Source organism: Chenopodium album, chromosome 24 (genome assembly GCF_948465745.1).
Source record: "Chenopodium album chromosome 24, dcCheAlbu1.1, whole genome shotgun sequence".
Lineage (NCBI taxonomy): Eukaryota > Viridiplantae > Streptophyta > Magnoliopsida > Caryophyllales > Amaranthaceae > Chenopodium > Chenopodium album.
The window spans coordinates 38,857,743-38,997,679 of record NC_137857.1 but is presented as its reverse complement, the minus strand read 5'-3'; the positions used below and the strand labels follow the sequence as shown (position 1 = coordinate 38,997,679).

The 139,937-nt window shown below is 34.0% G+C and overlaps 12 protein-coding genes, 2 non-coding genes and 3 pseudogenes across 18 annotated transcripts in view; 8 read left to right on the top strand and 9 right to left on the bottom strand.

Moving 5' to 3' along the window:
* The first annotated feature begins 8,575 nt into the window (after positions 1-8,575).
* On the top strand, positions 8,576-11,081 carry LOC145610268 (magnesium-chelatase subunit ChlI, chloroplastic-like). Its single transcript, XM_081665579.1, has 3 exons — positions 8,576-8,775; positions 8,881-9,005; positions 9,804-11,081. Exons 1-3 carry the CDS (start codon positions 8,673-8,675, stop codon positions 10,851-10,853), a joined length of 1,278 nt encoding a protein of 425 aa, XP_081521705.1. The 5' UTR covers positions 8,576-8,672; the 3' UTR covers positions 10,854-11,081.
* A 690-nt stretch (positions 11,082-11,771) lies between these two features.
* Positions 11,772-13,085, top strand: LOC145612355 (protein PELOTA 1 pseudogene; annotated as a pseudogene).
* A 5,422-nt stretch (positions 13,086-18,507) lies between these two features.
* LOC145611385 (nudix hydrolase 15, mitochondrial-like) lies at positions 18,508-23,158 on the top strand. Its single transcript, XM_081666709.1, has 4 exons — positions 18,508-19,024; positions 19,626-19,768; positions 22,570-22,689; positions 22,783-23,158. The coding sequence occupies exons 1-4, from the start codon at positions 18,598-18,600 to the stop codon at positions 23,005-23,007; spliced, it is 915 nt and encodes a 304-aa protein (XP_081522835.1). The 5' UTR covers positions 18,508-18,597; the 3' UTR covers positions 23,008-23,158.
* A 1,725-nt stretch (positions 23,159-24,883) lies between these two features.
* LOC145611650 (nudix hydrolase 15, mitochondrial-like) lies at positions 24,884-26,574 on the top strand. The gene is made up of 4 exons (XM_081666996.1): positions 24,884-25,195; positions 25,370-25,512; positions 25,811-25,930; positions 26,032-26,574. The coding sequence occupies exons 1-4, from the start codon at positions 24,952-24,954 to the stop codon at positions 26,257-26,259; spliced, it is 735 nt and encodes a 244-aa protein (XP_081523122.1). The 5' UTR covers positions 24,884-24,951; the 3' UTR covers positions 26,260-26,574.
* A 3,086-nt stretch (positions 26,575-29,660) lies between these two features.
* Positions 29,661-33,766, bottom strand: LOC145611912 (protein IQ-DOMAIN 9-like). Its single transcript, XM_081667294.1, has 6 exons — positions 33,601-33,766; positions 31,874-31,985; positions 31,155-31,289; positions 30,823-31,050; positions 30,479-30,592; positions 29,661-30,368 (listed from the first exon to the last, which is right to left on the bottom strand). Exons 2-6 carry the CDS (start codon positions 31,946-31,948, stop codon positions 30,018-30,020), a joined length of 903 nt encoding a protein of 300 aa, XP_081523420.1. The 5' UTR covers positions 31,949-31,985; positions 33,601-33,766; the 3' UTR covers positions 29,661-30,017.
* Positions 33,767-38,599: 4,833 nt separating this feature from the next.
* On the bottom strand, positions 38,600-38,673 carry TRNAI-UAU (transfer RNA isoleucine (anticodon UAU)). The gene has a single exon. It is a non-coding gene; the product is annotated as a tRNA-Ile (tRNA).
* Positions 38,674-42,313: 3,640 nt separating this feature from the next.
* LOC145611661 (uncharacterized) lies at positions 42,314-48,701 on the bottom strand. Of its 2 annotated transcripts, none has more exons than XM_081667013.1 (7): positions 48,502-48,701; positions 47,849-48,052; positions 47,686-47,725; positions 47,503-47,583; positions 44,191-44,377; positions 43,094-43,361; positions 42,314-42,718 (listed from the first exon to the last, which is right to left on the bottom strand). In XM_081667013.1, exons 2-7 carry the CDS (start codon positions 47,921-47,923, stop codon positions 42,512-42,514), a joined length of 858 nt encoding a protein of 285 aa, XP_081523139.1. In that variant the 5' UTR covers positions 47,924-48,052; positions 48,502-48,701; the 3' UTR covers positions 42,314-42,511. The 2 variants fall into 2 exon arrangements, with proteins under 2 accessions (XP_081523139.1, XP_081523138.1); XM_081667012.1 differs by having other exon boundaries at positions 47,849-48,049; positions 48,502-48,700.
* Positions 48,702-50,884: 2,183 nt separating this feature from the next.
* On the bottom strand, positions 50,885-69,129 carry LOC145611177 (putative pre-mRNA-splicing factor ATP-dependent RNA helicase DEAH9). Of its 2 annotated transcripts, none has more exons than XM_081666462.1 (23): positions 68,798-69,129; positions 68,623-68,697; positions 68,001-68,090; positions 67,782-67,861; positions 66,041-66,110; positions 65,858-65,943; positions 65,153-65,222; positions 64,965-65,060; positions 63,049-63,154; positions 60,250-60,296; positions 60,073-60,156; positions 59,943-59,996; positions 59,643-59,743; positions 58,298-58,388; positions 56,960-57,124; positions 55,342-55,431; positions 54,583-54,654; positions 53,720-53,818; positions 53,161-53,247; positions 52,591-52,644; positions 52,389-52,468; positions 51,399-51,551; positions 50,885-51,167 (listed from the first exon to the last, which is right to left on the bottom strand). In XM_081666462.1, exons 1-23 carry the CDS (start codon positions 69,047-69,049, stop codon positions 51,161-51,163), a joined length of 2,109 nt encoding a protein of 702 aa, XP_081522588.1. In that variant the 5' UTR covers positions 69,050-69,129; the 3' UTR covers positions 50,885-51,160. The 2 variants fall into 2 exon arrangements, with proteins under 2 accessions (XP_081522588.1, XP_081522589.1); XM_081666463.1 differs by having other exon boundaries at positions 68,001-68,086; positions 68,798-68,862.
* A 6,767-nt stretch (positions 69,130-75,896) lies between these two features.
* On the top strand, positions 75,897-81,812 carry LOC145611060 (coniferyl alcohol acyltransferase pseudogene; annotated as a pseudogene).
* A 511-nt stretch (positions 81,813-82,323) lies between these two features.
* On the bottom strand, positions 82,324-85,892 carry LOC145612327 (uncharacterized). Of its 3 annotated transcripts, none has more exons than XM_081667696.1 (3): positions 84,459-85,892; positions 82,899-83,946; positions 82,324-82,809 (listed from the first exon to the last, which is right to left on the bottom strand). In XM_081667696.1, exons 1-2 carry the CDS (start codon positions 85,762-85,764, stop codon positions 82,919-82,921), a joined length of 2,334 nt encoding a protein of 777 aa, XP_081523822.1. In that variant the 5' UTR covers positions 85,765-85,892; the 3' UTR covers positions 82,324-82,809; positions 82,899-82,918. The 3 variants fall into 3 exon arrangements, with proteins under 3 accessions (XP_081523822.1, XP_081523823.1, XP_081523824.1); XM_081667697.1 differs by having other exon boundaries at positions 82,899-83,859; XM_081667698.1 differs by having other exon boundaries at positions 82,899-83,718.
* Positions 85,893-90,755: 4,863 nt separating this feature from the next.
* LOC145611059 (S-type anion channel SLAH1 pseudogene) lies at positions 90,756-92,539 on the bottom strand (annotated as a pseudogene).
* Positions 92,540-99,797: 7,258 nt separating this feature from the next.
* LOC145611058 (B3 domain-containing protein REM16-like) lies at positions 99,798-104,614 on the bottom strand. Its single transcript, XM_081666290.1, has 7 exons — positions 104,498-104,614; positions 103,176-103,809; positions 103,072-103,078; positions 102,858-102,921; positions 102,145-102,202; positions 101,829-102,025; positions 99,798-100,106 (listed from the first exon to the last, which is right to left on the bottom strand). The coding sequence occupies exons 1-7, from the start codon at positions 104,612-104,614 to the stop codon at positions 99,798-99,800; spliced, it is 1,386 nt and encodes a 461-aa protein (XP_081522416.1).
* A 738-nt stretch (positions 104,615-105,352) lies between these two features.
* LOC145611161 (apoptosis inhibitor 5-like protein API5) lies at positions 105,353-116,085 on the bottom strand. Its single transcript, XM_081666440.1, has 17 exons — positions 115,971-116,085; positions 115,732-115,877; positions 115,454-115,615; positions 113,207-113,306; positions 113,065-113,130; positions 110,946-111,040; positions 110,748-110,822; positions 110,438-110,587; positions 109,838-109,903; positions 109,696-109,761; positions 108,794-108,904; positions 108,552-108,641; positions 108,340-108,446; positions 107,484-107,595; positions 106,888-106,953; positions 106,700-106,803; positions 105,353-105,857 (listed from the first exon to the last, which is right to left on the bottom strand). The coding sequence occupies exons 2-17, from the start codon at positions 115,849-115,851 to the stop codon at positions 105,653-105,655; spliced, it is 1,695 nt and encodes a 564-aa protein (XP_081522566.1). The 5' UTR covers positions 115,852-115,877; positions 115,971-116,085; the 3' UTR covers positions 105,353-105,652.
* A 1,068-nt stretch (positions 116,086-117,153) lies between these two features.
* Positions 117,154-122,106, bottom strand: LOC145612241 (uncharacterized). Its single transcript, XM_081667617.1, has 4 exons — positions 121,660-122,106; positions 120,862-120,941; positions 120,718-120,776; positions 117,154-117,700 (listed from the first exon to the last, which is right to left on the bottom strand). The coding sequence occupies exons 1-4, from the start codon at positions 121,909-121,911 to the stop codon at positions 117,396-117,398; spliced, it is 696 nt and encodes a 231-aa protein (XP_081523743.1). The 5' UTR covers positions 121,912-122,106; the 3' UTR covers positions 117,154-117,395.
* A 9,272-nt stretch (positions 122,107-131,378) lies between these two features.
* Positions 131,379-135,701, top strand: LOC145612200 (peroxidase 19-like). Its single transcript, XM_081667579.1, has 4 exons — positions 131,379-131,758; positions 133,209-133,409; positions 134,727-134,892; positions 135,055-135,701. The coding sequence occupies exons 1-4, from the start codon at positions 131,444-131,446 to the stop codon at positions 135,465-135,467; spliced, it is 1,095 nt and encodes a 364-aa protein (XP_081523705.1). The 5' UTR covers positions 131,379-131,443; the 3' UTR covers positions 135,468-135,701.
* Positions 135,702-136,292: 591 nt separating this feature from the next.
* On the top strand, positions 136,293-136,365 carry TRNAE-CUC (transfer RNA glutamic acid (anticodon CUC)). The gene has a single exon. It is a non-coding gene; the product is annotated as a tRNA-Glu (tRNA).
* Positions 136,366-136,500: 135 nt separating this feature from the next.
* LOC145612260 (negative regulator of systemic acquired resistance SNI1-like) overlaps positions 136,501-139,937 on the top strand; it is a 5,930-nt gene continuing 2,493 nt past the window's right edge. Inside the window, exons 1-11 of the mRNA XM_081667637.1 lie at positions 136,501-136,671; positions 136,764-136,830; positions 136,915-137,008; positions 137,103-137,186; positions 137,281-137,370; positions 138,061-138,126; positions 138,563-138,650; positions 138,744-138,793; positions 138,926-139,138; positions 139,233-139,303; positions 139,703-139,772. Of these exons, the coding sequence (XP_081523763.1) occupies positions 136,560-136,671; positions 136,764-136,830; positions 136,915-137,008; positions 137,103-137,186; positions 137,281-137,370; positions 138,061-138,126; positions 138,563-138,650; positions 138,744-138,793; positions 138,926-139,138; positions 139,233-139,303; positions 139,703-139,772 (1,005 nt within the window). The 5' untranslated portion in view covers positions 136,501-136,559. The remainder of the gene's footprint in view (positions 136,672-136,763; positions 136,831-136,914; positions 137,009-137,102; positions 137,187-137,280; positions 137,371-138,060; positions 138,127-138,562; positions 138,651-138,743; positions 138,794-138,925; positions 139,139-139,232; positions 139,304-139,702; positions 139,773-139,937) is intronic.

The window sequence follows — 139,937 nt, the reverse complement described above, 5'->3', positions numbered from 1 at the left end:
AACCCTAAACCCTAAACCCTAAACCCTAAACCCTAAACCCTAAACCCTAAACCCTAAACCCTAAACCCTAAACCCTAAACCCTAAACCCTAAACCCTAAACCCTAAACCCTAAACCCTAAACCCTAAACCCTAAACCCTAAACCCTAAACCCTAAACCCTAAACCCTAAACCCTAAACCCTAAACCCTAAACCCTAAACCCTAAACCCTAAACCCTAAACCCTAAACCCTAAACCCTAAACCCTAAACCCTAAACCCTAAACCCTAAACCCTAAACCCTAAACCCTAAACCCTAAACCCTAAACCCTAAACCCTAAACCCTAAACCCTAAACCCTAAACCCTAAACCCTAAACCCTAAACCCTAAACCCTAAACCCTAAACCCTAAACCCTAAACCCTAAACCCTAAACCCTAAACCCTAAACCCTAAACCCTAAACCCTAAACCCTAAACCCTAAACCCTAAACCCTAAACCCTAAACCCTAAACCCTAAACCCTAAACCCTAAACCCTAAACCCTAAACCCTAAACCCTAAACCCTAAACCCTAAACCCTAAACCCTAAACCCTAAACCCTAAACCCTAAACCCTAAACCCTAAACCCTAAACCCTAAACCCTAAACCCTAAACCCTAAACCCTAAACCCTAAACCCTAAACCCTAAACCCTAAACCCTAAACCCTAAACCCTAAACCCTAAACCCTAAACCCTAAACCCTAAACCCTAAACCCTAAACCCTAAACCCTAAACCCTAAACCCTAAACCCTAAACCCTAAACCCTAAACCCTAAACCCTAAACCCTAAACCCTAAACCCTAAACCCTAAACCCTAAACCCTAAACCCTAAACCCTAAACCCTAAACCCTAAACCCTAAACCCTAAACCCTAAACCCTAAACCCTAAACCCTAAACCCTAAACCCTAAACCCTAAACCCTAAACCCTAAACCCTAAACCCTAAACCCTAAACCCTAAACCCTAAACCCTAAACCCTAAACCCTAAACCCTAAACCCTAAACCCTAAACCCTAAACCCTAAACCCTAAACCCTAAACCCTAAACCCTAAACCCTAAACCCTAAACCCTAAACCCTAAACCCTAAACCCTAAACCCTAAACCCTAAACCCTAAACCCTAAACCCTAAACCCTAAACCCTAAACCCTAAACCCTAAACCCTAAACCCTAAACCCTAAACCCTAAACCCTAAACCCTAAACCCTAAACCCTAAACCCTAAACCCTAAACCCTAAACCCTAAACCCTAAACCCTAAACCCTAAACCCTAAACCCTAAACCCTAAACCCTAAACCCTAAACCCTAAACCCTAAACCCTAAACCCTAAACCCTAAACCCTAAACCCTAAACCCTAAACCCTAAACCCTAAACCCTAAACCCTAAACCCTAAACCCTAAACCCTAAACCCTAAACCCTAAACCCTAAACCCTAAACCCTAAACCCTAAACCCTAAACCCTAAACCCTAAACCCTAAACCCTAAACCCTAAACCCTAAACCCTAAACCCTAAACCCTAAACCCTAAACCCTAAACCCTAAACCCTAAACCCTAAACCCTAAACCCTAAACCCTAAACCCTAAACCCTAAACCCTAAACCCTAAACCCTAAACCCTAAACCCTAAACCCTAAACCCTAAACCCTAAACCCTAAACCCTAAACCCTAAACCCTAAACCCTAAACCCTAAACCCTAAACCCTAAACCCTAAACCCTAAACCCTAAACCCTAAACCCTAAACCCTAAACCCTAAACCCTAAACCCTAAACCCTAAACCCTAAACCCTAAACCCTAAACCCTAAACCCTAAACCCTAAACCCTAAACCCTAAACCCTAAACCCTAAACCCTAAACCCTAAACCCTAAACCCTAAACCCTAAACCCTAAACCCTAAACCCTAAACCCTAAACCCTAAACCCTAAACCCTAAACCCTAAACCCTAAACCCTAAACCCTAAACCCTAAACCCTAAACCCTAAACCCTAAACCCTAAACCCTAAACCCTAAACCCTAAACCCTAAACCCTAAACCCTAAACCCTAAACCCTAAACCCTAAACCCTAAACCCTAAACCCTAAACCCTAAACCCTAAACCCTAAACCCTAAACCCTAAACCCTAAACCCTAAACCCTAAACCCTAAACCCTAAACCCTAAACCCTAAACCCTAAACCCTAAACCCTAAACCCTAAACCCTAAACCCTAAACCCTAAACCCTAAACCCTAAACCCTAAACCCTAAACCCTAAACCCTAAACCCTAAACCCTAAACCCTAAACCCTAAACCCTAAACCCTAAACCCTAAACCCTAAACCCTAAACCCTAAACCCTAAACCCTAAACCCTAAACCCTAAACCCTAAACCCTAAACCCTAAACCCTAAACCCTAAACCCTAAACCCTAAACCCTAAACCCTAAACCCTAAACCCTAAACCCTAAACCCTAAACCCTAAACCCTAAACCCTAAACCCTAAACCCTAAACCCTAAACCCTAAACCCTAAACCCTAAACCCTAAACCCTAAACCCTAAACCCTAAACCCTAAACCCTAAACCCTAAACCCTAAACCCTAAACCCTAAACCCTAAACCCTAAACCCTAAACCCTAAACCCTAAACCCTAAACCCTAAACCCTAAACCCTAAACCCTAAACCCTAAACCCTAAACCCTAAACCCTAAACCCTAAACCCTAAACCCTAAACCCTAAACCCTAAACCCTAAACCCTAAACCCTAAACCCTAAACCCTAAACCCTAAACCCTAAACCCTAAACCCTAAACCCTAAACCCTAAACCCTAAACCCTAAACCCTAAACCCTAAACCCTAAACCCTAAACCCTAAACCCTAAACCCTAAACCCTAAACCCTAAACCCTAAACCCTAAACCCTAAACCCTAAACCCTAAACCCTAAACCCTAAACCCTAAACCCTAAACCCTAAACCCTAAACCCTAAACCCTAAACCCTAAACCCTAAACCCTAAACCCTAAACCCTAAACCCTAAACCCTAAACCCTAAACCCTAAACCCTAAACCCTAAACCCTAAACCCTAAACCCTAAACCCTAAACCCTAAACCCTAAACCCTAAACCCTAAACCCTAAACCCTAAACCCTAAACCCTAAACCCTAAACCCTAAACCCTAAACCCTAAACCCTAAACCCTAAACCCTAAACCCTAAACCCTAAACCCTAAACCCTAAACCCTAAACCCTAAACCCTAAACCCTAAACCCTAAACCCTAAACCCTAAACCCTAAACCCTAAACCCTAAACCCTAAACCCTAAACCCTAAACCCTAAACCCTAAACCCTAAACCCTAAACCCTAAACCCTAAACCCTAAACCCTAAACCCTAAACCCTAAACCCTAAACCCTAAACCCTAAACCCTAAACCCTAAACCCTAAACCCTAAACCCTAAACCCTAAACCCTAAACCCTAAACCCTAAACCCTAAACCCTAAACCCTAAACCCTAAACCCTAAACCCTAAACCCTAAACCCTAAACCCTAAACCCTAAACCCTAAACCCTAAACCCTAAACCCTAAACCCTAAACCCTAAACCCTAAACCCTAAACCCTAAACCCTAAACCCTAAACCCTAAACCCTAAACCCTAAACCCTAAACCCTAAACCCTAAACCCTAAACCCTAAACCCTAAACCCTAAACCCTAAACCCTAAACCCTAAACCCTAAACCCTAAACCCTAAACCCTAAACCCTAAACCCTAAACCCTAAACCCTAAACCCTAAACCCTAAACCCTAAACCCTAAACCCTAAACCCTAAACCCTAAACCCTAAACCCTAAACCCTAAACCCTAAACCCTAAACCCTAAACCCTAAACCCTAAACCCTAAACCCTAAACCCTAAACCCTAAACCCTAAACCCTAAACCCTAAACCCTAAACCCTAAACCCTAAACCCTAAACCCTAAACCCTAAACCCTAAACCCTAAACCCTAAACCCTAAACCCTAAACCCTAAACCCTAAACCCTAAACCCTAAACCCTAAACCCTAAACCCTAAACCCTAAACCCTAAACCCTAAACCCTAAACCCTAAACCCTAAACCCTAAACCCTAAACCCTAAACCCTAAACCCTAAACCCTAAACCCTAAACCCTAAACCCTAAACCCTAAACCCTAAACCCTAAACCCTAAACCCTAAACCCTAAACCCTAAACCCTAAACCCTAAACCCTAAACCCTAAACCCTAAACCCTAAACCCTAAACCCTAAACCCTAAACCCTAAACCCTAAACCCTAAACCCTAAACCCTAAACCCTAAACCCTAAACCCTAAACCCTAAACCCTAAACCCTAAACCCTAAACCCTAAACCCTAAACCCTAAACCCTAAACCCTAAACCCTAAACCCTAAACCCTAAACCCTAAACCCTAAACCCTAAACCCTAAACCCTAAACCCTAAACCCTAAACCCTAAACCCTAAACCCTAAACCCTAAACCCTAAACCCTAAACCCTAAACCCTAAACCCTAAACCCTAAACCCTAAACCCTAAACCCTAAACCCTAAACCCTAAACCCTAAACCCTAAACCCTAAACCCTAAACCCTAAACCCTAAACCCTAAACCCTAAACCCTAAACCCTAAACCCTAAACCCTAAACCCTAAACCCTAAACCCTAAACCCTAAACCCTAAACCCTAAACCCTAAACCCTAAACCCTAAACCCTAAACCCTAAACCCTAAACCCTAAACCCTAAACCCTAAACCCTAAACCCTAAACCCTAAACCCTAAACCCTAAACCCTAAACCCTAAACCCTAAACCCTAAACCCTAAACCCTAAACCCTAAACCCTAAACCCTAAACCCTAAACCCTAAACCCTAAACCCTAAACCCTAAACCCTAAACCCTAAACCCTAAACCCTAAACCCTAAACCCTAAACCCTAAACCCTAAACCCTAAACCCTAAACCCTAAACCCTAAACCCTAAACCCTAAACCCTAAACCCTAAACCCTAAACCCTAAACCCTAAACCCTAAACCCTAAACCCTAAACCCTAAACCCTAAACCCTAAACCCTAAACCCTAAACCCTAAACCCTAAACCCTAAACCCTAAACCCTAAACCCTAAACCCTAAACCCTAAACCCTAAACCCTAAACCCTAAACCCTAAACCCTAAACCCTAAACCCTAAACCCTAAACCCTAAACCCTAAACCCTAAACCCTAAACCCTAAACCCTAAACCCTAAACCCTAAACCCTAAACCCTAAACCCTAAACCCTAAACCCTAAACCCTAAACCCTAAACCCTAAACCCTAAACCCTAAACCCTAAACCCTAAACCCTAAACCCTAAACCCTAAACCCTAAACCCTAAACCCTAAACCCTAAACCCTAAACCCTAAACCCTAAACCCTAAACCCTAAACCCTAAACCCTAAACCCTAAACCCTAAACCCTAAACCCTAAACCCTAAACCCTAAACCCTAAACCCTAAACCCTAAACCCTAAACCCTAAACCCTAAACCCTAAACCCTAAACCCTAAACCCTAAACCCTAAACCCTAAACCCTAAACCCTAAACCCTAAACCCTAAACCCTAAACCCTAAACCCTAAACCCTAAACCCTAAACCCTAAACCCTAAACCCTAAACCCTAAACCCTAAACCCTAAACCCTAAACCCTAAACCCTAAACCCTAAACCCTAAACCCTAAACCCTAAACCCTAAACCCTAAACCCTAAACCCTAAACCCTAAACCCTAAACCCTAAACCCTAAACCCTAAACCCTAAACCCTAAACCCTAAACCCTAAACCCTAAACCCTAAACCCTAAACCCTAAACCCTAAACCCTAAACCCTAAACCCTAAACCCTAAACCCTAAACCCTAAACCCTAAACCCTAAACCCTAAACCCTAAACCCTAAACCCTAAACCCTAAACCCTAAACCCTAAACCCTAAACCCTAAACCCTAAACCCTAAACCCTAAACCCTAAACCCTAAACCCTAAACCCTAAACCCTAAACCCTAAACCCTAAACCCTAAACCCTAAACCCTAAACCCTAAACCCTAAACCCTAAACCCTAAACCCTAAACCCTAAACCCTAAACCCTAAACCCTAAACCCTAAACCCTAAACCCTAAACCCTAAACCCTAAACCCTAAACCCTAAACCCTAAACCCTAAACCCTAAACCCTAAACCCTAAACCCTAAACCCTAAACCCTAAACCCTAAACCCTAAACCCTAAACCCTAAACCCTAAACCCTAAACCCTAAACCCTAAACCCTAAACCCTAAACCCTAAACCCTAAACCCTAAACCCTAAACCCTAAACCCTAAACCCTAAACCCTAAACCCTAAACCCTAAACCCTAAACCCTAAACCCTAAACCCTAAACCCTAAACCCTAAACCCTAAACCCTTAACCCTAAACCCTAAACCCTAAACCCTAAACCCTTAACCCTAAACCCTAAACCCTAAACCCTAAACCCTAAACCCTAAACCCTAAACCCTAAACCCTAAACCCTAAACCCCCAAAACCCTAAACCCTAAACCCTTAACCCTAAACCCTAAACCCTAAACCCTAAACCCTAAACCCTAAACCCTAAACCCTAAACCCTAAACCCTAAACCCCAACCCTAAACCCTAAACCCTAAACCCTAAACCCTAAACCCTAAACCCTAAACCCTAAACCCTAAACCCTAAACCCTAAACCCTAAACCCTAAACCCTAAACCCTAATCCTGAACCCTAAACCCTAAACCCTAAACCCTAAACCCTAAACCCTAAACCCTAAACCCTAAACCCTAAACCCCTAAACCCGGAAGGATGACCCAAACGCCTATGCCATAGCTTCAAAGTGTCTTTAACGGATATAGCCGCTATTGATGCCTCCTCCCGAAGATAATATAGTCCATCCTTTAGATCACCCGTTCCAATCACCTCCCTCGTGTGTTGGTCCTGTATAATACAAATTGCAAAGTTAGTTATGACTTCACAATTAGTAGTAGAGTATAGTTGTGAAACCGAAATCAATTTACAGTTTAATTTTGGAACAAAAAAAAGAGTAATTTTGTCTGTTAATTTTACGACCCCTTCTTTCATGGCAACTACATTTTGGCCATCCGGGAGTCCTACATTGCACGAAGGAACATCATGGACCTCCAATAAACAAGAAATATCGCCGGTTACATGATGGGAGCAACCGGTGTCGATGATCCACCTACCATTCACACTATGGGGTGGGGGGGTGTACTGTCATCGCCAGGCATGGCGGTAGAAAAAAATAAATAAAAAAAAAAATTATTGAAGCAACCTTAGCTCCGATACCATGATAAGATTGAAACTCAATCACTTAATCGTATTATTCCAAGACCTCAAATATTTATACAACTACTCTCCAAGAGATTTAGCAAATATAATCATACTAGGAAACTAATCATCCTTTCCTAAGATAAGCTAGAAAATATAGCTAACAAATATATCTTGCTTAACAATAAGATTTTGTGAAGATACTACTATATTTTTTCCTAATAGTTAATCTCAAAAGATAGGTTTTTTCCATTGAAGTTGTTGATTTCTACATTAAGGTATTCGAATTCAAGTGATGGAAGAGAGAGATTAAAAGGAAAAGATGATGGAGGAAGAAGAATGGAAGAAGAAGACAAATATATCAATTAGCCTAGCTAACATATGAATTTACAATATTAACCCCGATTACATAGTCAAAATGACAAGCATACCCTTTGACATACTTAGCATGTAAATCAATAAGGAAAACTTGAAATTACCCAAATTCTAATGTCAAAAACGAAGTACTTAGTAAAAATGTTATTTCATCTCAAGTTATAATCCATCTAAGCCCACTTATACTCGTAACAATTTAAGCTCAAATTATAAAAACAAGCAAAGCTTAATACGAAGTAATAGATATAGTGTACTTTTACTATATATTTTTTTCCTGATAAATTGGCAATAATATCCATTAAAAAAGCTCCGAATCTTCAAAAATTCAATCTAAACTGATTTGGTTCGATTAAACAATTTGATTCGAATTGATTGAATATTGAACTTAATCCAAATAATGGACACCACTTTAACAAGGTATCTTGAACTTGAACCTTTACACGATGGTCTCGTTTTTTTTTCCGAGAATTTTGATTGGGTACCATGTGCCACTTCCCTCTACATATGGATGTGTCCTATCATCAAAATTTCACCTATAAAAAATAATAGAGTTTTTTTTTTTTTTTTTTTTTTTTTTGAAGACAATAATACGGAGTATTAATTGTAAATAAATTAAGGTTTTTCTATTTGTAAGATGAATTTAGGTTAAAATAAAAAAAATTTAAACGCGTTTTCTGTGTGGTTGGCCATACTATGTGGTTGGCTAACACACACAAAAATACTGATCAGATAACCCCTAATCAATATCTCTGACTAATCGAGTAACCTCCTTAATCGAACCCCCTAACCAACTAAGGAAGTAAATTACGAAAATCGGCCCATAGCCTATGAATCTATGATTAGTTTTTAACTTTTTAACCCATCACACATAATGAAAACAAGAAAGAGGACAAAGGCAAAAATTATCCAAAAGCTATCCCCTTATCTGGCCTTATCCTATGCTAAACCCAGCCAATTACCAGTCACTTCTCAATTCTCATTTTATGATTTTCATGGTTTAGCTTTCAACACCCAGACACTCCACTCCTCCACTCCAGTCTTCCTTCTCACCACCATGGCTGGATTGCTTGGATCTTCTTCAACCGCTCTCTTTGCTTCTCGCCCTCTTTCTTCTTCCTCCCCTAAACTCTCTTCTTCCACCATTTCTTCTACCCCTGGTATTTTCTCTCCTTCTAATTTGAAGTTTTGTGTCTTAAATTGCTTGATTTGGTAAGAATTGAAATGGGTTTTCTTTGTTAATGTTGGAAGTTTTGTTTTTGCAGTTGTTTCTGGGCAATTTAATTGGAGAAAATTCTATGGTGGAATTGGGAATCCTGTGAGAAAGAATAGGTCTCAGCTTCAATTTTCAGTTTCCAATGTTGCCACTGAAATTAATTCTACAGTGCAGGTTTGATTCTTATGTTGCGCCATTAAATGTGATTTCAATTTTCAAAATTGATGTTATTGAATGTGATTTGTGTTACGCAAAATTTGATGGAATTAATCATTGTTATTGGGTATAAATCAGCTTGAAATTTTATTTATTTTTTTTTTTTTTTTTTGGTTTGGGAAACTATGATAGGCAATAATGTAGTTGAGAGATTCAATCCCAGGTCTTGGTTACCACCCCGGAATTTAAATTTGAATTTGATTGTTTGATTTTTTATTACTGCATAAATATGTTACCCCCTACGTCCCTAAATTACATTCCTCTTTCTAGCATTTATTCCTCACATAATAGAGAGGAAGAGGAATGTAATTTAGGGACGGAGGGAGTAGGGTATTGTATATTTGTATTATCATAAGCTACATTTTTTATTGCTGCTCAAATCATAAGCTGCATGAGTTATGTGTTCAAGGTACTTTGTATTAAGTTGGGAATTTACGAAATAATCACGGGTCGTTTGGTGTTTGCATATGCTTAGTATTGCACATTTGCACATTTCATCTGGAAGTGTGAATGAATGCTTGGATCATGTTCATAGACCATTTATAATCCTTCAATGTTGAATTGAATGGGTATTTGTTGAATTGATTGATAGAGATTGTTGATGTTGTTTAATACGGAGTACTTCGTATATTTGGGATAAGCAGTTTGATTAATTATCTGCTAGAAATTGAAATTTCTCTGCTAGAAATTGAAATTTCTTGTTTGTTGTGATAAGAAAATTTCTAGTCAAATTTCTAAGTGGTGTTTATTATTTAGGCTCCAAGGGTTGCAACAGAAAGCCAAAGGCCAGTTTATCCATTTGCAGCTATAGTTGGGCAAGATGAGATGAAACTCTGCCTTTTGTTAAATGTCATAGACCCTAAGATAGGTGGGGTGATGATCATGGGTGACAGGGGTACAGGGAAATCCACTACTGTTAGGTCGTTGGTGGATTTGCTCCCAGAAATTAAGGTTGTTTCTGGAGATCCGTTTAATTCTGACCCTGAAGATCCCGAGTTGATGGGTGTAGAAGTAAGAGAAAAGGCCCTGAAAGGAGAAGAACTTGCTGTTATGTTGACTAAAATTAATATGGTTGATTTGCCTCTAGGTGCTACCGAGGACAGGGTTTGTGGGACTATCGACATTGAGAAGGCTTTAACTGAGGGAATTAAAGCGTTTGAGCCAGGACTTCTTGCTAAGGCTAATAGAGGAATACTATATGTTGACGAGGTTAATCTTTTGGATGACCACTTGGTGGATGTTCTGTTGGACTCTGCTGCTTCAGGTTGGAACACTGTGGAAAGAGAGGGAATTTCCATTTCACATCCTGCTCGGTTTATCTTGATTGGTTCAGGAAATCCTGAGGAAGGAGAGCTTAGACCTCAATTACTCGATCGTTTTGGGATGCATGCTCAAGTTGGAACTGTAAGAGATGCTGAGCTTAGGGTAAAGATTGTTGAGGAGAGGGCCCGCTTTGATAAGAATCCTAAAGATTTCCGAGAGTCTTACAAGGAAGATCAAGATAAGCTAACGGACCAGATTACATCTGCAAGAAGCAACCTTTCTGCTGTTCAAATTGATCATGATCTCCGTGTAAAAATCTCTAAAGTCTGTGCTGAATTGAATGTTGATGGTTTGAGAGGTGACATTGTGACAAATAGAGCAGCAAAGGCTTTGGCTTCTCTTAAGAGTAGAGATAAGGTGACTCCTGAGGATATCGCTACTGTTATTCCCAATTGCCTAAGACATCGGCTAAGGAAGGATCCTTTGGAGTCTATTGATTCTGGTTTACTTGTTATTGAGAAATTCTATGAAGTATTTAGCTGAACAATGCATATCCTCTTTCTGCCATTACCCTATGTCCTTAAATTTTGTCTTCGGCTAGTGAACTATGCTTCTTTCCTACTGCACGCGATTTCTGACCTGAGTGAAATATCCAATACTGTAATATTGTTGATTGAAACACATTCGGAAATCTAGGATTCTGAGTTACTTTATGAATATACTTCGTATGAGATTCTGAGGATCAATCTATTGTTCTGCCTTGTAAATGAAGACTTTCATACTGCTTGAAGATAATTCCTATCTTTATCTTTGCTTCTTGAATGGTTCCTTACGTGCAAGTGTATACAGGAAGTTTTCCACTATCATATTGCATTACTCATGCCCTGGAATTCAGAGAACTCTGCCTTAGTTTTAGACGCTGTTCACTTCTTCGGTTTTTATTTTTTTTATTTTGTTTATTTTTTATTTTATTTTTTTATTTTTTTTACGAGCAATAATCTTTCTTTCTTCTCTAAAAAAAATATGTTTCTTCTCGTTTGATGCATATGTTGTCTCTTAACCAGTAATTTTCGGTTTTGATGATAAGGATCTAACTCTGTTAATCTATTTTTTGATTCCATGAGCCAATCATTTGGAAATATGTTGCTAACAAAATTCAGTTTTTCCACAATTATTAACTATTTTAATTTTTATGATACGATTCATAGTTAAATTACCTAGGCCAAATCATTTAGGAGTATGTATGTGACCCAACAACAGTAGCCAAGATCAACCCCAATGTCCTCAGATCCTCGCACAATCCAACCCTCTTTCTTTCGTACACTTCTGATTTCTTGTTATCAAAGCTGATCACATTCCAAAATTGAAAGATGAAGCTTGATTGGCCATGATCTATCCAAGAAGTGTGGTTGTTATCTACCTAGCAAATGCAGTAGTTTTCGGAATCGGAAAAACATTTGGACAAATGATTTATCATCTCAAACAATGAGCGATCGAAGATATTGTAGCCTACAAATACTTATGTTATGCTCAAAAGAACCCTGATTCATCAACAGGTGTAAGAATTTATTTTTCCTTCAAAATATCACGATGAAGATCGTCCATAAAGATCTGGTTTGTAGCGGCCCTGGCAGCGTAAAGATGATTCCGGAAGAAGCAGAAGATCTGTGGGTTGCATACAATTTGATAGCTGAAGGTGATCATGTTGTAGGCGTTACTGTTAGGAAAGTATTGCGAGAGACGGCTTCTAGAGGGATGGATGCGGAGCGAGTGAAACTCCGGTTAGAAATCAAAGTGGAGGCTGTGGAATATGATAAAAAGGTTCTGCCTTACGTATTCGAGGCAAGAACACTTTGGAAAACGAGCATGTAAAGATAGGTGCGTTTCATACGATGGAACTCGAGCTGCAACGACCTTTTGTGCTGAGGAAGAATGACTGGGACTCCTCAGTATTGGATATGCTTAGCCAAGCTGCAGATCCTGCTGCGAAAGCTGATCTGGCTGTGGTGTTACTGCAGGAGGGACTGGCACATGTGCTTTTGGTTGGTAAAAGTGTTACCCTTACGTGTGCTCGAGTAGAGGCCTCGATTCCTCGTAAACATGGACCTGGTGTTGCAGGATATGAATCTGCCTTGAATGTGTTTTTTGAGAATGTTTTACAGGCTTTCTTGAAACATGTTGATTTTAAGGTTGTCCGATGTGCTGTTATTGCAAGCCCTGGATTCACTAAAGACCAGTTTTATCGTCATTTGTTGCTGGAAGCGGAAAGAAAGCAGATGAGATCTATACTAGAGAACAAGTCACGCATAGTTCTCGTGCATACGACTTCAGGATACAAGCATAGCTTAAAGGAGGTTTTGGATGCACCAAATATAATGAATATGATTAAGGATACAAAAGCCGCCCAAGAGGTCCGTGCCTTAGAGGACTTTTATAATTTGCTGTCAAGTGATCCGGATCGTGCTTGCTATGGTCCTAAGCATGTAGAAGTTGCGCATGATCGGATGGCAATCCAAACACTTCTTATTACAGATGAGCAGTTCAGGAATGCTGACATTGCAACACGAAAAAAATATATTAATTTGGTTGATTCAGTTAAAGACTCTGGAGGAAGTGTTCATATATTCTCGTCTATGCATGTCTCAGGGGAGCAATTGGCACAGCTGACTGGCATTGCAGCAATTCTTCGCTTCCCTCTTCCTGATCTTGATGATATTGAAATGTGAAAGATGTTGAACTATTGGAATTATGTATACTCTAGTACGATTATTGCTGAAAAATGTGTACCCTAGCTCTGTTACCATTCGATTTGCAACTAATGTCAAGTTAATTTAAGTTTCGGAATATGATCCATTAAATCATGTATCATCCCTTTATTACTGAATTTTTGTGTTTGTACCCTTTTTTATTTATTTTTTGTGCGAAAAGAATGTGTTGCAATGTTCTGTAATATAAATCTGTTATTTATAAATCATGTGAACTCACCCAAAACCTAAAAAAAAGTTTCAGAGCAGAAAAAGAGCAGTATTCATAAATTTGATTGGCTTTTGGCCAAGTGCATAACTCAGGTTGTAATATCCATGAGTTTTAGTTAACAATTACAGCTTTGAGCTTCATTAGAAAATAGACCACTGTTCAGAATCACTGAAGGTTGATGTGCAGTTGCCAGGAAGACAAAGATTGAGTTCCGGATCACTTACAGGTATGTGAAACGAAGATGATTCGTTATTTGGAGCTTGAAGAAATAAAGGCACAGAGTTTGATATAAATGGATGCTCACCATATTTTGAAGTAAATTTGGAGTTGAACATGACCATTCTTGGATGCAGACTGCTATGCTGTTGGCCTAGAGGGCTTGAGATAGTTGAATGAGCAAAGCGTTGATCTTCTGAGCTGTTTTCCTTTTGAATGCAAGGCAAGATCATGGAGCTATCCATTGTACAATTGTATGTTGATATGTTGTCATACGAGTTGTGGAGATTGAGCGCTCCATAGTCTTCTCGGCTTGACATGCTTTCTGGTAGAGAATCAACCTGGACACCGGAATCTTCTCTACCTGACATACTCTCTGCAAGATAATAATCACTCTGGTAAACACTGTTCTGAGCACCTAAGTGAGTCAGGTGATGAGAATGTTGTTGGAAAGAGTTGTCAAATAGCTTATCAATTGAACCTTTTGCCTTACTGATGAGCCAATCAACTGCTTCAGTAGCACGATCATAGCCAAGTCGATCTTGGACGTCATAAAATTGAATAGCAATGTCTGCTGACAACCGAATCCTCCTATCTCTTGGACCTCTGGCTGTGTAGATTTTGTTGCTGCGGCCTTTTTTTGCTGATGATGTTCTCATTGTACGTTTATCTTGCATTTCAATAATTTTTCCTGCTGAACCCATCAATGCAATGTAGATAGTTAACACTCTTCTATTCACAGAAAAGACGACTAATTAACATAGATATATATGTTCCCAATTCTCTGACATAGATGTTACTTGGTACTTCACATAGTTCTCCATCATTTCTATCCTGCTGTTTTCTCAATCTAGCTTCTACCCTGAAGCTTTAAACTATAGACGGTACCTAGACTCTTCACTCCATGCTGAAGTAGTACTCGTGTCAATGCGTAGATGCCTTAACAAAATACTCAGCAATCCTATTAATCAAGGAAAGAGCTTGAACTCAATTCTTTAGATATCTTGGTTTGTGTAGGCTGGAATTCAGGAGGGATAAGTGATATGCTTCTCGAAAAAAATAAAAACAACGAAAACAAAAGAAAACGAAGAGGGTTGAATAAAATCTCTTATAGCACATAATGATTGAACTAAGGGGAACTTGTGGTTAGTTGACAAGACAGTTTCATCTAAAATATCTGACAGAAAACAGTTTAAGTCGACAGTATTAAAAGGCAAAGTTCAGTAACTAGTACCTTGTACCCTTCTTCTACGAGTAGTCAATTTTTAAGCAATCTTCAACTTGAAGTATTATTCATGTGACATGAGCTTGGCATATTGAAGATTTTAATATACTGATGATGTGAACTTTCTGTTGTAAAGGTTGATTGGCAGAATTCTTTTTTGGGTCTGACTGAAATGACAGTTCTGATTCTGATTTGTGATTACTGCATTCTGTTATTTTTACTATTAGTACATTTTTCCCTCTTGCATTCCCTCAACCACTAGGGATGGGCATATGGGTAGTCAGAATAGGACTCATTTCGGCCCAATTCAGTTGTTATCATATTGAGTGTTGAGTCATTCAGCTCGGTTTTAGGCCAAGTGGGGTCTGTTTGGGTCGGGTCATAGTTATGCCAATTTTCAATTTCTTTTTATATGGTAAATTAATCAATGTTATTCAGGTCAATTTAGGTATAGTTAGGGTAATTTATATAAGATAATCGAATGCGAGTCAATTTTGTCGGGTCCATCACCAACACACAACCCCAACAAGACCAAAAAAAAAAAACAAAAAAAAGGTAAAAAGTTCAATGCTATGCTTTAACTTTCAGTTATAAGCAGTGGAGCAAAATTGATGACATTAAAGGGAGATTCCTAGGTACGTATGAGAGTGACATCCACAATAGCACCATGTGAATGTCCTTTGTTACTTGGCTTAGGACGGATGAAGGGTGTTCGGTACAGCACGCTTGTCGGTTGCAGGGAATGAATAGAAGAGATAGATGCACTTTCTACAGCTGGAAAACCATATTGCTGTACTTCCAATACTGAAGGAAATTGATGGTGTTGCCTGTGTTGCTGTGTATGAGTGCATGCCCTTCTGTTTAATCAGACAATTTTTTGTTGCTCACTTTTATTTACTGTAGTAGATTATCAGGCATATTTCAATTGCACATGTGTGCATAATATATTGTCACAAAACTCACAAGGTTTACTAATTAATGTCATGTACATTGCACATACATACACTGATAGCAGCATAGCTGCTGCTGCTGCTGCAGTGCTTATGCTTGACCGCGGCTGAGTGCAGAAGCATCGATCAAGCTAACGAGCTTCACTCGAGCCATCGGTCATCAAGGTAGGTCTCGTACATGGTTATCAATAATTGTGGTATTCTGGTATTGTAGGGAGGACCAAAGTTACAACTTAAGATTGAATGATTAAGTTATACGTTTCTGTGGGGCTATGATCCTCCCGCATGTTACCTTCGTCCAATGTCCAATTACTAATGTTGCTGTTTGCTCCAATTCTAATTTTGTTTGCTTTTTAATGCATGATGATGACTAATTTCCAAGCCTTCATCATCAGTAGTCAATACCCTCTTTTCTTACTTGTAATTTAAAAGTGATCACAGCACCCTTTGAAAGTGAAAGAAGCCTTTCAATCCTATCCTTCCCCATCAGGAACTTCATTGCTTTTGCTATGCACACTTTCCACACGGAAAAATTGTTGGGAATTCCATGTGACAAAATTACAAGCATATCCGATAGTTTAGAGCCTACTAGACTCTGACTAATTCGGTTCAGGCCGATAGTGTGTTACCAAGTTTTAAACCCAATATTCTAATTAAGGTGAACAACTTCCTTACCGACTAATCTAAATACTTTGTTGGTAACTTTTGGTATACATTATACAACTTGTTTTATATTACTGAACATGTTATCTATTTTGGCTACTTGCAACTACTCGTATTTAATTTGGCCCAATAATTGGTGTTGCATGCCACATAAAAGTAAACAAAGTGACTAGAGTATGATAGGACAAGTAAATTTTTTTTTTTAATCCATTTAGTTTGAGTCTAAAGGAGGTAAAGGCTAAAGGTATAGATGTATAGCTGATAAAAGTTAGCCCGACCTTAATTTAGATTTTAGACAGACTTTAGGTTTATTTTTTCGAATTTTGGTATGCACTCGTATATTACTATTTTTTTTTTCTTTGGCAATGTCCTCCTCAACATAATACGAGTAATTGGTAAACTTTATATGTTTATGCAAAAAAACACTTGTACTAAACTTTATATTGTTAACTAGACTAATTTTCTTTGCTACTTTATTTTTGCATTATTTAACTTATTACTCTTATTTTACTAAATTTGCCAAAGCTTATTTCTAATAAGTTGAGGAAATTAAATTAGTTACACCCTTTTTTCACCTATTTTTGCTAAATTGAAATTATCTTTGCTGATGCCCTCAAAAAAAAAAAAAAAAAAAAAAAAAAAAAATTATCTTTGCTGATTAAAACTTATTATTATTGATTTTTTTATTATATAGATGTTGAAGTTATAGATTTTTACCATTTAAACTTATTTTTACTAAATATTATGTGTAATTGTTTTAAGGTGGAGAGAATCATGCCTTAGTTCACAACATTCCACTTATTTATTTAGATAAGGGTTAATAAGATTATAGAAGATAAGTTCAATAAAGGAATAATAACTGCAACTCAAATTCAGTGTACAACTAAAAGGCCTTGTTTAGTTCACATGGGGAACGAAGTAATTAACTTCCCTTAGGAATCTATATTTTATGGGAATTTTCTTCTCTTATCATTTTCCTAAGAATAAAATAAGCTAAATTGTTTGATTGACACTATAAGAATTTGCATTAGCTTATTTCACTCCAACCAAACACTGCTTAATTTTAGTACTTTCTAGAAAATTTTATTTCCAAGGAAATTGACTTCATTGCCAATGGAAATCAAGTGCAACCAAACAGTACATAAAATTAGAGGAACTAGAAATGGAGTAAAGTTAGGCATTTACAAATGCATAACAAGGGGTATTCATGTAATTATACATATGTACAAACGAATGCATATTCTGGTATCATAGGATGATCAAATGGTATCACTAAATATACACTGATACTATATATGCACATAATGGTATTATATATGCATTCAGTTGTATAAAATTTATGCATAAATAGTGCCACTGAGGATTCAATGGTACCATATAAACTTTTAGTGGAACAATCAACATGTGGTCCCCCATCACGTGATACAATTCGACCAAAAAATAGGTAGGGTCCACCTATAGACCTCTCATCTCTTCCTATCTCTCTCCTTTTTTCTCTCTCTATCATGTGTTTTAAAAATATTTTAATCAATGATATGCATTTACAAATGCCTAACTTTCCTCCTTTAAAATTCCTCATAAATTTATGAGTAGTAAATTCTTATAAGTTCATTTAAATTCAAAAAAAATAAAATACAAGTGAATTTTTTTTTTTTTTTTTGAAGCCAAAATACAAGTGAATAAAATACACTGTTAACCATAATAGTGTAATTTTTATTTATTTATTATTTTTTTTTTTAAGAAACCATGATAGTGTATATACTCCCTCCGTCCCAAAAAGAACGACCCATTTGGCCAAAACTTTGTCCCAAAAAGAATGACTCATTTGCAGTAAAACACCCACCAATTTGCTACAATATATGTGCAAAATTAGCTTCCCCATATAAAAATTTAGTTTTCCATGTTATTTTATTACTCTCTCTCTATTTTTTTACAAACCCCATGTAAATTTATCTTTCCAATATATTTTTACTTATTTTTACTTAACTTCCTTACTACCCGCGTAATCAACCCAAATGGGTCGTTCTTTTTGGGACGGAGGGAGTACATAGTAGACTAAACAAAATCAAAAAAAATTAAACACAAACAATGAGAAAACTCAACAAATGTCAAAAATCAAACACTTCAATTTGAAGTCCCAAGCTGCTTGAAAAAAAAAAAAAAAAAAAAAAAAAAAAAAAAAAAGTAGTTACACAAATCAAGCACCATTAAAATCAACCATAATCAATTTCTCCATGTTCATCTCTCAACCCAACTCATGCTATCATCAATTCTTCGAAAACTACCCTCACAATTCAACCTACAAATACCAATACCATTTATTAAACAAAATCCATCATCAACTTTCTCTCTCTTAATGGATTCCAACTCCCCCATTTCATCTTCTCTTAGACTCTCCGCCTTAGCACAGCAGCTCCGCCTCTACAAACCACCGCCAACAATCGATGATGACGATGCCGCGGACATCGAAGAAGTGAGTGGCAAGGTTGTTGCACAAGTTGGTTTTGCTCAATCTTCCAACCCAATTGGTCAGGATTTGGAGAAGGTCAGAGAATTTAAGAAAGATGATCAACAACCATTTATGCCTAAAAGAGCTGCTGTTCTTGTTTGTCTTTTTGAAGGGGTTGATGGGGATCTTCGTGTTATTCTTACTAAACGATCTTCTCGCCTTTCTACTCACTCTGGTTTGTCATCACTTCTATTTTAGTAGTTACGGGTTTTTCTGTTGTCGGTTTTCAAAATTATCATGATCGACCTCGTTTATAACGTTTATCATGTTAATTATTATATTTAAATTCTAGAAATTATAATTTAGTGGTAATGCTGAATGGGTCCTAAATATATGAATGGCCTGTTTTATGTTCTATGGTTGTATTAGAAGTAGAAGTTTTGGAATTGTGATTGTTATTTGTGACAATTTTTTTTGTTTTGATTGCTTGAGGAATAATTTTTTATTTGATTAATGTTCATAATGATGCTTAATTGAGTGGTTCTTAAGTGCCCCCTTCAAAAAAAAAAAAAAGAGTGGTTCTTAAGTGTGTGTTGTTTAAATGTAGCAAATGTGTTGTTTTTCTGTTTCAAGTATAAAGCTTTGGGTGATGAATTTGAATATGTTTATGCCCAACTTTCTAAATTAATATCTGTCTGTTTTGGTGGTTGGTGGATTGAATTTTGTTTTGATGAAAAAAAGGAGTGTGATTAAAATTAGATTGTTGAATGTGTCAAATTGTTATTTTTGGTTATAAGGGGTTGAGAATTAAGTGGGTTTGTGGTCTTTGAACTCAGGGGAAGTGGCATTGCCTGGAGGAAAAGCTGAGGAGGGTGACAGGGATGATAGGGATACTGCAACGAGGGAGGCGAAGGAGGAAATTGGTTTAGACCCATCGCTGGTGAATGTTGTCACCACTCTCGAGCCATTTTTGTCTAAGGTATATAGTATAATTTCATTTGTTAGTTTATATTAACATAGTAGCAAATTAGCAAGAACTTTATCATCAGTTCCTGCAGATTATATAAGGAGAGTAATTAGGCTTTGTACATATCCTACTTCCATCCGGAATTTGTTGCCTTATTGCTGGTTCAAAATACATCACCATGTCCACACAGAGGGGAAATACCTTTTTTAGGGCTGGTTTGAATAATGCACTCGATTTGTTCTCTAGAATCCTGCATGGAACCTAAACCTATGAATCAACCTACTAGATGATAGCTTGTCAATGGTGGAATAAACGGACTACTATAAAGAAGCTTTAGGTGTTCTCTTCACCTGAAATTCATGTCTTATCTTATTAGTCTTGAGTATTTGAGAGCAATATGCAGATATGCTATATATCCAACTGCTTTAAGTGAACTTTTCCAAATAGCAGGGAGGGGTATTGTCAACGAGAAGCTGAGAAATACCCTCTTGATATGAAACTCAGTTCCTTCATGGTTCTTGTACAAGATGCATGGATTTGGGATGTTATCGAATGGATCCTATTAAAGAAACTAAACAGTAAAACCATACAAGCCCAAATCCATGCTAATTGTAGAAGTCTTGAATGATCACCATTTCATATTACCTCTATTCGAACTACATCCTTTATATGACGTCTAGAGCAATTAATTCCATTCTGTAAATTGTTTTGACCTATGAAGACTTATTGCAAGATCGATACCTACTGAAAAACCATGCTGTTCTAGGAGTCCAAGTATGTATCTGTGTAAACTCTTAACTACCAGAGGATTACATATTTTATTAAATCTAATCAAACATCATTAAACCACTTGGACAGCAGTTAAGCATTTCCATTAGAGTATGTGCAACACCCAAAAATCTTATCTAAATTACAAGCATGCCTTGAGACCCTCTATTTCACCTTTTTATGATGTGAAGTAGTTGGAAAACCTTTTGGGTTTGACAAATTGTGAACACTTGAAGACACAAAATGAAAGGAAAGTTGATGCCATGCATGAGAAATTTCTCTCTTTTCTTCATCAACCAACATTTAGCTTTTTTCTAAACAGATTTTTATGTCAGCTTGTTTGAATTCTGTATTTCTATTTTGTTAAGGAAAGCCATGAGCTCATCTGCATGGGATGGTCTGAAATAAATATAATTTCTAGTCTACAAGTTATTGAAATTATGTAAGAATTTTTTTTTTAAAAAAAAATGGTACTTTGTAAAAGCACTCAAAAAAAATGGCCAAATTGGCATGCAATTAATCATTTTATTCAGATGGATTGATGGGATTTTCCAGTGGAGCAGAATCTGTGATAACAATATGGCTAAATTTTTTGATATTTCTATTTACACATAATCTTGTTCTTGGAAATGATTTGCGAGAGTGAGACATGATAAAATACTCCTTCCGTCCCAATTACAAGTTTCATTTGCTTTTTGCACAAGCTTTTAGGAATGTGAATAAATAAATAAGGTAGTAGGGTTTTGGTTTATAAAAAGGTGAATATGTAAAAAAATGATAGCAAGATTAACCCATTATACCTTTCTGATAGACACATTACAATTAAATGCATATTTCTTCTTCCTTGGATAGTTTGATCAAGGCACATTGCTCAACATTAAGAAGATTTAGTAACGGACAAAAGAAAAATAGCAGAGGTACTACTATATGCTTTTCAAGTTGTCGGAGGCAAGGTTGCTTCACAATGAAATATTTCCTTGAATAAATTTATTCTCTTTCCAACTTCCAACTTGACTAAAGGAATTATGTCCATTATTTTTGGGAAAATGATCGGGTTTGGAGCCGACCAGTATCAGTTTTCCTAAACTTACAACTAAACAAGTGGTATGGGTTTTAAATTACTCAACCCCTAAGCTATAACCATTTTTTTTTTGAAATGTCAAATTAAGCGGGTCACGCAAAGCAATTGGATAAGGTATATCTCTCCCTGGAAATCCAGTTGGAAAGATTCTGAATTTACTTTAGATTAAATGTGAAAGCTACATGAAATGGAACAATCTCTAATTTAACTTGTATAGAAGTATATCTATGATAGACTTTTGTCATTGTTTGAGAAATGTGCTCTGGTGGGAGACTCCTGGAGCAATACTTGACTTATCTGCATTGGACAGGCTTTTTGGTTTAAAATGATGTTGATTTTTCAATTTGCTCTCCTGTTTGAACTTCAACCAAAACTTATTGGTAAATTGAAATTCGTATTAACATTTTATCTGAAGTTTTTTTGTATGTTTTCTTATTAATCTGTCAAGTGAATTTGTTTTTTATAAACAATAAACATGTGGTTGCTGCTTCCTTTGGCATAATCCGGTGGCATTGGCCTAATCTATTCAGGATTAGAAAATCATATCATTGCTGGGTAATGGCCTTTGCAGTTGGATCATTTGGGGAGTTGGTGTTTTGAGTTTTGTAACTGATTTTACCTTCTGCTGTGTCTTGTATGCTACATGTCCAAGACGGTTTCTTGCAATTAATCACAACTACAGAAATTTATTTATTTTTACCCAAAACTGGTAGCCTGGCAGTGTCCAGTTTTTCATTGTTTGTAGTTCTCATGCATGATATGCCCTTAGCTTTTTAGGTTGGAAAGAATCCCAGAAGTTACTAATAATTAGTTGGAAAGAATTAGATACTTAGAAATTGTCAACTATAAAAGAAGCTTCAAGTGTTGACATAGACCTGAGGAAGACGTCGTAATTTCTGAACCAGCTTAATATTTGAAGCAATCTCTGACCTTTGTGACATCACCTTCATGTATATGTCTGCAGCATCTCTTGAAGGTGGTACCAGTTATAGGGATACTGTCCAATAAAGATGCATTCAAGGCAGATCCAAATGCTGCTGAGGTAGAAACAGTATTTGATGCTCCCTTGGAAATGTTCATCAAGGTTCTGCTCTATAGTTTCAGGTTTTCCTTCAACAAACAATATTTTTGCATGCTATCTTTCTTTTGACATAAACTCGTTGGAATCTTGATTCAGGATGATAATCGCAGAGCAGAGGAAAGAGAATGGATGGGATACAAATATTTGATTCATTTTTTTGATCATGAAACAGACAACAAAAAGTATGTGATATGGGGCCTAACTGCTGCAATTTTGATTCGAGCTGCATCAGTTGTTTATCAAAGACCACCGCCATTTCTGGAGCAGAATCCCAAATTTAAGGTTCCTAGCTCTGCTGATAAAGACACTGTTATGCGTTGAAAATAAATTTCAGCTACATCTACAGCTCTTAGTTCTATCCACAGTAGAACACGGGAGTCTGCAATATGTATGTAGATGTATTTATAATAGCTGAATGCTGAAAGCAATAAATCAATAATATAATCCTAGTAGGTCTGTTTTGGATGTGTCATTTTTTCTGTTAGTAATTCAATTGGTAAAATATACTTCTAGAAAATGGTGCCCAACCTGGCTGACTATTCTGTCAAAGGATTTTCGAGATTTTAGGGGTCAGCACGTTTACGACACTTGGGCATTCAAGAAAGTTTTTCAGGTCAGTATGAATTCAATCTCTGAATCCATCAGACTCCAGTAACTTGAACTAATCTAGTTGTGTCTTAATTCTCATCCACTACTAAGGTGAGTAATAGTCTAACATGACTTCCATATCAAAGATTACGAAAAATTGAATAGGAGTTAAATTGTACAGAGTTTTTGGTGTTGTAAGGGAAATGGATGGTTTTTCAAGTTGATTATTTGCTTGTTACCTTTAGATGTCATTGAATAATTTACAGTAAGTTGTGCCTCCAGTGGAACTTACTTCCACTTTCATCTCTGAAAGCATCAATCTTTTACCAAACAGAGATGATTTTCTCCTATTGTGTTCATGATTTTTGCTAAATCTGCATTTCACTTAGTTTTGTGGTGTTTGCAATGTACTGTTGCTGATTGGTATAATTGGTTCTAGTTCCAGAATAAAGGATGTGAAAGTGAGATGAAAATTAGCTATGAAACAATTGATATTATTAGATTCAGGAAAAATCCCTGGATAATTTGGAAGCAAGTAGTGGTCTCATACTCAGTATTTGGATCCTGGTTGCTTTTGTCATATATATTTAGACGAATTGTGGCTCGTTGTAGAAATAGGTAGCAGGCGACTTGGGGACTCAACATGGTGGACAAGTAAAGTTGACCTCGGACACTACATCGTGGAAGATTCCCATACCTGTGGTGACTTCTAGACGATATTGGTTTTGAGTTTATGGTCTTATGGATTCTTAGGGCCTGTTCTCTTCAGCTTATTTTCAATTCAGTTTAGTTTAGTTTCTAATTTCCTCCTCTTATAAAATATTCAGTTCAGCAAATCAGAACAGGCCCTTGGAGGCTTTGATTTGTTGAATAGTGTTGATTGTTTTCTTTTCACAAGCTTTCTAAAAACATCAATTTTGGGCGATTATGAAAGGTCCTTCTAGCTGATGGGAGTAATAATCTGCATAGTTAGAGGAGATCCTGAACCCTGGTATCCTTGCTTTGTAACAGAAATGTCAGCTGATTTAAAGAATTGTTGAAGTGGAAGTAATACTACGTATATGATTTCTGGGAAATTATTTTTCATATCAATTTCCTTGAAACTCAGTCGTTTATGCTTCTACTCTCTTTACTTTGTAATCGTTAATTCAGAATGATAACTGAAAGGATATTGAGACCTAATGGATGGGAGAAACGTTTCTGGTCAAATATTTTGATTACTCGAGAGTAAGAAATTCTGTTATATACTAAAGATTGTTTACCAGTTGTGACGTTAAGAATTCTCTATATATACCGAAAATGCATTTTTCCACAGGCTCAAATTGACTGTTCCTGAATTTTCTGAAAGTAACAAACAATATTTCTATAAAACTTTGTGACGGCTTTATATTGCTGATGTTTGCCCTCTTATTATTGGTAATTATTTTCTATTTTCATGAAGAAAATTAGTAAAGAACATCTTGAGAAGGTGGAAGAATAATGGGACAGTAAATTGCTAAGAATATGTATATTTATATTTTTATTGGACAGCATTTTACGGAGTAATTTTTAATGTGGTCTAGATTCTCATATTGTGTATTCACCATCAACCGTACATAATAAAGAAAATTGGTTGGTGGGAGCATAAAGTTGGTGAGTTGCCAAATCTGCCCTGCTAGTTTTACAAGTGATCTGATAATGGATGCTGAAGTTGAAGCCGGTGGACCGAAGACATTATCAGACTTGGCTCAACGGCTTCGCCTGCGTCAGCCTTATTTGTCTGGCAATGGTATTGATGCTGCCAACGTTGTAAATTATGACAGGCCACCAAGACCGCAGACTGTCAGAAGAGCTGCAGTTCTGATCTGCATATTTGAAGGAGACAATGGTGATCTGCGAGTCATTCTCACTCAGCGTTCCTCCAATCTCTCGTCTCACTCCGGTTAGTCGCTCCTCTATTCTTTTATGTTTGAAATAATTATAACTTTTTACTAGTTCTGTAGACACGATCCCAACTGAGTGAAGCACCTTCTATACTTTTATGTGCTTATTTATTTTGTGTTGTACCAAAAATGGAAGGCGTGTGTTTTGATCATAAATATTTATTTGAGTACAGGTGAAGTGGCACTTCCTGGTGGAAAGGTGGAAGAAGGTGACAAAGATGAAGTTGCAACCGCATTGAGGGAGGCAAATGAGGAGATTGGTTTGGACCCTTCACTTGTTGAAGTCGTTTCCGTTCTTGAACCTTTCTCTATGAAGGTATTCTCCATTTCAACATGATTGCAGTTATGCTATAATTTATTACATGGACATCAATTTGTTTGTGTAAGTGAGATATCGTTTATAATTGGGGTATTATGCTGTAAAAAGCAGGCTGATAGCCTGATACACATGGGAACGTGTGCCATGCGCGCAGTCCATGTGTTCAGCTGCTTTGGTGTGTGTTGTGTGACACACACTTGCCACCCTGAAACTCTTCATCAGGTGCATACGATACTACGATATAAATTACATGTTGTCAGCCCTGTTTAACACCAGATAATCTTGTTATGAACAGAATGGCATGGTAGTAGTGCCAGTGCTTGGCCTGCTTTTCGACAAAGCTGCATTTCATCCCGCCCCAAATATTGCTGAAGTTGAAGCAATATTTGATGCTCCCTTAGAACTGTTTCTCAAGGTTCAATCCCATTCTTCAGTGCTGCTGTCTTTTTACATAATCAATATTACTTGAGGGGTGTGGTGTGAATGTGTGATAGTTATGTCCTCTGCTATAAACAGGATAAAAACCGAAGAGAAGTGGAGAGGGAATGGATGGGTTCAAAGTATCTCCTCCATTACTTTGATTATGAAGCCGAGGGCAGAAACTACGTTATCTTTGCTTTGACTGCTGGCATCTTGATAGAGACTGCATCAATGGTGTACCAGCAACCGCCTGCCTTTGTAGAGATGAAGCCTAATTTCTGGAGTAGACCTGAAAATGCTAGTACTTCATCCCTTCCTAAATAAAGTTTATGCCACATTCGATTTGGTATCGAAATTTATCTTAAGCATCATAAGTATGGAAGGTACCTTTCACTATTGGAATTTTTACATCTCCTCAACACTATACTAATTTAGTCATTGCTTAGATTTTTCTTCAAGGTCATTTAGGTTAATATGGAAGATACAAAATTGAACTTTCTAAGCTTAAAAAGTGATCATTATTTTGGGGCGAGGTAAAATAGTAGAAACAGGGTAGTAATTTTTTTTTTTTTTTCTTCCTTTTACTTGTGTATTGCATTTTGTGAAATTTTTGTTTGTCAAATCATCTTTCTTGCAAAACTTTTTTTGAGGTGCAATTGTGCAAATGATTATGTAAAGTTTAAGAGAAACGCCGAACAAATAAAATGCTACTAACATTTTCATTGCATTGTGTTAGGCCCAATCAAAATCATTATTCACATGTATTGCTTTTGTTCTTTAAATATCACCTCATACTCTACTTTTACTTTATTAAGGCTTGGACAAAGTTGTGCACACGATGAGATTTATAAAGAGATAATAAGTGCAAAACCAAGCCGAAAAAATGTATGGAAAAAACTCAAAGGTAGTATTAAACAACAAATGCCAAAATTGGACGAATTTTGTATTGGGTTTATTGCTTTTGGATTAACAATTGGATTCGAACACATTTTAATTGATGCATTAGGGAATTTCTCCTTGACAAATTGGTATCAATGTATAGTTGTGGATTTTTTGTACCGACAAAATTTAAGACATACCCTGAATCCCTGATACTTAAATTGTCTTTTTCTATTGCCCTATACACTTGTTGCTATCATTGGGATCCATATCATTGACTACTTGCATCGTACACCTAACATGAACATATGTATACGCATCAAAACCAATTCCTAATCTTTAACTTCAAGAAAATGGATCTCCTTTATTAGATGACTGACTTACACCAATGAGTTGTACTTAACTTGAACATAATTGAAATTAGAAGCTTAAGGATGAAATTAATTTGGATACAAAGTAACTTAGAACATGGGTTATGGCTGTGTTGCACTTCACATGACTAGAACTTACCTATCCTTTTTGTCCAGATTTAGTTGTCATGTTGTAAATTCTAATCAATCAATACTATATACTAAATTAATCACCAGCATTATCCCCAAATTACACGTGTCAGTTGTCACACTCACATTAAAAATTTTCCCACCAAAAATCCTTTTTTTTTCTTTTTTTTTTCAAAATAATGAGATAGCTAATAAATAAATAAAAAGAGAACATACAACCTAATAAACAACCTAAAAAATAGAACAACAATAACAACTTAGATAAATAAATAAATAAATTTAATCGTTAATATATAAAATGCATTATATATTCCCTTTAATCTATGTATTGTTTGTTTTCTTTACTTAAAAAAAGGATTTTCACTCAATTTCAAATTCATAACATGTCAGCAAACTTAAATTAGAGATAAGTACTTTACATTAATCTATATAAATTTGATAATATAAATAGATACTACGTATAATTTATTTTTAAAAAAAAATCTTTTGAATATCCGAGCCTTTGCTCGGGCAAAAAACTAGTAACTATATACTAAAAGACACACCAAAAATGACACGTGTCATTTTTTGGTGTGTCTTTCAAATTTTTATTTTTTTTTTTAAAAAAAAATCTATTTAGGAAACAAATCATATACATAAGTAAAATAAAATAATTCAAATTCTTAACATAATTTGTGACATTTATAATAATGATAAGTGCTACTTTTTTCTTTTTTTTTAAACCTTTATTACAACAATGATTTTTTTGTAACAATTTTTTGTAGTTAACTATAGCTTGCCAAGAAAGATATAAAAAATATTTTAAGTCGGTTGATTATTGAGGAAAAATAAATATTATGTAAGAGAGATGAATAAGAGTGTTTAAAAACGAAATCTATTTACAGTTTTTTTTTTTTTTTTGACACACTATTTACAAATGGATTACATATTGCTAAGATATTCATTTGGTTAACAAGAATACATTTATTGGTGAATAAATATAAATATACATACCTAACATTCATTTTACGAAGTAATAACCTGACATATTTATTTTTAATAATTAAACATAGTATGTTAATTATAGAATAGTTATTGAAAATTACCGTGCATGGCACGGGACCTAACCTACTTACAATATAAATAAGAAAGCCACTAAAACATTACTTGGAGATGAGAGTGAGGGATAGCTTAGGTAGTTACGCTTTCACATCCATTATATTCACAATTTCTAGGGATGCTGGCTTCAGGCAGTTACCTCAATGGTCGTAAAGATCATGTGATCGATTCTCATCACCGCTTATATATTCACTTACGGTTAATAGATCCACTATCGGGATAACATCACATTATGCGGAGAGTATATCAAACAATAACTAATGCTCTCCGTTGTTCCTATTTGGGTGGCAATTCACCCACGAATACTCAAAATTAGAACTTTTAGGAATTGATACGGAGTACCATATTGTATAACACCATGAAAAATCATAATACAAAGATAATGATATGAAGGTATTTCCAAAACATACTTGTCACTTGTCAGAGACATTTTATCAAAATTGGATTCCTTAGATTTGGTGTATCAAGGGTCCCATTGTACACCTTCTCACTTGAGACTTTCAAGTCAAATATTTACGCTCAATTAATAGTACGAAAAGACAATGAAATAAATCAATAATTAAATATATATATATATATATATATATATATATATATATATATATATATATATATATATATATATATATTTATATATTTAAAAAATAAAAAAATAAGAAAAAAATAAAAAGACAATGAAATAAATCAATTACACCACTATTCTAAAAAATCATCAAACGTGCTTTCATGCCAATAATTGCCAATCAAACATTAAACATTTAAACCTCATTATTAAGCACTTGCTAGTTGCAACGACACGCTTGTTACATTACAGTAATATGATTAATATCAAGGGAGTTCAATGGTTTGAAAGATAAATTACATGAGAGAATCTAACATATATCTTTGATTCTATAACTTTGCTAAAATTGGACATTTTATTTTAACTTCACTTGTGTTTAAACAGCAATTCGCTACCTAATTTTGTTAAACTAGTCTAAAATGTACGCACCTTTTGGATCGTAGGTTACGAGGGTATGAACATGAACCAGTAACGTTGCTAGGGAAACAATGGGCTGTACAAGTTGACTGACAATCTTCTACAACAACTGTACAAATTCAGCTTCACTAAAACATGTTTCTTAGTCTTTCTATTATTGTGTATTTATGCCAAGCCATGATAATTCGAAATTTCGAACTTATTTATATTTTATTGGCACTGATCAAGTGAATCTTAGTTAAAGAAAAGACGAGAAAAACTCAAGAGAAGCAACCTAAATGCATCAAACAATACATTCAGAGTATTGGTTTCCTGATGTACAAGACTGAAGCAAGCATCTCAGAAACGTTCTTCCATTACATCCCAAGTAATATCTCCAAAAAAATGCCGTCTATTTACATTATAAATAGTATGATTCTCTTCAACATTTACAAACAGAAAGGACGCTGTACTGAAAGAAAAAAGAATACAGACGACGTACTCAGCATCAGTAGGCAAAACATATTTCACACCACCCCCGTATATGTAACATTAAATATAGATTGGAAAGAGTAAAAATAGGCTGTTTTCGAATGAAAGCCGTAGAAAATTTAACACAAACGCTTGATGATCTGTATTTTTTTCATCTAAGACAATGATTCACGCTTTTTTTCTTGCACTTTGGGGTTAGATTCTTTCTTGGTTGTTTTTTCTGCTCCTGGGAAGGACACCCTTCGACCATTTCCAGTTGCTGCCTTACCATTAGGTACTGCAGATTTAGCAGGAAATGATTTTTGTGTACTTGTAGTAGAGTTAATATTTTTCCGAGCTTTGCTTGTAAGCTTATTTTGCCCCTTCTTAGGGCTGATGGACTGAGATGGCAATCTACTTTCCCACGGACGAGCAGCAATCCACCGTTCCTTCCAGCTCCAACCCCAATCAGCTTTCCCTAGTTCAGAAGCATCAGGACCTTGATTTTGACTAGAGTTTGCCCTCCACTGTAATAATAAGAAACAATAAGCCCTTCTCCCCTAAAGAAAGAAAATTCGGGGATATATAAAGGTATATGTAAAGATGTCATGATGCTACATTGGGTTAGCATACGTACTTGATGAGAGAATGCATAAGCCAAGGTTCGCTCCCGTTTCACAGCTGCTTCTTCTCTATGATGAATCCTAGCTAGAATCTCCTCCATGGTCTCAGCACCACCGTTCCATTCCACCTAGTTAAGAGAGAATTTCATTCAACATTAGGTGAGCTTAAAGTTGTGTCTGAAAGATTTACTCAAGTCCCATATTATTTGTTCCTGCTTTTATACCACAATCCCACATTATCTTTGCATGCTATCCACATTTAATAATGCACAAGAAGGCAAGAAGCTACTTGAACAAAACTACAAAGACAAGTATTACACATGACTTTATACTGAGTGATAAACAATTGAAAACACACCTCCAAGTCATGTAACTTTGCCTCAAGCTTCATTTGGTTCTCTAGCTTTTTTTGTTTGATACGGCCTTCAATTACCATACACTGGCGACGATCTCTAATTTGAGTTTGTACCATACTCCATAAATGAAGACTATTCAACGTATTTGTCGATTGCTTCTTAACAGACTGGAACTGTGTTAATTTCTGAAATCGTATTACCCCTTTCATACGCCGCAATGCCTTCCTTGCCTGCAGTAGAAGATAGTAAAGCATTCAGAATTATGTCATGATACGACCCTTATTCGTTATCCCTGATGAAAGATAGATGTTTCTAGCTCGGTTAGAAAACATACCATATAGGCCCTGAAAGCAGTCTGTATCTTCGTTGCTGCATCATTTTCACTGAGTTTCACAAGAGTGCCATTAGTTTTACTGCTGACCCGACTACCATTAGCACTGTTTTTGGGCTTGTCAGAAGCTGAAGTTCCCTGTCAGACAGCAAGACAATAATTCATGTAAAGAATGATGAGTTTTAATAACAAGACAGGTATAATATGTTAATTAAACATATCAACCAAACTCAACATCAGTAAGCTCAGAGCAATGTGAGTAAAACCCTATCAATCGACTCAGGATTTTGACACATTTCTAAATTCTTGGTAGGAAATTTCAGGGTAAAGTCAATAAATTTTGTATAACAGTATAATACTTAGTATTAAGTAAAAAATGAATCTATGTAATATCAACTGCATAAGGAGGTTAAACCCTCATAGCTGATGATAGAAAACAACAGTAAACAAAGAAATGAACTTCACACATATGTTTGTTACCTCATTTGTACATTAAAGTGATTATTATCTCATCTGTACATTAAAGAGATTGAGCAACAAGAGGCTAGTTTAGAGATTATTCCACAAATGTGTATTGCATTTGTAAAAAAAGGAAATTGTTACACTAATACAACTCTTGGAAAAATTGTTTTGACAATGCCATCTAGTCAAGTAGTCATAACTAATGCAAATAAGTATTTTTCCACGTTTAAAAAGTTGTAAGACAAGAATGACATGCTTACCTTTGATTGTTTAGCTTTGTCAAGTTTCACCTTCTTTCTAAAAATCTTTGTCTTGAACCAATCTCCAGAACCCATTATGAGATCAACAAACCTACTTCAATCTATCTTAGACCTGAAAAACAGCATATTGCAATATTATCAATTACTGAAATCATAAAACTATTCTAAGAAATTAAATAGTAGGCTGTATTGCTCAAATTTGAATCAATACATTTTTTAGTTCAATTTAAATTAGAATGTTTATAGACTCCCTACCCACATCAATGTGTCAAACATCAAACACATACTTAAGATAGAATGAAGATTCGGATCATCATAAGGATAGAAGATGTAAATGATGCATGGGAGAAGAGTTTCAAAGATGCCAGAAGCAACAAAGTTGACCAACAAAAGCTTGATTGCAACGAATTGTATAGCAATCACATATATAAATGGGAAAGGGGAAGAAAAGAGCCATAGACAATCTAACAAGCCACTTGAAAGTGCAGAACAATCTTCTATGGTCTCTAAGGAGATGCTAGCTTAATATATTCGCTTTTACCTATGTTTTTTTCCCTTGATTATGATGCACAAATACAGCATATTTTAAACATACTGCATCCTCAACCATAATCAAACACCATTACATATAAATGGCTTCATGATAGGTGGATAATTACATGATTCGAGCCTCAATATATGGATGAATCTCTTATTCAGAAAAATCCAGCACAAGATCTATCGAATCAGAATAGCTAATCAGTTGTTCTAATACGTTACCTAACTTCTTCCAACTCTCAACAAGCAAACAAAGTTATTAGTCAATATCAGTTATCAACCACTCTTCCCATTGAAGGGGAACATAATAAAATTGTTTCCCAACAAGAACTGTTCCATTACATCTCAGCAACGGAATTTAGCTCGTTAATTTAGACTAAAGGAAACCACATGAATATTTCCTATGTTAAATCTAATGAGACCATGGATTATTAAAACATTGTCACGAAAGGTACCGCGATTAGGGAAAAGAAAAATTAGATTTGTAGAAACTTAAAAAAAGGATAATACATTTTTAAGTATGATTTACCTTCAGAATATTGTATCATCAGTTTACAGTAAAACTTACATTAATCTCTAATGATAATCAATTAGTAAACATAAATCTCATATGCAATGTAGAAACTAAAAACAAAATTAATCCAAACCAAACTTTTAAGGCATATTGCACCCACAAATCTAATTAAATGAGATTAGTGAAAAATAGTAAACAATTTTAAACTATATATAAGTAATCACTGCTACAAGGGGTTAACAACTTAAAACCCATTAGCTCTAATTTCTTGAGCATCAAAGTTAAATGGTTAATCACATCAAAAATTAAGGACATAAAACACTAAATAATTAATAAAACTTAAAATAATTTTATACTAAAATTCAAATGGAAGAAAATCAATGGCCCAAAATAAAATAAAATATATATATAAACAACAAAAAAAAAAAACAAAAAAAAAAAAAAAAAAAAAAAAAAAACCCAACTTTCTACCATTAATTCAAGCAGCTCAAAGAACCCAAAAGATGGCAAATTTTTCCATGATAAAAAAATTCACTCAGTAGGATGAAAAACAAGAATTGGGTACATACCCAGAAAAATACAGAGCACCAATTGAACAAAAAATGAAGAATAAAACAAAATTAAATGATAAAATGAAGATGAAGATCTAAAATGGGAAAGGAACAGTAAAACATACCAAAGAAAAAAAGGGAAAGTGTCCCAAATTTGGTAGGAAATCAAAGAAAATGGAGATGACAAATGATCTTCTTCTTGAGGTTTTGTTGTGTACTTGTGTTTCGAGTTTTAAGTAAAAGAGAAGCAAACCATACTCAAACCTTATTATACCACTAGGAGAAGACAAAAGGGGAAGTTGGTGTTTTTTTTTTTCGAAAATTTTATTATTATTTTTCCTTATTTTATGAAGGACAAAAATTATTCCACATTTTAAATGGATACAAATAATAAAAAGTCTATTTTTGTTTATCAAAAATTATTGAACGCATGGTGTACGAGCGTTATCTCTTCTAATTAATTTCAAAATTAAGGTGGTTGACAAATGACAAATATGAAGTACATACTAACTACTAAGGGAAAGTTTATTTATTTATTTATTTATTTTTTACTACAAGATAATGTAGGCTAATGTTCTTTCATTTAAAATTATTTAGTTATTTGACCTCACTCTTAAAACAAACTTTGATACAAAATGCAATCAGTGGTTCATGGAGGCGGATGTACCATACGCATGGTACATCCATCTGAAATAACATTATATAGAAATGTAAACAACATTTAATTAAAGGGAAAAGAACATTTTATAAAAGTGGAAAGAACATTATAGAACAGTAAAGAACATATATCTAAAGTGAAAAGAACATATTGTTAAATTGTAATGAACGTGATAAAAGAACATAAGAGATATAAAAAAAAAAGAACATAGAGCTATTTTTTTTTTTAAATGAACATGACACAATTTTATAAATAACACACTGTTAAATAATATTCTTTATTTTCGTGTTACGAGTATGTGATTGTCAAATCAGTGTAATGTATTTTTATTTGTGACATAATGCTCATTGTTTGCTGTGAAATGTTCTTAAATTTTGTCTATAGTTTACGTTAGGTGAATATAAATAATGTTCATTACATAATATTATCATGTTCTTTATTAATATATGGATATACAAAAAAAACATAAAGCTGGATGTTCTTTGTAATACAGCTATATGTTTTTTACAAAACAGCTATATGTTCTTTATTTACGAAACAACCCTATGTTCATTCCGCCTTTTTTTTTTTTACAAAAATCTGGATATAACATGCTTGGTACATCCGCCTCCACAAAGAAAATTTCACATTTCTAGTCCATTTGTTAGAATTCTTAGAAAGTTGAGAGTACTCCCTCCGTGTTTTTTTAAGTAATACATTTTCCATTTCCGGCCGTGTTTTTTTAAGTGATACATTTCCTTTTTTGGCAAAACAATACATTAAAATATTATATCTCTCTCCTCTCATGGTCCCCACCCAAACCCACTACTACTTTTTTATTATATCTTTCCTCTCACATATATTACTTTTCAATAAACTATTAACCCCACTATCTTTCTTTAACAATTTTTTAATACTCCACTACCCCACTTACCTCTTATTTTATTTAAGTCAATTAAAACTATGTGCCGGTCAATATATATCACTTTAAAAAACACGGAGGGAGTATAATAGTAGTGATGAGAATGAATTTAAGTGTCATTTGGTAAGTAAGTTACATTCTAATGTCTGTGTATACTCATCATCAAGTCACCAAAAAAAAAAAATAAGTCATCAAATTGACATTTTTTTCATAAAATGTCTATAAACCTCCAATACTATCTACAAAATGATAATAACAATGGACCGGATGATAACAAAAAAAAATTATGAAGAAAAATAGAATGACTTATGGTGAATTAACTTCACCATATATAAAAAACTTCACCATGAGATCATAATAAACATTAAATTTTTTTATGAAGTTGTATGCAAATTCATTCTCATTACTATCATATGTATGTTACCACTTACCAAACAAGAATCATGAATCTTTCGAGTACAAAATATTTAGGATCTGTTCACATTTACTGAATTGAGCTAAACTAAACTGATTGGAGCTGAACTGAATTGAACTGAACGAGCTGAGCTGAAATGAATATTTTATGAGAGAAGGAAATTAGAAGCTGAACTAAACTGAACTGACTTGAAATGAATATTTTATGAGAGAGAAAATCAAGAACTGAAATGAACTGAACTGATTGGAGCTGAACTGAACTGAACTGAAATTAAGTAAATGTGAACAGACCTTTAATCTAAATGCATGTATCTATAAATACACAGTACATCTGGGTGGCGAAATCAACAACACCCGTGGTAAATGTTGTGACCATACCTAAACCATTTTTTTTTTTTTGGCTTAGATATTATTAGTTGGCCAAAATTAACAACACCCTTAACAAACTGTGACCATTTCTGAGAAGCACCAATCGTCACCAAGCAATGATTGAGGCTTGGGGAGATACAGAAAATATTAATCATCAATTTTGAAAAGCATGTATGATCAAAACCTTAAGCACACAAACAAAATCATACGGTCGTACCCCACACTGTAAAGAAAAAAATATGTTATTTAACTTAGGGGCAATAATAGTGGTAAGAAATGTATTTTTATTTTATTTTTTTTTAATTGTTTTTATTTATTATTATTTTTTTTAAATTACAACACTCTTACACATTTTTTTAATTTGAAGGAACAATTTTTTGACACATAATTATATTGTATATCAGATATACTTTGTAGAAAATAAAGATGACAAAAATAAACAATAATCACTTTATCAATATGAATAAATTAAAGGAAATCCACAATACAACATACACTTTTAATTGTAACAAGAACAAGTTATTGTAATGAAATTATCCCTAATTTAACCTTCTCTATTCTTCTCTTACAATAAAGTTCAAACTTATCCATAAGAATTAAGAAGTGTTGCAACCTACAAAATAAATAACCTAGTATGTACTCTGTCAACTTTGTATACAAAGTATGATCTATGTTAGTTATTTAGTTGTACGTACCATAATTTTACTAACGTTGTTTTAACCTATAATTTATGTAAATAAACAATTTTATCCACTCATGGTTTTATCCTCCATTTATGCCTTTATTTATTTAAAAGTATGATGGTAATGTAAGCAACAATGCACCAGCGGTGAGTGATCATTATTCGTTATAGAGATGAGTTAGCAATAATTAGTGTACTATTGTATTAAAGTATTAGTTTATTTGTATATAATTAAATCAATGGTGGGTGAGGATTCATTGCTCGATTTCACAGCTATATATCTTAAAAGGTGATGTTCGATGAATAAGCAATTATACTCAATACTCATCAATTGATTTGAGGACAAAGCAACGTATATACACCATCAATTTACTTAAATAGGAGTATGTTGTTACAACTTGCAACACTTTTTATTTTATATAGATCAGATAACGATTTTGTTAGTTTTTTTAGAACTCGAAGAATTGTAAGGCTTGCGTATCATCATGTTATGTTTTGAATGCCTAGAGAAAAAAAAATACACCTAGAGCCGTTAGGCCCTACTGAAGTAACAAACGTACCGTGTTTTGGATCATTGAGCAAAGAGATTAAATGCTATTCTGTATGATATGTTAAAATAGATAAAGCTTGCCAATTTCCAATTAATTTGAATGTTTTGTCTTTATATTTCTCTATGTAATTAACAAACGCGACTGAAAGCTCAAAATGAATTTGTTGGATAGTGGATACGCTTAAAGGATTGTACTTGGCTAATATGTAAAGTTCCAATTGAAGGATTCATCATCATTTTTTTTTTTTTTTTTTTTTTATTATTTAAGGTTTATATCAAAGTGGTTTTATAGTAGGCTTGTAAGGGCTGTAACATATCTTAGTTTTATTTCGCTATCAATTTGAGTTGCTTATATGCATGAGTATAGTTGATGCTAAGTGATTTCTGATGGTCAATTATGATTTGACTCGTTATATACTGATGATTAATAACATTTTATCAAGTTAAAAGGTTTTAGTGTTTTACACATGGTTATCGTAAGTATTTTTCTCAACAAAAAAAAAAAAACAAAAAAAAAAAGTATCGTAAGTATTTGTTTAAAAGGTCACTTAATTACAAAAATACTTCCTCCGCTCTATTAATATTACAACAATGATGAAATTACGCATCCCAAAGCATATTTTATATACTAAATATCTATAATTGTATAAGAGTATTTTTTGGGATGAATTTAACAAGATCCACATGACTATAATTGTGTAAGAGTATAAATCATACGATATGGTCAAACAAGAGTGACAAATAGTGCAAAAAGTTCATTTATGCAATATTAATAGAACGGAGGAAGCATTGAATAAGATACTAAAGCACAGTGATATACAATGATCGTGATTTTGCATGAATTGTTAGGAAATTAAATGATGAATTATACAATTAAAATAGATCACTTTAAATCCAAACCCAATTACGTGATTTGTTAGGAAAATATATAAATGATAAACAATTAATCACCCACAAACCAAAATAGATGGACCAATCCAAAGAAACGAAAGCCCTCCACCAACTACGCAATTAATCAACTTCATTTGATTAATTTTGACAGACCATTATCAAATTGACACCAGACCAACCAAATGACAGGGGTTTTAGATAAAGATGCTATTCCATTTAATTATTATTTTTAGTTTCATTATAAATTTGATAATTATAAAATTATCAACATGTTTAATTATCCTAACTAACAAAGTAACAAAAATCAATTTCTTTTTTTTGAAATGTTTGATACACTCATCATATCTCATATGGAATATATCTGAGGTGTGAGACAAAAAATATGCTAAAAATCTGACTGATTTTGGTTATATTTGTATTTTCTTGGGTTTTGTTGGCCGTTGATTCCGGGTCCGATAAAAAAGCTTGGGAATTACTTGAAATTTGGACCGTATATTTTTCAAAAAAAAAAAAAAAAAATGAAACACTGGCATTCTCCTCGATTTGAACGACGTAGCGTTGAAAAGCATAAAAGGACAGTTGTGGGCCCTACTACCTTTGACGAAATTGAGTTTTGAAATAATTTTTTACAAAAATAAAATATAACAAATTCTAAATTTTGGTCCCGGCGGGGCTCGAACCCGCGACCTTCGGCTCATAAGACCAACGCTCTAACCAACTGAGCTACGGGACCATGCTGATAAATATTCTCTATTTAATTTATATATAATATAATATTACTATTTATTTTATCTTTTTATAATACAATCGGCCAATCGCGATATATTACACCACATTTGGACTTAACTTTAACTAAACCGTACTCACTCCATTTTTAAATACTTGCTCCACTTTTCTTTTTCGGACGTTTTTAAATACTCTATTTTCTTTTTTGGAAAGCTTTTACAATATTTAATTCATTTCTCACACTTAGTGGACCCAACATAATACTCTCTCTCTCTCCTCCTATTCTTCCACTACTTTTACTTTTCACAATTTTTTTATTCTCTCAACTACCCCACTACCTTCATATTTTAATACTTTCTCCAATTTATCCTAAAACTCCGCACATAGAGAAATGGAACAAGTATTTAAAAACGGAGGGAATAGTATTAGGGTTCAATTTATATATGTTTTGTAAAATCTTGAAAGCAAGCACTATAAAATTGAAATAAAATACTTCTATATTTTAAGATGTAATTATGACATTTTTTCAACTCTTAGTGATAATTTTTATTAAGTAATTTAATAAACAATTATTCCAATACCATAAACAATTTTTTTTAAAACTTTATTCTAATTATCATTAATAGTTGGCAAAATACATATCTAAGCCATATAAGAATGTGATATCAAAGTAAATAACAAAACTTGGTCTTGTGTTAAAGACGGAGCCATCATTCCTCATTAGTGGCACTCTGAGGTAGGGCTGGCAAACGGATCAGGTCGGGTCGGGTTCGTGTTCGGGTCAGTTAAAATTCGGGTCAAGGACCCCTAACCTGAACCTGATCCATTTAACTTTTCAGGTCAAAAAGTTCAACCCTAACCTGATTTTTTCGGGTTCGGGTCAACCCGAATCTGACCTGATTTTTTTGGTCATTGATTTTTCGATTTTGAATTACCTCAAAATTTCAGATCTAACATTTCCCATTTCAGTTTTTTGTATTAACATCTTAATTTTATAGAGAAAATCATTGATAAAATAATCAAATTGATACCATCAACAAATTAAAAGTGTAGATATATAAGCTACAATAAGTTAGTAACCAAATTTAATTACAATACACAAGAGCTAAAATAAAATGGATCTCCAAGATCAATGATTTGCAGAAATATTTTTTAGTTATTGGTCACTTGATGGTCGTCCTGCTTGCGGCTTGCTGATGCGAGATCGGTCAAGCGAAAGTGAAGCAACGAAGGCTGGTGAAGCTAATTAAAGAGAGAGCGACGACGCGACGGTGATGGAGAAACGACGAACAAGAATTAATGAGTGGGGGTTAAACACCGCCAAGAATGAGAGTAATGAGAAAGAAAGGGATGAAGAGAGAGAAAGTGGAAGTAAGAGTGAAAGAGGCAGAGACTAGAAATCTAGAATAATCAATAATTTATACTTGGGGTTAGGAAAATTTGGGTTGGGCTAGTGTAGTTAAACGGCAGGGAGACTCATTTAGGATTTTAGGGTGTTACTTCTATTAGGTGGGTTGGTAATTTTTTACTCTTTTTTTTTTTTTTTTTTTTTTTTTTTTGGATTATCTGATTTTTTTCGGGTTAAGTGGGTCATTTTCGGGTTGAAATTTTCAACCTTAACCTAACCCATTTAATTTCAGGTCGGGTTCGTGTTGACCCATTTAAGTTTTCGGGTCGAAAATCTCAACCCTAACCCGTTATTTTCGGGTCGGGTTCGGGTCGGGTTATCGGGTCGGGTCATCTTTTGCCACCCCTACTCTGAGGATATGGATTTCCCTTGACCCTCCCCCATACTTTTAAAGGTCTAACCCGCAAACTCGGTCAAGTCGATTTACAAAAAAAAAAAAAAAAAAAAAAAAAAAAAAAGTTAAATTTTGAGTAGATAATGTCTATAGATCCCTACCTTATAAAAAGTAGAAAACTACTCTTATAAATAGTGTAATGCCAATTATACCCTTCAAAATGTGTATTTACATATATACACTCATTAATATATACAAGCTATTTTTAATGAATAATGTTTAGACAACTATACCCTCTAAAGTACTTATTTACTTTTATGTTTTCATTAATGTTAGTTATCATGAACTTTTATACCTCCTAAATATAGTTGTTTATATATTTTCTCTTATTGTTAGTTTAACTAAATTTGTGATTTAAAGCCAAACAAAAAAAACCTTCTAGATATGACTAGCTTTGACGCGCGCGTTAGCTGCCCTAGTAGACTTAAAAGTTAAAACAAATTATTAATAATTGTTATAAATTGATTCAAAAAAATTGTTATAAATAATAGTAACACTAAACTACATCAACAAATAGCTCTTCAAAAGTATTCCAACTGCAAAAGTATTTAATGTACCGCAATTTTTGAAGTATCTACTACAAGACATATTATTATACGTAAGAGATTCAAGGAAAGTTGGAAGAAAGGAGGAGGAAGACAACTTTAACGTAGATACAAAAGATAAGAGTACGCTACGTCCCAAAAAAAAAAAAAAAAGTTCACATTATTTGGTGTAGGTTGGTATGTAAGGTTTCACCTCGACTCCTACCTATAATGGATTCATTGGGATGGAGATTCCTAGATTTTATTCACTACTTTTATGACCTTTACAACAGAATGAGTTAAGGCTTTTGGACCCAATAAGCTCCTCTCCCGAATCCTAACTACACCGTATTAAAAAAAAAAAACAGCCTTGGTTATCAACTATATCAATTAGTTATGATTTTGATTGGAAAAGTTATGTTATTTTCTCTAGATCTGTGGTTTACAAATCTTTATTATTGTTGTAGATGTCGTATGGCTAAAAAAAAAAAGATACTTCAATGGTTGGTAACTTGGAATAGCTTGATTAATGCCTAAATTCTGAATAGTCATTGTAATGATTGTATATCATAATGAAATAATGAATCTTCTGTATAGGTACTATGTAGTTTCCTTCTATTTTATGGAGTACAGTTATTGGTAAGTTAATTATAGTTAGGATGATTACTTCTTGCTCTTTATTACAATTATTGGTACGAACTCCCATCTCTGCGGAACTCTCTCTTACACTTTGTTTGGATAGGAAGAAATGGAAGGAAAAGAAGAGAAGAGAAATGGAGGAGGACAAAATCTCTTGTTTGGGTAAAAGATTGGGGGAAGGAAGGGGGAAGGAGAAGGAGGGATCCATTTTCCCTCCTCTTTAATAAACATAATCTCTCCAAAATTGGAGAGATTTGGATGGAAAATGGAGCTCACCTTCCCCTCCCTTTCTTTTCCCTTCCCTTCCTCCATTTTCCCTCCCTTTCTTTTCCTTCCTTCTTTTCTATCCAAACAAAGCGTTAGGCTTTGTTTGTTTGAACGAAAAACATTCACTTAAAAATGACTTTCCAATCATCAAAGAGGAAAATTAACAAAAACGAAGATTTTCTTGCAGGGGGAGTGGTGGAAGGGAAGGGAAGGGAAGGGAAGGGAAGAGATGAAGTGAAAGATAAAGAAGCAATTCCATGTTTAACATTATTCGAAAAACAGTAAAACCACTTAGCTTAGCAAAGTCGAAATTTGATTGCCATTAACCTTTTAATAAAACATCTATAAACAGTTACTTAAAATCCAAGCTGCAGGCATAAAATCGAAAATTTTAATATACAGCCAACTAGATGAGCCAAATTGAAAGAAAGCGACCAAACTCAACATTATTCAAACATATATCACCAAAATTGATTGAATACAATAAGTTTGGACAATATCTCTCTCTTTGTTAAATTGCCAGCCAAATTTCAGGCTTAAAATTACCTTATGTGTTACTATAAAGCTACATCATATTCATTGAAACATCTATCTAGTAGCTGTTTCTCCATAGTTAAACTGATACCGTGAATAGGTAGATCTTAAGAGCAATTGCCAAAGCTACTTGCAACAAAAATATTGCAACAACGATGAGGAACCACCTTTCACCAGCTGACTCGATGTGTGCTTTGAGATTAAGGGCAACAAAGCTTGCAGACATAAATCCAGCCACACCTGCAATCACCCATCTGAATATATCCAGGGGCACAACAGACAAACACTGCATCCAAAGGATACCATCAGTAATAAGATTAATAAAACAAATGAGTTCATAAGCTATAAAAAATTCTGGGCAAAGGGACCACTATTGTAATATATTAATTTTTGATCCAATAGCACAGGACAAATACAAAAATGGACCAGTCAATTCAATTAGATTGTGATTTGCAGTAAATATATAAACAATATAGCCACTGATTATAGAGAAGAAAGTTGCTAACTAGATGTTACTTCCATTACCATGGCAAAGCCGGTATATATCAAGACAATTTGTTCATAATGAAGTTCAGTATCAAATCCCCCTCAAAAAAAAAAAAGTTCAGCATCAAATTATATACACAAGTTGTCTCTCAGAGTAAATCAGAAGAGAGCTTACCAATGCAGGGACGAACACAAACAAGGAATAACCATACAAGCAGAGCAATTGGACGAAGCCAGATGGAGCAGAGAAATACTTCAGCACCAGATAAAGGCACAGAGGCACGACCATAACATAACCATAGAACAAACCGGCAGACCATGTCACAAGGCTTATGTCATAATTCCAGTCTTTGCTTTGTAGCTTGTTTGACACATAAGTAACAAATGTACCAATGGATGCGGCGATGAATATTAGAGTAGTGCATATCCAAAATGGACCATATCTGCCCAACATACAGCAATTAGAATTTGTCACCAGCTGCACGAGGACTGAAATAATTCATGTGCTATATTCTCAAAAATAAAATACTAACAAGATTCAGCATAGAGATGAGGCTAGAAAATATAGGTCCATAATTCACACTGTAATCTTCCACTTGATTTAACACATGCATAGGGAAAATCGAAACGTACGAACTAAACTCAATAGATAGCCCGCATTTAGCAATGACAATTTCTCCCTCCCTCTCCCCCTCTCTCCTTCTCTTTATTTACATTCTAAATCTTCCACTTGATTTAACACATGCATATGAAAATTAAAGTATGATCTAGTCTTATAAAGTAGAAACAGCCTGTATTTACCAATGTGACAACTAAATCCTGGCAATAGTAGTAACAACATACAAATACTTCCAAAATCAATTCCTCAGCTCACTTCATATAACATATTCAGGCATCTTAATGAGAGCTAGCACATTCAATCACCATGCAAGGAGCTTCTATTTTTGCCACAGCACAGAGAGTGCAAGTAAAATAGTGCCATGGCATGAAAATCAAATAGTGTCCTTCCATGCAAGTCTTCCAAAACAAAATTTTATGCTCCTAAGTCCTACCAATTCCACAGCACATTCACACCACTAGATTATTTTTCTTGAATTTTACTGGAGGCCGGAATTTTTTAAAGGGTATTACAAAGCTCCAAGTTTCCAAGAAAGAAAACATTTTATCAACTCATTGAAGTGATACTGAAAACCACCACAAATACAAAGTTAAATATTATTCAACTTCCCAGAGTCATTGACTAGATCATATAACAACAATAATCAAACTTACAAATCTGGGCTGTTGGAGATCAGTTCTGTGAAATTCCCTTTCCATGGAAAAAGTGATTCTTTAATCCTCTCCAAGACATCAGAAGTATCAACATCAAAATATGGTTGATAAGCAGCAATACTGAATATCCCAAACCAACCACTTGATTGAGGCGCATCAGATCCACCACCTGGTTTGGAGAATGTGTCTGATAAGAAAGATACAGAATTAGTAAGTGCAAGGAACTGTTCCAAAAAAGTCATAACATCTTGTAAATTATGTAGTTATAAAAAAGCTGCATAAAACTTAATGCTCAAAAGGTATACAATTTCCACAAGGAAAGAAAAGGCAATGCAGAAGTTTAATGTGGAAAAAAAATTCAGACCTATGAATAAAAATCAAAGGCTAATTCAGCAAATTTGAGATTGAAAATAGGAGCAAAAAGTTAAGGCTCTTGCTTGCCTTGTTTCCATGAATAAGCCTGATAACCAGGAAGATGGATGGGACACGATAGCATGCTGAAAACTTAGAGATCAACTCGTCAAAGTGGCAAATGACCATTGTTTTTCTTTCAGATTCCTTATTTGTTTATTAACCTGTTTCAGATATTATTTCTATCCCTTCGTTTCCCACCTTATTTACCTTCACTCTCTATGAATGTATATGACATAAACTTCTATTATTGAAAATTCATAGTTAAGTATATCTCATATATCTCTAATATTTTGTGCCCAATTTTAAAAGAGTTCCTATATCCAAAAAATTAAAGGTCATGGTGATTATACCTTGACACTTATTTTGTGCCCAATTTTAAAAGAGTTCCTATATCCAAAAAATTAAAGGTCATGGTGATTATACCTTGACAATTATTTCTGGTCCGGATGTAATCTAGTAATGTAGTATGAGTTTACTTTGGAAATTAACCAATTTTGCCTAAATATACAGCGCTACTTGGCACTAGACCTGGCAATCCTGACCCGTCCCGAATAACCCGACCCGTAACCTGAAGTTGACCCGAAATCATTGACCCGAACTCGAACTAACCCGACCCGACATGAACCCGACCCGAAATGGAGTTGACCCGAACATGACCCGATGACCCGAAGTGACCCGACTCGAATGACCTGACCCAAAATTGACCCAAAACCCGAACTTGACCCAACCCGATATGTCCCGAAACCCGAAGTGACCCAACCCAATTTTAACCCGAATTGATTCACCTGAATCAACCCGACCCGAATAATAAGAGAATAGGATGAAATGGTGAATTACTTGTTTTAAGGCTTCTTTATTTTCTAAGTAATAGGTACTCACGATTTTTTTTATTTTATTTTTTTTAACGATTTTACTTTATTTTCCAACTATTTTTTTTAAGTGAATTTATTTTGGTGACCTAACACAAACTTGACCCGAATAGACCCGACCCGAGTTGACTCGACCCGAAATTGACCCGACTCGAAATTGACCCGAAAATTGATCCTAAATATTGACCCGACCCGAAAAGACTCGACCCGAATTGACCCGACCCGAACTTGACCTGAAGTGCTGACCTGAATTTACCCGAAACCCGAGTCGACCCGAACCTGACCCGACCTGAATTGACCCGACCCAAACCCGACCCGAATTGACCCGAACCCGACCCGAATGACCTGTTTGCCAGGTCTACTTGGCACTTAATTCTGACCCATATAGTAAATCTAGTAATGTAGTATAGGTGTACTTAGGCCAATATTAATTTTTGCCTAAATTTACATTGCTAAAATACTATTCCTACATTCAACTTTTAAGAACTTGAATAAGATTATAATCATGAGGTTTAGTTATTCAAAGATATGAGCACCAAATATACTTGTAAATGTGAATAAAGTTAGGAATTTTGACTAAATCTCTCTCATAATGTTTAGTGCTATTAATTGCTTAGATATTTGTACTCTTAGCTTTAGCCCATGATTTAACAGTCATTACATACAAAAGTTTATTAATGATATGGCAAGGTCTTATAACTTTTATATTCAGGATAAAAAAACCCTAAGCGCCAAGTTGCTTCTCATACTTTGTATAAATGTCTTCTACCTTAAAATAAGGGGAAAAAAAGGAAATGAAGCAGTTAAGTCACCCCAGAATCATATTCCAATAGTATAGGGATGAGAAAAAGAGGGGGGGGGGGGGATCACAAGAGCTGTAGGAATGATATCTTGGTCCATGTGCCCCATCCATACGAATTAAAACTCTGATATTGGTGTAATTAATACTATTAAATGTAAGGTTTCTACAATAGACCCTAGCTCATCTAAAAATTTTGGTTGCATGTAAGGCTGTACAAGTTCATAGAAATCGGCAATGGTTAAGATAAGAGAGAGAGCAAAAACAAACAAAGTAGAATAGGGTGAGTAGAACAAAAGAGAACAGAGGGAGTAGTTCATTGAAAACCTTTCCATTAAAATTTATAAAACATAAAAGAAAGACCATGTGAAAACTGAAGAAAAGTATTATATCGACGGCTGAAAAGGGAGTTCAAGCATCATGAACAAGCTGTTCCATGAATGTAACATAAAAAGTAGATCTGCTTGATACCATATTATAGATAGAATCGTTCAGTAATATAAATTTTATAACCCTTTGCCCCATGAAGTCAAAGCTCTATGAGGGTTTAAAGCAGGGCATAGGGATTTAAATATCAAAGAGAAGGGATTCATGAGATGATACAATATAAACCTTCAAAAGATTTAAACTTGTAAATTACCATGAAATTCAAGACGTATATCCTTGGAAATGCTTTAAGAGTCGTAAACTCTGAGTTGACAGTTATTGAAATCTCCCAAAAAAAACTAAAGAAGCACAAATACAAAACCTCACTATGCACTCAATCAAGAGAAGATGTAATTACAGCACAATGCAGTCAACAAATAGATAGAATTTGGTTCCTGAGAGCTCAAAAGTATTTAGTAATCTCAATGGTCCCCCTAAAATTCCCCCTAAGAATTGCAAATAAAAAAAGGTAAATGAATAACATGAAAGTGAAAATTTTTTTGGCCTAAAATTAGCAAACAAGGTAGCGAATTGCCAACCCATACCCAATCTCATATAGTCATATTAATGAATAATGTTACTAGGTTAGTACTGTAATTGGGGCCAAGAGGCAGAAGGTTTTGTCCTAGGGTTACTCAATTTGCTGGGACTTTTATTTGTGCAATTAAAAGATGTATAATCCTTCCTTTTCAGGAAAAAAAATATATTCAAAAGAAATTCACATAAATTTCAAAACTTGAATAGACGCGGCTGAAAAATAAACCTAAAGATAATAGAAATATCTATTAAAAGAGTTCAACACACCATCAGCATCTCGAGGAGGACGGGAACCACTGGCGATCTTTCCTGTCGCTTCTGATGGAGGAAATGTCTGAAGATTTGAATCTAACGTCCACCATAAGAACAATAAAAGACAGTAAACACTTTAGTAATAATTCGGACATCAAATTAAGATTGGTAAAAAGGAATGCAGGTGTAGAGCTTTACCAGCAAATTTAACCGACACATGACCAGAATCACCAACTGCCTGCAAGTAACAGGGGAGAGATTAAATCAGCAACAATCTAAGAAGAAAACGTGACATTAAATAATTCGTGTTATTAGGCCAAAACAAAGGAATTGATCATTGGAAAGGGAAAGGAAATTTAACTGGAACAGATCCAGAAACAGATCCTCCTCCGGAGACGTTCTGATTGTCAATGGTAGTGTAATTGCCGGACATCATCTTTGCTTTCGTGATTAAAGAGCGGAAATTGAGGATATATTTTGCTAGAGCACTCTAGCTATTGCGATCACACGTTCTTCAAAGAATTCGGGATTCTCGGTCTCTCACAATCCTCCCAAATCAAGGCTACTGACAACAAGCAACTACTTAAGTAAATGTGTGTAACACAGCGCTAATCAAAGTAAATTTTACAATAACATGTTAACAACATATACTACATTCGCCATGATTTGGTTGTCACATTACTAGTTCAAATTACACTATCAACATAATAATTAATCAATCAAATAAGTTTCTTCACACTATGTGGAGTAATTGCTTGGTTTAAGCTTCAATTGATTAATTTGCATCAAATTTTGGCGTGAATAGCGTAAACACAATTAGATAATTCCAAATTTCAACAAACAAATCAGCTAAAAGTCTAAAACACAAACATACATTTCAAAATGTCAACAAACACTGCAATTCCGATCAATTACAAGCATAATTTTCGCAATGCGAACACATAATGAAGAAAAAATCGAACAAATTGAAGAAATACTGATCATAAATTAGAGAGAAATTGAAAGAGAACTTACAAGTTGGAAAATTGGAGGAGAGAGAATTGCCGAAGATTGAGATCTAGAGAGTGAGTTTGAGAGAGAGCAGATCCAGAATTATGGTGCCGGAGAAATGGGGAATTGGTGAAGGAGGAGAGAGAAAATACAGAAAGAGATGGAAAAAAAGGGTGCGAAATTAACCGAGTTTAGACGTCGGAGAGATTGGTGACGAGTAGGAACGAGATCTAGTGCAGAACCTAAAACGTGATATGAACGTACAAGGGTGTAAGGTGGGTTAAGAGTCACATGACTCGAGTGATCTCTTTAATTTGGTAAGACCGTGTTCTTTTGAGCTGCTCTGCTCTAATCTGATTTGTTAAAATTTGCTCATCTCTGCTATATATTGTGTTGGAACTTTTGTTTTGCTCTGCACTGCTCTGTCAATAAGCTCAAAAGAACAGGGCTTAAGTGTCTTTATGGAGTACCCTCATGTTGTCTCTAACGGTTTGTTTCGGTAATGTTAAGGGAAGGAAAGAAAGGGAGGAAGGTGATGAAGGCAAAGGAAAGGATGGGGAAGGAAGAAAGATGAGTTTTCCCTCCAAATTACTCCATTGGAGGGATCATTTTATTAAAATTTCTCCCCTCTAATTCCCTTCATCCCTGAATTTTTATCCAAATGAAAGAAACTTCATCCCTCCATTTCTCTTCCCTTCCTTTCCCTCCGTTTCCTTCAATCCAAACACACTATAAATGATGGATTTTTTTTTATTATTTTTTTATTTAAGAAATCGACATTATTTTTTATTAATCAAAGTCATGCGACATCTATTATTGATAATTAACAACAAAATCATATTTAACAAAATTAAACAAGAATTAATCGGATAAGGGTTAAGAATTCAAATACATATATATAACAATTCAGCTTGTTGTGGTAACTATAAGGTTTGTTCTTTCAAAGGGGTCCAAAAACTTTGTCTTTCGAACGAAATCAAAAACCCTTTACAAATTCTTCTCAAATAGAGAAACCATTATTATAACCTAAAATGCAAACATAAAGCCAAGAAAAACTTTAAAGAAACAAATATTGAGACTTTCTACCGGCAAAATCCGATGAAAGCCCCCTTTAAAAATCAACAACGAAGGCTAGGGTTTAGAATAAAGGAGAAAGGAGAGAGGTTAGAGTTTAAAAAAATTTTGTTGTGTTTTTATTTTATTTTATTTTTTATTTTTTAACATTGAAATTAATAGGATGTGTTGTTTTTGCTTGAATTTATGAGAATAGAACTTAAGGAGTATTATATTTGATTAGATCTCATCAGTCTCACTTTTATTTGAGGTTTACACTTGATTGAACTTAATTAGCTCTAATTAGATACTTTTATGGTAATTGCACATTTTGACTTCAACAATTGCTCTTTACCTTATTTACTAAACCTCTCAAAAAACATACTAAGTACTTCATATCTACTTTGTACGAAGTATAACTTTAGATAAAGTGAAAGGTTAGATTTGAGACAAGTTCTATTAAACCGAGGGAATAATGGAATATACAAAATTGAAAATGAAAATTTGGGCAAATATAAGACAGATTCGTTCCTTGATTGTTGATGAAAATTCGTAAGGATTAAATAAGAAATTTACAATAATGACCATTGCTAATTATCTTTCCCCTCCCTTCTTTCTATGAAGTAATTAATACTCTCGCAGTGTAACATTGTTTTTCCTACCTTGACCTATTTTGTCTCACAAAAATTTTCTAAGTAGGATGAACTTTTAAAGTTAGAGCGAGTGACAATTTTATTTGTTTGAATAATCTTTACGCCACTTGTTGATTTGTGTCAGCTTTGCCTTTTTATTTCTCTTCTTTTTATTTATTTGTCTTTCTGTATAGTTTTTAATCTACAATCTCTCCTCTCTAAATTGAGCTTCTATCTCCCTCTATCTATTGCCCATTGTAGAACATTAGACGAACTAGTCTAGTCACCCTCACCTTTGTTTCACTCAAATGGTTGCTTGTTTCATCACTCGGTTTGCCATAGAACAAATTAAAGATTGAGCCCATGACCTCCTGTTATAATATCAATCCAATAACCCAACTTATAATATCAAGGTAATTCAAAAACAAATAATATTAACTAATTTTAATAATCTATTGCTCGACTTATATTTTTATGCACGATGACCTAAAGCCAAAAGAAATTGGAATATTGAGTAACTAACTAACTATTGCTTTTTTTTTTTTCAATTAGTTAGGCAAAAAGATGTTGGCTACAAAATATTATTACTCATTTTCCCCTGTTGGTTACTATAGCACTTGTAGTATAACGAATGACGCCGAAAATAGTTGAGCATTTCATGGTGCAATGGTTAATAGAGCAATCTTATTACAGCAGATTTATCAGGATTCAGCATGGAGCAGCAGATCTAAAACCGCCGTTGAATGAATATATGATGCAAGTGCACTGCAGAATACATAAACTTGTAACATTGTAACACTGGTAATTATTACAAGTTTCAACATTTCATACACAGAACTTGTCTTTTCAGAGATTAAATTAGTCTTAATTACTGAGCATATACAAAAACTAAGTTAACTGTTAAGTAGCATCATACCGGAAACCAATAAGAACAAATCGAGGGAAAAGAAGAGGACATTGAATGCAGATCTAAACTCTTCTTGGTTATGATAACATCACTATTTTCTGTTGAAACAAGAGTAGAAAAATTCATCATTGTACTTAACTTTTATCCTGAATTACCATTACTCAACTGACAAGTAATTATCTCTGAATCATTGTTGGAGAAATTTTACAGAGGATTTAAAACTAATCTAACAACACATTTGCATCTGATACGTACAAAAAGAATATACAGTCCCTATGCATACTAATCATGTGGTTCAACCAGGTATAAGTTCTCTAGTATGCATTTACCTAAGCAAAGTAGCACTGGAACCAGGCCCTTGATACTGATAATAATGCGGGGCAACCTCTACAAGCCATGTAGGATCTATTGTCACAACATTGCGCATGTATCGACGATCAGTCGAGACGAGAGAATAGTATACAACCCACTTTGGGTTGACTCTGCAAGCAGACAGTATAATGTTTTAGCACCTTACAAATATAGTTTGTATAGAGACACAGAACAGCATAGCAAATTTGGGATAAATCACTAGTTATAGCACCAAGAAATTTGTAATTGACAGCTATCAGCCTTGAGTTTGAGCAGCATGTGAGAAAATTAAAATAAATTGGACAGAGGATAGATGTCAGGAAGCACAGATGCGAAGCAAATAGAAAAGATCAAAAGATTCGACCTTGGTCCTGATATCAGGGATTCCAAGAAGATGAACAGACAGCGACCACCCCCCCCCCCCCCCCCCCCCCCCCCTCTTTTTTTAATTTTGGAACATAAGACGGGGGATATAGAGAGCCCCAGGCCCCCAGTAATGTCGTTAAAAGTTGAGCACCCTGTAGTCCACAAAAATAAAATGAGATGATCTTTAGCTACCAAGCTTTCATCTCCCTCTATACTGAATAAATTCTCTCCACTTTTGGCATGGATAATTAGGAGTGGCAATGACCGCAATGTGAGTAGTGCACATTTCCATACACTTTTCCCTTTGGAAAATCATCAATTTCTTTTAAAAAATCAATCATAGAAGGGGCATATATGGAAAAAAAATTAGAACATTATTGCCTTGAAAGTGAAAGAGGAACTTCTTTTCAGATTTATGTAAAACAGTAATGGAGTGTATTTTGGGATGGAGATTTAATTTTTACAAATTCACAGCATCACAAAGTTTTGCAGTCTTAAAGCAAAGAGCTTGCAATATCACATTACTTCAACACAGTAGTATTACTGAACAATAAGAGCCAAAATGAAAGCAATAATGGGGGAAGAACAAGTTTTTCACCAACCTGAACAAAACAGAAGAAGGGTGGATATATACATCCTGAGAAGTACGGACAGTCTTGTATTTTCCTTCATGACTGTATGTCTGATAATAATTTTAAAATAAAAAATGGTGAGAAACTTAAATTAAAAATAATTTTCAGAAATTTCCAGAGCAACAGTATAAACTATTTCAAAAGGCTTTTCAAAAAATATTGTTACACTCACTTCCAAATGACAAGCATTAGCAAAAAATCCAGCAGTTATTGCCTTTCTTACAACCTGCAAGTCATATATCAAGAGTTAAGATCAGAGTTCAAGCTACAGTATAGTGTGAGTCACTAAAAGCCGCATATAGCTTAGAAAAAGCAAAGGTGTTCCAAGTTAGAAAAAGTATGTTCATGTGATGAGCAGATGGCATTAAGAATCAGATTAACCAGGAATGTATTTGACAAGAGAGACCGCAAACAAGTTAAGAGAGAAGTTATTCTTAAAGCATGTTTGGTATGACGGTTTTCATGGCAAGATTGCGAAGATATGGTACACAAAAGTATTTATATAATAGGTTTAGTTTGATGGGTATAGTAACAGTTCCCCTTAACTTGAGGGTAGTAAATTCAATCCATCTGTAACCCTCTTTACTTTCCCTCCCACTCTCTCATTTGATTCATATCCAATCATAGTAATACCAAAAGATCCACGTAAATCAAATTAGCTGAAACTAAAAACTCCAGACGCCAGATAACTACGAACTATCAAGAGGTTCTGTTTTACAGTATTAGAAGATATTATATCTACCTGTATATCTCTGTCACAAGATTTTAAGACTATACCCAGCCGCTGTGCCGTTCTTTTGAGTTGTTCTCTGGTCTCCATAACTTTTTTCTGACAAAGACAAAATTCCCCAGAAATAAGACAATCGTAACTCAATTTTTGAAAATAATAAAATTATTTTTTTAACATGAATCTAAACTTACGGAGAGCTGTTAAAATAATTGTTCACACCAATGATAACTAGCAATATAAAACAAAAACAAGAATAATGCACAATAAAAAGGCAAGGGAAAAGGAGAGGGGAGAAGGATGACATATGACAGTTATTATATTGTGGACCCCCCATGTTCGTGAATATCATGATGCACTTTGTTGTCCTGAATTACTAAACTATATATACATGAATTTTGGATTTTATGAACTCTTTGTTTATTATCTTTAAACTATATGTTCACCAGAGACCAGGATATTATTTACATACATACTGAAGTAGTATTAACAAAATCAATAATATAATTTATAGCTCTGCTACAATAAGAACAAGGATCAGAAAAGGCAACAAAGATGTATACAACGTACTAACCATAGCATGATAGTTAATAAAGTTCTTGTGGCACCATTTTGACGATTTGCCGGACTGCAGAAATCCTTTGTACACATTTAGGAAAGTCACATGGTCACCCTGCAAAAGCAACATATTAAAAAAATTAACATGGAAACTGGAATTTTCTACATCTCAATCCTTGAATAATTTCAAATGGGAAGTTTAATGGTGGGTACGAATATACAGAAGAAACTATTCCCATCCAAAAAATGAGAAACTTGTTCAAAGAAATTTGGATAATAGGTACTCAATCTTATGGGACTCTTTGAAATGGGGGGTAAAAGTTTAATTTCTTAATCCACCACAAAGAACGTGCAAGGAATCAGTATTTGAGGGAGGGGCACATTAGTCATAGCCTATTAGTAGTGTCTTGAGGAATAAGTTAGAGTTAGTTATGAGACTTTTTCTATAAATAGACCTCATTAGGAGGAGTAATGATCATCCAGAAAATTATTGTTGAGCTTGGCTTAGTTTTGGGAGAGCTCCTTTCCTCTCGAATGAAAGGTGTATTGATTGATTTATCCTTCTTCTTCCTCTAAATCCTTTTATTATACTCTGAGTTTACTTACAGGCTAGTTAATTCCTAGCAGAACGTCATTGCCAAGAAAAAGCAACATAATAAAAATAATAACAATTTTTCACGAGGAGAATGAAGGGTGTCTGCATATACAGGTATAGCAGAACTTTTCTACCTTCTTTGTTACATGGCAACAGATGGGATTGGGATTCTGGAAAGAAAGTACCTATCATTTTACTAAGGTCTAAGCTATGGACCTAATGTGAAGTATCTTGAAAATTTTAATTCGTATATAATAAGTTTAGACATAGGATTCATAACAAACCTCAGCAGCAGCAAATCGGAGCTTGGCTTCATCTAGCTGCTTCTGTGCTCCCCTTACTGAGATCCAGATTGACTGTGCACATACTTTTAAATTTCAGTATCTTTCACAAAATAGCATAAAAATTGATGCTATACTTTCAACACCATACATTGACTTGTTCTTGAAGTTGTCATAAAACCATAAGACATAAGAGATAAGACTATAAGAGTGTGTTATGTGGTCTTTTAAGACCTAGAAATGCCGTCAAATGCACAACCCTACAAAGTGTTCTTGCTATAAAAACAAAATCGGTCAATATTCTTTTCAAAGCAATTTCAGAAACATGTAACGACATCACTCTATAGCAAGTGTAAGGTGATTTATAACTGTACATCTGACCTTCCCAATCCAATCATTGCAACTTGCAAGAACGTTGTAAAGTAGGCTTCAGATTACAGACCAATTTATATTAAATAAATGTAATCCTTATACCCTAATCCTTCCACAAATTGTCCAATCCCCATCCTTCTCAAAAGGAAAATATATATTTTAAAAAGATAGACTTTAAACTGGCAAACAGACACAGTGCCTAGTCAAACATACTTATTTACTCCCTTCAAGGATTAATTTAGTAGGTTATAATTCCATGTGCAGCAACAGCCAATCCAGAGAGAAAAAATAATACATAATTACATATACCTACTATACCTACTTCACTATAAATAGCAAATAAATTGCATAACGGAAGAATTCTAAGGATAAGAAGGGGGAAGGATCAACCTGTACAGAAAGAACTGATGCTATAGTAAGCATTTCCTCTGAACACCCCAGTTCATTAGACACAAGCAAAGCTTTTGAGAGCATAGGATCCTGTAATTTAAAGGATTTAGAAAATCATGCACAAAGAGATAAGCTAATAAAAGATAGATGAGCTAATCTAATTCATGGTTATTCAACATCAAAAGACAAGCATAACAATATGACTTGTCATCATGAGCTTGCAGATAATGTAAAAAACATCCACTATAATGTTAGTGTTGAAGCATACACTCTTTATCCCTAACAAAATTCCAAATATTACTTTCTGAGATGTCATATATAAAAACAATTTATGTCTTTTCCAAGTGTACTTGTCCTTTATCTCTCTCCATCACATTTTATTGTCTCCATATTAGCACTTTCTCTTAATTATTCTCTCTCTATCACAACCAATTTACTATTTGCATTTAAAATATATTGTTAATCTACATGCCTAAACCAAAATGTGAAAATGTAAAATAATAAAAAGAAGTCACTTTCAACATTAGCCCATGATAATGCAATAGTAAAATAATAAAAACAGCTGATGTTATCCAATGTGTTCTTTTTCTTCCAACCCTTAAGGAGAGTTCTTGGAGGAATGAGGAAAAGTACACAAGAACGCAATTACATATCACAAAGTCCAACCACAAGGTTTACTACACAAAGATAACTAACTGTAACTGTGAATCTAGTTGTTAACAGAAATTCAGCACACTGAGAACCATATTCACATAAGCTCCTGAACCAACAGGAAAATGAGCCTTTTATAGCCTTTTTCTTCTCATGGATCATCCATTGTACATGACTACAGAAAATGATGTCTGATTTCTTATATGTAATATCATTTCATAGCTAGTCCAACATTTTTACAGACTAAAGTTCCTAAACACAGTAGGTCTGCAAGGCTATGAGAATGTAACGCTTTGGAAACACCTATCAAACATGGAAATATCGCAGACTTCAGCATTCATCCACCTAAAATTGTCCAACATGTATCCACAAACCAGACTACAATTTATGTAGGGAGAAATATGGGAAACAATTATTGCCAAAGTTACAAGCAACAATATCAACTAGAGCTACAAGAACCAATGCCTCCAATGAGGCTCCCCCCTGGGCAAAGCAACCTTATTCTTGTGATTACAGGTACAAAAGTAACAAGAACTATCATCTTGAAAACACCAGCCACATATTTTCTCATCAATTAATCCTTTTATTCTTCTCTCTTTTTCCAAATAGGGAAATATCCTTTTGTCCGGGTTGTGTCAATTACCCAAATCTATTACTTCTATAATAACTTTTATTTGTACCTTATATTCAACATATTACAGAACAAAAAAGATTTTCCATCAGGCCAGTGATGATTATCATACATCGTCAATAAATGCACAAATCTCTAATAATACTTCAATTACCAATCAGTGCATTTTCCAGAAAACTTTGTCTTGTAGGTCTGATTTTATGATTTTCTAGTGTGTAATCAAGTTCAATAGTCACTTTAAAGCATATAAAAGTTGTGGACTATTATGCTTGCCTTACTGATATCCTAATTGACAGGAACTGTCACATAAATTGTAAAGCCATGGCATGAAAGTACCAGTGGAATCTCAGCAACTTGGAATCCAGTAGGTGAAGTGAGCTTGGCATCATCATCAAGCACACCTAGAGAGTACAACACTTCAAGAGCTCTAATCATAGCTTCTGGTGACGGTGATGCGGGCCACCCAAAATTCAAGATATTATCAATTCCTAGAGCCTTCAACTGCACATATAATGAAAACATAAATGCTAGTAAAAATATTGTGCGTAAAAAAGGATAAAAAGCATAGCGTATATAGCAAATATTACACAAAATATCAATGTGTTTTAATAAAAAATAAATAAATAAATAAAATTTTTTAAAAAAATAAAAATAGAAAAACACACACACACATTCATTCAACAGAAAATAGCTGATACAGAATTACAGAATACGGGGACCAGGAATCCACCATCAAAGGAAAACAAAAAAGAACAATCTTGTCAAACGTCAGATTAGACGTACTTCTTGGTCAAGCAAAAAAGAACACATTAGGAAATTTACTGGTCATTCAACTGGTATTCCTCTCTTCAAAGTTCAAAACCCCCATTAGAAGTACTTCTTGGTCAAGCAAAAAAGAACACATTAGGAAATTTACTGGTCATTCAACTGGTATTCCTCTCTTCAAAGTTCAAAACCCCCATTAGAAGTACTTTTTGGTCAAGATAAGAAATTAAGAAGGCAGGGAAGGAGGGACATAACACTGCTCTCCTTCCAATTTTACTTTCATGTCGATTATTCGAAATGGAGAGATCATTTGACCTCCCGACTCCAAAGTTGTGAATTTATGTTCTGATGCAAGGGGGACTGTCATGGGAATTTTATTTTATTATCTTCCACCTTTTCCTTTCTTTTCCCTTCTGTGGGGATTAGAGTATTGGATAGAAAGCTGGATACCTCCAGATACATACTACAGAATAAAATGTAATTGTACAGCTTAATAAGTTTATCATATATATATGGAAGAACTGAAAGTGAAAGCCCAAATATGTCTGTTTGATAATTTATGTTCAACTTTTAATAATGATGAACATTAATTTCTTAAAAACAGCAAGGTAATAATTACTGTTGTTAGGGACTTAGATTTTAAATATTCCAAAAAACTAACTAATATAATTCGAGATATCATAGTCATATTTTTCTAAAGAACCACAACAGTCAAGCTATGATTTTAATTTGGGCAGGAAAGTGCATCATTTACAAGTTCTAAGCTTCTAGCAATTATTAAAATCTTTACTATAGAACCCACATTCATTTCATTTTGTCTAGCAAGACATACAAAAATAGGACCTCAAAATATTCCAGCATCTTAGCAGCAAAAAGTTTTTAGCAAAACATTAAAAGACAATGACTTGCCTGTATAATGCAGGAGACAAGATTTGATCTCTGCATCTCAGGAATCCCCTCAGCTGGCATTTCATTAACATAATATTCCTCAGTATATAACCTGGGTTGAAGAAAAGTAAAGGGATAATACTATTGTAAGAATCTTAATCTCTGATAAGCAACAGCATAACTTAGTGCTTGGTTATCAAAAAAATCCAGAGTGTTTGTTGCCTTCAGTAGTAAGTAATTAAAACTGTAGAACAATTTAACGATTTGCAATGACATTCAAATGATAAATCACTACCTTTTCTTTCTATCATGAAAATGAAGATTCCCCCGTGTTAAATGAGCTCCTAACATACTCCCTCTATCATTTTATGATGTACCCACTTTCCATTTTAAGGTATACAGAGTTATAGACATACCCACTTATATACTATTCTATCAAACAAATTTAAATATCTTACCCTTACCCTCTTTTACCTTATTCACCATTTTCTTACATTAACCCACCTTATTACTATAGCTCTCTCTTACTTTATCCACCATTCTCTTACATCCACTCAACTCTTCTTGAAAAAAGAGTCTACAATACAGGTGTACATCAAAAGAAAACAGAGAGAGTATTACCTATCCCTATACTGCAGAAAGATTCAGTCACTGAATTGGACCAATTTAGTCCCAAACATGCTCCAAAAAATCAACTCTTGATTCCTCTAAGACTGCATCTTTTTATTTATTATGAATTATCAAACACATATGGATTGGATTGAGAGCCAATTTTTGGCTTTGGACAATGTGGTTGATGCAAAGGATTTGGCCTTCAGAGGAGAGAGGCAGATTTTGCTTGGAAAGTGGGCTGGTTACTTGATTGATATAAAAGAATCCAGCATTTAGAAGTGGGTTGGCTAATAATGAGTTTTATTTAAAAATATAGCTTTTGAAACAAATATCTTTTGCAATTAGATCTTTCCCAAATTCCTAAGGTTAGCCCATTACTTTTACCAACTCACTTTCATTACAGTGTTCCCGAAATCGAAAGTAGTTAACTTTTTCTGAAGATGATGACTGTAAATTTTCCAAGAAATTAGTACCACACAGAAATCATACTATGTAGTTGTAACAATAGAAACTTAGAAAGGTTGTATGATTCTGAGTCAGAATTCAGTCCCCACGGCGAGCAAGGGAAAAGAGATGAAGTAACCCAAGGAAAACAAAATGTGAAGCCCTTGGGCCAAACAATCATGCAGTGGAGCTGAATCTCCCAATTAAAAACAGTAGTCACAACAAATAACTAAATCATGTATGATAGAGATTGTTACATGCTGAGAAAGTCAGGAGAAAGGAATAAGTGTAAATAAAGAAGAAAAAGTACCTGTAACATTTCCCTGGTCTCACTCTTCCAGCCCTACCTGTCCTTTGTCTTGCAGAAGCCTTTGATATGGGTGCCACCACCAAATTCTCAATGTCTGATAGCTATAACACATAAAACTACCTTAGACAAAATAGCAAAAGAAAACTAAGCCAAAATAACCACTTTTAACTTCCTTAATAGCCAGTAACAGATACCCAAACATCACAAAAATATAAGAAAGCCTTCAATTCAAATACTTGGCAAACAAAGTACTCCACAATAAAAAATGAAACTTAGGAAGAAGATAAGATTGACAAATACCGGATCATAAAAACGCTGTTTTGAGAAGCCACTATCAACAACATAGACTATGCCCTGCCAGATACATGTTTTAGGTAAGGCATTACAAAGCAGCAGCAACTTCTCATACTACATTGATACACAATACTACCTCCAAAGTCAATGATGTCTCTGCAATATTTGTCGATATTATAACCTTCCTTTTCCCTCTAGGAGTAGGAGAAAAGATCAAGTCCTACAAGGTAGCCCATAATATAAGATGCATGTCAGAATAAACACAGCATTAAGACAGTATTAGGCATCATAAATCAGAGCATAGAGTTCTTACCTGCTCTGCACGTGAAAGTCCAGAGTATAAAGGCAGAACGAGCAATTCTGGCAAATCACGAGACAAAAATCAAATAAGCAAAAGCCCTCTGAAACAGAAACTAACTTCCAACAAAGCACAACATAGGCCCTTAATAACACAGCAGCTCTAGCATAATGTCAAGCACAAAACATGCATACATCTTTATAAGTTACAATAGGAAAGCTACTTTGTCGTTTGAGCTACAATGTCAGTCTAAGTCCCACCTCATAGTCTCATACCGTACTATTAGCCCAGCACCTCTATGAGGCTCCAGCCAAGGAGCAAAGGGGTCAAATTTGAGCAAGCATATACACTAATTGCAAACTTTTTGCCCACTCCAGCAATTGCAAAGAGACTATTTCCATTAGTATACCCATGAGGCATGAGATTTTTTAACTTCATACAACGTAAATAGTAAAGAATGGCTTGCAAATTTAACTTCTTCAGAACATTCTTATGAGTAAGCACAGCAGAGCCTTCTGATTTCTCAGCTAAGGTTTTTTTTTTTTGGGACATTCCTTTCAGATTTTACTAGTGGTAAAAACTCTTCTACAGACCCATAACATTTCTTGAACTTGGTCAACGTGTTATATGAATTAATCCTATTAAAAATTGTGACATCAGCAAGGCAAGGGCAATAAACTCATTTTGAAAAGGAAAAAAAAAAAACAAAAGCATAAGCTATCTATTTCACAAAAGTCAAAGGCTTATCAGTCCGTCCAAGCTGAGTTAGGTTTGTTTGTCCATGCTACCAATATTAAAAGATAACCTCCATTATATTCCTGATTAATTGATTATATCTTCATTTCATGGGAACTCCCATTAATTGGTTGCACAAAATCTCCTAAGATCCCAAGGAAGTTGCATTGTGTTCCTAAACTCTTCTATGTCCTTCCATGAGGTTTCCTTCGATCCTCCATCATTGGCTTAAATAAGTATCGTGATATAAACAAGGTTTGCACCAAGTGGTTTGATTTGATTGTACATCCAGACACTTTAACATGGGAATATGATGAAAGCTGATAAAAGATAATTACCTAGAATAGAGTCGGCCACTATTAGCAATATTCACATCAGAAACAAAAGACCATCCCCTTATCAGATTTTTCGCAATTCATCTTGTTGATAGCATTCGCTCTTGATTCAATAATTGAATACTTTATACTGTTCATAGCAACAAAGTCCCAAATGAAACTACATTTTAGTGGGTGATTTGACCCCCCTACGGCCCTACTATTCCAGGAACCCTACATCAAACACCCATTAAAAATTTAAAAGCCCCTACTTATGAACAAACTTGACATTCACAGCATTGTCTATAGAGTACACTCACATTGAATTTGGTAGAAATAGTCCCAGTGGGACATAGTAAAGTCATTTTGTTCTTCAAAGATTTAAAGGCATCCCACTGCAATCAGCAATCCAATACAGGAAAGTCTTTCCTAACTAATAGTAACATAGTACCAACTCCCTCCATAGCCAAATAAAATTCTCATTTGCCTTTTGCACATTTTTATAGAAAGGTGGAGTTTATCAAAGAAATGTAAATAGAAAACTAGATAAATTTGAAATGAGACTTACATTTAAAGATAAAATTTTAAGGTGAAATGGGAAGTTTATTTGGGGATGGAGGGAGTATTTTACTCAACATAAGAAGGGACCAAGTTTAATAATCTAAATGTCTGAGGTTGATCCACAATTCCACAAAGAAACCATATGCAGGCATGTGAACTTGTACAGTAAAGTATCATGCCTGGGATCCATAACTTGAGATTTGGCGGTTACTGAACTTTTGTAAACCATGGTCTCCCACTCAAAACCACATTTATGTCCCTCTTAGATTATTTCAACATCATTGAAGTAGAGCTTTGGGCTCACCACATTTTACCAATCATCCACCCAATGACTCACATTTTTTTCTTTGCTCCAAACAAAAAATCTTGGATCCCAAAGGAGCTCCAGGCTTCACCCAGGAAATGAACTCAACAATCACAACACACTCTTCAAAAAATATACAGAGTGAGCTATTATGTCTAGAAAAATTTCCTGTGCTCCAGTTTCCTGCTATGGCCTACTTGATGAATTGTCGTACCATACATAACAGGGTCCTTGCATCAGAATCCACTTCAGTTTTATAAAATACTATTTTTACAAACATTTTGTGGGTTACTACTTGGAGTCTTGGAGAGACATACAATAGCACGTAATCAGTAGCAATAAAGTGATATTGCTCATCCACCACTCATCTAGCTTCAAACATTCAACTTTGTTAATTATTTTTATTATGGTGCATTTTTCAGCAAATATAAAATAATACCAGCACCAGCCACTCTCTGCCAGAGTGTCTGCCACAGATCAGCAGACATTAAAATCACCATGTTCAATAACAACAATACTTCCTCCATTCCATATCATCTGCCGACTTACCTTACACTTCTTATTTCACGTCTTTAACATATCAATGCACTTATGCAATACTACTTGTCAACATGAAATTCAATACTAAGTGTCAGTGCTAAATACCAATGTGATAATTACCAATTCATAATCTACATGCAGAACCTCAAAAGTCACTTGGAATGGAGGAAGTAATGATCAAAGGTTGAAAAAAATTGAAGATTCATCAGAGAATTAACAATACTACTCGTAGTAACCTAGCATCTTCCAAGAATAAGCAGAACTAATAGTATGATGACAAGGAAAGCACGCGCTTTCCAACAAACTAATACATGGAAAACTAATTTCCTAAGAACTTAAGGAGTGATGTAAATGATCTACCTCCTGAGCTTCTATCAGAACTCTGAGCTTCTTCATTAAGCAGCTGAACAGCCGCATCGATATCATCTTGACCCGTAAGGAATACAAGGATATCACCCATTGTTTGCTATCAGAAGTAAAAGCATACAGAAGTCAGAAAGCGAGACATAAAAGTCACTGGAAAATCAAGCAAGTTGAGAGGATGTCCATTCACAATATAAAAGAGTCAAATGCCCAATTTGCATATTTATTTTCGTTGATATGTGTATGTGTATCTACAATATATGGGAAAACCTTTGTGGAACAGAGGAAGTACTATTATAATTTAATTATAGTGTTAACAATATTTTACTCCCTCCGTTCCTAAAAGCTCTTCTCATTTGGAATCTAAACAAGTCACATACTCACACCTTAAGAGAACCTTCTAAATTCTTTCCATTATATAGGAAAAAACATAGACATGTGGGATCTTGTTTAATTCATCTCAATGAGCACTTTTAGAATATCAAGCTTTTATAATTTTTACTATCACATAATAAGGATATTAACGATTAAAATTGTGTATTGGCAAATATGTAAAAGGGAAATGGAAAGAAATTAAAGGAATAGGAGTAAATTTTATTGAAATTTGATTTTCATTTTTACATTATAGTTTTTTTAAAGTTTCTTTCATTGTTATTATGATATTCATTTAAATAAGGATTTTTTTGAATTTACCTTTAAAATATTGAGTTTTGGACTTAACTACCTTTTTTTTAAAACCACCTTAAATATACTTTATTTTGATTATAGCACCACTTAACAGATTCATGGACGAAGACTGTTAAGTCTTAGCAAAATCAAAAATAAAAAAATTGTTAAAGAGGTAAAAAAAAAATAAATAAATAAATAAAAAATTAAACCCAAAACTGGGTACTTGAAAGATGGAAAAAGTAAAAAAAACTTTTTAGAAGTGTTAATTTTATTGGGGTTTCATATGAATAATTTAGATTAGAAACAAATCATTTTTGTTGAAACGGATCAATTTTCACAAGAGTAAGTTATAAAATTTCAATCACAACTACGTCTCCTCCAATTGTTATCAAAAACCAATTCATTACACAAATTAGAAACTTGAAACATCAATTAAATAAGTATGTTCCATGTTATAAGAAAGCCACTTCAATACACAAAATATGTACTTGCAATGTCAAGTTACAAGTTTACAACTATTAAAGTAATGATCAGTTTGTTCATATTATTAAAGTAAAAACAGCTTCTTACTATTAAAGTTAACCAACTTATAGCACAAAGCCATAAACTAAGTTTATTTGGAAAAATTATAATTTTATTTCAAACAATTTTAGAAAAAAAATACGTTAATTTCAGATTATTTCAAACAATTGTCAGATAAATTTAGACCAAATAAGTTTTGATAAAGTTAAGTCCGGAAAAATAATACAAGTTCTAGATAAAGTAAAAAAAGTTCAGACAAAATCAAATAAGCCAAGCAGAGCTTTACAAAACCCCATTCTCACCACATAATACAAAATATTAAACTTCCATTACACAACAAGGCCCCAATACAAGTTATCCCTAGATACTTGTGGCCAAGAGAAAAGGAAACTTAGTTTGGGGACGGAAGTATTATTAAGTTAGAGTAGTTTATGGCAGACAACGATATTTCTACTTCTTCATATTTTGTAGACAATTGTATAACATCTTACAGTTCCGGTAAATTGTTGATATTTAGGGATTACAAGTGGAGAGCCAAACAAAAATCAAGCGTAAAAATACTGTAATTATGTGACGACTAACACTAGGAAATTTATTTCACCAACTACTCATTGAGCTAATTTCAATACTTTATTGGACAAATTGCACCTACACTGCTACACATATCACTCTCTGACATAGGATTTAATAGCTTCTTAACGTGCTCTAAAGCTCACTTCTACCTGTTTGTGTATCAACATAACAGTTGATACAGCAGCTCGAAGATAGTCTGCAACCGGCTCTTGAACATAATTGATTTCAACAGTAAAGCCTCTTCCCTGCAGTTTTTTGAGCATGTCTTCAATATCTCTTAATATAAATCGAGTAGCAATATTTGACCAACACAGGATCTCAAACAAGCTTAATGTACCTCAACTGAGATAATGGCAGGTTCTGTCTTTGGCCCAAGTTCGTCACCAGCTCCTCCTCGATGCTTCTTACTAGATTAACAATGGGTATAAAGGTAAGTATTCATTAATTTGACTAATAGACTAGTTATTCAGCATTATAATGGTAACATTTATCTATTCAGCTACAATATGCCAGTTTCTATGATTAATGAATAAGATAAACAAATAGACTAAACCAGAACTAAATCTTCTATTTTGAATCCAGTTTTTCCTTAACTTAACCTCACCTTGTTTTCCAGAAGCTGTGTCAAACAGAGCCTTAGTTTAATATATTTCTGTCTTTTCATGATAATTTGAATTCAAAAATCAAAACACATTGTTATATTTTTCTTTTGAGGCAAAGCCAAAGGAGTTCCTCTTATATTTAACTTTCTTTAGTTCCATTGGAAGACATCCTAATATTGTTTCCTCAAAATAATTAATCCAACAACTCCATATAAGGTGCAAAAAATGTTGCTGAAGATCCCCAATGCCTCATTAGCTCAGTGCACCTAAAGCCTTTTTATACATACATTGGTTACAATCTTGCCATAACGATACGGCTGTTATTTGTTGATCAATACAGCACAAAATTGCATACTATTGATGAAATGCATACAATAGGCTTTCTAAAACTCCTTGAAACAGAACAAACAAGTTAATAAAGAGAGAATTTGATACATTACCTAACTCTGAAGAAAGAAGCTATGGATTTTGCTTCGATAGTGGCAGATGATATAATCAAACGCAGTTCAGGCCTACGCCTTTGAATCTGAAATTTGGTTACAAGGGCAACATGTTAAGCAAAAGAAAAAGATATTGGCATGGAAACATTTCAAAGTCAACACAAACTGCAATTTAAGAAATACCTTTCTCAAGAGACCAAGTACAACATCAGTTGAAATAGACCTTTCATGTGCTTCATCTACCATGACAACACTGAGAAGCCAAGAAGCATAAAATGGAAAGATTCAAAAAAATATTTCAACAAAAGTTCACAAAAAGCATGAAAGCTATTCATGTCTATACAGGAAGCTATATATTTAAACCTAAAGAAGACATCAAAGCTGACTGTTGAACAAATTAGTTGATTAATAGAAACAGCAAATAAGAGAATAACTACAAGGTCCATACAAGAAACTAAAGGTCTACAAACACTAAAGAGTGTCGTACATTTACCAATAAGCTACCAATTTTTTATAAAGATAGTTGAGTTCTACCGAGTACAGACTATGGAGGCATTTATGCTGGCAAGTTAAATGTTAGATAATTTCCAAAAAAAACTATTCAAATACACATCTTCGTTTTCAATCTAGACTACGTTTTCAGACCCTACCCTAGCCAAAGTTCAATGAGAGAGATCAACATAGCATCAATAAAGCATGAAAACAGTACTGTAAAAAATATTCTGTAGTTTTACAAGCAGACAACAAACAGCTCCAACTATTTACCCTAAGAATATGCCTAGATTGCCAGTAAAGGCGGAATAAAAAGTCTAAGGTTGTAAAAACCTGTAATTTATGTTTGCCTAGATTGGAAATAAATATTTAAAAAGTAAGATATTCCCCTAAAAATGGTGTAACTGTTACCCAGGCTCCCCCCAAAAAAACTTATCCCCTTTATCAAACACTCCATGACTTCCACCTCTCTCTCCCCATTCTCTCTCTCCTCTTTCTCCTATTTCATTCCACCACCGACTCCAACACTTCCTTCCACCACCATCTTCTTTCAAGTTCTGATGAGCTTACCGCCAACATCAACAACTTGGGCTAAATTCAAGTCTATGGTGGACAATATTGCCCATAGATTTTAGACCGGAAACCTTCACGGTCAAAGTCAACCCCCTAGGAATTAATTTTTGCCTACCTGAGAAGGTTTATCACAGCTGATACATCAGTAATTTTTTAAATTAAAATTTAATGGAGGCTTACAACGTGGGAGCAGGGTTTAAGAGGTGGTTGGTGTAGTGGTCCATTCAAGTTGGTGTTATCAATGGTGTTGGCTCTGTTGGATCAAGCAATCAAGCTTGTCTTTCTAGGAAGGCTTGAAGAGAGAAAAAATAGGCAACTTAAGCTTTTTACTCCGGAATTGATGCCAAACCAATGTATAAAAAAGCTCAAGGCGCGCTGAGGCGAGAAGGGTTATGCAGTGCCTAGTGCGCACTGTACAAGTAGTTAAAAAATTAGCAGAAATTTGTTTCAGGTGCGCCTCAGGTGCACCTTGTGCGCTTTTGGTGCGCCTCGTGCGCCTAACCTGCGCCTAACCAAATGCGCCTCGCCCAGACCAAGTTAAGCGCTTACCTTATTTCGCCTTGCACCTTAGGCGCGCTTTTTCAAACACTGCCAAACTTTAAGAAAGCTAAACATATACCTCCTTAATAAGTCCTCCTATAAATTTTGCCTCATCAGATTTTAATCCCTTAATTAGTTCAGGCTGAATTCTATGTCAATTACCAGTACCATCCTCAGCTGACTGTAATGTACAAAACAGTCAGAATTTGATACATAATTCCAATAAGTAAAACTTGTTAACTTGTTCACCTTTCCTTTTCCTATTTTCTTTTTTTATTGCATAAATTCAGATATGTTACAGAATTGCTTAATTAAGTACCTGTACTTGGACAGAAGAGGATCATCCATCATCTCCCTCAGCAGCACTCCATCAGTAAGAAACTTAATTCTGGTAACACCCTGTGCTGGCAAAACAATATCATTCCACATCAATAACATATAAGTAAAACACACTGCACAAAATGCATGTAATGCAAATTGAAAATCATGCAAATAAATGAGCGTAAGGAATAGGAATTGGCCAGTGAAAGGGTCTTACCGGAGTTGTCACATCTTCAAATCTGATTACATATCCAACCTCCTGTCCGAGTTTAACACCCATTTCTTCAGCAACCCTTGAAGCAACTGACTGAAATTTCATTCGTCAAAATGGAGGAGCATAAAAGAGTTTATCGCATATGATACAATAAACAAAAAACCAAGAAACTATCATCTAGCTAACATTTCTAACATATGCATGCCAGAATCCCCCCTCCAAATTCAATGTAGCGCTACTTCAGTTTATTAAGGAAAAACACAAGAGAAAAACACGAAAATTCAGCCAGACTCTCAACTTACAAACCAGGCTTACTTCTCCCTCTCTTCAAATTGATATACAAGTATTAACCAAATAGAAATTTATCATTAGGTTTATTAAAGCAGCCACAAAACAATATTACTTCTCCCGAATTCATAATAGCCTACATAAAAAATGTAGAAATTTTCCATGACAAAGACTTCAACTTCCACAAACAGTCACTAATTCTCAATGAACACTTTTTCACCAAACACCTGGTTAAAATTAACTTGATAAATACATACATTTTCTCAAAAATTCAACCTAACAAACCAAATTATATGCTATTTAACACAAAACATTAGAAAAATTAAGAGCACAATACCTGAACAGCGAGACGGCGAGGCTGAGTGCAAGCAATAACATGACCAGAATCAGCCCATCCTCCTTCATTCAAATACTAGAAAAATTCCAACAAAAACAAACAAAATTCATCAAAATTAACAAACAATCAAAACAAAACAAAAATTGAGCATAAAATTGAAGAATATGAGAAAAACCTGAGGAATTTGAGTAGTTTTTCCGCTGCCAGTTTCGCCCACAACAATGGTATTAGCATGATTTTCAACTAGAAAAAGAATGGCGTCTCTGCGCTTATGCACCGGAAGCCGATTGCGCTGCTGCTGGATGTTGTTGGCGTATCCGAAACTAGAAGATGAAGAAGAAGAGGAAGAGTAGAAAAAGAGAACGCCGCCATCTTCGTCTTCTACCAGTCGAGGTTTCTCGGTCCCAGGCTTCCAGAACTTCGCCATTGTTGTTGCGCTTTAGGGGGTGTTTGGTATATGGGAATTGAGGGTGAGAATGGGAAGTTTAATCTAAATAAAATAAAATCTGTTGTTTGTTAAATGGGATTGGGAATTTGGGATTAAAAAAGGGAATGAGATTGGGAATAAATGGGTGTGAATTCCCACTATTTTAATACCCAGGGAGGGTAGGTAATGAATGGGTGCGAATGGAAATGTGTGAGAATTGACATTTTTGCCATTAATGAACAAAATGGAGGAGAAAGATTAGTAAGGTTAATTTTGTATTTTTGTTATTTAATCCCCATCTATTCTCATCCACTACCCAAACAATGTACGGAGTATTGTCATATTTTCTTTATGTTCTAAATTTTAAATCTGATGTACTAAACTTTTCCTTAGGTGTTCTAAATTAAATCAAATGTTCTAATTTAGTACTCACATGTTCTAAACCATAAATTAGTTAAGTTTGATATTATAAATTTTAAAAAACTTGTTCCAAAATTTTAACTTGTATGTTCTAAATTTTAAAACGTGTGTTCTAAGATTTTTAATTATATGTTCCAGATTTTAAAGCGTATGTTCAATTTTTTTACACGTATGTTCTAAATTCTTTACTCACACTTTCTATATTCTATATCAGTTTCTTCTAAATTTTTATTCAGATGTTCATAATCTTAAATCAGATGTTTTAAATTTTATTCATATGTTTAAAATTTCATAAAGCAAATTGTATAAATTTTTAAAGCAAATTTTATAAATTTTTAATAACTTGTTCTAATTCTTAAATCAGATGTTCCAAACATATTATTCACACAAATGTTCTAAATTATTACTCATATGCTCAGTATTTTAATTTAAATCACATGTTCTAAATTTTTATTCACATGTTCTAAATTTTTACTCATATGTTCTAAATTTTAAATCAGTTCTCATATAAGTATGAATTCTCACATATGGACCTATTCTCACCGGATCCCTATATATATATATATATATATATATATATATATATATATATATATATATATATATATATATATATATATATATATATATGTACATATATACATATATACATACATATATATACATATGTACATATATATACATATGTACATATGTATATATATATATATGTATATATGTACATATATATATATGTACATATATATATGTATATGTATATATATGTATATATACATATATATATAATATGTACATATATATATATATGTACATATACATATATATATACTAGGGAAGCCTACGCGCGCGATACAGCTAGCCATCGTAGGGGAGTTATAAATTCGAAGCTCAAAGTTTACGTACTTTGAGTTGCTGTTGAATTATACTTGTCTTAGGACGATCAATAAATGATTTTATCTTAATTTATTTAATTGTTGAAAAATGATTTGTGATATGATTATTTATTTTAATAATGATCATATATATTATAACTCGTTAATGTACGCATTACTATATAAAAAAAGGCAATCAAAGCTATTGCATCATTCTATAACTACAATAGGAGTGTTATGGAGAGAACAATACCCTCATTGAACACCCTGGCACAAAGGCTACGTAGTATATTTCCCTGCAATCAGATAGTCTTTGCATATAATGGAGGAGATAACATTTATGAGCTACGAGTATTTAACTGATGATGTATGAGTACGTCTTAACTCTTTCCTATAATCATAAACTATAAGCTTTTCCTAGGATAAAAATCGAGCCAATGACACAGTAACTAAAGCAAAATACATCTTCAAACAACCTCTTAATCAAAAGTATAAGACTATAGTACCTCATATGTAAGACATAACTGCTACATTCCGTAAAAGACTCATCAAATGAGTTGCTTTGTTTGATTCCCCTATAAACACAACTAAAAGAGATTACATCAAAAGTATTACTCTTATGTTTTTTTTTTTTTTTGGTTTATCATTTTAATGGTATCCAAGCAATTACACTCCACTACTACGAAGGTACCATTATTGCATTCATCCGTCAACTTCACCAATCTTGAGTTGTCCCCAACTCTAACCAGATATGGGCGTCTCCGAATAGTATGCTTATTCACCTCTTCGTATAACATAAACAAATAGATGGTGTACTCCCTGCTCACCAGCTGGTTACTTCAGCTAGAAGACGTCAGTTACTTAGTTATTTGTATTAGGTTCTGTTTGTTTTGAGTTGCCCTTTGTAAAAAAAAAAAATAATAATAATAGATTGCACAAACTTTACATTTCCTTTAGTATAAAAAAACAATCAGTAGGGTCATCATCCTTATAGAATTATCGCGGCGGTGGGTGGTGACCGGGGGTACCGGAATGGAAACTGACATGTTAATAGTATTTTCCAGCAACCAGAAAAGGAGTTCGTGAGAAAAGAGGAAATTGAGAAATGAGGAGTTTTGGCCTTTTCGTTAGAATGATAAAAAGGAAGATAAACAAAAGAAATAGAGGACAAAAATACGAAAGGTTAAATACTTAAATGCATCAAAATTAATTTTAATTGGGGGTAAATATGTCAATTAACTTTTTTAAGGGTATAATAGTCTTGACACTATTCATAAGAGTATTTCCCACTTTTTATAAGGTAGGGATATAGGGTTGAGATCCAACGAGAAGTTTCTTAAAATGAGAAAGAAAAAATATGCAAAAGTTTTTCACTAAATGTGCATATTTTTTTTCACTAAATGTGCAAAATTGATTTTTGAACCAAAAAAAATTTTGAATTTTCTAGAAAAACAGAAAATATGCACATTATGTTCAAAATTTATGCACATTGAATTTCTGTCAAAAATTTTTTTTTTGCACATTTAGTTCGAAAAATATGCATATTCAGTACAAAAATTATGCATATAAAATCCTTCTCATTTGATTTATATATATATATATATATATATATATATATATATATATATATATATATATATATATATATATATATATATATATATATATATATATATATATATATATATATATATATATATATATATATATATATATATATATATACCGTATTTAAAAGGTAAAATATGTAAAGGTCATAAACCTTTTTATATCTCCAAATTTAAATTTTTTTTAATGCAACATTTAAATACTATGATAATGATAAAATGGGTAGATATCAATGTGAATTTACATGGGTACTAACATGATAAAAACCCTAACAAACATGCATTAAGCTAATTTTAGATTCAACTTTCAAAACGTGCAATTTGCACGGGTACTATACTAATTGTATGTATATATATATATATATATATATATATATATATATATATATATATATATATATATATATATATATATATATATATATATATATATATATATATATCATCATTCATTAGTATAACTGCAATTTAAGTAGCGGTTTTACCCCTAAATTATTATATAGAATTTTTGACTTTTGCTACATCTGAAACACATGCATTTCACTTTTGCTACTAGGAAAATTTTTATTTTATTTTATTACCTATCAAAAGCGAGGGGGTTGCGTTTATGGATGGGGTCGCCGGAGCAAATTTTAACAAAATGGCATTTGATAGGTAGTAAAATAAAATAAAAATTTTACCAGGTAGTAAAAGTGAAATGCATGTATTTCAGATGTAGCAAAATTTCCTTACTATAAATATGAATACAATGTTAACCTTTTTTTCAAAGAAACTTTCATCTTGATCAAAATGGGTCGGCCTCTTTTGTTACCTCAGCAGTCCAGCATATAACCAAAACTGTAAAAACTCTAATGGGGCGTTTGGAACGTGAGAATGGGAGTTTGGGGGAATTGAGATCATGTAAGAATCTAGGTGAATAATGAGAACTAGAAACGAATTTCATTAACTTTTAATCGGCTCCATCTTACCGAGCATTGTGGTTTCAAAAGAGACATGATTTCAAGTTTGCTTCTAGACTTTACAATAAGTCAATAACTTTTGGAGACCAACTTGCATCCAAAGTCAAATCTCAACTCATGTCAAAAGCTCCACGACAACAAATATTTATGGTTTATAAATGGGCACACTTAGTGGGATGCCTTAGCTTTTGCTCTTCAACTCCACCCTATAAGTCCAAAAGAGGCTTGTTAAGAAGTTTGCTTTCCAATTTTATAAAATATTTATGAGACTAAGTTTCTTGTCAAAATACCCATAACAACAAGTCTTAGATGTTTGTCAAAAAAAAAAAAAAAAAAGGTCTTAGATATTTCAAAAGTTTTAATGGAACAAATCACAAAATGCACATCTCTCATAAATCGGGATAAGTCAATATAGAATTTTCAAAAGATTTGCGAGAATTGTAATTCATTATGTATCATTGTACCAATAAAAGTATTCTTGTCTATATTTGTAAACCATTAAATTAAAATTCAAATCTATTGAAAATAATATTGATTGAAATTATTTATCTGGTTGTACCAAGGAGGGAGTCATCGTTTGTGGGGCAAAGGTAAGGAATACATATGTAAGAGCAGCGTTCGGGCGGTGCCACTAGGGTGACCAGTTGACCACACTATACATGGCCCCAAAAATTTAGGGTCCCAAATTTTGATATGTATTATATTGCTTGCTTTGCAGAAGAAATGTTGTTGTCTTAGGCTATGTTCTCTTCACCTTATGTTTATTGAATTGAAATTATTTATTGCAATACTGTAATTATTTTGATAAACTTAAATTGTTTTTTGCGAACTTAAATTATTACATAAAATGAAATTAACTTTATTGATTAAAGCTTAATTTTACTGATTCTCTATTATATTTGTTCTTTAAAATTATTAATGATTTTTACTAACTAAATAGCATTTTTACTAAATTGAACTTATATTTACTAATTTTGAATTAATTATACTTAATCTTATTCAGATTCAAGTTGGGTAATTTTGGGCCCGAGTCATAAATCAGGTCATGGTTGACAACCTTTTGACCACGAATCATAATTTCGATTATAAGTGGGTTCAGGCCCGTTCCTAGCTTTTTGGTGGCCTATGGGCGAAATGAAAAATTGGGGCCCTTATTATCGAGTGAAGTAAAAAAATGAAAAATAAATCTTGTTTTTTAAATGATCAAAAAAATAAAATAAAAAAAAATTGCAAACTTACAGTAAAGAAAAAAAAAACAAAAACTTAAAATTTATTATTAGGTCTTAAATTCAAGCATAGCAAAATTGGTCTCCAAATTTCCGATATTCGTCCACCGTAATACCCATTACAAGTGTTTAAATCAAAACAAAGAGTAAGAAAAAAAAATCAGAAAATTGAATTGAGATGTAGAATAATTGGATGGGGATTATCTATAGGTGAATAATGTGAGGCGAATTCCATTGAAAATCAAAGAAGAAGACCGTTTGATTATTGAATTAAGCTGTTTTAGGATATTAATGTGGTTGAAAATTACAAAAAAAAAATAATAAAAAATAAAATAAAAAAAATAAAAAATAAAAAAGGGAAGAAGATATCAATTGATTTTGATTGATAAGAGATTATTTAGGAAGGGAAGTTGAATAATCGTAATTGATAAATCTTTGGCAATTAAAATATTTTTGGGGAATTAATTAGGAATGAATATAGGAATTGGAATTTGAGAACTTGAAATTTGGGAATCTATACTTATATAGACTTGAACTTGAGACCAACAAGTATTACCATGCAAGTCTTACCGCTTTATCTATCCATATGTTGTGTAAATTTATCCAACAAAATTATAATTAACTTGGATAAGATGATTAGTCCTTAATTGTACTATTTGTTATATCATAGGATAATTTAACAACTTTGATTAAATTTTGTTACAAATATTAAATTTGGTTCTCCTAAAACAAATCTTTTTTCAAAATATTAAATTTTTAAGATGATTTTCAATATATTAAGCAAAAACTAATCGAATGTTAATTACAAACTAGCAACTCGGGGTATCGTCCGAGCCACACACTAGTTGGGAATATGAAAACTGATGAACATGATATGGAAAACTAGAGAAAAAGCATGCGTAGTATCATTAATTAAGATTTCTTTTTTTAAAAAAAAACAAAAAAAAAAAAAACTGGCTTTATTGTAAATTTGGGCCACCTTCAGTTGGGCCCCGGGCGATGGCACCTATTGCCTTGCCTTAGGGACGGGCCTGAGTGGGTTAACTGTTCGGACATGTGAATGATGTTTTCACTATTTTAATTTCTAGCAAAATTTACCACGTTAATCATCTTTTAGGTAAAAATGAAAAAATATTAAATCTAACTAATATATCTGTAAAATGGGTTTAGGTTTAGTATACTGCTCAAATTTTGTTAGAATAAGAGTGTAAGATTGAGCGTTGAAGCGACATTTTAAAATTTAACTTACTAAAGTAATAATAAACCCCAATTAAGCAAGACATTAGACATACATATATACGTAGTATGAATAAATCCATTTTTCTTGGCTCTAAGATTATGTTATGGAGTATTATATGCAAGAGTTAATTACTTCCAATGTTTCTTCATCCTGTTTTTATTATGCATACTTGTATTTTGCTAATGCATTTTTATTATTATTTTTTTTCATTAAACCTCACTTGCACATTATCTTACTAGTATTTCATTCAACTCACTTTCCTAAAACTATATGTCGGTCAAGCACTTAAAAAGTTAAGAGGATCGGAATTAGGTTTAGTGATGGACCACTATGCATGTCACGTCTCATTTGAATCAAAAGTGTGTTTGTCCTTCAACGTTTGCTAACCACAAGATGTCTTGACATTTAACATATGTACAACATGGTTTCAAAAAAAAACATATGCACAACATGTTAGATTTAATTATATGATACAAGTATATATTAAGGGGATGTATACTAACAAAATATCGTGTCCTCCAAAATGAGTTGTAGCTTATTAGTGTGCGAAAGGGAGAAAACCCAACTAGAATTCCAAGTGAGGGTTAAAAGAAAGGAGAAAATAATACCAATACACCATATAATCGAGCATAGGCTACCACTCTCAAATTTAGACTTGATATTGCCTCCTGAAGACGTGGGTGTGTTCTTTTGCTATAAATGTCCGAATCATGGTAGCCGATTTTCGTCTTTCGGGCAATTGGTTAGCACCCTTGAAACGGCCTTGGCTCAAGCTTTGGTTCATTTCTATGTGTTTTCTAGTGAGGTTGTACATAATTCCAAGGGTGAAGTTGAGTTAATGTGCAATAACCAAGGAGTTGAGTTCACTGAAGCCTATGCCGATGTTGAACTTTATGATCTAAACCTTTATAATCCGGATGAAAGTGTTGAAGGCAAGTTATTGCCCAAGAACAATAATAAGCAACGCAATGTGTTCTCCGTACAGGTAACAATCGTAACATTAACTAAATTAAAATTTAATTATAATGGATTGACTCCTATCTAGTCCATACTATTTTGTATATTTTTTATCATTATTTTCCTCACATTTTTTTAGTTATGAATTAATGATTGTATTATTTGTATATAACACGTGTACTATGACTTTCTAACAATATTTATTTTCCCAACGAACTCTAATCCGCTTATATATTTATTATTTAACCTACTTTATGGAGTAAGAAAACGGAGGGAGTAATGCCCAGCTAATTGTATATTGGTCATCACTCCCTAGTATACTGATAAAATAATCCTCTAGATATCTTTCCAATGCATTTCATTTTACAGCTTTACTCATTCTCTTCTGAACATGAAAAAACTAGAAATATTTTGAATTTAAAAAAAAAAAAGTTGATAAAGAAAAAGAGTGAAAACAATTACGGAGTAATATTTTGAAGCAAGAGAGAAGCAAATATATATAACATGTGTCCAAAATGAAATAAAGTACATGATAAGTAGAAAATATATAAGCAATTACGGAGTATTATTAAGTGAGTAGAAGAAAAACAGAGGTAGTATATTCTTGTGTGTGATTTTTTTTAACCTTTAAAAAACTGAGTTTTGCATTAGATTCAACTAAACTAAATGATTTGTTTTTGTATTTTACCAACTGAATATTTTTTACTTTGATTGTTCCACCTCATAACAGATTTAAGGATGGAGGTTGTTCAGTTAAGGTCAAATAATAATAAAAAAAAAGGTTAAGGTGGTTAAAAAAACATTTTATTTGATCAATTTAAGATATCAATTTTGTAATACCATCTTTTTAAAAAATATTTTTTACTTTGATTGTTCCACCTCATAACAGATTTAAGGATGGAGGTTGTTCAGTTAAGGTCAAATAATAATAAAAAAAAAAAGGTTAAGGTGGTTAAAAAAACATTTTATTTGATCAATTTAAGATATCAATTTTGTAATACCATCTTTTTAAAAAATATTTTGCCACCAATTAATGGATTTAAGGACGAAACCTATTATTTGAAGGAAATCTAAAAAGTTTTTTTTATTTTTTTAAGGTGATAATTTGGTAAAATACTAAAAAATAAAAAAGTGAATTAAATCCAAAATCGGCATTGTTTTTTTTTTGTATTTTATTTTATTTGTTTTGTTTTGTTTTTTAATTTTTTTTTTTTTTTTTTTATATTTTTTATATTTTTATAAAGATGTTAAGTCACTAAATCTTACTAGCATTTCCTCAAAAAAAAAAAAAAAAAAAAAAATCTTACTAGCATTTTTTTTAATACTACTACATCCGTTACATATTATTTGCAACGATTGAAAAATTGTTTAATCGTTGCAAATAATATGTAACGGAGGTAGTATTAGTAAGCTTTGAAATCACACGTAATTGTAGATTACATATGCAATTCAAAAAATAGCAATTGACAAACTTTCCTTGCTTGACACAAATTAACCATGCATGCAGGCTACGGAGCTGAAATGTGGAGGAATAGTAGTTGGTTGCACATTTGATCATCGTGTAGCTGATGCTTACTCAATTAACATGTTCTTAGTATCTTGGGCTGAGATAGCTAACTCAAAGCCAATCTCAATGGTGCCCTCTTTTACAAGATCATTACTCAATGCTCGATATCCTTGTTCGAATGATCCCTCATTAAATGAAATGTACGTACCTATTTCGTCCTTAACTCCTAGGAAAAATGAACTATTATCAAGCATACATGAACCACTTGTTAGCCGTATATACCATGTCAATGCTAGAGAAATCAATTATATTCAATCGCAAGCAAAAGGGACTAAACTTGAATCTTTTAGCGCGTTCATGTGGAAGTTAATATCGAAGCATGCTAGCACAATGGAAGGAAGTTCCAAGATGTGTAAATTGGGCATTGTAGTGGATGGTAGAACAATACTAGGTAATAAGGGAAATTGTAACGAGCAAGAAAGAATAATTAGTAGTTATTTTGGAAATGTGCTCTCAATTCCCTTTAGTGAGAAGAGGATATGTGATTTAAATTCTAAGCCATTGAATTGGGTGGCTCAAGAAGTCCACAAAATAGTGGAGAAGGCGGTGAACAACATGCATTTTCTAGACTTGATCGATTGGATAGAAGTCCATCGCCCTGAACCATGTCTAGCGAAGATCTATAGTAGTGGGACGGATGATGGACCGGCATTTGTAATGTCATCTGGGCAACGATTTCCTATATCAAAGGTCGATTTTGGTTGGGGTAAGCCAGTGTTTGGATCATATCATTTTCCATGGGATGGTAATGCAGGGTATGTAATGCCAATGGTTAGTAGCACCGGAAATGGTGATTGGATTGTTTACATGCACCTTACAAAAGGACAATTGGAATTCATTGAAAAGGAAGCAAGTTATGTTTTTGACCATTTCAAACTCTCAAGGTGAGTTTATACCTAGGATACTAATTTAATCTTGGGCACTCACTTCACAAGGAGTATCTATCCTTTTGTACAATAACTTTCAGGAAATTTCACTTCACAAGTAATTTGTCCTTTTGTACCCTAAATTTGTCCTTTTCAATGAATTCCAATTGTCCTTTTGTAAGGTGTATGTAAACAATTCAATCACCATTTCCGGTGCTACTAACCATTGGCACTCACTTCACACGGAGTAATTTCAAACTTTCAAGATGATGTTGTCTTATATTTGTACAATAACAACTACTTCGTACTAAATAAACTTTGTACGTCTTCTTTTATTTTTAGTCCTAAAGTCCGGGACAAACTAATACTCTTTTGTCCTTATCAATAGGCTCAAAACTAACCTATCTCTTTTTAAGAAGATAAGTTGAATTTGTAGGTATATGATTATATATATCATGTGAGGAAATTTATTTTATTGCCAAGATGTTATGGGGACCAAGTTAAATGAAAAAGAAACAAGGACAAACTCTAGGGTACAGCCCAAAAAGAAATTTAGAGCAATTTTTAAGAGACAAATGAGTAATAGATAAATAGATAATATATAATTGTGTCTTATAATTGTGCATTTTTAAGGGGTTAATCCTTTTAGCTTGTTTTTTAAAGAAGCAAACTAGTTATTTCCTCGAGGACTTAGACATTAGTTCGTGAGAATATATAGTATTATGTTTATTATTCAATGATTAAAGTTATCAATTGTAACAAAATGAATACAATAATGTTACCTGTTTTATACATGTATTATAGTGTTTTCCGCTTTTACATCAAACATTACTTTAACTAGAAACCCATGGTAGTCCTCTTGAAAATGATACTTTGTATAAAACTATCAAAAGGTCAAATTGAAGTACAACGTGTATAATCTAAAAAGTGTCAGATGAGTAAATAGAAATTATTAATGTTTTTTTTTTCTCATAGACTACACTTATGTAAATGATTCATTTGAGGGACCTAAGCCAATCTATGGTAATCTAATAATGCAACAAATTGGGTTGTGTAAGTAAGCCGATTAATTCCTTACTCAAATTATTAGTTGGTTGAACTCGAACTTAAAGCTAGTTGATGAGATTTTTGTGAACTGAATCCATTCAAATCCAGAATAAGTTAGTCTTAACCCAAACTAATTTAACAAAAATAAAATAAAATAGGATGACCGAAACAAACCCAAATCAAGCATGTATTGCTAGATAAAAAATTTGGTATTCCTTGTCTCCTTGATATAACCAAAACCAATACAATCTAAAACTGTACGAACATTAAACCATCCCAAACCAAAAAGGCCGTAATCGGACTTGTAGGAATCAGAATTGTTCGAGCCATAGGTGATATAATGAGTAATGACTAAGGATGGCAACAAGTGAGACTCGGAGCGAATTATGCTAAAGTCGACTCTGACCCTATTGAAAGTCGAAGGCTAAATTTGATTTTGACTTCGACTTTGACTCTGACTCTGTCTCCGACATCCGACTCCAAGACTCCGACTCTGACTCCAATCCGACTTCAATATCCAACCTCCGACTCCAACTCCGATCTGACTCTGAGTTTTTTTCGGTTATATAATTTACTTTGAGAAAGTGGGCTATTTGGGCCATTGCAACCCACACCCATAGCCACCACGACCCACACCCAAATCCACGATTAGAGTCGAATAATTGGTCGGGGCGTCGGGCATTTGTCGAAGTCGGATTTTTTGTAGGATCCGACTCCGACCCTCCTTCGACTTAGAGTCAAATTATTTTAACAGAGTCGAATTCGAATTTCTTTTTTCTCAAACTCGAAGCAGATTTTTTATTTTCCTCGGATCAGGACGGAGTAGGGTCGGATTCAGACTGGATTGTCATCCCTACTCCCCGATAATGACATAACTTGACCCGAAACTCCAAATTGACGATCTTATAATTCAATTTTTGATAGTTGCTGATTACAATCCGAAATTGACCCGAAATTTTGACCCGAACCCGACCTGCTAACCCGAATTACCACCCCTAAGCAAAACTAATATAGAGATTCCTACATGAGCCAAGTAATTTCAAAAGCAAAGCAAAATTAATTTAGAGAAATTGTTGAGTTACCAGCAAAAGAAGCAAAACTTCACAATCTCAGCCCGACATTCATTCTTTGCAGTGTTGTGCAGTCCATCGTTCTTCCTCAACGGTTAGCCATCAGCCCAATGGTATCTTCTCGCTTCCTTTATTGCTCTTAATCTACGGAATTCTTGGCTATTTCTGTTAAAACAATTACACCTTTTACTCTAAACTTTAGAATTGCATTCATTACAGTTTGGATTAGATTTACATACTTGTTTAAGGTCATTTGAAAGCATCTTGGAAAACTTAGAATATACTCCGTTTTGTTTTTTTGGTAAATAGAAAGACTTAACTATACTAGACCTCAACCCTCACGATTTAAATGGTCCAATATTTACGGGCGAGACACTTGTGAGTAGAATTATATGGATATACCCGTAGCTTATATAGCAATGGAATGAACCTTAACTCGTGGGTAGGATGCCAATGGGTAGGGAGAAAGACACATGATGAATTCTATAATATAATGTATGAGAAAATTGTTAGCATTTCTTGATCAATTTTGCTTCTTTCTGTCTCACTTGCATTTGCTTGGATGTTCTTTAGGCAAGATGTTTGACACAAGGAAGCCCACGCCAACAATTACTCTAGTCGTAAATGATAATAACAATAACTGTCCATTGGTATTTTTATAACTCATGTTGGTATGAATATTGTACCAACATAAGATCTAAAAGTACCAACAGCTTTGTTGGTATTTTTAGACCTTATGTTGGTACAATTATTGTACTAGCGTGTGATTTAAAAGTACCAACACACACTTGTTATTGTTATTAATGACGAGAGTGATTATAGATTCAGACAACATCAAATTGGTATTGCATAAGATGTTTTTATTCATCAGGGGATTATACTTTTGTGGATACTATGATGGTTTGGATACGGGGAGTTGGCTTAGTGGATAAGCACCTCTATCTTGTTCCCGAGTCCTGTTTTGCTCATTGTATCCATTTTGCTCATTTGGAAAGTTTTTATTGAGTGAACTGATAATATGTGCAAACATTCACTCATGGGTACGTTTAGAGGTTGGTTCATCCGACAACAACTAAGAATTTGTATATAGCAACACCTAGTACTCTAGTAGCACACTAGCACCCCAAGAATATTTAGCTCAATTAAAAAAAAAAAGAAAAAGAAAAAGAAATAATGTTGAGTTTGATTGTTCTTTTCTCAATGATCAAGTGATTTGGAAACTTTTTGTTAGAATCTTGAGCTATTCTTGAACGAATCTTCTTTTTGTAAATGGTGCAGTTGGAATTGAATATAAACAAAGTGGCTTAAGGTTGTAGATTTGATTTGCATTAGGCTAGTTGAAAGTGGCTTTAAAGACACATGTTAGGACACATTTAAAAGTATTTAAACCTCTATTGACTAAGCATTATAAAAATCTTACTGCATATCTCCAAACTTATGATGTATCTGAATTGGGGTAGCATTACTTTGATGGGGGGTATTGGGGATTTCGATTTTCTAGTAGTGTTGTTAAAGTACGGTAGGTCACAAGTTACAATGAAAAGAGAATGAACCAAAAGTTGTGTGACTGAAGTAGCACATAACTTAAACCACCAGAGTACCATACAACTAAATCATAAGATGTGAAGCAAACGGCACACTACTACAGAACAAGCCTAGAATACAGAAGCAAGAACATTTATCAGTCTGTCACACAAATCCACTACAACTTAAGTTATCAGTAGCTAACTTAAAATTGCTACCGCGTCCTCCTCAGATATACTGTTCGGTACACAAAAGTTTGTGCTTGGAGTTCTGATTGCCTATTTGCATACATCTGAGCAGCAGTTCATCTTCAGTACATCTGTTAGCTGCATAGTTACTTGTAACCTGCATCTCCTTACCATTTTTATGCATTGTCAAAGAACTGCTAAGCTGCACATTTTCTTACTGGATGGAAAAGCAAATGTATCATAATCTAACTTGGGGAATAGTTTAAGAACTAAGCTGAGTGATTAAAGTAGGTGGTTTAAGATTACCTTTTTAAAGAAAATATATTTTATCTGCAAGCTTGAATGGGTCTTGCATTGGGGAAACCTGATGTAATTCTCCTCATATGAGGCTCAAACTTTGGTATCGGCAAAACTGATTCAAAAGCTTCGACTAGTAATGCCACCTTCCTTTTCTGAGCAGGAGCAAGTTGGTTGACTGTCTTCTGAAGTGCATAGTCGAGCATCCACTCGTCTGCATTTCTTCTCTCATCCATCTCTTGGTGCCTGAGATCTACCTTCTCTGCTTCTGGTTCAGGTTCAATTGTAAGAAAGTTCGGTCCTCTTGGGTTGAATTCTTTCTCTTCCTCAATGTCCTCATCTGCTTTCCTGCATCTCAAAAACCTCTTTAATTTGCTGCAGTTATCCAAGAGCTCTAAGTTGCAATCAGATTCTCTTTTGTTGGAAATGCGTTTTCTGGCTTCTTGTATATTGTTTCTGATGTTAAGAGATGCATCTGCTGCTTCTGTCTTGTGATCTTGTGTTTCTGATTCTTTGACTTCAACATCAGTATTCTCATCTGAGCGAAGCTCTACGTTGTTTGAATATTTCTCTTCTTCCTCGGAATTTGCTGCTCTTTTACTGGTGCAATTGTCAGCTTCAGTCCTTTCCCATTCTGTAAAATCTTTGTCTGGAAAGACATTTCCGTTATTGGTAATGCTATGGCTAGCATCAGCTTCATTCCCTGAATCACTCTGATCAGTTTCAGAATCTTCCTTAGTACAAGAAGAATCTTCCAAGACAAAGTCAGCAACATCATCTTCTCTGATATCTCCTACTGTGTAGTTTCCTTCATTTGATTCATCAGCATCTGTTTCAACTTCAAACTCATAAGATTCAAGTTCTTCATTTTGGGCCTCAGTAAATTCCTCAATAAGGTCAAACAAAGATTTGCCCTGTTCGTTCATGGACTCATCTTCTAGCTTTGCAGCACGGATGGTTGCTCCATCACCTAGGTGAGACTCTTCAGTAATTTCATTCTTTGGTTCAAAATTCATATCACCTATGACCAAATTTAGCTCTTTTACGTGCTTATCATCTGCACCAGATGTCGCAGTCAGGTTGTAATTATATATCATATTATTATGCCCAATAATATTTTGTAAAATTGATCTAATCAGTACTTAACACTATCTGAGGTGGGGCTTGAATGTGACTCGATGTCTACATAATTGTCCAAATTTATACATGTATGATCATTGGAACAGATTTTGACCATAGTTCTATCTAGTAGTAGTATATTGTCATATTGTAGTATATTGTTTGATCTAATCAGTGAACACTGTATGAAGTTGGGCTCGGTTGCAATACGATGTCTCATAATTGTCCAAATTAATATGTTTAAGATCTATGGGAATGTACTTTTATCCATAGTTTTTACTTTTGATACATCAGTGAAATCATAATAAAAATTATCTTATATAAAATTCTAGATTTATGATCCTTAAGTTCCATATTTATAGAGTATCAGTAATAATGATCAAATGTAGCTTAACTGTGATCTAGGAAGTAAATACTGAACAAATGTTTTTATTTGTGCGAAGAAAGTACCTGTCTGGGTAGACTCGTTATCTGGCAAAGAGTCTGTATCACTGAAACTCAGGCACTCCACAATTTCATCATGAAAACATGGTGTGTATGCATCAGCTAGGAACTCCAAATACTCGCTTGCACCGTTGTTTAACTCAAACTCTGCTTCATTTAGATCTTTACTGTATTCTATCTGAACGTAATCCTCATACTTGTCATGGCTGGCAGGACTTTGCCCCTCTTCCCACTCCATATCCGAGCTCTCGCCAAAGAACTCACTAGGAGAGCTCTGGCTCTCAAATGATGTTTGTTTCTGAAGAGGAGTTGGTGGAAAATCTACATCTTCAAGGCTGAAATTTATGCCTGAAAAAGTAGTGTCTTCAATTTGATCAAGATCATCCTGTAAGTCAATCTCAGAGCATGGCCCATCAGATATGCTTTCAGAGACCTGTGTAGCAAGACTAGCGACCTCTCTATCTGGAACATAGACTTCGACGAAGAAATCTTCATTACAATCTCCTTCTTCTTTGGCCTTGTTATTCTCAGTCACCTTAGCTTTACGAGGGGAAAAAACTTCTGGCCTAACTTTCAGGGTCTTCAGCAGCCGCCGCCTTGAAGCCAAGAAGCGCTTCAAGGGAGGTGCAGAGCTATGGTGATGACCATTAAGGGAACAATAGGTGTAATGGCAGACCTTAAACACCGAGTTTCCTTCGGCTTCAGTTGCCCCAGGCTTGAGTTTAAGGTAAGTAGGAAACTTAGAATCTTTTAAGGTTGATGAGCAAGTAGCTCTTTGCACATCAAGATCATTCTGACATAAAACAACCTTTTTACAGGCTCCTGATCTTGTGTGTTTAAAGCTAGGTGACTTTGTTAAGGCCCTCATTTTTTTCAAACTAGACAACTTGTTTAATGTTTTTGCAACTTTATGAAGCTTAGAAATGCTAGCATTGCTACTTTCCTTAGCTGTTTTTCTCTCTTTTCTTGCCTCAGAACTGCTGGTACTCTTCATATAATTCGGGGACATGCAAGGAGACTTACATGGTAAAGGCTTCTTGGGGCTTGGAGTCTTCACCGGTGTGACAAATTGAGGTTGCTGTCCTAGCTGTCGAGCCACTTCATGGATTTCCGGTGTCGTGTGATGACTAATCTCGACATTGGACCTTTTGACAGACCGCGATTTCTTCATCTTCACGGCCTTCAAATCGGCTCCTTTGCTCTTGCCATCATGGTTTTGGATGGAGGGCTTTATGATGGCTTGCTTCTTATCTGTTTTGAGGGTACTAGCTTGAATTACAAGCTTATTGTTTACCACCTTTCTTTGCACCATCTTTCAAAGGTATGAAATTTTGGTAGAAGAAACTAAAGTTTTGCAGTTTCTTGCATATTAAACAAGCAAGAAATGCTGTCTAAATTGGAATTTTTTTTTGGCTAAGAATGTTTAGTTGTATTTCAGTGGGTGGGCATTTTGTCATATTTCAACTGCTATGTGATATTATTAGGTGTCAGTTTTGAATGAGGAGCGTGATACATATCTGTACTGTACTATTGCCAAATTGTTATTTATTTATAATAATTTTATTATTACTTGCATTACTTTTGTAGGCCACTTTTATGTTAGTGCTATTTACTTCTTTTTGGTTGTATTTAAATTCTAATATTGGGACATTTTTACGCAAAAGGGGAAGCATATTATTGGGACATACCTTTGCCTTTTTCTAGTGTTTTCAGAAATATGATGTGAAAGTGGGAGGTAGATAAAACTATAAAAGTGATGGTTCCTTCATTTTTCATTCCAAAAAAAAAAAAAAAGAAAAAAAAGAAAAAAAAAAAGGGTGATGGCTCTCATGGTAGTGGTGGCTTTTGACTTTTTACCTGTTTTTCATGACAACTTTCTTTTAAAATTTTAATTTATTTTATCATGAAAGAGTAAAAACATTGGTTTTTTTTTTTTTTTTTTTTGAGGGGAACATTGGTTGTTTCTTTTAGATGATTCTATGGTTGTCATTTGAAACCATAATTTTTAAAAATGAACTATTATGATTTATTGATTTTTGAATTACTTTTAAATGTTAATATTAATTAAAAATCAATTTAATTATTTCTTGATAAAGAAATTTAATATTTTTAATTTTATTGATAATTAAAACCGATTTTCATAAATTAATTTGAAAAAAATAGAATGTTAATTTTGAAAAATTTAAAATTGAATCCCTAAATAAAGAGAAATGACTTTTTAATTAGTTTTAGCATTAAAATATAATTCAAAAATCATTAAATCACTCCCATCCAATTTTAAAAGTTATTATAGTCATTTTTACTATAGAATTTTCATATTGATTTTGATACTAGTGTGGCTAACGTGCGCGCCATAGCTAGCCATGTTTAGGGGGCCCTTTCAATGGTTGGCAATATTAATGAGAGAAAAATATGTAAATAAATATTTTTAGGGGGCGTTTGATATGAATAATGAAAATAAAGTGGAAAGGAAACAAATAAGAGGGAGGAGATGAATTATTTAACCCTTAATTACTTTTTTTATTTGTTTGGTTTAATCATGAAAATGAATCATTTAAAACTATCTCCCTTTACTTTTGTTTGATGAGAGTAAGGGTAATTGTTACCTCACGTTTTAGAGAGATAACAAATAGGTAAAATCATTACCCTTAGGTAATGGTAATTGTAATTCAAGTCTTTTAACCAAACACTTAGTAACGGTAATGCTTCAATTGAATCCATTTCCAACCCAAAAAACACTCTTACCAAACATGCTCTTAGGGGTATCAATGTCCGTACATTGTTCTTAAGAGTTTATTAAAAAAAAAAAGAACAAATAACATTGACGAGGGCAAAAAATCTAAGCAAATAATCATTTAAGAGGGTATAATTGTTTGTTGGACTTAATGATTTTGATGATGATACAACCACTTACTTATGTACTAATAAGAGCTTGATTGTTTGAGTGTGTGATCAGTTGCAATGACTAGGAGAATTAAGTGTCTTGCGAAGATACCATGAAGAACAAGAAAGCCAGAAACAAAGTCATCCAAAAAGAAGAGTTCCTTTGCAGCAACTAGTACTTCAGAAATGAAGACTTGAGAAGAAAAGGTTCCACTCAAGGAACAGAAGCTTCAAAGTAGAAGATTCACCAGAGAAGAGAAGTTCCTTCCAAGGAACAGAAGCCTCGGAGTAGAAGCTTCATCAAAGAATCATGAAGACTAAGATATTTTTATATTTTAAGATTTATGTAAGTATAAGAAATAAGTTACATTCGAAATAGCTGTGTGGAGTCGGTCAAAAATGATAAAATTGTGCATGCTAGTTTTTAGGAAACCTATTATTCTATAACGTTTATCTTTTCCAAACAAAAAGGATTTTATTTTTATTCTGATTTTTGAAAATATCTTTTTGCAAATAAAATCTGGTTTCATGTTTTCCAAAACTTGCGGCTCACTCCCCATGATCTCTTTCATGTCATTGTCAAGCACATTGAAGAGTTCATGCTTCCTTGAAATTAGGAACGTGATCATCTTAGTGGGTTGAAGTAGTGGCGTAATGGAGTTGATGCACAAAAAGGTTTTTCCAATGCCTTTGTTAGTCTATAAATAGCTTTTGATTTCTGATGGAAAATCTCACCCTTGATCACATAAGTTTTTAAGCTTTTGCTTTCTAAATTTGAGTTAAGAGTCCGATTCCACACTAGTGAAATAGAGTGTTCTTATGTTCTTATACTAGAGTTATTTCTTTTGAGTTGTATTTTGGGGAATTGGGAAGTTTGAGTGAACTTCTGTTTGTAAGAAAGAGAAGAAAGAAAGAGAAGAGAAGAGTAACAAGTTGGGTGACTTGTTCCTCGGGGCTTTAATTTCGTTAAGGAACTTGAAAGAAGAGTCTTTAGTTTGTAATAGGATTTGTTGTCCTATTCTAGTGAAGATTATTTTCCTAAAATCCCAGGTGCTCGTGGTTTTTCTCCATGATTAGGGCCAAGGAGTTTTCTACGTAAAATTCTCTCTTGCTCTTTTAGTTCCTTCATATCATCTTTCTGTTCCTTTAGCTTACTTAGTCTTAATTCCGCAAAAAATTTGACTAAACTGTCATACTACAATTCAACCCCCCTTCTTGTAGTATTCATTAAAACAACATTGTCCAAGCACTAGTTATTAGTGAGTTGATTTAAGACAATTATTAATATTGGATTTTCATAGTTGAGATTTGCATATCGCACACATAATTATAGCTAGTGTGCTAAATGGATTGAGACCAGGTACGGTTCCGGTCCAAACCTGAAATCAGGTGTGGTCCGAGTTTGGACCAGAATAGACCTGATAATTGACTTGCTTTTTTTTGGTTTTTTTTAAATAAATAAGAAAATTGTTTATGATATTGTCAATCGTCGGTGGCTGGTTGCAGGGTGGCCAGGTTTTCGTGTGCTGGTGGCTGGGTGCAGGGTTGTTGGCGCCCCGGTGGCTGGGTGTAGGGTGGTTGGCGCGTTGGTGATGGGAGTGACCGCTTGAGGCTGAAAGGAGGAGGAGGTGTATGACATTGAGGGGTAGGGTTGTTCGTCGGTCCAAGATCGGATCAAAAAAATGAATTTCAAGAGCCGAAAACCTGACCGATTAAGCTAGGACTAAACCCGAATCAAACTGAAAATTCGGTCCAAAATCCAGACCATACCGGTTTAGACTGATTTTAGAATTTTTATAAAAAAAAAAATAAAATCCAAATTTCAAATAATTAATGAAAACTCCAAAAAAAAAAATAAAGAAAAAACAATATTTTAACGTCTTTTTTTGTATGTTTAGTACAAAAAAGCTTATACGACTAAAGTTTTTCATGTATGTTAAGGATAATCTTTACCATTATTAAAGGTTTTAGGTATAATTTTTAAGCAAGAAATTGATCCGGTCCAAAACTGATTTTTATAGGGTTTTGGACCGGACCGGATCGAAAATTGAAAAAATTAATAATCTCTACCCGGAGACCGAACCGATTATTTGGTCCGATCTATTTTTGTGTTCGGACCAATTTTTGAACACCCCTACTGGGGGGGGGGATAGGGAGTTGCTGTTGTCGACCTGTCAGGCTGTCATGCTGGTGGCTGTGTGGCCGCTGTCTGTACAGTCGATTTTGGTCGCGTGCATGGGAGTGACAGTCAGGCTCACCGAGTGGAGTAGGGTTTGCAAATGAAAAGATAGAAAACCAATTGTTCTAAAAAAAAAGTAGCTTCATCGTTTTCAGGTTAAGACCGAAAATCGTGTTTTACTCGGGCCGGATATGAAACCTGGAATCATGACTTTTTAAAGACCAGACCCGATTTCGGTCCAGTATAAACAAGTCTAATTCAGGTCGATTTTCAAGTCCGGGCCAGTTTGTGTACACCCCATATACACTATGTATACATCTATATCTATATTATTATTAAAACTCCAAGGTAAGGAGTGTCATTCCGCCATGTGTCAATTTTTTTGTTTTATTTCGCCACATCATTTTTTGTAACATATAAACTTGCCACATAAGCAATTCATGTTAATGATGTTTCAATTATTAGTAAAAAAAAAAAAATTTCTTCCAATTCAAAATTTGTAACCGACATTATTTATAATGGTCTTAATTATTTGTCTTAATGAATAATCATATTATATCATTATTGAATTGCTTGAATTGGAGCAATTTGTAATGATTGTACTCGATGATCAATTGTGAATCAATTGGAATTCTACAACTGAATAATGAATGGTGAGTAATTAATGAGTAATTAGCCACAAATTATAATAGTTGGAAACGATTCACTTACCCTGGCCTCTTGGAACAAGTTTTGTAGGTGAGTATTTTGATATTTTATTTGTATACAACATAAAAATTTGATATATCCTATGTATATCAATGCAATTAAATAGTTATTATTTTATATTCATTCACTTACAGGTCTGTTCACATTTACTGAACTGAACTGATCGAACTGAATTGAACTGAACTGAACTTGGAGCTAAACTGAATTGAACTAAACTAAACTGAATATTTTATGAGCTGAGTGAAGGAAATTATATTATGAGCTGAACTGAACTGAACTGAAAATAAGCTGAAGTGAACAGGCCCTTAATTATAAAGATTGTTGAATATTAACCTTATAAATTTAGTTTGTATCAAACTTATAAAATTATAATGAAGCGGGGCATCGCCCGGGCCAATAGCTAGTTAATATTGATACATCATTCTCAATCTCATATTAATTTCTTCTTACCTAATAAAAGGAATTAAGGAAAGTGAAAATATAATATTAATTAGTACATTTATTAGCTATACATTAAAGTACATTATTACTTATTAGTTAGAATTATTGGTGTTTGAACTTTGTACTTGATGAGTAGCAAGGAACAAGGTGTTAATCTTGATAGTGGAGATGACCATTAAAGCAAGGATAACAACCATCGAAACAATTGACAAGGCAAGTGCTATTGTTTGTGCTGCGGCATTTTTCACCTCCTGAGCGTACTTGACGGATGCCAAAGCCAGTGTTGTCAAAGGAAGTGAAAAAGACCACCATGCTATACTAAACTTTCTTAGTGATTTTTTGAATAGTGTTGGCCTACATACCTGCAACATTAACAAACACAGGTCAAAAACAGGTCTACATATACTCTTATGTACGGATTGATCTAACAGAGATTGTAAAAAGTATACAATAAATTTGATCAAATGAGGTTTTTTTTTTTTTTTTTTTTTTTTTTTTTTTTTTTTTTTCTTCTCTTTTTTCTCTCTCCTTTTAACTTTAACTGCGGAGTAATAAATAAATAAAATAAAGGACTAACGTTATTATGTAAAAGATTGTTGGCTTATAATTTCTTGCAAAACACGTTTTTTGTCGGTGAAAAAAAAGCTACCTCAGGAAAATGTTTTATACTCTATCACACCCTCTCACACGAGAGTCAGTTGGGCTTGAAGTGTGAATGCAACATAGGCCCTCCTTATACCCAACGCTTAATATTCCACTTAAAGGTGGGGATTGGATGAGATTCGAACTCGTGACCTCTATGTCACGTTGGCTTCGATACCATGTTAGAGGATCAACTCAACCAAAAGCTTAAGCTGATGGTTGAGGCCTTGAATTATGTTTTAATTTATACTCTATCAGTTGCTCTATTAGTACCGCTGGTGGTACGTACGGTGACTCAAAGGGGAATATAAAAGTAGAAAAGATAGGAAAAATAGTTAGTATGGGTTCTTACCAAGGACATGAAGAGAAACATGGAGAGAAAGAAGAGCATCTTTGATGCAACATCAAAGGTCCCGGTTATTGAGCACCATGCTAAGCTAGCCATGCTCGGAGTCGCAATGAACAAGAAGAAAACCGGCCTAAGTGACGGCGAAACACCATTGCTCCCTGGATGTCTTTGATAAAGGGTAACAAACAACACCAAGTAGTGAGCCATGCTTAATGCAAAGAAGCACAACGCCATCTCCGACCATCCCATATACATAGCTTCCTTTGTTGCTACCAAATTTGCTATAATGGATAGTTGGCAAGCCGGGTTAGCCACCTTAGTTAGAACTCGTTTCCCCTTAATAAACCATTGCCCGTATAGCTTGATATCGAGCATAATGATGGGTACGACGAACATCCACCATGTTAGTTGTTGGCAAATACTACCATCAGAAACGACGAGTATAGGCGAAGTTTGAAGCAATAACAGGCTTGACATCCAAGGAGCAAACAAATAGTTTACTCCTACATTGTGAAAAAACTCATCCTTTACCTTGTCAAAGTGATGGAAACACCTTAACGTGTAGAGAATGGATAACGAGATCAAAACGACTAAGGCCGTCGACCATAATAAGGTAGTGGCCGTCGATGGGAGGGCCAAGAGAATAGGGTGGAATTGACGAGCATGGTTGTGTTTGGTAATTTGGACTAGGTTTTTCCATAATAATATTTGAGCACATAAAGCAAAGCTTATTCTAAAATAGCCTGCATGGAAATTTGCTAATATGGATGACACGAAATGATCGTATAAACCTACAACAACCATCCTATGGTCGTTATTAGTCATAGGTGTATCGTCGATTACAACTTCTATGCTTGGTTCATTAGCACCTAATTTCGAATCCATAATTTTGTTTTTTTTTAGTATATAGTATATGTATGTATGTAAGGATAATTGGATGAATGGATTGATTGAGCGAGCGAGCTTATATTAGTATGTAATTAATGAGATAATGAGATATATTTATCTGTTATGGGAATTAATTATGCATGTGGTATAAATTGGGAAGTGTTTAGGAAATGCAAGTGTAGAAACTACATACATTTGATGCTGCTTATATAGGAGTACAAGATCACGTACACCAAATAAATAACACTATCTAGAAGTGCAGGGTACATGTTGCTCTACAACTAAGCAAAGATAGGGTACAAATCATAGTCGAATATAAGACTTCTAACAAGAAATGCAAATTAACACAATTTCCTAATTTTCTATATTAAATTAGTATGCACCGTTCAATAATCGTATTACTATTCACTATTACACCTTACACGAGATTTTACAGGAGTATTGTTTGTGAGCGACGAATGTAAAATAGTATCAAAACGGGTCGATTGGTCATAGTAAAAAAAAAAAAAAAAAAAAACTCTTGGCGATAATTTGGTAAAAAAAATATTTTCGGCAATAATTTTGATTAAAAAAAAGGCAATTTGGTAACAAAAAAAAAAAACTTAGACGATATTTAGACTAAAAAAATCTACAAAAGTCCTAATTTAATTCGGTTCGTTAGTATTATAAAGGTTATATGGTCAATATTACAAGGGTTACTTCGTTAGCGGGGATTATATTGCTCGGTTAGTGTCGTGGGAGTTACCCTGTCAAGATTACAGGGATTACTCGTTCAGTGTTATAGGAATTATTTTGTTATTTACAAACGGTCACATGGTGTGACTAGTCGCACACAAAATACGTTGAGTATGATATGGGTTAGTAGGATTGCATATTGCTGCCACTGAAGACTACATACATAACAAAGGCAAATATTGGTTTTCACTTACTACGTATTTATTTTATACGAGTAATTATAATCATGACCGGTTTTTTTTAGAGCTGCACACCTAAGACTCCATTTTCTAATAAAGTCCTTTCACGTACATCATTTCTTTTGATATCCTCAATTCCTAATGGCCAAATTAAACTTCCAATTATATTTCTTGTCATCTTATAATTATGTTTATTATCTTCTAAGTTTAAGATAACCTATCAAACTATACGATCTATTATCGCATGCAGCCATAAGTTAGGTACTTCGTCATCCTATCAAAAAGGAATGAACCGAGCTACCCCCACTTTATCTTGGTATTCCTTTATTTTTATTTTTATATCTAGTCAAAGTTAAATTTTAATTTGTACGTAGTATTATTTAGTGTGCATTCTATTCACCTGATTTTTACAATTTAAATTTATCTGAACTTATTAGTCCTTATAAAAATTAATATGAATTTATTAGACCTTATAAAAATTTATCTGAACTTATTAGACCTAAAATAAATGAAAATAAGGTGTACAAAACATACCCTTACAATATATAGTAATGAAAAAAAGTAATTGTGTTTAGATTTCTTCTTGGATGATACGACACTAGTGGTGGCCTTTTGACGAGGTTTTATCTAGCTATCTTGAACATACAAAAAGGTAGATAATGAATAGTGATCAATTGAGGTGGAAAATTAGGATTTAATTAAAACAAAAATGTACATTATATCATAGCCCCAAATATATACAATACTTATGAACATATTAATTACTCTGTTTTTTAGCAACAAGAATGTAATTCGATGACACGTAGTACATTAAAATGTACTCCGTATTACATTGGTGACGTACATGTTGATGGGCCAAGAGCTGCCCTCCATTACAAATTCTTGGCTGCATTCTAGTGCAGCCAAAATAGCTGCAACACCATTAAATGTGAACATATAGTACGTTAAAATGAACATACGTTTTTTTTTCTTCCTTATATCTTAATTCTCTTTCTTCTTCTTCCTTAGCTCTATTATTTTTCACTCTCTTCAGTTTTCTTCTCAATTTAACATTTTCTCTCTCCTCTTTACCTCATTTCCCTTCAATCTTTAAAGTTTTCTTTTTCTTTATATAAATTTTTGAGTTACTAATTCGTGTTTTGATGGGTATACTTCTTTCTTTCTAAATCTATGAGTTTCGGATTCAATCATTTGGCTTTATCAAAGAGAAAAGAAAAAAAATGGAGAGAGAAAGTTGAAGGCCAAAGAAAACAATGAAGGTTAGATTTTATCAAATTGTAATTGTATTTGTATGATTTCATTGATCATGCATGATGATTTATTGTTTGATTGTTTGAAATAATTATGAGTTTGTTATGAATATCAATTAAATTGCTTAATTGTTAATGAATATCAATTGTATTGCTTAATTTGTATTTATTTTCTCTCCCCTCCTTCTCTCTCTCTCTCTCTCTCTCTCTCTCTCTCTCTCTCTCTCTCTCTCTCTCTCTCTTTTGATTTACAATCATGTTACAAATCAATAATTAATTTCTCTATGATGAATCAAGATTAGATTTAAGGTGTATATTCAATTTTTTTAGAGTTTCAATAATTACAATCGATCTTGTATATAATTTTTGTAAAAAAAAATGAACACGTAGGAATTAAAAATGAACATCTTTTACAAAATGAGCATTTAGTACACCGAAAATGAATAATAAATACATAAAAAATGAACATATTTCAACAATCTATTTTATCTTTATTTTTCATTAATAATTATATACAATGTTATGAAAATCATGTTCATTGTTCATAACTTTTTGTTACATGTTCATTTTATAAGTGTTTATTTTTTAATACTAAATGTTCATTTTTATTAGGTTGAAAGTAAAATATAATACGTCGAAAGTTAAATTATCTGAATATTTAGTGTTGAAGATCTGAACAATTTATTATGATATATATGTTTCGTTATTCATTACGAACATATTTGTTATTGATTATGAACACATATGACATATAGAGTGATAATTATTTATATTTTTAACTACTGTATTGATGATTATATATTATGAACATTCTAAATAATTATTATGAACATATGTTGTGATGATAATGAATTTTGATTATTTGTTATATTTTAGTGAGTACAGATTAATTGTATTTGTAGAAGACAAAGACTCTGAATTAGTGAAGAAACAAGTAAGAAGTGATGAATAAGTATATGATATGTACAACGAACTTGCCTTTAAGTTGGAGAATTTCCGATGTATATGATCCCAATTTTATGGTTGTATGATAAATGTTCATTTATAATATACTTTTTTTTTTTTTTGGTGAAATCATTTCTAATATACTAAATGTTCATTTTTTTTTACATGTTCACTTTTTATTACTGAATGTTCATTTTTTTACGTGTTCATTTTATTACTGAATATTCATTTTTTTATGTGTTCATTTTTCTAACTAAATGTTCATTTTTAAGGTCGTGGTCTAGCAAATTTATGATTATATGATAATCAAATTCATTTTTAATAAATGATCATTTCCTTGTAACATGTAAACTTTTTAGTATTAAATGTTCATTTTTTTATTACGTGTTCATTTTTTGTTATTAAATGTTCATTTTTTTTCATATTCATATTTTTTAACTAAATGTTCATTTTTTATTTGGGCCGCGCGTTTTCGGCCTCACTTGTTGTAGCTATGTTGGCTGCACTAGAGTGCAGCCAAGACCAATTGGCCCTCCATAGCTTTTGGACACATATCTGCCCCCTTTGATCAACTTAAGTCACCTTTGATCAACTTGACTCAATAGCTAATAATATCGATTATTAAAATATATATATAAATAAAAACCTTAATGTTGATTCAACATGTGTAATGCATTCATTAGACTAGATTAACCAAAGCCTTGTAAATAATATGGAGTACTATTGAGTTGTAATTAGAACTAGTATTATTTGATTTTTTTTTTCTTTTTTATCAAATAATATGAGTAATAATTATAATTATTATATTTTCGGTAAAATACTATTATAATGTAAGATATTCTTTTCAAACTACTAATAGGTTAGATTAATAAATTATATCTTTCATGTTTCAAAGAAAATTGGTGTAATATGAATAAAGTAAAATGCATTATAATTTGAATAGTTAACAAAAATCGGATTTTGAATTAACAAACAAAAAAAAAAACTAATGCAACCCTTCATAAAACAAATAAAATCATTTACAAATAAAATTAAATGAAAAAACAAATAAAATAATTTACAAATAAAATTAAAAAAACCATAACTAATTAAAAAAGCACTAATTATCACAACCCTTCATAAAATAAGAAATATTTAAATGTAAAAGGTTTTAAAAATTACAGACAAATAAGAATATGACAAGTGTCATAAAAAGATAAAAAGGTCTAGTTATTAAATATTAATATAGATAGATATAGATGTGCAATTCGTCTTAGACTCTTGAATATCGCATTTTATAATTTTTCATTTATATATAATCAAATATATTCACGGTCAATGTTGCCTTTAAATTCTGATAAGACTCGGTTAAACTTATACACTATAATAAGAGTTTGATTGTGCTTCGTACGTGTTTAGGATTTTAAGCAAAGTCAAACTAGAGTAAGAGAGCCTTTGTTGAAGAACCAGGAGGAACAAGAAGACACCGAATCACAACTATCTAAATACATTTAGAGAAGGGTTCCCCTACACGAACTAGAGCTTCAGAGTAGAAACTATGAAACAGAGAAGTTCCTTCGAAGGAACACAAGCTTCAGAGTAGAATGAAGTTTTATCGAAGAAGCATGAAGACTATAATATAAGTATAAGATTAGAAGCTATGTTCTACGTGTTTTATGTGGATTACTCCCTTATTTTTTGATTGAATGTTCAGCTTCTCCTTTTATTCCGAATGAAACATAATTTTTAAAAGATGAAGACAATTTTCATTTCACATGTACGTGAATTTGTTCATGGGCTCAATATCTTGACTCAATTCAAATCGAATGAAAGTATTAGCTTAGTCTTAACTCACTCGATTGGTATGTACCCTAGCTAGGTAAGGGTGTACTTCTATGATTGGTATAGAACATGAAAATATGGAAGGGCGTGGAAAATGGTCCGCATAAGTGGTGGGCAAGAGATGGACCCAAATGGAGCCTTTGTTCTATTAAAAAATCAACTTTCAACTTTTTAAGATTGAAATTTTGTTCTTTAGACGCTCCAAATTAAATATCTTGTCTATCCTCAATAGCATGCAATTAAGGATGGAAAAAACCTGTCTAACATCACTTTACTATGTGAAAGATAAGTTAATGGTCCAAATTATCACAAAGGTTTTGTCCTCCACTTGTAGGGAAATTGGGATCGATGTTTAACCGAAAGATTTTGCGCCATCTTTCTCATAAATGTTCACACATCCTTGGTATCCCTTATGATTCAAGCACAATTTTGTGCTAAAGAAGCTTTAAATTAATGTTGAAAATTGATGCATGAATTTGTAATCATTTTTCTAGAGATATTGGATTTAGAACTATTAAGGTCAACTGAATTAATATGGGAGACTTGTATTTTGCATCCAAGTACAAATATGTATATTCGATGATATCTATTAATCTAGTATTCTAGTTGGTTAAGTCTTAGGGATAGTAGTACTTAAGATGTGGAATTAAATCTTATTTACATCTTCACCTTTGTGGCTCTCCTATACCAATAATGATATGTGTACCTAAGAGGTTGTTTTTTTTTTTTTTGAAATTCTATGCTATAACCTCGAAGACTTTAAAATTCTACGTCGTGTCCATGGTTTTTGAAAAGTCCACACCATACCCTCAAGGTCCACTAAGTAACTCTATTGTACCCTGCTGTTAAGTTTCCGTCATATGTTTCGTTATCTTAAAAAAATTAAAAAAAATAATCAAAACCGCCAACCCGCCCATCCACAACTAGCCGCTATAGTCGACGACAAATCCCGACCCCCATCCCCTCGAGCGTCGTCTGCCGCCCAGACCCCCTTTCCCTCCCCCAATATCGGCGCTGCCTCGACCACCCTCCCCTTTCCCTATAAAACCTCACGTAACCCTCCCCCTAACCCTCGAAAAAACCTTAAAAATCCTCCCCAACCACCGGAAAACATTGAGCCACACTCCCCTCACCGTCGCCGTAGCCTTCCTCTCTCTCTCTCTCTCTCTCTCTCTCTCTCTCTCTCTCTCTCTCTCTCTCTCTCTCTCTCTCTCTCAGCCCTAGCCTTTTGCTGTCGGAAATCGAAGGTTAGGGTTAGGGTTTGGAGTTTAGGGGTTGGGATTTAAGAGAATTTGCTGGGAAAGGGGAGGTGGTCGAGGCAGTGTGCTGACATCGGAGGAGGGGAAGGAGTCTGGCGGCGGCCGGCGTTCCGAGGGGAAGGGGGTTGGGTTGGCAATGGCAACGGACTGGCCATGGGGTGGTATGTGTTTTTGTTTTTTTAATTTTATTATATATATATATATATATATATATATATATATATATATATATATATATATATATATATATATATATATATATATATATATAATGTAAACTAATCATCCGTTGCTTAATTAAAGATAACAGAACCATATTAACGGAGATTTAGTGTCATGGGTACAACAGAGTTACTGACTAGACCTTGGGGTTACAGTGTGGACTTTTCAAAAACCATGGACCAACTTATAATTTCAAAGTATTTAGGGCTATAATGTAGAACTAGTGTTCGGCCCGCGCATTACATTATGCTAGTGTAGGAATGAGATACACGTGACACATTGATATATTTAAGAATGCTTTTTAACATATATAAAATAAAATAAAATAGTATATAATAATAAGTATAGATTTCCCTTTTTTTAATATAATAGTACTCATTTCAGAGAATCTAAATGAAAATTTTCACACCCGTCAACTCTATCCAACTGAGTAATGTGTTTTCGAGTAAAATGCCCATGCTTCCTATATTCTATCTATAAGGATCATTAGTTCATTACGAATAATCATTAAAAAAAAAAAATTAATTTAATCATTTTTCAAAACAGAAAAACTCAATTTGATATGATCAAATAACATAGGTCATAGGTGCTGCTCAGCTGCTCTAAGTCTTAAATCTTAATACTCCATCAAACATGCACAAATACGATCAATACATTCAATAAAGTGCTGGTTTTCCTTAGTTCCTACTCAAATATATTTTAGGCCAACGTCTAAGTTCTAACTTCTAAGCACCAAATAAAACCATCTAATTTAGTAGTAAAAGTTCAAACAAGTTTTGCTATCTAGCAACTACGAAGTACTTGTTTTTGTAGTTCAATAATCTTCCTTGTTGTTGTACTTCAATCAGCTTAAGGTCTGTACTCTGTAATGTGACTGTGTCAAGGGAACGATTTCATCAATGGCACGAAATATGTAGACGTTAAAGACGGATAAGGGCCCTTTCTGAATCAGCTCGAACACACACGAATCGTGCTCCTCCAAATTATTGTCAAGCACAAATTTCTTCCAGTTTGGCCTGAGGTAGTGAACAGCAATATTACGAGACATAGTCAATCTGTATCCAACAATCCAGCTTCGGTCTCCAACCTGCAGCTTAACAACATCCTGAGAGTCATGGACCATATGCTTTGTTGCCCATTTCTTTGGGATAACCTGCTTACACATCCACAAGTACAAGTTGTAAATTACTGTTTGTTAGGCATTATTGTGGTTTTCTGTTTTTCAAAATCATATGATATATGTTATATAATGAATTGTAAGTTAGTCAAACTTATTAAAATCATGATAATTTTGAAAACTGACAATAGAAAATTGAAAACACTTTTTTCTTGTTTCTTGTTTCCTGTTTTTGGTTTTTTGTTTTAAAAATAAAATAAAATTGAAAACAAAAAATTATGCCAAAACAAGATTATAGCATATCAAAAACTTGTGAATAATGTAAGAGAAACAAAGAATATTTATCTTCACCAAGGTTAATTAGTAACACGCTAGCTAGCATACACATAAAAGTGAAATCCAACTCAGCAATTTAGAATACATTTTTAACCTCTCTATCTAGTGGATAGATTACCCAACGGGAAAATGTAGCATAGTCCTAACATGGACGAAGCCTTTCAACATTGGCAACTCGTTAATGAGTTTACGAGCATTAGCCTGTCTTATTAACTAAACCTCTTCACTTCTTGTACATAACTACAGTCACACACTAAGATGCAAAAGGGTAAATTAATAGAGCTTCTCAACACTATGATGTAGGACTGTAGTTCACATATAGACCTATTATTTCGTATATTCTATTCATCTCTATTATTTATAGACCTAATTAAACTTAGCTCGGCCCGATTTTGGTTGGGTTTTGGGCAGATTTTTCGGCCTGAAATTAGGTTGGCCCAGTCCGAATTTTTTCAGGTGGGTTTGAAAATGTGTTTTTATGCATTTTTAGGTTGTTTTTGGCTCAGCCCAAAAAGCCCGCTCGCCCGGCCATTTGGGCACAAAAACTAACCCAATTAGTATTATGTGCACCATGGTGCACCTAGAATTAGGTGCACCACAACTATACTTTTGAACATTTATTAAAAAAAATTGAACATTTTACAAAAAATGAACATTTAGTAAAAAGAATATGAACACGTCACAAAAATTGAACATAAACATGCAATTTTTATGTTCATATTTTATCAAGAAATGTTCATTTTGTATACATTAAATGTTCAGTTTATATTACAAAACTATTGAATTATTACGAGTTAGTTCAAAATTTGTCTGACTCTTAATAATTCAAAATTTGCGATTGTTCAGATTTTTTTACTAAATGTTCAAAAAAATTTATTGTTCATATTTTTTACTAAAAGTTCAAAATAATAGACGTGGTGCATTGCAATTGTTCAGATTTTTTTACTAAATGTTCAAAATTGTGATGTTCAAATTTTTTAACTAAATGTTCAAAATTCTTGGTTGTTCAGATTTCTTTTACTACGTACTAAATGTTGAAAAGTATAGACATGATGCATTGCAATTGTTCAGATTTTTTAACTAAATGTTCAAAATTTGCGATGTTCAGATTTTTTTACTACATGTTTAAAATTTGCAATTGTTCAGATTTTTTTACTGATTATTCAAAAGTATAGGCATGGTGCACTTAGAAATAGGTGCACCATGGTGCATCTTAAAATTTGCCAAAACCAACCTGACTCAGCCTAAGATGTGGGCCTTTTTTTTGCCTCAACCCGGCCCGCCCAGTGATCCCCTCTTATTGTTTATACTAACTAGAGGTTTGGGTTGCAATTACTTTTAACCAGAGTAATAAAACACTCACAATACCTTAAACAAAAAATTTCATTATAAAGAAGTAATGGCTATAGAAAGGAAACAAACCAGCAGAAATCCCCTGTAAACATGTGTACGCCGCAAGGTTATCTGAAACATAGGCGGGCTCGGAATATTGTTCTCTCTCTCAGAAAATCTCTTAGCCTCCATAAATCTTGTAGCCTTATCCAAAGCTCTTCCCTTTTCTTCTTCTGTAGGAGCCCTCCGATTAGATATGTGGCACATCCTGGTTCGAGAAGTTTTATCTGCATAGCAATATGCTCATAGGAGTTAGAAAAGAAAAAATTTCGTCTGTCACCTAAAGTCCTTCAAAGATATAGCATTTTCTGATTTCTTGTATGTAATAGATTGAGCTTTGCACTACATTCTGCATTGATATCAGCTTCAAAAGACGAATTATGCAGCAAATAATCAAGAACACACTGTCACAACCTTCATGATTTTTAATCACCCACCAAAGATTGCCTTATGATTTGTACCTCCAATTCAAAACATCACCCTAAGATATACAGACAGACTACATTTTGCTGTATTATTCGACATAGGAATGTAGTCTGCTCGAAAATCTCATTTCTTCTATGACTGTTATGACACTGCGGTAACTGACAGGAAATTTCCCATGTGTTTGCTCTACTATGATTGCTAAATGCCTTAAAAGATTTATTGTCCATTCTTATGAAAACATACATATGAATTGTTCGTGAACAATTACACTGAATTCGCTCTATATCAGCTATTTAGAACAGCGGCGTGTTCACAAATTGGATCAACTAATTCCAATTAAGAGAACATTAGCCCAAGAGAGCACTTTTTTACCCCTGTTCCAAAATTTTCAGCTCAAAGATCATCTTAAAAAATGTTCATGTGTTTGTATTATCAAGTCAAAATTATTCCACCACTAACACTATCAAATTAACAAGCCAACTCTTTTTTGCACTATCAGGTCATGTGTTTCGAGCATATATTGCTGAATTGCTCCATCTGTGGCTGCTACTTCATTCTAGATCATCTTAAAAATTGTTCAACAATCAACACATACATCATTCATGAGCAACGACCCAACAGGAGCACATATACTGAGCCATATGCAGATATAACAGCTCTACAAACACAGTTCAACATTTCACCCTCAACAATCGTGCTTCATATATCATGAAATGCAAGTAGCACATGTATATCATGACAATTAATGTGGCATTATATATATATATATATATATATATATATATATATATATATATATATATATATATATATATATATATATATATATATATATATATATATATACCTTGAAACTTTACCAGAACACATGCAATTTCAATCACATAGTACATATATAATTTCTTAAAATTATATGGAATATCTTAAAGATGGTGTTATAAGTCATATAACCTGTAGTAGAGTAATATGATCTTGCTCTGGTTCTCCGCCTCCAAACAGCAGGCTGGTACTCTACGTACTCATCTTGATAATCTTCATCTTCCTCACTTATATCAATAGTAGTAGCAGTGTCATTCTCAGACTCCTGGTCATGGTCATGGTCATGGTCATGGTCATGATCTTGATCGATGTCACTATATGATCCTTGGTCTTCCTCATCAACCACAATCGGTTTCTGCGAACTTCCAACAGCAGGATCAGCAGGAGCAGCAGGAGCAGGAGCAGGAGCAGGAGTACTCGTACCAGGACCATTGTTGTCACCAGCCCTTTTGAAATGCAAAGAACTCGTACAAGTAACTTTCTCCGAGCTAGAAGAAGTATTACTCGCAAAGTGAGAGCCTTCCCTTTCACAACAATTCTCCCCATCGAATACAGAGACTTTAAACGACGAATCTCCAGCATAATGAAATACCACAACGTCATTGACCTCTATTCCATGATCACTAACAAACTTCTCCCATCCGTCTGAGAATTTCATCAAATCACTAACAAACTTCACTCTCCATGTATTTTCATTTGGTCCGATTAGAGTACACCATGTTGAGAGTTTTTCCTTGAAACATTCTATGAATTTTTGAGGAATTTTCTACCAAAAAAAAAAAAAACTTGAGATGAGTTGGATAATTATGTGGCAAGTTTATGAAAATTTCAGCCTCTTTTTTAAACTTGTACCCTTTGAAGTTACGTTTGCTAATACAATTAATTTGACGAGTTTAATGCTCTTTCCCTCTACAAAATTTACATATCGATAACATTATGAAAGTATACGACAAATCTAACAAAAAAGATCTCACTGACAATACTTTTGTTACTTATGAATCACAAGTAATGTTCACTTGTGATAAGTTGAGTAATTATATGAAAAGTTTAATACTTACTCGGTTCTTTATAAATTAATTATTTGATGTTTTAAGCTAGCTAATGCACAATTAATATGCAAGTTTGAAAGTGCTACCTTTTACTTAAATCTGTAAAATGTTGATATCTTTGTCAAAAAAAGTAAAATGTTGATATCTTTGTCAAAAAAAAAAGTAAAATGTTGATATTAAGATACTTTGAAAGTACATTCCAAATCTAACAAAGAAAATTCTCACGTAATTATACTTTTCTTTATGCACAATCACAAATTATGTTCTTGTAAAGGTGTAAAACATGCTAGAAACTTTAGAGTAATTTTCTACCAAAAGAAGAAGAAAAAAAAAAAAAAAAAAATCATGTAAAAACTTGTTTAATAACAATGAGGTAAGTAAAATGGTAAATAGCAAGAAAATTACCAGCTGTTGATGAAAATTGTAGGCCATAGTCACAAGAAATTGGTGATGTGTTGAAGGAAAGTCACGCCAATAATGGTAATCTTCCTGAATTTTACACCATTGGCATTTCTTTGCCATTTTTACTAGAGCTAAGCTTAGAAGATAGAAGCTTAGAGAAAGAGAAAGTGAGGGAGAGAAAACTACTCCGTAGAGTATTGGAATCAACAAGTACAGTAAATATTATAGAGATTAAAGAGAGCATATCTTTTGGCAGAAGATCATATAAAATATGGTTTAAATAGTACATGATAGTAAATAAGGGCAGAGGAAATTGGTAAATGTTTACTGCTAAAGCATTGAGAGTATCCCATTTAAGGAAAGAAAAGATTACTAGCTTTTCTGGCCTTTCATATTCACGAAGTATATGAAAAAGGAAATACTTGTATCATTTTTGGTTTTATATCAAGAATTTATGATGCTTTGTGCAAGTCTACAGCTAAGTCACATACTCATATTTACTCATACACACAGTACTTTCTTCTGTTTGATAATAATATGCATTAGTAACACTTTTTATCTCCAAACTTGAGTAATAACAAGCACGATGGGTTATGGACTTATGGGCAGATCATGTTTTTTTTGTAGGGTAAGCTTGTTTTACTCCAAAACAAAAGGCGTAGGAGTGCTTAGGATCACGCTAATTAGAGGTATTACAGAAACGCATACATTACTTAATCCGATTTTGCTGTGTACCTGTTGTAAAACTATCTGCGTACCTAAGCACTAACATCAAAACTATTACTGAGCAAAACACAAGCAAAATCCCACAAACTATGGATAATTACGTCAAAGAAGGGGAACTTCATGAAGACCAGCTAGAAAATACAATCCCCCTGAGGAATGATAAAAATATAAAGGACCAAAAAAATGTCTCAAATTAAACAATTGTTTAAGTTAAGAATGTAACAAAGTAAATCCCAACCCTACTAAAGTACATGCTAAACATCAGCTCAACCACCTTCCCTAAATGAAAATTTTGTCATTTGCCAGTCAAGAGCAGTTATGGTATCTATGGCACAGCCGCGTTCCTTGTATATAGCTATCCGAGTTCCAACCAACTATTCTTCCACTTCCAATTGCACGTCAATTATCAAAAGAAACTGAAACCGGGGAATTTTACCTGTAGCCCCTCCCTCTACCACGTCCACCCCAGCCTCCTCTTCCCCTGCCCCCTCTACCACCACCACCTCCTCTCCCTCCATGGGAAATGCCATCTAATGCCCTGTTAACAAGCTGGTTCTGAAATCCTCCAGCTCCACGACCTTTTTTGGCTGCATTGCTGTTGGAGCCATTAACAGCAGCACCAGCAGGCCGTTTTACCCTGTAAAAGTACAAGAATCTACTTACATCTAGCCAAAGAAACAATAATACACATATCTCAAATAAAGTTCTATGAAGTTCAGACATATAATTATTTCAGGGAAGCCTCTGAAAAGACCCATATCATGCCTAATTGCCTATGAGATCACGAATATACAAACAAATTATTCTTTACTAACAGGCAAATGCTATTGACCGGAGCAGCCCCTCCACCCCACCTCCCAAGAGTGATGGTTAATATAATGCAGATACTAGAAATTATACATATTTAACAGATAAGTTAATCATATGTTCAAATTTTAACACACTGTATGTGTTTTTTCACCCAAGTAACTTAACAAGAGTCGTAAAAGAAACATTTAGTTTTCCATAATGAATCTCTTTCCTAATAGCCCAGTAATTATGATGTCTATCATGTCTTATTAGGGTAACTTAGCTCGATACATAAGAATGGCCATTTACCCCTGCATCACTAATCAACATCACCAGCAGGATTCAAGAATTGGGATTTTTTTATTTAATGATATTGTTCTTCCAGAGTACATGTATATTGATCGTAAAATTTATCAGGTAAACCTAGTTCCAGTAATTAAGATGTCTTATTAGGCTAAGTACTCAATGCTCGATAGACATGAACAGCATCACCAGCAGGATTTGAAAATTGGGATTTTTTTAAAATGAATTGTCAGCCCACTGTACAAGTACATTGATAGTAGAATCTATTAGGTGAACCTAGATTTTAGTAATTAAGATTTCTTGCTCGGTTTTTAAGAGTGGCCATGTACCCTAGAAGAATTTACAATGATGGTTAGATACAAGCTATGAGTGGCATGCAATTCTCACCCAGCATTAGCAGCAACTGAAGGGACAGCTGATTTTACTGGTTCTTTCCATGATAAGTTGATCCTCTTGTCACCAATAAATGAAGGTGAATTTTTATGCAGTGGCTGAATCAGAAAAAGCATAAGTTAAGTAGACTGCTTTGAGACTTCATGAAGGACGCAGGCCTGAAGGTACTAGTATTTTCATACCTGAGTCATAGCCAGAATGTTGTTGCAAGTTTTCAACCCTGTCGTAGCATTTTGTTTTTCAGTTTTCTGCACAAAATTAAAGACATAGTCAGTTAGTCACATACAATGTGATTAATATTACACACCCTAGTACGTGACAATCTATTCTATAAAATTTACTTTAATCAAACATCAAAACAAAAATCACTCCATAACGGGGTCTAGAAGACTAGAACTAGTAATTCTCTCCAAGTATTCTTATAAAAAGTTCAATACTTTTAATCTTTTAAAGTGACAGTAATTCTAGAATAAAGTATTAAATGGGGTAATGATAACTAGTTTACAAATAATTAGCAAGGGAAGTCCCAAAACATTTTCCCTGGTAATGCTTCTCCACCTTAACAATGTAAACAATGTGTTTTTCTACATAACTTTACGTTCAATCAGCATCCCCAGGGAGATATTACAACTACCACCATTTAGTAGTGCTTAGTAGGTTGCTACAAGTGAAGGATTAACCACCCCCCCCCCCCCTTTTCTTTCTCCTCCCCTCGTTTTTTAAAAGGTGTGGCATTGAGATGCAGTAATGTAGTATGAAGACAATGAATATTACTTACAATCTTCTCTTTAACTTCATTGGAAGCGGATGCCATCCTCTTGTTTTGCTCATCCATACCCTGAGTTAACTTTTTCATGGTAGCCCTAGAGAGCTCCTCAACACAACTCAACCTGTACAACCAAATTATAATAACATTAACCAGTGATAACCTCTTGCAAGAAAACATGAAGTAAAAGTAACAGGCTTTACATGCTTCTGATGAATGGATGAAAGGGTTGCAACTCTTTAGTTAACTTTAGCAAGCGCCAATAAGAATTTGTGAATCCACATCTCCCTACCCAATCCCAAATGAAAACTAAGATTTACTAGCAACATTTATAATTTCCCTAACATCTAAAAGAAGAAACCAGTCATCAAACTCGTGCAACTGAAAGGAAACTATTAAAGTTCCATCTTAGAGCAAAGGGACTAACTAGATAATACCTTGAAATCATTCTCAAGACCCAGATATGCCCTAAGAATAAATAGGTAGTCACACAAAACCTTCCCAAGTAAGCACAAGAGGCTGTTTCAGGACAAGTCAAGACTCAACAAGTGACAAAAAGCTTCCTGAGATCTACTATGCTCAGGTCACAGCACCCAGCCTCAATTACCGGGTAAGGCAGGCTGGGACCTGGCCCCCCATAGTCCTTGACCTAAGTATGTAGCATCAAAAGTCCAAAGGATATTGTTGTGCCACAATTCAAGGTTGGATCTTTACCAGGACTAGTCAAAACAAGAATTTTATGCTTAAAGTCTCTTGATCCTTGCTATTCAAAAACCATTGGACATTGACTAAATCTGATTTCACTAATCACTATTTTTATCATCAATGAAACATCCTAGGGAAATCAAGTGTAATAGATTTCAATTACCTCTCAGTGAAGTCTTTATAGTATTCTGAGAAATCCTCGCCAATCCTATCTGATGGTTGGCCAGTTACAATTTTGTAACCACATAAGCTGTTGGAAGCATTGGGAGCCTGAATGCAATAGACCAAGAGAAAACTACCTTTAGTAAGAAAAACAACAACAAAAGCTCATACATAATGAGGGACAAGAAAGACAGATAGTGAGCAGATTATAACCTTTGAAGCCAAATGATGAAACGTGTACAATAAGCACTCAACATAAGTGAAGTTCATCTCTTCCCCAGTCCTCTTTCGAGGCATGTACTTCTGAAATAAATTTCAAAAAGAAGAAATTTTAAGAAAAGCCAATACTCTAAAACCACATGTACACAATATTAGCCTTTTCTTTGTCTGGAAATATTAAGAGAATTCACATCCTGCATTTCAAAAACAAATGAAATAGGTAACACAACACATACCTTTAAAAGCTGAACAATAGAAGGAAGGATCTGCCGTGCATCCTGTGGTGTGGTATATGGAGAACTTTCAGCTAGATTTTTGAGCAGATCTAGCTTTCGTTCCTCTGGAAGCTGAGAGGAGATGGGAGGTAGCAAAACAGAATCAGAATATAGGTTTAATAAAAACTATACTTCAAGATTTGATCCAAAACCCAATTGACCATTTCATTTAGCCAATTTGATTTCTGTATGTATTTTCCCTGAAAGCTTGACATCTAATACCATGAAGGAATCCATAAAATTAATACTCCCTCCATCTCAAATTAGTTTTGAAATTTTGACACATATCATGGCGCATAGTTTTCGATGATGAGGTGTAATTTGGTTATCATATGTTACTTGATGTGAAAAGAGATAGTAGGATATTATTTATTTGAAGTAGATGTGATAAGTAATAGTGGGGTATTTTCTAATTGAATGTGAGAATGTGGGATCCCAACACTCTTGAGAAAAAAAAAAAAAAAATTCTGGGCTTTAGCTCAACTTGATTAATTTTTAGCTTATTCACCACCCCAAAAGGTTACCTTGATAAGCCTGAATACAATGAATATAGACAATTTAGAAATGTCACCCTAGGCCTCCTTAAGATAAGCCCATCTAATGGATCTCGCTCATTTCAGTCAGCCTCCAGCATTTTGCCAAAGTTGTTACTGATATGAGTCATAAACCCCTGTTTTACATATACCCATCCAAGGTTCTTATATTTTACTTCAGACAATTTACTAAGCTAAAATTCAATATAATTGAAGAAAACCCCAGTAAAGCAAAAATTGAACAGAGAAGCAATGAAAGCATCACTTCTTCTATACACAGATTGAGTGCTACTAGCAATTGGAAAATAATTTGCTGCAATGAATAATTACCTTTTCAAAAACTGGAATTATATGTTTGTTCACATAATTGAGGAAATTGCTATTTGATGCACCCCGCTGTGAAAAACACAAAAATAATTATAAGGATGAAACTTAATTAATGGACTAAAGTAAAACAAAAGACAATATTTACCATGAAAAAGGGAATGGCTATGTATTGGCATGATATAAGCCTGTTAATATGATCTACATCTAGGACCTGCAATTGGGAGAAGATCGACAAACTTGAATTAGGAAACTTATTTTGAATAGCCCTACCATACAAACAGAATTTTGCATGCAATCTCCCCTCCCTTGCCCCAAGAGAGAAAAGGGATAAAGATATGATATACAGAGAGAAGAAAAACCAGAAACAGCATTATTTGCTCATCATCTAATAGAAAAGAAAAGGATATCCAAAATGCAGAACCATAATTCATTAGAAACAAGCTTAATTGGATTGCTAAAAAGGCAAGGAATCTTACTACTGCTTCATTGGGAAATATATTTTATGTTTGATTAGTCACAGGGATATATATGTTATGAACTAGTGATTCATATCTGTTGAATTCCAAGAACTGGTGTGTATAAAACACCTAACTAAGACCAAGAACGACATTAAGCCAGACATCCAGCTTATAAACTATGCACAATGAACAAAACAATGCGATAGTCATAATCGTACACAAAATAACTTCTTGAGGTATGAAATGAAGGTATCGGCAATTAATAGCCAAAGCAAATAAAGACTCACATCAAATTGTGCATCCAGATCAGCTTGGCTTTCTATAATTTCAATGAGTTCTTGGACGCGCTCGGGAGAAGCTTTATCACCAAATAGGTTCAAACTCTTTAAAAAGTCTATGAACATCTTAAATTCAGCACCAGTTACGTCTCGCAGACTCTGCAAGATATTAACTAGTCAATAAAATTATATAAAACTAATTAAAATGTTTTATTTAATTTTTATTAAAAATGTAGTTTTATACAGCTACCAGGAGTCATCAGCAGAGTCCAGATACTTCTATTACTCAATCAGGTGAATACTGGCAGATAAATGATACCTTTTTAACTAAATCAGTTATATGTCTTTCCATTTGCTCTTGTGGCTTCAGAAGTTCAGCTTTGAGAGGAAAAACCTGCACATACAGCTTGATTAGTTCTGGAACAGAGAAGACAACTGCTATTGTTACTCTACACAACCATGGATCTATCTAGATATTGTAATCAAAATTGAGTAACAGGTAAATAGGAAACTGTACCTTGTCTCTTATAAAGGCCAAGACCTTCTCCCGAATATTTTCATCAGTACTCTCTTCTATGCTCTCAATATGCTTAAACAACGCAGATAATGATGCTGCAACAGAAAATTCATTAAATACTAAGGAGTACATCAACAATCTCTGAGAATTTCCAATATTTAGATATAAAATTCAAGTATTGCAAATTCCAGAAAAAATGACATGTTCCACAGATCAGTATATAGTGGTCTGTTAAAGCTTCAATAAGGCAGACCTAACAATAAACAATGACTCAGCCCCTTGTATTCAAATCTATGTTTAAAGCCACTTTCCTCCAAATCAGAAAATTAAAGACCTTCCACTGTTCTGCTACTGATCATGATACTACTGCCACAGTAATATGTTTTGAATTAAAGTAGCATCAGTCATGCCAAATTAAAACACCTTAGGTTCACATATACACTTCTATTAGTGAAGTTGACGTGAGCTAAGAGGATTAGAGAAAGAACCCCATTAGCCATGAAATGGGTTAGCAAGAAGGTACAACACCTGTCTTCTTAAGCGACTATGTCAACCCCTTATTATCCACCTCCACACTACTGCTCCCTCAAGCTCTATAGACACTAGTAAGCCAGTAAAACTGGCTCTGGGCTGTGAGCGAAATTTACCAAATTTACCTCCATCTTAAAAACAGAGTTCAAACGCAATCTGACATCATTCATTACAACCCTATTCACTAGTCCCCATCAAGTATCCCAGCTTAAACTGCAAAAAAAAAATATTTCTATCCAACCATCAAAAACATGGTTTGGACCCCAGGAAGCATATGCAACAATAGTCATGCCCTAATGCATCACAGAAGTATACTAATTGTACTGCATAGAGGCTTGAACTCTCAATTGACATACAAGATTATTGCTTTGCCCTAGCAGCAACATTACTTCGATGCCTCTTTTCTTCAACAAAATGTGCTCTCTTAAACCTAAGCCTAAACAAAAAAGATTTAAACAGAAATTTCCTCCATGAAGAATGGAAACCTAGCATTTAGAGACCACAGGCAAATATTTTGGTAAAGTAATCCTATAAGGAAAAATGCCCAATCATATGTTACAACCATAAAATGACCTCGCACCTGTCTATCTTTAAAATTAATTGACTCGCATCCAATTTATTATGTAGACTAGTCTTATATTTCAACTTCAAGGGAAAATGGAAATTTCCTCCATGGAGAATGGAAACCTAGCATTTAGAGACCACAGGCAAATATTTTGGTAAAGTAATCCCATAAGGAAAAATGCCCAATCATATATTACGACCATAAAATGACCTCGCACCTGTCTTATCTTTAAAATTAATTGACTCGCATCCAATTTATTATGTAGACTAGTCTTATATTTCAACTTCAAGGGTAGATCATGCAACTATTGACAGTCTCACACTTTTCATATTTCCAATGTGAGTACATTCTCATAGAAGCTGAACAGCAAATTAGAGCTAAGGGAGTAAGGCAACATGTCAATTAGACCAACTAAAAAAAACTTCCTAAAAAGGAATATGTGTCAACTAAAAAAAAACAGAGGTAAGTACTAAAGAATCTATGTAAACTGGAGACAGAAACACTGGCATATGAATCAGTCCTTCAGAAACAATGAGTGCCTTTAGAAAATTGTACAACTATTATTCCAAATAAGTAACTTTCAAAGAGTACACCCATCAATTAAGGACTAAGAAGTTGATAACTATTGCTTAGTATCCCACACTGACAAGTTACAAATGATAATATAGTGGTTTTTCAACAGAGAAATAATATTGCATTAATATTTCAAATAGAAAACGTGGAATAAGAAAAGCTAATCACGAGGGAAGATTGGAAGATGATATAGAATGAAGGTAAACAGATCTTAGACGAACACAGCCTCATTAGCCAAACTAGACACAACTTAATTATTTAAATATTATTATCTGCAAATGAAACAAATGAACAAATCCAGAGTGTCCAGGATATATCTTAACCATCCAAGATTAAATGACTCAGAAAAATTTATGCAATAAAAATCAAAGAGAGGTTAGAGACATAAAAGTTGCAGCTGGCCATTTGAAACTTGATGGTATAGATGATGTGCATTCTAATGTAACGCACCTTTCACATCTTGCCTCAGAAGAGACATCAGGGCTTTCTGAACTGCATCCCTTTCCACGTTCTCCTCTGTCATGGAATAATACATTACAATCTGGAAAGTAAGCAAAGGCTTACCAAGTAAAGCAAAACAAACATATCTTACCAGCCATGAGCAATTGAGCAAGAATGTCCACGATCTTAGAGACATATTCTGGTGTATCCTTGCAGAAAAGGGGAAGACCCCTTATAGCTTGGACACGAACCTGCAAAGAGACTAGAGAAGTTAGTATTTCAGTCATAAAAAAGGCCCAAAGATAGAACAGCCATAAAATCCAAACATATGATGGCTATCACAACCCTTGTAATACACGCAAAATAAACTGTGGGGTGAAAATCTACTAGCAGATGAAATCTCCAGAGCTCTACCGACAATAGAAGCAGCTTTAATGCCTTTTACTCCACTATCATTGTCACACAATAAAACAAATGTAACTTGTTTCCTCGCACGGCGCAATCATAAGACACGAAAATTGATTATGAGTCAAATTCACGTATATATAGCTACCGCCAAGTCAAGGAGCCTAAAGAAAAGCAGAACTGATGAAGCAGGTAAAAATCTCAAAGCTACAGGGGTACACACATAAGCAAGTACACACATATGCACAAGGATACAGTGCAAAAAGCATAAATTCATCAAAAATAAACATAGTATTATGTTAGAATAATTTCAATGGGTAAGGTATGCTTGAGTGGAACAACAAAAGGTGCAAGGATACTAGAGAACACTCTTGCTGTAAAGCATCTCATCTAAAACTTCACATTTGAAAAGATAGGATAAAATTAGAAAAAAAATCAGGCGTAATAGACTAACCTAAGGGGGGTAGTATGGGTATTTTAGTAATATTAGTTTGCTAGGTTAATAGTCCCTTTGTATAAATAGAGAGGGAACGGAAAGAATAGGGCAGGCAGAATTTTGGGAGTGAATCCTTGAGAGAGTGGTGACCTAAAGTCACTATTGGAGAGTTGTGACCTAAAGTCACTATTGGAGAGTTGTGACCTCAAGTCACTAATGTGAGCTTATTATGCTAAACCTACAGTATGTAAGAATCATTAATCTGTTTAAACAAATTTCCAAGCTTTTCCCTTTGAATTCCCTCTTAATTAGTAAAGTATACAAGTCAGATTTTCAGTTCATCACATCAGGAAAAAAAAAAAAAAAAAAAAGGACAATAGCTCTAACTCTCTAAGGCATGACATGACATGTAAGAGGTAACTAAAGATCTTGAAACAACTCGTTCTTCATAGCACTTGCTTACACAAGAAACTCCTGCCCACCCTCTAAAAATAATCTTGTAAAGAATACTTTTGCCTGGTGAAGAATAGGAATCTTAAAAGACCTATTGTAAGACCAAGAATACTCTAAGCCAACTCTACCCTCCAGTAGAATTCTCACAAGGTAAAAAAGTATCCTTCTTAATTTCTTCCATAAGACCATTACATCGTGGAGCCTAGAGGGAATGACTACGATATGCAGAAATATGGTAAAATTGATTTTGTCTAATGAGAAAGACCAAAAAAACACATAAGCTACACCATCAATGATATATCACCCACCTCCAATTAGGTTGTGCTTATTGAGGATTGTACATGTTCATAACGAAACTCAAATTACTGCCTCCAAACAAAACACTTCATCTACTCAAAGAGTCACCTACTCTCATAACCAAAACACCATAACTTCAACAAGGCAAAGTCTTTAAATAATGTAACAACCCTTTATACTAAATTCGGCAATTAAATACAAATCCAGCGACAGACTTGCTACTCCCAAGTGATCAGCCTTTCCTCCCGATTATTCTTTTATTTAAAGCTCAACAGTTGCAAGAAGCAAGAAGAAACACATTTTGAAGATATAAAGGTCAAGATGTCATCTCCATTTGTCAAGAAGGCAAACATACAATATTCGTTTCATATACAATTTCCAAGCTTTGTGCACAATATCACCCAATCCTTGCAGATTATATAATATCCCAAAAGGCATAAGAGTTGCATTTATACCTAAAGCAACCATTTCATTAAAGCAGCAACTTCACCATCACTTGATGCAAACAAAGACCCCAAAGATGAGGGAGACATCAAGCAGCAACTTCACATGTGCCAATAACCAACCTTTACAACGATAATCTTATCTCTAACTACTAGTTTCACTTTCATTAAACCTTAAGATTACCAAAATATACTAAACTAAAAACAACTAACATGGAATGCGAATTTCGAACAAAACACTTCCCTCCAAACTTAGTTGTCACATCATTAGTTCAAATTAAACCATCAACGCGAACTATCAATCCAATTCGGAACAAATAAACAATGACAAGCAGAGTCACTGAAACTAGTAGAAAACACTAACCCCGAGGTCCTCTTCTTCACACAAATCAAGATGAGCATCGACGGCACTACTCGAAAGGTCAGGAAAGTGTTTGAAAAACCTCGGAATAAGCTGAGCAGCCAATTGTTTCGCCTTCGAACTACCTTTCGCAGCCTTAATAATCCCCTCATAATCCTTCACATTCTACAATTCACACAAAAAAAACAAACAAAATCAGCACTCAAAACAATCAAATTAACCTCCAAAGCAACGCAAACAAAGAACAAACCCTAGAAATTGAAAAAAAGAGGAGAGGAAACCTGAGACTTGTCTTTAGCTTCATTGAGACGCTCGCCATACTCGTAGAGGTTTTCAATGTCTTTGGCGTCGTCGGAGGCGGCGGGAGTGGTGGCGGAGGTGGTGGTGGCGGCGTCAGCCATTGATGAAGGAGAGGAGAGAGAAAAGCCTGGAAAGTAGAGGAGAGAGAAAATGAGGAAGATGAATTTGGAACATGAAATAATTCAGTGTATAATATATAGTGTGGATTTTGGAGACTTACAGAGAAAATTGCAGAGGAGCGAAAATTTGAAGGTGTGTGTTTATTGAGAGCGTGGAAGAGTGTAGAAGAAGATGGGGGGTGGAAGTGGAGGAAGGAGGGTTTTGTGGGAAAAACGGTACAATTGGGAGTTTTGGGAGCTAAGGATATATGGAGGTATATTTGAAGTTGAGTCAGGGACGGTTACATTTACTGAACTGAGTTGAACTAAATTGAATTGAGCTGATTGGAGTTTAACTGAACAGAATTGAATAGAGCTGAAATGAATATTTTATTAAAGAAGGAAATTAGGGACTGAATTGAACTGTTTGGAGCTGAACTGAACTAAAATTAAGCTGCAGTTAACACGCCCTTATTAGTATCTAACTATTTGTGTTTAAATAATGAAATGTTTCCCTTTGTGGAGGTTATGGGTTTTATTTCTACATTTATGGTGTGCGGAGGCAAATAATTTGCCCTAGTTTTATTTGGTCGGTTTCTAAGATTCAGCACATTTTATGTGCGGCTTGTCACATCATGTAAAAGAAAACTTAAATCAAGGATCCCCTATAACACTAACAAAATAACTTTTATGATGACTGGCCACACGGTGTGGTCAGTCATATATAAAAGCTGGTGTTTAAGTTTTTGTAGTTTTTGTGATTAATTGTAAGATTTTATAGTGGATGTCAACTAACTTTATTGATTAAGTCTTACGAGTGGTATTTGAAATTTAGAATCAAATCTCGTTTACATCACTGTTTTTTGTAGTTCTTTTTATAAATTTCGTCAACTTTTCTCCCCATGTGAGAAGAAAATTAATCTCCATCAATAGACACCAAATTGTAATCCTTAATGAAGACCATATTTAGATCATTCCTTAAAAAAAAAAAAAAAAGCCCAAAATTTTAGATTGATCTTCTAAACCATATAGTTGACATTTCTAGGAGTTTATATGTTAAATACTGATGAGGTTCAAACAACTTATGACCTGTTCATTAACTTTGTTGTATAAATCGATTTATAGTGACCTAGACATATTTTTTTTAAGATAGTTATATAAACTTTCGAAGAATATTTCAAAAATCTTGAGCTACAACTCTTGTATCCTCAACTCGTTCATTTTCATTTTAAACCTCAAGTCCCAAGTAAAGCAAACTTCATTGCGGCAAAGAAAAGGCATCAATAAAGTTTAAGTGTACTCTGCTAGCAGGCAACCAACATGGGGTTGGGGTGGGAAATGTTACAATGTTGTGGTTCAATTGGGTGATCAATATCAGTATCAGTTACAAATTACAACACAAGCATTGAACATTGAGGCAAGTAACAGAAAACTTAAATAGGAGCGCGAAGCAAGAAACACATCTGCATCTTGATTTTTATTCTACATAGTTTCCCAAAATTCCACAGATATTAAGCTGTCATCTTTTGAGGAAAAAAGTTTAAAAGTTACATTGAAGGCATATTCAAGGCCTGCAATACATCCTTGAACTCGAAGTCCTGAGTCTGTTTGTTGAACCGTTCCACTAATTTGTACCTTACATCATTAAGATAAAAGGATTGAGTGGTCTCCAAAAGCACTTTTGCTTCCTCATCAGTGAGCTTGCTGGTAAATACTACGTCTCCGCGAACAAGTACCAAGTCTTTGGTATCTGCAAATTCGGTGTAATGTGTAACTGTAAAATAAGGAGATGCTTGAGTTCCTCGAGCTTTATAATCTTCCAGTCCAGTGAAAATAATGTGTGGGACCTTCACTGCAATAATATTACAGGAAACTTTTTGAGTGGATGAAACAATAGATGCCCAAAACTAAAAGAATCTCATCATAGGTCAACTAATCTGCAGCTGATACATGAAAATATCAAAAGTAGTCACTGTCATACAGAGGTAAAAAGACTAATTGCTAGTTGCTACTTCGTTAATGCAACTTTGAACAATGACACACACATCTTTACAGCAAGATTCCAACATTCATTTGGGGAGGACATTCAGAGAGAGTGTACAAGCATACTTGAATCTATTAAGTTTGAATAAAATGTCAAATTCACAGACCTGAGGTAAGAGTGGCAAACTTTCTATTATCGATTAGATGAGCAAATGAAACTCACAAGTCGGCCACAAGATGCTGACCTGACTGCTTAACTCAATAAATGCCATATTAAGGATATGACCTGGATTGACTGTCAAAGTCCTAAAACTGAACAGCCTATTACATATTACTGTGTATGAACCAGATGGTTTAGTCAGCCACAATCTAGTTTGGGCCTATTGGTTACACCTAGAAGCCGAGAATAGAAAAGTATCTGAAGATATATGTCATGAGCCATGCATACCAAAGTTGAGAAAAACATGTCATTAGTGCTGTCTGTCAGATAAATCATTTTACTGACAAATGTTGAATCTGGACACTAAGCACTAAAGTTAAATAGGAAAAGATGGCTTGGCTTTAGGGAGCTCAAAATTGTATGAAGGGCAATAAAAATTGGTACAGAATAGCAAGAATGCAACAAGAATAGATAAACAGAAATTCTCAGATATATGTGTCATGTTGGCAGGAAGGTAGCGGTTATAATGAGCAATATTAACTGCTCAGGCACACCACTGCTGAAGAGCATAAGTGAATCATTTGGAGAGCCTGGAGAGCCTAAGACTCTCCCTTATCTCCTCATCTGCTTCAAGAGGGTTCCTGTGGTTAAAACTATTTTGAAATTATTTGCGACCCACAATTATGTATACTAAAACCAGGGCATCTGGTGCTACTGTAATCGCTAAGAAGATACATGGAGGCTACCACAAAATTGATTACATCACATGTCAAAGTTAAAGTCAATACTGCTAACTCTTCAGTTCACCACTAGTAGCATGAATATGGATATATTAAACTTCATTATGGATCAAAAAACAGAGACAAGTCCAAGTAGCATTGCTGCTAATAACTTTGCTTGGAGGAAAGACAAAAAAAAATTTAATTACATTGAACAACACAGAAAACAATAATAGGAAGAACAATATGAACCGGAGAGGGTACAAATACCCCAATGTTCCAGCTCAAGAATAATAAGCAAGGTAGAAACAGCAGAATAGATAAAAACAACAGTAGACAAGGTACAAGGAAAAGACTAGAAGACTCACAATTCTATCCAAGCAAAATTTTAATCTACAAGTACACTACGAGGAATGGACTAGCAGCTAAAGTTTCTACCAAAAGAGTGACTACATCTTCTAAGTAGGTAATTCTGGTAAATTGCTAAGCCTTACTTGTCACGACATGTTTATTCTATTTTTGACGGGAAACTTGTCATAAAATAATTATCAGAATTCTACAGCAATAATTAATGGACCTTCACAGGTACTCAGGTTCCAATGATGATAAATTCCAATCAGTATTATATTATAGGGGCTACAGGCACCAAAAAAATATCCTCAACAAAGCAACCTTCAAATAGAACTTCTCCCATTCTTCCTTATAAGCCCTTTTCCAGTATCACCTCAAACCTTTACCATCTTCCTCTTCATTCTCTTTACCTCTACATCTCTCCTTTTCATGCCTTAGAGCCATTACAAAGGCTCGAGTGTAATCCCCCTCAAAAATCTACGCCTTTTACAGGATGGGGGGAACCGTGGAAGTAAGTACAATGTTGGGGGAATAGAGGAAAAACACCCAATACAAGTATGATGTGCTTAGGACATTTAATAGTTGCAGTTAGCATGGATTTATTACACACTAAAAATATCCTAAAAGGCTAAACCCAATTCATTTTATGCTGCTCATGACACAATGCACTATATGCATGCATGCAGCAGCAGGCTAGCAGTTGTAGGCTACCTGTAAAGCTGTCACATTGGCATATTCAACTGTAGGAAAATGTATATCCTAATACTAGTGTGTTTTGAATTCCTATTTCCTAGGCTGATATACATACAACGATACAAGGAAATTCCAACAAACAAAAACATAGAAGTCAGCTAAGTTCATCATAAAAGTCCAATGAAGACTAAGTCAACAGCATATTAATTCTTTTCAGCCGAATTCTAGACACTATTTTCGTGTAGGTCAACAGTAACAACCAAATAATTTGCATGCTGTTTAAATAAAACAAAAGTTTCAAAATGTGTTTCTTTCTTCTAAAAAGAGCTCAAATTAATTCTTATGAGATGATATGTGTTCTATAGGATGGAACATCGAAAACATAGTAATCTAGAATAGAGCTTAAGTCACTAAGTTGCTTTGGGCTTTGGAACATTTAAAAAACCAAATAGCAAGTCATCTCGATAGATATGTATTATTATATCAGTAGTAGAAACCTGCAGTATTTCACCATAGCAAGCATTATATCTTAATTGGCTAAGAAATTCCTGAGTTACACAGTATTGCAATTCAGAGCAGTAAGAAGAGCTCAGCATAATTTTTTGCCAAAAAGAGCAACATTCGAACTTATTGCAGACATTGTTTTAGAGTGGCATACTAGCATGTAGAAGTATAGACAGTTGCTTTGTAAATTTGTGCTGTAATACCCAAGCAGATGCTAGAAGGTGGGCAGAAGTTGAATACTGATTTTTAAATTGGGATTTTAGGACTATTTCAAGAGTGTTATAGATTGATCATATTAACTTGTATCTACATTCAATATAGTAATGACCAAGAAATTTTAACATTTTTTATTTCACACAGTCAGCCATTTTAAAACTCTAGAGTCCAACATGTGCAGCTTTTCATAATTAGGCTTTCTTTCATGCAATTGGTGACGCCATCGTCTGTAAAGAAACTAACCTTGAGAAAACATGGTTGTGTATCCATTTCCTCTCCACAAGGGAATGACAAAATATTGACTGCGAGAACATTTAAAAGGCATCATAAGAAAGTTTCATAGACTAACAAGAAGCAATTCATGTGAGCAATACTACAAGAGAATACCAATCAAGTGCCCTTTGCTCGAATAACTTGTACATATTTGCTTTCATTGTAGCACCAATATGACCTCTTCCTAAGTGAAACTGCAAATGAAGGAAAGCCACATTAAGTGCATATCACAAAGGCATGTAATGAAAGAAAAGAAACAAAACATACCAACTCCCAAAAGACATGAAACTAAAAACAACACTAACTTTTTTTATGATTAACTGCGCGCATATAAGTTATTTCAAAAGCGCAATTTGTCCAAAGCTTGACAGGAATCGGATTATATCCCATTTACAGTTATGATCATATCCTGAGACTGCAAATGACATGAGCAAAGCTCAGTGAGATACTAAGACATCTTCATATACACTACAACTCACAAAATCAGTTCCCCTTCGATAGCAACGAAACTATGTGAATGCACAATCAACACATTCATTGCAGTAGATTAAGCTAATTGTCAACTGTAAAATCGTTATGGTTATTACAAGTAGCAATGTGAAGGCATGGTAACTTGACAGCAAAGCACTAATATTTCTCTACATACATAAAACCAAACAATTTATACCAACAAATAACCTAAATTTAAACCTAAACATTTCAATTCAATAAACACAATTCCAGCATTGCTCTTTCCCACCCACTGCCAGTCCCAAGCCCGGGTAAATTAGTCACATCCAATTTTACTAATCCGTTCAATTGGGATTAAGGCTTCAACATTGTAAAGTAAACCAAACAACAAATGTATTCGAATTCAGTAAGAAATAATTGAGAAATTTGAACAACAACAAGGTAAAGTCAAAAAGCATTTACATCATCCCAAATTGTGGCGAGATCCTCTGGGGTCTTATACTTAGCTCGCTCAACATCCATGATTGAATTCAATGGTTTCACTTCAAATGGAGAAAACCCAGATGCAAATTTTGATGTACGAACAAAACCCAGTGAACCCCATGTCAGAAAGTTTCCTGGGGTAGCAGTCGCAGCTTCTTGTAGTGAAGAAGACAATGTTTTGTTGACAATACCATGAATTGAAGAAGATGCAAGTTTACAAAATCGTTGCATTGTAGTAGTGGTATAATCAACTCTGCAACAATTAAAAGATTAATGTGAGAAGGTTGAAGTTTAAATCCAGGTTAAGAGAGGGATTTTCTGTTGAAGAGTTCGATCAAGCATTTCATCGAACAGGTGGTGGGCAAATTTACGAGCTACAGACTACGGGAGTTTTGTTGGGCAAAGTTAAAAGAACACTTGGTTCGGGATTTTGGGTTGCATTGCATTGGACTTTGTTAGATAGTCTGGGTTGGGTCACACTCTTCAATTTTAAGTAGTGAATAAAATGTCACAAAATTGGGCTTGAAATAACATACGGTCCTTGAATTTTTTTGTTTATCAATATACTAGTACTAGTATATATAACAAAAACTTTTGCATGCCCCCCGATTTACAATAATTTTAGGAAAATGCTATACATAGCCCTTAGGGCTACATATAAGCATTAAATTTAGCCTTGAAAATCGTTAAAAGTCCAGAAATCATGAAAATATAAACACTAATTACACTGATTTACGCGTGTTTTTGTCATGAATTCCTAATTTTATATCATTTCCAAGAGTATATTTAATGCTTATATATAACCTTTAGGGCTACATATAGCATTACCCATAATTTTATTGTACATTGAATATTTTGCGAAAAGTGATCCTTTTTTCTCACAAAAGTGACCCATATTTTCACAAAAGTGATACTTTTTTTTTTACAAAAGTGACCTATATTTTCACAAAAGTGACCCCTTTTTTTTAATATAAATGACCATATTTTTTTTCACAAAAGTGACCGTTTTTTTCACAAAAATAGAGTATCAAAATCAACAAAAATAAACACATAATTAACAATAGTCATGAAAAAACAGTAGAGTCACTCAAACAAATCAAAATAATAAAGATCGATCACATAACAACAAAAATGAAATGCATGCGCATGTTACTATGCTTGATAATGTTAATGTTGCCAAGACAGGCAAGATATTGCAACTAAGTAATACTTTAATTCTCACCTATGTATAGGGGTGTACATAAACGGGACCGGACCTGAAAACCGACCTGACCCGAACCTGTTAGGAGTTAGGACCGGACCTGACCCGGACCTGCAGATTCAGGTTCGGTCGCGGTCCTTAAAAATCAAGGTTTCCGGTCCCGGTCCGGATCAGGTCCAAACCCAGGGTTTTCAGGTCTGGACCTGAAACCCGGTAAAAATGTGTATTTAAAAAAAAAAATCAAAAACCAAAACAAGAAATTAGCTTTTATTTCTAAACCCTAAGCCCACTAGCCGCCAAGCACAATCACGCTTCAGTCACCCATTCACCCTCACGCTGCACACACTCACACACCCCCTAAGGCGACCACCAGTCATCGGCTAGGTGCCCACCACCCACAAGCGCGAGAACCCCCCTGCCCCTGACGCTGCAACAACCATCTACAGTCCAACGCGACAACCTTGCTCGGATTTTCTAATAAAAATGTAATTCTAATTATGTTTGGTATTTTTGAATTTGAAATAATGAATTAAGGGTGAGAATTGCTTGTTGAATTTCGGTATTTTAGTTCATTTCTTTTGAATTTATGCTTTTTTTGGGTTTTTTGAGTTTAATTAAATGTTTTTCAATTTGTTTTAGTTCATTTCTTTCAAATTCAGGTTGAATTCATGCCTTTGGATTTGCAAAATTGCAACAGGTCCAACAAATAATTTACAAAAAAAAAAAAAAAAAAAAAATTCACAATTCAGGTCCGAACCTGGACCGGACCTGATTGATCAGGTCTGACCTGGAACCGGACCTGTTGAATTAGGTCCGGTCTCCGGTCCCTAAAATCCACTGATTCAAATCCCGGTCCTAACAGGTCCGGTCCAGGTCCGGTCCGGTTTTGGACCGGTATACAGCCCTACCTGTGTAGGCTGTATTACTCGAATAATATAATTATATAATTGATGACGGAAAGGTTTTATTTCTGAGTTGAAGAATCTGATGCATAAAAGCAACATATTATGTTTAAGCTTTGGTTCTTTTTCTCCGCCATTGATGACGGGAAGGTTAATTATTCATTACTCCTACTGTATTGCCATATCTGTAGTCTGGTAGCAACTGCTATGCCTTTGTTTTATTTGCAGGTTTTGAAGAGTTGCGTGGGTGTTTGAGGTGGCGGCGGCGGTGCGGCTGATTTCGGCGGTGGCGCGGCTGATTTCGGCAGTGACTCCCTTGCTTAGAGTTGAGGTAAGAGAGAGAAAATTGAAGTTGCCCAATTAGTGTAAATCGGATGTTATTGAATATTTGTGTATATATTATTATATAATACTAAACAGACACCAGGAATGACACGTGTCATTTTCTGGTGCTGTTTTTTCCCTCCAAATTTGTTTTTCTATTTTAAGTCAAGTCAATGTCACCTATTATAATATATGCACAAAATCTTCACCAAATCATAATTGTGGTAATTTAGATTCACCTACTTTCCACATCTTTAATAAAATATTTTTCATATATATTACTTTAAATTTTTATAAATATTATTCTATACTCTTTACATCAACAAGTTATGCTTACATTACTTTGGACACATGTCGAGTTATCATTAAAAAAATTCCTGCTAAAACAATGTATGATGTCAAATTTATGGTTTACATTTTTTTTTAATTGTTCTTCACCTACTTAGCTTATTTTTTAGAAGTGCGTCGTGGAGCTTTATTGGAAAAACATGCATCACTAATGTAATATAATGTATTCTACTTTTAGATATTTTCAACATAACTAATCAACTACTCCCTATTTTTTTTTTCTCTCAATCTTAATTTTAATAATTTTTCTTATATTATTTCATTTTTCTTATACACATTGCAATTGTTTTTAATGTACATGAGTTCACTGTCTCACTTTTATATTATATATCATAATTTAATTATGATAAAAAATTTGTCACTACCGTGCATCGTACGGGCACTAATCTAGTACAATACTAATTTAAATTTGTTTCAATGTAAATTGTCTACTTGTTTTATTCTCAGGATAATTTGTAAATATTAAGTCAACCTCTTTTGAGTTTTGACTGTCCGCTTTTATAACGTCAACCTTTTAATTAATTCTGAACACATTAACCTTGTAGTTTATTATGTTAATATAAAAAATGACCAGTTAATTGCTTACATGGATTATTAGATGAAGGTAAAAAAGACTAATCTTTTTCAAATTTTAATCCTACTTACTATTCCACCTTTTTCCATCTTTCTTCTCTGTTCTTCTTCCCCATTTTTCACTCTTTCAATTCTTACTTCATCTTCTCTAATATTCCTCTTCATTTCCAAGAAATTTAACTCTTCAATTGTTCAATTCTTGTATTTGATGACGCCAGTCAGAAATTTACAAGAACCATATATAGTCAAGCTAGTTTGAAGGTAGAGAACTACTTTGATCACAAAACCTCTTTGGATGGACAAATAGTGGTTGTATTTGATCTTAATCCTCTTTATATCAATATGAATAGACAATCCATATATATACTTCAAATTGCTCCAAAGTGAATGCTATTGAAGACTCCTAATTATTTAATTGAGAATATTAGAGTGTGATTCAAAGAGGATGATGGGAAAAGAGGTGGTGGGGTGGCTGAGGTGGTTTTTGGGCAACGATAAATAGTGGGGTTTGCTAGTGTAAGTGTGCGCGGATATGAGTGAGCAGCGATGATAGTGAGTCGTGGGTTTAATAGTAAGAGGATGGAATAATGGAGTATGTTTAATGGAGTTAGAAAATGAGATTAATTAGATCATCTCCATTGCTGGAACTCAACTTTGAGTACTGAAATACAAAATGAACTGTTTTTTTTACCTCTAATGGTAATACCCAACCCACTTGGCGAGACTCTCTAAAGTATACTAATGTCACTTTCAATTTATAGCCCACTAAATAAAATAAAACTTAAATAAACAAAATATATTATAATATTGAAAAAAGGCCCATACTTTTTGTCAAATGAGACTCAAACTTGAATATCTAAATTTAGCAACTTTCTTTTGGAGTTGTTAAGTTTAGATACCAACTTATTGGTTTATTTCCTTTGCAAACAATACTTTCTCTCCTAAAAATACTCACTCAAGTCTCACCATTGTAGATGGTGTTAAAGGAAGAGTTGATAATGAGGGAGATCGTGAGTTTGCATAAGAGTAGGAGTAGAGTTAATTAGTTGACATAATTAAATGCTAACTCATCTTGTTAGTTTAGATGAACTACTAAAAGAGGGGGGGTGAATGGTAGTAGGTTCCAATCGCGGAACTTAAGCGGAAATAAACAATTAAAACGTAAAGGAACTTAAAGCACACAACAAGTTTTACAAGGAAACCATCCAGTGCCTAACTGGAAGTAAAACCTCGGTCCTATTGGGACTTATAAACAAATTCCACTATAATAGGCAACTCTCCTAGTACAACCTATTACAGAGACTTTTGCTTCGCATGCAAGTTCCTCTTAAGACACTTGCTAATTGATAAGAACCTATCCTATCATACCTAAGATAAACTCAGGCACCTTTTTCGACCCAAGACACACTCAGGTTCCTTTCTCGACCTAAGACACACTCAGGTTCCTTTTTCCCACTTGCAACCCAAGACAGACTCGGGGTGACTAACTACCACTCGAATTTTAGAGAATTCAAACTCATACACTCAAACGTGAATTTAAGAGAATTCACAATCTCACCCCAAAATACAAAACACTCAAAACCCTTTTTCCCATTACAAGATCTCATTGAATATCCCTAAATACATATCTATGAATAAAGAGATAAAACTAATATGTTGGACACTCAAAATCTGTCTGGAACTCACTGGACGTACTGTAACCAAAACCTGATAGGAACTTTGACCAGGAGGACTGACTTAGCTTCGTGGTGAAGAATAAAACCATTAAGCACGACCACTACACATCATCAGCCTCAACTTTGAATGAATACATATGAGCATATTTATAGTACACTCGAATTATTCATTTGATCTTGAAAAAGATAGATTTTTCTGAAAAGATAAGTTTAAAAGATATTTTCTAAAAACAAGTTTTCCGAAAATATATCTTTTTGTTAATAATAAAATCTGTCAATAATAATAAGATAAACCTAACATAAAATCAGATTTTATTCCAATCTTATCTTTTAGTTTAAAAATACTTCTTAAACAAAATTTATCTTTTTCCAAAAGGGATTAATTAGAAGATAAATATCTTTATTCAGTAAAACCAAATCCCTAAAAGATATGCACGTATTAGAAAAATATATATATCATTAAAACCGACTTTTAACGACGTGCATACTTAAGTTCCTATTAGGTTCCTGAACTCTGACGGTCTCTGAGTTCCTGACAAGTCAGTTACTCTAATTTCATTAACTGTTTGGAGTTCACCTTGGTTCTATAAAGACTTGTTCCAGACCGACTTTTATGTCCAACATACTTACATGAATCCTAGAGCAATATACTTTTATTTCTCTGTCTTCATGTTGCTTCTCTGAAACTCTTGTTCTGGAATCCCGTAGTCTTGATATATTCTGGATCTTAGGGTTTGCCCCAGCATTACACCGGAACCAGGTCGTTACAACCCGTTTCGAAGTTCCTGTTAAGAAACTTCTGGAAGTTCCATTTCTGGAACTCTTCTTCTAACTTTACTTTTATCCTCATGGATCTTCTAAAGTTCCTCTGTTTCAGTTCCTACTTCAGCCCTCAACGCTTACTGAACCTGCAAACATCAAAACACTAGAAAATCCTTATTAAATGGAAGTTTGCTCAATTCTTAACATCATCATCAAAACCTCATAAGGGTTAACAAGTTGCCCCTTTTTAATGATGACAAATTGAGCAAACTTCTGAGGATAACAAAGTAACTCAGAAGGTTAGTTTTTTTCATTTATAAAAACAGTAAAGAAAACTAAACTAAATTAAAAGACTTCTACACATACATGACATATATATGTATAGGATACTTACCTCGTGAAGCTAACATATGTAAACACCTATTTACATAGTTACCTTCATGGTTCCTTAACCATCATCATGCTTATCAACCGTAACACTTATCATTGTTCTTGTTCCTCTATTGCTTATCCTATATTGCTCAAGTTCCTTATATATATACTTGACATTGCTCAGGTTCCTTGTATCCTGTTCCAAACATAACTTGTTCTTTCTATGCACAACTTAACATACACGTTAGATAGATAATCATCATTAGTTTATAATCATCAAAACCTAATTGCTCAACACATCTATTTATTTCAAATTTTAGAAATTGTCACCGGTAAAAAAAATAATAAAAATTAATGCTATTACAAGTTTGGCGTATTTAGAAATAATCAAAAGGTTCACATAATAAAAGCAGATGGCCAAAAGATTGACTTAATATTTACAAATTTTTCATTCTCAAATGATTGACACGTTTGACATTTCACAAATCATAACACGTAACTAATGAGCTAAATGGCGCGGTGGGCGGCCTAGCCAACCCTAAAACACTCTGGCTGAGTCATGTTATGTTCCGACTTTAATTCCATATTCCATGTTTAAAATTGAAACTATGGAAGTAATAAAAACTAGGAAAGGCCGCAAGGATGACAGGGGTCACTTGTCACTACCCTCAATGGTCAGAGAATGAGGGCAACCACTTGTTATTTTGTTAAGGAATTGAAGAAGATAGATTCGAGTCATAGTGTATGTGTGTTCAGGCTACTTTTACTATTTGAACAGGTTTATTAAAACAATATTGCTGTATGAAGTGAATGATGGTCCTACGCCTTTAAATTAGTATCTCATTCATAAAGGCATGCTCTCCAATCCCCACATCTTTTCTTGCATGGATGCATTCAATTCAACAAAATTTTCACAATTTATTATCAAGTTTTGCAATTACCCTACATGAAAGTCCTAGTTTGTTTCATTGTATGTTTTTCTCAACTTAATCATTCTTTTTGATGAGGATGGAGGTAATCATACTATAATTACAATTGTTTTCTAGCTAATTGGAAATATAAGAAATAATAATGAATGATTTGATGTCAATACTCATTATACAGTTATTTGTTTGAACAAAGAAATACACTATAAAAGATTACAGATAAAGTATTTTTCAGGCGAAATTGCTTTGTAAGTCAAATAAAGTTTTATGTTTGCAAAAAGTGTAATAAATAGCGATTATAAATTATGGATACGATTAGGATTCCACTTTATTTTTTTGGGAAGTAAACTCAACTTTCTCAACAAACTAATATTTCTTCTTCTAATTTTTATTTTTGTTTTCATTATAAAAGGTCAAATGACTAAAAGTTGATGATGAAGAAAGTAGAGACAAAAAATGGAAGAAATGGTGAGCAAAAAGCTGGCCACTTGCTACGTAAAATATGAAGTAAAGCTATAGTTGAGACCATGTGCAATGCTGGGACCTTAGAACTTATGCACATCATAAATTCTCAGTAAATAACATAGCCATATTGCCCATATACATCATTTTACTAAGGTCGAGTTTTCGTTTTCAAGGGGGGGAAGAGTAACAAACTAAGAAGAATTGAATAGTGAAGGATAGTTCTAAAGTACTTGCATAGTTGAATAGTTAGTGTAAATTTAAAGCACTTTATCTCTTAGCTTCGTGAATAAATAGTCACTTATGCTATATAAAGTGTTCGAAAAAACATATTTTTAATAAAAATGTTTGTATTTGAGATTCATAATGCATTATGCTAGTCGGAATAGTATTTTCTCTGTATCAAAATAAAATTCTAGTTTTCACCTAAAAATTCTATGTCTATGCTTCAATATTTAGCATATTAGCAAAATCAATTAAATAACTACTACTCGCACTAGTTAATGATTCTAATTAGTTGGGTTATGTGAGCATTAATATTGATTCACAAGTGGTTGTGGGAGAATGGATACGAAAAGGACAATAATAGAAGATGAGAAAGTTATTAAAATTAGCTCATCTAATAAGCGACAATCTAATTATGTATGTTTCATTGATGAGAATCATTGACTATCAACAACTCTACAAATACCCGTGAAAAGCTTAAAAGCTACTTCGTATATGAACTTCATTTGATCATGTCAAGAAGAAGAAAAAAAGTATGTAGTACTAATTAGTCAATTAGTGGAAAAATTAATTATCGCAATAAAGATTAATTAAAGCTTTTAAGTTAATTGAAAATTATAATAAGCTCAATAAATTTAATTAAGTTTAAATACTATGTAAATGAATTCAAGTAAATGAATATTTTGTACTCGCATATATTAGATGAAAAACATACCATGACTTGTATTTATGCATATAATCGACCATCTTGTAAAAAAATTTCAACACATTTCGCTATATTATAATGTGTCTTGAAATACAATTTACGGTAATCTTTAATCATATACATATATAGAATCAAATCGAAGAAAAAAAAAAGAGTTATGTCAATGAATAATGAATAATGAATTGTTTATTGTACTTGGCATAACCTCTAATTATTTAAATAAAATTTGTTAGGTCTAGCTTTAATAACGACCAAACTAAAAACTAACAGAACAAGTTGAAAAAAGCAAGTGCAAGAATTTAAACGTACTTGATAGGATCTTTAAAAATAGTACCTGGTTACTTTTGTGGCATTCACGGGTAAGTATTGAAGCTTGAAGTTGATTCCCCTATGGATCCCACTACATTGCTTTCTGTTGCGCAATACCACCAAGTACACCAATTTATTCCTCTACATTTATTACTCGTACAAATTTTATTTTTGTCAAATTATAAGGAGTTTCTTAATTAGATAATTGAAAGAAAAAAAAAAATTAAATGATATTGAATACTTCTAATGGTAATTCCTTGTTATTTATTGTCTAATTTTTTATTAATTAGATAATTGTACACTTCTCTTAATATGTCCATGAATTAAATCCACATCTAGTTTTAAATGATGAATTACATAATTAATTTTCAAGCAAAATAAGTGATTATTTTGCTGAAAGTAAAATTTGCTTTAGTTTTATAACTTCAACTTATAGAAAGGGTAGCGTTTATTTGATTTACACATACCATCAAACTATCAAAGTGGTACAGATGATCATTGTATTTTAAGGCCATACACTTGAAAATAGTCTTCATTCTATTTAATCCACTTATCCTTTCTTAGATGAACAGATCAAATCTCTGCAAGGTATTAGGATATTGTTAATGTTAATAGTAAGATTACATAATTATAACTATATTCAATTAATTTATAATTGATATTTTATCTTAGTTCTTATAACAAAAATTTAACATTATTAACACTCTATATACTTTTTGTTTACATACTACTATACTAGTATTATACGGAATATAATACTTTTTTTTGGTACATATAAAATTATATTATACTTGGTAATATAATAATCCATATAATAAGTCAAAAATTAAAAGACTATACATGAAATGACCAATTTTGGTTCATAAGTGGTCCTAACAATATTTTTCCATATATTCTTTCTGTACACAAAATGACTCCTGGACATACACTTTTCACTTTGTCCTTAAGCTGCCCATATCCTAATTCCTAAACAAAACATGTCCTCTCTTTTTTCTTCTACTTCTTCTTCTTTTACCACCTACGTTACCCCTACATTATGTACCATCCTTCTTATTCTCTTGACCACCATAACCACCTCTCATTCTATCGTAAGCGGTCCACCACCACCGGTGTTCGAAGCTGCTCGAAACGCCACTCACGGCCACCATCGGCAGCTATCGATAGATTACTACGCCAAGACGTGCCCTGAGGTGGAGAAGCTTGTGGCTTCGGTCACGTCGGAGCAATTTAAAGCTGCTCCCGCTATTGCTTCTGCCACTATTCGGCTTTTCTTCCATGATTGCTTTGTTGAGGTACATTATATTCATGCACAACATTACATTATCTATCTACTAGCTTAGTAATAATTATAATGATTATATTATGATATAAGTGTTACGGAGTATATGATTAATTAGTAACAATTAATGTAATGTAATACAGTTTTAATGTATCATATACTTTCCAGACTGCTCTTCTTCATATTTTTAATCCCAAAAATGACTAGTACATTAATTTAATTAGGTTCACAAATTCGGTTTTACTCTAACTTTTTTAAAGCACTTATGTACTGTGAGTAATTTTTAGAAAGCATTGATTAAAATAATTTGCTACTTGTATATGTGCTCTAAAAAAAAAGGGCCTATACGATTATGTTCATTACTTAATCAACCATTTTGGTATTGAATTTGATTTAAGATATATACTACATCCATTGCTAATATTGCTTTCTACATAAGTTCCTTCTTAAATGTTTTTTATTTATTTAAATTTTTGGTACAATTCTTTAATGTTAATATACTTTTATTTTTCTCTTCAAAAAAAAAATGTTTTTATTTTGCTCCATTTCTTAGAACATAATTTTACCATATTACCCTCACTCACCCACCACAATTCACCCACTAGTAATGTTTTGGTATTGTACTCCTTATAAGATTTGACCTACGTACTTACATTGTTACTCCGTATAAGGTTTATTATGTGAGTAATTAATGAAAGAAATACGCATATAAATAAGGGAGAGAGGGAGTAGATAATTAATGATCACTCATTTTTCTGCTTGTTGCCTCACCTTTACACTCTCTTTGTTAGTGCATATCTTAATTAATTCTTGTGCAAATAAGTGTCTAGAATATTTTGTAATGTAGGTAGTAAATACATGATGATGATGATGGTCCAATTATTTCGGGTTAGTTCTGCTAGTTTGAGGGAAGGACCAATGCATGTTAAGAATTTATTATGGTACACTGATGAGTATAGTGTATTGCACCGAAAAGGGAAATAGTAATTGTTGAAAACGATGGAAATTTATGTGTTCTTGTTAATGGAAAATTGACTAGTTGGTGCACACAGTAAAGTGGAATGTAGTGATGCATGCAACTCTAGCATAATCACTTGAAACATAAAAAAACAATGGGTAGAAACTAGAAAGTAAGAATATTTTTTTAGGCTTTTAGAAAGATCATGACAAATTGACAATCTTTACTCACCCCTTTGATCATCTAAAGTTCTAAACCCCTCAGCCCCTTTCAAGATTTGTGTTACTGCCGAAATCTTAACTATCTTATTAGCGAACTCAAACCACAATATAATCATTCCATCTAAAATTAAAATAATAAATATAAATTGATCAGTCGATCATTAGAGTTTCGTTATAACAGTTGAAAATAATCAAAATACATTATGTTTTTTTGGTGATACAAAAAGTTATAAGACAAATGTTATTAAATTATAATGACATACGTACTATTTTTTGATGTATAGGGTTGTGATGCATCAATATTGATATCGTCTAAGCCAGGAAGCAAAGAATTAGCTGAAAGAGATGCATCACAAAACAAGAATTTACCTGTTGAAGCATTCGAAGGTATCAACAAAGCCAAAGCTCTAGTAGAGAGCAAATGTCCGGGTATTGTATCTTGTACAGACGTTCTTACAATCTCAACTAGGGATTATGTTCATCTGGTAAGTTGTCCCAATCTTACTTCGATCCACTTTAGTACTCATGTGTCAAAATTTTGCACAAAAATGTCATGGGAACAAGACAAAATCAACATGTCTTGACAAAATTATTCCTCCTTAAATGCTGAGAATTATAATAGTAATCTCTCAAACCGGTCGAATTTAGACTTTGGCTATCTATGGGTAGCCTTTTCTAACCGAAAATGGAATTTGAACCTTGGGATGATAACTTTAAGAATCAAAATGTGTTTTAAAACTATTATGGCTTTAGATTCACTTCAATTAACCCAATACATACGATCTGATCAAGCCAATTATTAATCATGACACGATTAGACTTCAGATTACCTAATCATCTCCACGTAAACCTCATTTAGGCCGATAATGATAGGACGACTCATCATTTTTAATTTGTTAAAAACTTAAGAAGGACAAGAAAATAGTGCTACTCAAAGCCAACCTAAGACAGTTACTAAACATATGCATGCCAACTTTTGCACAAGAAAACAAATTCAAGTTAAGATTAAACAAATACTCTAATTTGGTTTATTGTATTAGCCTTGGAGAAGAGACTCTTGAACTGAATTCAAACGACAAAATCAGATCAACCTTTTTCTTATTTCGAAGAAAAAACCAAAATTAACCCGTGACGATGATAAATCTTTCTAGATTTCTTAGCAAGTAGGACAAATTATATTGAAATAATTAGACAATTAGTCAATTAGTGCATGACGAAACCATATAATATACTCGTATTAATATGTATGTTTCCTCAAATTATATGGAACAAATCATAATACTTCATTAGTTGGGAGTCAAAAGCTGCACAAACTGCAAGGTCAAATTATGGTGCTTTGAGCTATGTACAGAACACTGCAGTTGAATTGGAGACTTGTAAAAACAATTGATGTTAAATTACCAATAGTGGGAATTAATATATGGACAATATGTAGTGGTCAATCAATACTGTTTGAACAATTTACAAGGACAATAAATAATGAAATTTTTTTGACAAAAAAAACAACCTAAGATTTGGATGATTTAATTATAAAAAAAAATCCCAATTTTTATCATCTTCAGCTAGATTTAATTCCAAGTATATATGATGAATATACTCATATGTTAATGACATACTTGTATACGTAGTAATATATATAGTTGATATGCTTTACCTTTACATGATCTACTACAAATTTTAGATCGATTGGACCTTACATGTGACAATTGTTTTGAAGGTGGGAAGAAGAATAGTTTTTATGGCCCATTTTTCATCAATAGATAAGAATTATTGAATTTTTGTATAACTGATGTTATTTACAGGCAGGAGGTCCTTATTATGAAGTGAAGAAGGGAAAATGGGATGGAAAGATATCAAAAGCATCTCGTGTGCCTTCTAACATTCCTCGAACTAATGCCACAGTTGATGAGCTCTTGAAGCTATTCAATTCAAAAGGGCTAGATATGGAGGATCTCGTTGTTCTTTCAGGTTAGTGCGTGGTAGATCATATATAATTATACACTGTTGTATGAGATATAAATTTATCTATGTCTCTTTCCGCCTTTAAATTTTCATATTACTACGTATGTATTATATATGACTTTGATATCTCAATTTTAAAATATGAATTGTTACTTGTCTCTGTGTCAGGTGCACATACAATAGGGTATTCACATTGCAAGTACATTATCAATCGAATATACAATTACAAAGGTACTAAACAACCACAGCCCAACATTGATCAGAAGTTGTTGCAAGCTTTGAGAATGTATTGCCCACACCATGGTGGAAATGAAGATATTGTGGTGCCATTTGATGTTACCACACCTTACACATTTGATCATGCATATTATGGAAATCTAGAGAAAAATATGGGAATTTTGATGACAGACCAAGCCTTATACTTAGACCCTCGAACCAAGCCTATTGTACAAAGTCTTTCCAAGGATAAACAGAAGTTCTTCAAAGCATTTGCACAAGCTATGGAAAAAATGGGAACAATTCATGTGAAAAGAGGAAGAAAACATGGGGAAATGAGGAAGGATTGTAGTTCACACATGTAATGATCTTATACCTATACCCTTCAATATTTTCTTTAAAAAAACAAATTTGATTTTTGATGTATGAATGTTCTCTCTAGTAATTATTGATTATTCCAATATTTGTATTTAAAATAGCTATACGATCGATATTGGACCTAGACAATAACTATAGAGAGTAGGAGATTTTAGTTTTATTTTGGAATGTTTTTGTTAAGGCTGAAGAAATTTACAATCCGAATTTAATATGAGGAAAAATAATTGCTAAAAAATTAGTTACTACACTCATTCTCATAATATCAAATACGAGTATTATGTAGTTTGCTTTTCAGGAATGATCTCAGACTATCATTTAATCTTCTCTAAACTTAACAAAGGGTTCATTTTCCGTTCAAAACTTGACTCATTGTTAATTTGTTGGAGGATGTTTTTAAAGTTCGACCTCAGTTTCATATTATTTGCAACTTTATAATATTTTATGAAGTTTCTCCATCACAAATCATACTCTAAAATAAAAAATATTGTATTATAAAATGGAGGTAATAAAATAACAAATGAACTTTTTTAATTGAAAATTGTAAAATAAGGGCTTGTTCTCTTTAGCTTATGTTCAGTTAAGTTCAGTTCCAATAAGTTCAGTTTAGTTCAGTTTAGTTCTGTTCTTATCTTAATTTTCCTCTCTCATAAAATATTCAATTCAGCTCCAATCAGTTCAATTCAGTTCAGTCAATCAGAACAGGCCCTAAGTCCAAAAGAATATGGCGTAAATCCAACATTAGAATACCTCCAGTAGAAATAAGTTACTACTGGACTATAGAATCATTTCTACATCCAAATTAAATCAACAAATCCGTTGTAGTCTAGTTGGTCAGGATACTCGGCTCTCACCCGAGAGACCCGGGTTCAAGTCCCGGCAACGGAATTTCCACTTTTTTCCATTTTTTTTTTTTTTTTTTTTTTTTTTTGCCATTTCTACAAAATTGGCGGGAACAACAACACTCCTACTCTATCTTCCCAACGAAGCTTACATTTTGCAGTTTCCACAAAATTAGGGTTTCCAATTTTCCATCCCCAATTTCATCGAAAGAGGAGAGAGAAAAATCAAAATCTCCAAAAATGGAGAAATTTAGAAGAAGAGCAACAACGACTAACAGAGGATTGGAAGAGAATACCATGGCTATTCTTGAATCATTCTGCGCGCATGATTCTTCTCATGTTCATGATGATCGTAAGTTTCCCTTTTTCTTCCTTTGATTTTTTGATTTTTTTTTTGGATTTTGTTTGAATTTTGGAAATTGGTGATTTGATCTGAAACCCTAGGTTTGGCGTTTCTGGAGGCGGTTCGTTTTGCTTCGATTGTTCCTGAAAATGGAACTCCTCCTACCAAGTAATTTTATGATTAAATTTGGTGTTTATATTTGATGATTTTGTATTTTGTTGTGTGAATTTTAATTATTGGTAAAAATTCTAGTAAAATGATGGAGGCCATTTTCGAGATGATGAGGGAAGCGAAGTCTTTAGAACTTATTGTAGCTAGTTATCAGCTTCTTTGTGAATTAGAGAAGGTATTACTTGCTAAGTTTGATTAATTTAACTATTTAAGTAAGTGTATAGTTATACAATCATGAAAATGATTTTGTTTGATTATGCAATGTGCAGCACTTTCCTCGGGTTTATTTATCGAATGAGAATGATAAGGAGGCGCCTTCTAGCAAATCTGCCAAGCTAATTGTATTTGAAGAAGTATAATGGGGTTGTTGATTTTCAATTTTGAGTAATTTGGTTCTCCGTGCTTTGTTTTTGAAATGTGGTGTGTACTTTTATATTGTGTTTATAGGCTTGGTTGCCGTTTGCTGTTGGCTCTGACGTGACTTCGAGTGACAGGAGTGTAGCGAGCAAAATATTTAAGGAACCTATTAGTCCTTCTGTGAGTTACATTATCCTATTCTTGTGTGTTTATTTATGGTATTGCAAATGACAGTAATTTCTTATCCTTTGGCTCGATAACTTTTCTCTTCTTTTAAATTAACAATCATGGATATTAGTTTTGTAATGTTTGGAATAGTTGTCATCTCCCTTGAATTGCAATGCTTTAAAGTTGGACTTGCCAAATTGTCCTCATGTAAATTGACCAAAAGGGAGAGTGTGTGAATGACCTATCTATTATTATGGGTCTTGCAAAACCATAATATCATAATCTACAAGGTGTTGGTTTGATGTGGCAACCATTTCTTGTGTCGGGAGTATATTCTTACATGTCACATACTTTTGTAAGGAAAACAATACGTGTCATAGTTTCTACATTGTACCATGCCTTATATGCCTATATGGTAATTTGGTTTGTAATGGTTGTTTATTGATTATTTGAGGGGAATGGAGGGAAGGGAGGAAGAAGATTAAGCTTTCATAATTGCTTTATCATGTAATTTTGGGTTTTGTTAACATCTGAGAAATTATCTATTTTCTTTATATATCATTTGCTTCACCCAACGGAGCTTAGGTTTTTCACATCCTCACCAACAAACCAAGTTGTTCTCCTCACTTCTCACAGTCATAAGCCCCTCACAATAATTTAGCATAAAGATTATCTGAATCTCATTTTCGATTGGTATTTCAGGGATTTAAGCTTCTGTTAGAAAGTCTCAATGAAGAGGCTGAAGGAATAGAATTGTCAGAAACAAAGGTATACAGTTGCTATCTTACTCCAAGGGCTAGTAAGTTATGTCAATCTAGCTATTATAATTATTTTGGATTTCAGGACCCAACGGTGTGTTTGGATTGAAGAAAATGGAGGGAAATGAAAGGAAGAGAAATGGAGAAATGGGGTATCTTTCATTTGAATAACAAATGAGGAAGGAAGAGAATTGGAGGGGAGGGAAATGGAGAGATTAAATTGTAGGAAATTAATCCCTCCAACAATGGAGAGACTTGGAAGGAAAACTCACTGTTCCTCCCTCCCCTCCTCTTCTCCTCCCTCCCCTTCTTTTCCTTCCCATTTCCTTATCCAAACACACTGCAAGTGATATCATTTGCAGCTACAGAATTCATTTGCCTTTATTATTATCATTAATATATATATACATATATATATTTTTTTATAAATAAATTTTATGGTACAGTTAGAGCTCATGGCGAAGATGTATTTGTTTCAATACCTAGTCTATATTTTTGAGGCCGACTTTTTACCTCGTAACCGTGACTTTCTAGGTAATTCAGAAATTGTCTACGTTGCTTGCTTTTCAAATTGTGTAGTTTTATTTTTCTTTGATGTATTGACTAGTTTTATTTTTTTCGCCTCAGAGAACTTGAATTGGAATTCTCTTAAAGACTCCTTGCTTAATAAGTTTCTGGTATGTTTTTTTATTCGAAGATGATGCTTTTTGTTTTTGTTAGCAAAGAATCCGTTTTCTGTCCACTGAACTCTTCTCTAGTTTGAACAACCATTATTGCACAAGGGACACTCATAGTGAATTTTTTGACAGGGGTCAAGGCGAATTAATTACAAAGACGTGGCAAAGGATACCTTCTTTGTTCTATGTAATTTGTTCCTTGCTCGTACTCCAACAAACAGTAATTCAGGAACTACCAAAAGCTCTTCAGATGATATGCGTAACAATAATGATTCAGCTTTAGCTCTTTCTTTACCAGAGATAGAGAAGTGTACTCTTAAAGCTGTAGAGAAACTTCTTAAAATGGTATGCTTATACGCTGTAACGTCATTATATGAGAGAGAGGTTACACGGCAACTTTATTTCAACCCTTATAAACTGTGATGGTTGTTGCTTCCAGATGATAAATCTTGATTTGTCAAAGAAGAAAGCAGATGTGCAAAGCCTCACTACAAGAGCAGATGGTGTAAGGTATCCCCTATCCTATTATGAAATGTTGGCGTTTTGCTCATTGTTTGTTTCCAGTATCAGGTCATATTGCTGTAGTAAGGCATATCCCTATTCATCAACAATATTTTATGTTTGGTTCTAAAATTTATATGAGATTTATAGGAAAAGAAAGCAAGTGATTGAAAAAAGAAGATTTTAAACTGTTCATGTTCCTTTTAATTTATTTTTACTATCTTTTCACTTCTTTTGCTTCCCTTCTTTCCTTTTCCTTTATTAAAACAATACCGAACAACCTACGAATGTAGTTTGTGCATGATTGGTTTCTTCTAACATGCCTTTGCTCTGCATTCTCTGGTGTGTGTCTGGTATTAATTTTTTTTTAGACATTATAACCTTAGTTATGTTCTGGCATGATTGCAGAACCCCTGTGGTTGAGTTGATAATGGATGAACTCTTTTATGACAAAGACCTGCTTTCTCCATTTCTTCAGGTATAGTTTCTAGAAGTACAAAGTCTTACTCCTTATTGGACTCAGTGGTGCTGCTCCTGCTGATTGCTCATATTTCGATATTAGGTTTTTGCTCTTAGAATTGATTTGAAATGGGAGTTTCATTTTTTATGACATGATTGATTTTTTTTTATTTTTTAATTTTTT

Bases quoted from the DNA above. Each gene is read 5' to 3' on its own strand.
- LOC145612241 (XM_081667617.1), bottom strand. From the start codon at position 121,911: ATGCAACGATTTTGTAAACTTGCATCTTCTTCAATTCATGGTATTGTC. The intron at 120,942-121,659 runs GTAAATGCTTTT...CTTCATTTGCAG, and splicing joins TCGCCACAATTTGGGATGAT to TTTCACTTAGGAAGAGGTCA. The intron at 120,777-120,861 runs GTATTCTCTTGT...ATGTTCTCGCAG, and splicing joins GAGCAAAGGGCACTTGATTG to TCAATATTTTGTCATTCCCT.
- LOC145611058 (XM_081666290.1), bottom strand. From the start codon at position 104,614: ATGGCAAAGAAATGCCAATGGTGTAAAATTCAGGAAGATTACCATTAT. The intron at 103,810-104,497 runs GTAATTTTCTTG...TTTTTTTGGTAG, and splicing joins ACAATTTTCATCAACAGCTG to AAAATTCCTCAAAAATTCAT. The intron at 102,026-102,144 runs GTAGTGCAAAGC...ATTGCTATGCAG, and splicing joins AGCTGATATCAATGCAGAAT to ATAAAACTTCTCGAACCAGG.
- LOC145612200 (XM_081667579.1), top strand. From the start codon at position 131,444: ATGTCCTCTCTTTTTTCTTCTACTTCTTCTTCTTTTACCACCTACGTT. The intron at 131,759-133,208 runs GTACATTATATT...TTTGATGTATAG, and splicing joins TCCATGATTGCTTTGTTGAG to GGTTGTGATGCATCAATATT. The intron at 134,893-135,054 runs GTTAGTGCGTGG...TCTCTGTGTCAG, and splicing joins GGATCTCGTTGTTCTTTCAG to GTGCACATACAATAGGGTAT.
- LOC145610268 (XM_081665579.1), top strand. From the start codon at position 8,673: ATGGCTGGATTGCTTGGATCTTCTTCAACCGCTCTCTTTGCTTCTCGC. The intron at 8,776-8,880 runs GTATTTTCTCTC...TTGTTTTTGCAG, and splicing joins CACCATTTCTTCTACCCCTG to TTGTTTCTGGGCAATTTAAT. The intron at 9,006-9,803 runs GTTTGATTCTTA...TTTATTATTTAG, and splicing joins AAATTAATTCTACAGTGCAG to GCTCCAAGGGTTGCAACAGA.
- LOC145611650 (XM_081666996.1), top strand. From the start codon at position 24,952: ATGGATGCTGAAGTTGAAGCCGGTGGACCGAAGACATTATCAGACTTG. The intron at 25,513-25,810 runs GTATTCTCCATT...TGTTATGAACAG, and splicing joins TTGAACCTTTCTCTATGAAG to AATGGCATGGTAGTAGTGCC. The intron at 25,931-26,031 runs GTTCAATCCCAT...TGCTATAAACAG, and splicing joins CCTTAGAACTGTTTCTCAAG to GATAAAAACCGAAGAGAAGT.
- LOC145612327 (XM_081667696.1), bottom strand. From the start codon at position 85,764: ATGGTGCAAAGAAAGGTGGTAAACAATAAGCTTGTAATTCAAGCTAGT. The intron at 83,947-84,458 runs GTACTTTCTTCG...CATCTGGTGCAG, and splicing joins TAACGAGTCTACCCAGACAG to ATGATAAGCACGTAAAAGAG.
- LOC145611661 (XM_081667013.1), bottom strand. From the start codon at position 47,923: ATGATGTCCGGCAATTACACTACCATTGACAATCAGAACGTCTCCGGA. The intron at 47,584-47,685 runs GTAAAGCTCTAC...GGTGGACGTTAG, and splicing joins TGTGTCGGTTAAATTTGCTG to ATTCAAATCTTCAGACATTT. The intron at 43,362-44,190 runs GTAAGTTTGATT...TATGTTGGGCAG, and splicing joins ATCTCCAACAGCCCAGATTT to ATATGGTCCATTTTGGATAT.
- LOC145611385 (XM_081666709.1), top strand. From the start codon at position 18,598: ATGCTATCATCAATTCTTCGAAAACTACCCTCACAATTCAACCTACAA. The intron at 19,769-22,569 runs GTATATAGTATA...ATATGTCTGCAG, and splicing joins TCGAGCCATTTTTGTCTAAG to CATCTCTTGAAGGTGGTACC. The intron at 22,690-22,782 runs GTTCTGCTCTAT...ATCTTGATTCAG, and splicing joins CCTTGGAAATGTTCATCAAG to GATGATAATCGCAGAGCAGA.
- LOC145611161 (XM_081666440.1), bottom strand. From the start codon at position 115,851: ATGGCTGACGCCGCCACCACCACCTCCGCCACCACTCCCGCCGCCTCC. The intron at 115,616-115,731 runs GTTTCCTCTCCT...TGTGAATTGTAG, and splicing joins AAGCTAAAGACAAGTCTCAG to AATGTGAAGGATTATGAGGG. The intron at 105,858-106,699 runs GTGAGAATTGCA...GTACTTTTACAG, and splicing joins TCAGTTGCTGCTAATGCTGG to GGTAAAACGGCCTGCTGGTG.
- LOC145611912 (XM_081667294.1), bottom strand. From the start codon at position 31,948: ATGGGTTCTGGAGATTGGTTCAAGACAAAGATTTTTAGAAAGAAGGTG. The intron at 31,290-31,873 runs GTAAGCATGTCA...GCTGTCTGACAG, and splicing joins ACAAAGCTAAACAATCAAAG to GGAACTTCAGCTTCTGACAA. The intron at 31,051-31,154 runs GTATGTTTTCTA...CTTCTACTGCAG, and splicing joins CTGCTTTCAGGGCCTATATG to GCAAGGAAGGCATTGCGGCG.
- LOC145611177 (XM_081666462.1), bottom strand. From the start codon at position 69,049: ATGGCGAAGTTCTGGAAGCCTGGGACCGAGAAACCTCGACTGGTAGAA. The intron at 55,432-56,959 runs GTACTTTCATGC...TTTAAATTACAG, and splicing joins AAGTTGCTGAGATTCCACTG to GATCCTATGCTCTCAAAAGC. The intron at 51,552-52,388 runs GTTGGTGAAAAA...GTCTGCTTGCAG, and splicing joins CCTTCTTCTGTTTTGTTCAG to AGTCAACCCAAAGTGGGTTG.